At 41.7% G+C, this 144,179-nt stretch overlaps 2 protein-coding genes and 2 pseudogenes across 8 annotated transcripts in view; 2 read left to right on the top strand and 2 right to left on the bottom strand.

The window, feature by feature from the left end:
• The window catches only part of SETDB2 (SET domain bifurcated histone lysine methyltransferase 2), a 45,822-nt gene extending 43,767 nt beyond the window's left edge, over positions 1–2,055 (top strand). The window contains exons 12-13 of one of the 2 annotated variants that reach the window (XM_075532650.1): positions 46–134; positions 1,511–2,055. In XM_075532650.1, the coding sequence (XP_075388765.1) occupies positions 46–134; positions 1,511–1,628 (207 nt within the window). In that variant the 3' untranslated portion in view covers positions 1,629–2,055. The remainder of the gene's footprint in view (positions 1–45; positions 135–1,510) is intronic. The other variant, XM_075532649.1, reaches the window with a different exon arrangement.
• Positions 2,056–14,421: 12,366 nt separating this feature from the next.
• LOC142427682 (protein Cripto-like) lies at positions 14,422–14,974 on the bottom strand (annotated as a pseudogene).
• Positions 14,975–29,223: 14,249 nt separating this feature from the next.
• On the bottom strand, positions 29,224–122,070 carry RCBTB1 (RCC1 and BTB domain containing protein 1). 6 transcript variants are annotated; one of them, XM_075532504.1, is made up of 15 exons: positions 121,925–122,070; positions 85,553–85,650; positions 75,896–76,067; positions 75,315–75,430; positions 74,772–74,940; positions 74,219–74,369; positions 70,128–70,294; positions 68,578–68,736; positions 49,570–49,677; positions 48,152–48,294; positions 44,058–44,248; positions 39,928–40,054; positions 37,909–38,060; positions 36,791–36,921; positions 29,224–31,510 (listed from the first exon to the last, which is right to left on the bottom strand). In XM_075532504.1, the coding sequence occupies exons 5-15, from the start codon at positions 74,895–74,897 to the stop codon at positions 31,370–31,372; spliced, it is 1,596 nt and encodes a 531-aa protein (XP_075388619.1). In that variant the 5' UTR covers positions 74,898–74,940; positions 75,315–75,430; positions 75,896–76,067; positions 85,553–85,650; positions 121,925–122,070; the 3' UTR covers positions 29,224–31,369. The 6 variants fall into 6 exon arrangements, with proteins under 6 accessions (XP_075388619.1, XP_075388617.1, XP_075388622.1 ...); XM_075532502.1 differs by having other exon boundaries at positions 74,772–74,937; XM_075532507.1 differs by lacking the exon at positions 49,570–49,677 and having other exon boundaries at positions 74,772–74,937.
• On the top strand, positions 108,975–109,163 carry LOC142428021 (small EDRK-rich factor 1 pseudogene; annotated as a pseudogene).
• Positions 122,071–144,179: the final 22,109 nt, after the last annotated feature.

The raw sequence follows: 144,179 nt of genomic DNA, 5'->3' as shown, positions 1-144,179 counted from the left end.
TTATTCGATTGATAACTTGTCTTTTTAATTTTTTTTTTCCAACAGCATAGTTGTTGCCCAAATCTCTTGGTACAGAATGTCTTTGTAGAAACACATGACAGGAATTTTCCAATGGTAGCATTCTTCACCAACAGGTTTGAAATTTATTTGGTTCATATGACTGAATTCTGGAATTGTGACTTTAAAAAGTAACAGTGACAAGTTGTTTTTCTACAATGTCCTATATATAATATAAAAAAGGAAACACATTCAATTACCCAAAAGTTTCTGGTGTTCTAGAATATTTGTCCTTAGTCAAAATTTCTGAACAGCTAAAATTGCAGTTCTTTTTCTCACTTAGAATTAATGCCTGATAGCAAGTGTACAGATGTGCTTCCCACAATAATTGTATGTGTGGATTGTGAGAAGAGTTGTACGAGCCCCCAATAAAGTGATTTTAAAAATAAAGTACATCACTACATGCTGAAGGAGAACCATAAGACAAGTTAAATAAATCAATAAAGGAATATGGGCATAAATTATGATAAAACTATGCCAATACTCTGGGGAGAAAAAAAGAATTAGTGCCTGAAACAGATGAGGATGTTGGGTCTTACCCAGTTCAATTCATGGTGTAAATAACAAAGTTTTCACATACTGTATGCCTTAACACATTACTGTTCAACATACTTATTTTCTACTGGAAGCAAATTCTTAAGATATTGTCTCTTGGTTCCTTAAGTGCTACTTTCACACAAATAGTACAAACTTGGTGGCTCTTTTTGTAAGTGACAGCTCAGCAGTGACGAGGTTTAGGACTTCCCCCTACTCTGATATTGCCTCGTTAAGATAACAGAAGAAATGACTCAGTTCCAAATAGGGTCATATGATGACAAAACGATGTATAAATTACCAAGGGCATATGAGGGAGGGGGGAAGGGGGAGGGAGGAGGGGAAAAAAAAGAGGACCTGATGCAAGGGGCTTAAGTGGAGAGCAAATGCCTTGAGAATGATTGGGGCAGGGAATGTATGGATGTGCTTTATACAATTGATGTATTTATATGTATGGATTGTGGTAAGAGTTGTATGAGTCCCTAATAAAATGTAAAAGAAGAAAAGAGAAAAAAATGATTAGGGCAAAGACTGTACAGATGTGCTTTATACAATTGATGTATGTATATATATGAACTGTGAAAAGAATTGTATGAGCCCCAATAAATTGTTAAAATTTAAAAAAAAACAAAAAACAAATAGGGTCATATGGACAGGTATAGGGGTGTTAGAACTGCCACGTTTCATTTGGTGGAAGGCAGATTTCAATCCTTAATATTTAGGATTTTAATAATTTGGAAATACAGCTCAAGTGGTTATTACTGATAAAGGATCTTTCCCAGTTGATGGAGCTGTGGAGGAAGAATAGATCCTATTGAGAATGGCAAACGTGGTTTATGTAAGCGCTAGCATAGAGTATGGTTCACATGGTAGTTGTTTAGAGTGATAACATGTATTATTTTTCATTTCTACTTTCTAGGTATGTGAAAGCAAGAACAGAACTAACATGGGATTATGGTTATGAAGCTGGGAGTATGCCTGAGAAAGAAATCCTGTGCCAGTGTGGCACTAATAAGTGTAGGAAAAAAATATTATAAATATATAGCTAATTTCTATTTGTGGAATTAATTTAAGTTTTGGTCCATCAAGCTTTTCCAGTTTCTCACTTGAACCTCCTCGGGGATCATTCTAATTTTATTTGTGTTATTTAGAAATGCCTGGAACAAAATGAGGCATTTTTCATGCATTTAGCACATCTGTATTCTTGTTCTATTCAACTTTACAGAAATAGGATGGAAGTATACATTTGAAACTGTACAATTTGTAACTTGTAAATTATAAATATGAAATGTCACAGTAGAATTCAGCTGTTTCTCGTTGTTTGTGTGATGATTATCTGTTTAATTCGTCCCCAAACCAAACCCCCTGTGGCCAAATTCATTCCAACTCCTAGTGACCCTAAAAGATTTCCGTAGAAGGGAATTGCATCTGTTGGATTTCCCAGGTGGTCACTCTTTATGGCTGCTGACAGCCCCATCTCTCACTTAGGGATTGGCTGGTGCGTTTAAACCACAGTCTTCTGATTCCTAGCCCAGCACTTTAACCACTATGCCAGCAGAGTTCTTTATACACCCACAGCTATATTTCACCTCTGTACTTAGAACTATTTATTCACCATATATACTCATGTGTAAGCCGAGTTTTCCCAGCCCATTTTGTATGCAGTTTCTGTGGTAAAATCAGGTGCCTCGGCTGATCTTGGGCTGGGCTTATACTCGAGTATATGCGGTATGTTGAATTCCTGGCAAATCACTAACAGCATACGAGACTCATGGTATCAGATTAATTTTAGTTTAGTCTGATTGTTCACTGCTTCTGTTTTTTTGTATCAATTTATATTAGTACCTCATTGCTTTTAAAACTTCTTTTGGCCTTTCTTTTCACTTTCATATTTAACGTTGTTTATATAATGGTTTCTAGCCTGAAGCCTTCTGTGACAATGGTTTATATGGAAGTAGTGTCCTTAAACGATGACGAAGGCCTGTGTGTGGTGACTGGTTTAAAAGTAGACCCCACTAACTGACTGCATTGGAGTAACAAAATAACACTGCGCCATTTATGCAGTGACCCTGAAATAGCAAGCCCGGCAGTGTACCCTTGTACAAAATCATGTAGTATTTAGAGACCCCTAAAAATCAGATTTAGATTTCTGTACAGAAAAAATGGAAAGTAAGAGTCGTTTCTAATTTCTTTTATAAAGCAAGCATACTTTGATAGCAGAAATTGGCAAGGACAGTCTGAAGAAGGAAAACTAAGCCAGCATCACCCAAGGAAACAGATTTTAAAATCCTAAGACAAATATAAACAAATAAAATCCAGCTTTGTATATAACAGATATGACTACATCATTACCAAGGTAGTGTTATACCAGGAATTAAAGGATAGTTTCACAAATGAAAATGAATTAGCGGAGGCTGTCGGGAGGCAAAAGAACAGGTACAGCTTAAATTTTGGTCCAAACCACTCATGAGAGTGAGGAAATGGTATGGGGGTCATGTCTGATCTCTGGCTATACAATAGAAGAGTTCAACCCAACACCAGCCCAAAGCAGAGATCAGACATGCCTTCACACCCACACACACCCAGCTTCCTTTACCCTGTTCTCATACCAACCATCCTTCCCATAACACTCCTTGTCTGCTGCGTTTGATAACTTGTTGCGATGGCCACACAATTCACTATTGCGGGTTTTATTAGGGGAACACGTTTCTGATGCTTTTATCTGTTGCGCCTTTTAGCTATGCTGGCAGCCATGTTTCTGATCCCTGGCTTCTCATACATGGTCCCTTGACCTCTGCTCTGAGGGCCAAGAAGCCTGCCCTCCATTCTGCGTCACGGAGGAGCCCTGCCCCTCTCCTCTCTGGGGAGTGAGAGTCCTCTACACCTTAATGTGCATGTGCCTATGTTCACTGGGTATGAGTTACAAATATGGCTAGAAGAGCATATTACCCAATTTAACTTCCCCACAGAGCAACTAGGATATAGCAAAAGAAAACCAACTGGAAATATTTTCAACAAAATTGATGATAGCGCCCAACATTATCAAAACAAACCATCCTATCATTGTGAATGAAGGGGAGTGCGGACTGGAGACCCAAAGCCCACCTGTAGGCAACTGGACATCCCCTCACGGAAGGGTCACGGGGAGGAGATGATCCAGTCAGGGTGCAGTGCAGCAACGATGAAACATACAACTTTCCTCTAGTCCCTAAATGCTTCCTCTAGCATGATCCCAATTCTACCTTACAAATCTGGCTAGACCAGAAGATGTACACAGTACAGATAGCAACCAGAAACAGGGAATCCAGGACAGATGATCCCTTCAGGACCAGTGGTGAGAGTGGTGATATTGGGAGGGTATAGGGAAGGTTGGGTAGAAAGGGGGAACCGATTACAAGGATCTACATGTGACCTCCTCCCTGGGGGGTGGACAACAGAAAAGTGGGTGAAGGGGGACATTGGACAGTGCAAGATATGACAAAGTAATAATTTATAAATTATCGGGTTCATGGGGGAGCGGGGAGGGAAGGGAAAAATGAGCTGATGCCAGGGGCTTGGGTGGAGGGCAGATGTTTTGCGAATGATGAGGGCAATGACTATACAAATATGCTTTACACAATTTATGTGTATATGGATTGTGATAGGAGTTGTATGAGCCCCTAATAAAATGATTTTTTTTAAAGAGTTCAAAAATAATTGGCTGGGATCAAATCACCACACAAGGATTTACGCAGACGTGTTGGGCATATAGCATTGTATAGGAAGAAAATTGGGAATTTGTAGAACACAGTATTACAACAAGTGCTATCTATAAGAGAAGAAAATATCATTCAGGGTGGAATCCTCAAAAAAAAGATCTAAGAACAGTCAGCAAAGCCTGGGGAAGGTTACTCAGGCACCCAGTTTGGGTGAATGCAATAAAATTCACAAGAATGCACTAAAGAGCCATGGGAAGATAAATACATAAACCAAGCTTCCTAATACACTTCAGCCTTCTAGGATGTCAGAAATCTTAAGAGCAACCTTCCAATCCAGGATAGAGAGCCTTAGTCCTAAGGAAGATGTGTGTGTGTGCAGTCATCTTCGGTAATAACAGGCGAGAGAACTCAGTTGAAGCTAGAAAAGCTACCCTGTCTCACTACCCACTCCACAGGATTATCCTCACAGTTGATTTAAACAATAAAAAAGATTGTGACCAGGCATCCTACAAGTAGTTTAGAAAAAGGAAAATTAATGTGCCAATAAGAACACGAAGGCTTCGAGGAAATTATAACCACAGAGCAAGTGAAAAACATTTTCACAGAAACAAGAAAAAGGCTTAGTAGATCAGTGAAGTCATGAAAGGGCAACACGAGCCATGCGTAAGCATTAAATTCAGATACCACTTGACAACCCTGCACACAACACTTTAAATCTTGAGTATTAAAAAGAACATGTTAGAAAACATCTCATTTGTAAGCTGTGCCAGACTCAGCAATTATATATACAAACTATGGAAAAAATCTGAACTATGTATCTGAAGATATATGTGTCACAATGTTCAAAAATAATTTGAAACCTAGAAGAGCACGATTCAGTTTAATAAGGATCGACTAATTGTTACCAATTCTAACAGTGAAAAAAGTGTAATTGGAATATTGAGCCAAAATGCAATTTACAGATACATATATAAATTTTAACTGAATTTCAAAATAATTGTACAATTGAGTGATATAAAAATGATAAAATGCAAAATTCAGATTATTCAATACCTTCATGAGGATAAGTCATAAATTATTGCTGCTAGAATTAGAGTTCATACATGTACAAGTTGATTCCAAACAAATTGTGTTTAAGCATGCTTCTATAATCAATGGATCTATAAATAAACTCAGTAATACAACTTATCATAGACTTAGGATGACTTTAAGAAAAAGATGAAAAAAATAAAATTTAAAAATTTAAAAAAAAGAAAAAGATTTTTTTAAATCAGGCTAATATCAAATTTCAAGCGGACATCTTCCCAAATCATTAAAGCTTTGCAACAAATTTACCAAAATGCTGCTAAAACAAATGTTTTTAGATAAAATATTTTAAGTAAGGTTAGGAAGGCATGACAGATGAGCCAAAATAGACCAGAAATGTGCGCTGGTACAGATCAGAGCTTGAAACGGGGCATCCAGGACAGACAAACCTTCCTCAGGACCAAGAATGAGAGCAGCAATGCCGGGAGGGAGGGGGAAGGGGGCAGAAAGGAGGAACTGATCACAGTGATCTACATATTACCCACTCCCAGGGGGACAACAAAAATGGGTGAAAGGAGAAAGAGGTCAGTGTAAGACATGAAAGAAAGATAATTTATAAATTGTTAAGGGTTCCTAAGGGAGGGAGGGGAAAATGAGCTTGTCAAGGGCTCAAGTAGAAAAAATGTTTTGCAAATGATGATGGCAACACATGCACAAATGTGCTGGGCACATGGATGGATGTGTGGATTGTGATAAGAGCTTGCGAGCCCCCAATAAAATGATTTTTTTTTTGTTAAGGATTTTATTTGTTTTGTTTTGATTATTTAAATCATTTTATTGGGGGCTCATACAACCCTTATCCCAATCCGTGTTTTCATCCATTGAATCAAGCACATTTGTACATGTGTTGCCCCCATCCTCAAAACATTTGCTTTCCACTCGGGCCCTTGGAATAAGCTCCTCGGTTTTCCCTCCCTCCCTGCTCCCTTTTCCCTCATGAACCCTTGATAATTTATAAATTATTATTATTTCATCATATCTTACACTGCCCAACGTACCCATTCACCCACTTTACTGTTGACCAACCCCCAGGGAGGAGGTCATATGTAGATCATTGTAATCAGTTCCCCCTTTCTGCCCCACCCCCCCTCCCAGTGTCGCCACTCTCACCACTGGCCCTGAAGGGATCATCCGCCCTGGATTCCCTGTGTTTCCGGTTTCTATCTGTACCAGTGTACATGCTCTAGCCAGATTTGTAAGGTAGAATTGGGATCATGATAGTGGAGGGGGGAGGAAGCATTTAAGAACTCAAGGAAAGTTATGTGTTTCATCAATGCTACACTGCATCCTGAGTCACTTGTCTCCTCCTCACTACCCCTCTGCAAAAGGATGTCCAGTTGCCTACAGATGGGCTTTGGGTCCCCACCCCGCACTCCCCTCATTCATAATTATATGATTTTTTTGTTCTTTGGTGCTTGATACCTGATCCCTTCAACGCCTCGTGATCACACAGGCTGGTGTGCTTCTTCCATGTGGGTTTTGTTGTTTTGGGGCTAGATGGCTGCTTGTTTACCTTCAAGCCTTTAAGATCCCAGACACTATATCTCTTGATAATGGGGTAGAAAAAAAAAAAAGAAGAAGATGAGCCAGGAGAACGCAGAACATCAACCTCAATGAACTGAGAAACTGGCTGAAGCCCAGAAACTGAATTTATCATTGCTCTGGGACCCACATGGTTCAGCATGTTCAATTTTAAGCAAACATCTTGGCTTCAGCAAGCGTTGGGTTTGGTATCAAAAGCATATGCAAAGGAAGATCAGCTAGCTCAAAGAATTCATCCCTTCCTCAGTCTTCCCAGCAAAATCAAACTTAATGAAGACAAGTTTATAGAATGAATCAGAAGTGAGGATGAGACTTGGATTTACCAATACAATCCAGAGGGCCAAGTCCAATCAAAACTGCCTTCTGAGGAGACCTGGTGAACCAGTTAAATTCAAAGCAGAGAGAGGTCACCCCAGAAGGTTATGTCAACTGTGTTTGGGAACCCCAAAGGAATAATCTTGATTGGTTTCCCCAAGAGACAGGATGATCATGAGGGCGTCTTAAGAAGTTTTTGTTTTGTTTTTAATTGAACACTGCATTCCTGAGAAAAGACCACATCGGTGCATTTTTTTGAGGATTAGCAGGGCTGTCCTGTGAGAATTGGATGTAGAAACCTTAACTCTACAGCCCTGCTCTTGCCCTTTAGACTTCTTTTTGTTCCCAAAACTTAAGGAACAATGAAAAAGAACATTGATGCCAAAATAGCCATTTTGAAACAGTACAATTTCAAGAGCAGAGTTCTCCCCACGAAATGTTCGATTAAAACATTGCCTTCCAAACCCTGTAGACACAGAGTACATGTTGAGACAGTAGCTTCACATTTTGATAGTTTCATTTCTATGATTTTGTAGCAATTATTTTTTAACTGAGCCTGGTAGACAGAAGCGTCTGAAGGGAGGTGTCCGCAGGGGAGGGTAAATATGGGTGATGGGTAGATGAACTCTTGTTAGATGTCATAGAGTTGATTTTCGACTCATTAAAACCCACTACGAAAGTGTGGCACATAGCCTCAGCAAAGCCATGTTGTATTTTAAGAGTCATATAAGAAGGGGGGTGGGGTACCTGTAAATGACCCAAATGCTTGGAAAATCAAAACTTAGTAACATCTGTTTAAGCACAAAGGGGCTAGGGGATGTAATGACCAGAAACTGAGTTGTTCTTGTCCAGTTCATGTAAAACAGAAGACAGTTTACTCCTTAAGGCTTCGGAGGCAGGAGTAGCATTGTGTTATATGAGGGGGTTTTAAAAAGTTCACTGACCCATGGAATTAAAAAGAGAATAGAATTTTCCCCAAACTTTTTTGCTTATGTCAGTTTCTAGAGGTGGAAATTTGTCCTTCACTTTTGCTTTTTTTTTAAATCATTTTATTGGGGGCTCATACAACTCATTACAATCCATACATACATCAGTTGTATAAAGCACATTTATACATTCCTTACCCTCATCATTCTCAAAACATTTGCTCTCCACTTAGCCCCTGGCCCCTAACTCCCTGCTCCCCATTCCCTCATGAACCCTTGGTAATTTATAAATTATTATTTTGTCATATCTTACACTGTCCAATGTCTCCTTGCACCCACTTCTCTGTTGTCTGTCCCCCAGGGAGGAGGTACTATATAGATCCCTGTAATCGGTTCCCCCTCTCTACCCCACATTCCCTCCACCCTCCCGGTATCGCCACTCTCACCACTGGTTCTGAAGGGATCATCTGTCCTGGATTCCCTGTGTTTCCAGTTCCTATCTGTACCAGTGTACATCTTCTGGTCTAGTCAGATTTGTGATGTAGAATTGGGATCATGATAAGTGGGGGTGGGAGGGTGAGAGGAAGCATTTAGGGACTAGAGAAAAGTTGTATGTTTCATCGTTGCTACACTGCACCCTGACTGGATCATCTCCTCCCTGTGAACCTTCCATAAGAGGATGTCCAGTTGCCAACAGATGGGCTTTGGGTCCCCACTCAGCACTCCCCCTCATTTACAATGATAGGATTTTTTATTCTTTGATGCCTGATAACGTATCCCTTTGGCACCTCGTGTTCACACAGGCTGGTATGCTTCTACCTTGTAGACTTTGCTGCTTCTGAGCTTGTTCACCTTCAAGCCTTTAAGACCCCAGATGCTACATCTTTTGATAGCTGGGCACCATTAGCTTTCTTCATCACGTTTGCTTATACACTCACTTTGTCTTCAGCAATTTTGTCAGGAAGGTGAGCATCATGGAATACCAGTTTAATAGTACAAAGTATTCTTACATTGAGGGAGTACTTGAGTGGAGGCCCAATATCCATCTGCTACCTTAATATTAACCTATAAATATATGCACATAAATCTATTTCCCCATCCTCATATATAAATATATTTACATATGTACATGCCTTTATTTAGACCTCTATAAATGCCCTTTGCCTCCTAGCTCTTTCCTCTATTTCTCTTTACTTTCCTCTTGTCCCACTATCATGCTCAACCTTCATTTGGGTTACAGTGATTCCTCTCAGTTACATTACCCTCGATCACGCCCTACCAGGCCTCCTACACCTTCCTTGCCATCAATTTCGGATCACTTGTTGTTTCCTTGTTCCTGGGTTTGTTAACACCACCACTTCCTCCCCGTCCCAACCTCCCCGCTCCCATGACCCCCCCAGAAATGTCAATCCCGTGGTTTTCTCCTCCAGCCTATCTTATTCAGACAGACCTGCAGAGATAATAATATGCACAAAAACAAGACAGAGCAAAACCAAGCAACAAACGAAAGCAAAACACACAAAGACAACAACAAAAAGCTAGTGATGAAAAAAATAAAAACAACCAAAAAAGAAAATCTTGTACTTAATTCAAGAACTGTTTGTTGGCCTTTAGGAGTGTTTTCTCGTCAAGTCTGATGGGGTGCCAAGCCCTGGCTCCAAAGTCTATTTTTTATATTCCCTGGAGACTTCGTTGCTCTGTTTCCCTTGCTGTTCCCCTTGCACGCCCTTAATGTTATGCCTCAGTGTGGTGTTATCAGATCGGGCACAATGCCCACACTGTGTCTCCAGTGTTGTCCCCTGTGGGGCTATGGGTCAGTTAATTTTGACAAGCTACGAGAAATTACTCAGCAACCCAATGAAAACCCCACAGCTTTTCTTTCACGCTTAACTGAAGCCTTAACTCAGTGCACTAGATTGGACCCTGCCTCTCCAGCCAGGGCTACTATTTTAGCCACTCATTTTATAACGTAGTCAGCCACTGATCTCAAAAAGAAACTTTAAAAAGCTGAGGCTGGCCCTCAGACCTCCATCCGTGACCTGGTAAACATGGCATTTAAGGTTTTAACGCCCAACGGGAACTGGCTGAGGCAGCTTACTATCCTGATCCCACTGAGAGGCAAGATGGAAAGCCCAAGTCTTGATTATCATCCTGGGGCCGGCTGGAGTGAGGGGTCAGAAGACTTCAACAGTAACTCTCACCGCCTGCCGCTGGGATCCTACTTCACAGGCGGCCAGGAAGGGCACTGGGCATTGCCCACATCTCCTGCCACCCACTAAGCTTTGCCCATCGTGTGGTCAACAGGGCCACTGGAAAAGTGACTGCCTCTCAACACCTAGCCCAGAGAGTCAGTCCCTCCTAATCGCCATTAACACTGCTTGAACCGCCATTAACAATGACCGACGAAGAAGCCCCTCACTCAGCAACCTCAGTAACGCCCCCTACGCCATGCCCAGGGTAGCGATCGGAGCAGCAGGTAAGCCGGTTTCCTTTTAGTGGACAGAGTCTTTTCAGTCCTCTCCTGCTTCTTGGCCCAACTTCCCCTTCCCCAGTCTCTGTTATGGGAATTGATGGTCGTTCCTCCAAGCCTTTAGTCACCCCACCTTTAATAACACCTTCTTTTTAACCATCCCCCTTAACTCAGCTTGTCATCATTCATTTGCCTTTACCTGCAGCCTCTCCTAAAACAGTTCTAAAGCCAATACAGTCCCTTGGCCTCTCTCTCCCTTCAAGCAGCAGCTTTCATGGGTTGCAACCCAAACAAGGTCCAGCAGACCTTTAACTCTTTGCTGACAGTTAATAAAAAAATGTAAAGGACATCAAGCTGATAGTTCCCTGGGAACACGGGGAAGCAACGAAGCAGACAAGGTCACTAATTCAAACCAGCCACCCCTGCTAGCCCTCTAGATTCTCCCCAATTAATCAAAGCAACCTTTTACACTAGTTTCCACCTTTACGTTTACCAAACCCCAATAAACCTTTCTGCCTGGTCTTGGCAAAAGGGACTCCATTTTGAATCCGGTGCCTTCAGCTTGGCTCTCAGAATTCACCTCTCATAGACCTCCCTTTCACTGACCTCCCTCTCACTGATCTCCCCCTCCCCTGCTCAACCTTCAAATTCCTGAAACCGGCTAGTCCTGGAGCCAGAATGTTTTCTGAAGATAAGTACACTCCACTCTACCCGTCCTTGACATATAGATAAGGTTAAAGACCTTCTCCCTTCTGAAGCACCTGTGTGCACAGATCCTCCCCAGTTTGGATCCTTCCCAGCTGTGCCTGCCAGCAGGGGTATAAAGACGCAGCCCAAATTTCCCAAAGTGCGGTTTCAAAGGCTCAATCCCCTGAGTTGCTGAATCCGCCCGCAAGCCTCCCAATAAAGCCTGCTTCTAAATTTTGCCAATTGGCTCTTTGGTTCTGTTTCGCGCCCCAAAATTCCTTACACTTTCTTTCTCTACATGGATAAAAGGCAGGGCATAGCAGCTGCAGTCCTGACTCAGCCCCTGGGGTCCACCCACTCTCCAAGAGCTTATCTGTCCAAACAGTCCGATATATCAGTCAGAGGCTGGCACAGTCAGAGGCTGGCAGCCATGCCTTCAGGTCCTGGCAGCAGCTGCTCCCCTTATTAAGGAGACTCTTTAACACTAAGAGAGCCTATCCAGACATTATCTAGCCACAAACTGCAAAACTTTCTCTCACACCAAATCCTGTCTTTACTGTCTCCCAACCACCTACAAAAAATCCACCTTAAGTTTATTGAAAACCCTAACATAACCCTGTGCCAGTCTCCCTCTCTAAACCCAGCAACTCTCTCTCTTTTTTTTTTTTACACCCAGCAACTCTCTTGCCTCAGCTCCTGGACTTGCCAGAACCTAGCAGTCACTCCTGCCTGCAAGTACTGAAGAACTAACACTACCTCAACCTAAACTTTAAAATCAGCCCTATCCTGATCCAGATCAAACTTTGATTATTGATAACAGTTCTGTCATAAAAACTCAGGGACAGCAACGAGCTGCCTATACTGTAGTTTCGCTTGATCAGGTCTGGGAAGCTGCACCCCTTCCAGATGGAACCACTTCTCAGAAAGCAGAACTCAGAACTCATTGCTCTGACTGGAGCACTCCACTTAGCTACAGAAGAGTCCTAATAACTAAAGTGTCCCCCATCATAAACAGCAAGTGAATAGCTCTCCCCGCCAACCAAGCCGGAGATCTGATCCATCAAGTCCATCATTCCCTGCATACAGGGCCCCGTGTTCTTCTTCGGCTCCTACAACCTATGCTTTGTGTCTCAAATCACACATGTGTCATTCACACTACACATTAAGTGGTGCTTACATAGCCTGTAGAGGCCTCAGGCCTCTGGAAGTGTTAAAAAGATGAATGGAATTATAAAATGTCATCTGTCTAAACTAACTAAAGCTATACCAGTCATAAACAGACCTGCTTCCACTAGCCGTAACTTGAATCCACGCCACTCCTCGCTCTTCTTCTTTTTTTCCTAAGCCCCCTCAAGTTGATGTATGGCAGGCCTAATTTAATCAACCATACCTTACCAGTCACACTACCACCACTGGCAAACTACTCTATCTCTCTCAAAAACTTTTCTCCGAGAACACGCAGATAGACGTCTACCTGCCTCTGATCCTGCGCAACCTGACCTACCTGTAATCAACTCAGAAGACTGTTCTGCTGAAAAGAAAGGCACGTACACTATATCAATAAGTCGAACGTAGTTAAATAAAATGGTAAAGTGCTCCGCAACATGGCCGAGGAAATCAGAAAATGTCAGTGGGACACCACCAGCCCCTCTGGTGGTTTCAGAGTTCTGTCATGTCATGGATTATGCCCCTCGTTGGGCCTTTTGCAATAATTTGTGTACTGTTACTGTTGGCTCCTGCTGTATTTAAGTTTGTGCAGGACAGAATAAAAGCCATCTCCAACCTGACCTTCACCCAACTCTTGCTTTGCCCTTACCGTCTGCTGCCGACCAACTTGGGACCCAAACCTTACAACTCTTAATCCCCCTCCCCCACTTTCTTCACCCTTCTCTCAACAGGAAGTAGTTAAGACACAACACTACACACATTACCACTATTAAGAGTTTGAGATGTTTGGGACGGCCCGGACCATGCAGCCGCCTCCCCCAGGTCTCCCGAAAGACAGCCTGCTGGACTGTGTGGTTCCTTACCCTCGCCTCTCAAGGTCAGAGCTGGACTGTGCAGTCCCTGCCTCCAGCATCCCAAGGAGCTTATCTCTCCAGGTCGGGTCTGTACAGCCCCTTCCATCAGTATTCTGGGATGATTTACTCACAGACCACATCCTGACTCAGATCCTGCAACTGCAGCACCAGAAGGCCTTCCTTCCCCCTTCCAGTACATGTGGCCTTGGCTCAAGTCCTATATGTGTCCCACTGCCTCACTGCCAGGTGTGATTTCCCTGACCTAACTTGTTGGGTCTCAAAACACACCCAGGGACTCAAGATGCCCCTGTCCCATTCTCTGCTCTCCCTTCCCTCCTGGAAGTTCTTTCCCTGCCTCAATAAAATAGTTCCCAACTTCACATTCCTGGCTAAATTGTATCTCTGTTCTGTACTGTCTCCAATCTCTCATCTTGGTATTGAAAGACCCAGGACCAACAGGAGGGGCCTCTGTGCTGCCCTGGCCTTCCTCTGGCCAGTGCACAGCCTCGTCCTCCATTTTCAACCTCTCACTTGTTCAATTGAGTTTTTACACCAACCTCACATTAATAAATCAATATTTTATTTTCCCCATTCTTTCTGTTCTACTTGCTTCCTCTTTTCTCCCCAGTCTCCCTAGCACACATATATTTTCATCACTGTAGCACACCGGTATGTCTCCTCCCTTCCATTAGAGATGTCCTCTTTTTAAAGATACTCTTTACAGATCTTACCCAACTCTATTAATATTTTACCCTCAGGTCCCATATTAGGCATGGTCTTTAATAATCTGAAGACAGAAATCCTTTGTGACTCAGGGGAAACATTGAAATGAGCCTCTTTACAGAGCTGGAGTTATCAAGAAACTTAGGGCTTGGGCACAAAACAGAGTCAACTTTTTTTAAGCTTGAGGGGGAAGAAGTGTGAGGCAGAGGAATGACGTGGCTGGAACATTAAGGAAGTACTGGGGACCATTATTGAAAAGTTCATTATTTCAAGGCAACTAACAAATTGTCTTTTTACAGCATTCCATTAGAGCAGCAGGCCTTAGGGGCCATGGCATTCCCATGCCATCTGTATGTGTCACTTCAGAAAATACCAAATGTCAACTGATAGACCAGTGTAGAAATGCAGATGCCAACTAACACAAGAGTGGTACAGGCAGATGGCCTCAATTCCGAGGTCCTGGAAGCTGCGAGCTGCTCATCCTTCACGTGGCCATCACAGCCAGGCAGACATGTTTGAGGAAAGCAACGAAGCTAGCTGTGCCAGCGTTTACATGAGAAACACTGCTTGGGCAGCCTGGTGTCATGGGGCTCTCCCTAAACACATAACTCTCTCCCTGAGCATCATGCTCCCAGTTCTGTCCATAGAAACAGGTAGGGCGGGCTCAGAAGAACCCCAGCAGTGTAGTCTCCCATTCAGACAGCAGGTCTTGTTTAGCACTTTACTTCCTTGGATGCCCATGAAGGACACCAACTGGAGAGGCTAAAGCGTAAATCCAGTCTCCTGGGACCAAATGCCAGTCTCTCTGCGAGGGACATGCAGTTTCTTGGTGGCCCAAACCAGCAACAAATCCCAGTTCAAAGACTTTGAGAAGAGGCCATTGTGAGAGACGCAAGCCATCTTCCTGCAGCTCATAGCAGTTAATGATTCATGGAGAAAAATAGTAGCATGGTGTTTTAATCAATAGTCATTCCAAACAGCTAAAGGAAAACATTCATCTTCTACAGTGAAAATAGGAATAGAAATGGAAAACGAAAATCCCACATAAGGAATAGAGTTTCCCCAGGAGTCAGCATGTCCTAAGAATCCCGTCTCATCACTAATAGCTCCAAGGAATGACTGTATGAATTAAATTTCATGTATATTATTCCCAAATATTTTAATACTTGGTTTAAGAAGCTATATCCCACTCCCTGAAATACTGTCCCATCCACCATTTGAGATAAATGAGGGATTCTATGAGGAAAGTTTTGGCAAACTTCTTTTGAAATGAAAATTATTTTCTACCAATTCCTGTCACTAATGCAAACAGAAGAGGGAATCAAAATCTGGAGTAACTTCAATATTTCGTTCCACATAAAGGTGAGCCATGAGAAAAGGAAACCTAAAAACTAGTCACACTTGGTTTACTTAGACCAGGATTCTGAACCTAGAATGAGGTCCAGCTCTTAACAATCCTGTGTACAACCCTGGGTTTGGAGGTAGGGTTAGGGTTAGGTTTGATGATAGTGATAGTGTTGGGGTGAGTTTGGGGTTAGGTTTAAGGTGTCATTGAGGGATAGGATGAGAGTGATAGGGTTAGGGTCTGGGTTAGGGTTGGGGTGAGTGTTAGGGTTGGGGTGAATGTTAGGGTTGGGGTGAATTTTAGGATTAGGGTTAGGTGACTGTTGGGGTTAGGATTAGGGTTGGGTGAGTGTTAGGGTTAGGGTTAGAGCTGGGTGAGGGTTAGGGTTAGGGTTGGGTGACTGTTCGGGTTAGAGCTGGGTGAGGGTTAGGGTTCCGGTTGGGATGAGGGTTAGGGTTAGATCCTAGGTTTAGGTTTGGTGGTTGCATTAGGGTTAGGTTAGTCCATTGGTACAACAACTATGATGATCCTTGAAGATCATTCTATTTTTCTCTAACTCTCTACCCAGCACGATATCCTCCAAGGGCGGAACCCTCCCCATTATTCATGAAAGAAAGTTGCACCATTCTTTCTAAGAAACATTCTGCTGGACTTCTTACAAGTTCTATGTGGCCCTCACAAACCTCAGTCTCCACAGCCATGAGACCAGAACTAGATGGGGCCCAGCTACCACTGTCAGTTGCTCTGAAAAGGACAACAGAAGCCGTTCTACGCTGCCTGCAGGGTCACTGTGAGTCAGAATTGACTTGCTGGCAGTGACATTTGGTTTTCATTTTTGTTACCTGTACTTGTCATAGTGAACCACCAGATTTACACTGTGCTATAAACAAAAAGCTCTTTAAAGGATTAAAAAGTTGCAGGAAACTGATAAATGCACAAGCAGCTAGGCAGGATCATTCAGTATTCCAAATGGCTGGAGCAGGGAGATTTTTATGCACAGGGAAGAAAGAAAAGACTGTATTGAGATGTGGTAATTTCACAAAGAGGGGAATTACAAAGGAGATGGTTAAATGACAACCTTTGTGCACATCTCTAGCTTTATATTAATCCCAAACTAAATAGTATCAATTCTATTTTCTAACCTCATGTCGACCAAAGATATCTTTCCCTAACATAAACTGCATAACCATTCCTGACAAATACCTCTTAACAAAGAAATCCTTACACAGGTGGAAGATCCCGAATCTTGTTCTTTGTCGGGAGCCATGAGGCCCGGCCATAACCTTGCCTGTCCGGAGCCATGAGACCCGGCCATTGTCTTGATCTTTATTGCCTGAGCTCTGTAACTTTCCACAGGAACTGTTTTTTCTGCGGTCATTGTTCTCAGGGAAACACCTGCGGCTTCCTTCCTCCATTTATTGTTCTCAGGGAAACACCTGCGGCTTGTTTCCCTTTCCCTGGCCTATATAAGCTGTAGCCTTTTACTCAATAAACGAGACTTGATCAGGCTATTGTCTTGTCTGCATTTCTCGTGTCTCTTGTCCCCCCAATTCCCACTCCCTCCTCCAGGGTCCGTGTTGAAGTTCCCACGGGTCGGGACACTTCTTGAGCTACCAGCAGTTCAACTTGTTTATAACACACTGAAATGTTTATTTAGAACAGTAGGAGAAAGATTTGGTCGCCTATAGTTTAAAAATTAAGTCAAGGATCACACAGCTTACTGCTGTAATTGTTGTTAGGCGCCATCTAGTCCGTTCTGGTTCACAGTGGCCCTGTGTGAGAGCAGAACTTCCCCAGAAGGTTTCCTAGACTATAATCTCTATGGGACCAGATCACCAGGGTTTTCTCCGTGGAGTCTTTGGGTGGGTTCAAACCCCCTATTAGGTGGGTTACTTTTAGTTGGCAACCGAGCACTTAATCGTTTGTGCTACCAGGGCTATTTTGTTTTTTTCATACTTGGGGCTTCAAAATGTTCATGGAAGAATAGAATTAAAGGTACCGAATTTTTCAACAAACTTTTTGAAGTTCCCCTCACCATGACTAGCCAGGATTAACATTCCAAAAACTCACACATAATGCGTCAAACTAAACCCACTGCCATTGAGTCAGTGCTGACTCATAGCAACCCCGTAGTACCGAGGAAACCGACTCCATCAATCTCCAGGGGTTGTAAATCTTTAGGGAAGCAAATTGCCAAAGTGCCTAGTGGGTTTTATTGCTGACTTTTTGGTTAGCAGCCAAATATTTAACCACTGTACTACCAATAATACATGGCAAGTATTATAAAACAGTGCAAAAACAGTGAATTACCCAGTAAAAAATAGTTTAAGAACATTAACTGCAGAGTGCTAATATAAATATCATCTTAATATATGTTAATTTCATCGGCAGACTCTTAAGTTCTTTCCTTTGACTTGGCCACCTAATCTTTCAAAAATATTATTATTAAATGCTTTTATTGGGGATTTTTTCAATTATCACAATCCATTTAGTTATTCATTGTGTCAAGCATATTTGTACATATTTTGCCATCATCACTTTTAAAGCATTCTTCTTGAGCCCCTGTTATCAGTTCCTCATTTTTCCTCTCCCTCCCTCCCTCATGAACCCTTGATAAATTATAGATTATTATTTTCATATTTTACATCATCCTCTTCACCCACTTTTCTGTTGTTCGTCCCCTTGAGAGGAGGTTATATGTCAATCCTTGTGATCAATTTCCCCTTCCTACCCCCACCTTCCCTTTATCCTCCTTGTATGTCTATTACCACACCATAAGGAACAAATTTGTGAAGTGGGCCCCAGCATCTCTTAAGACTCCCGTAATTGCTATTATATGTACACCAGGATCAACAGTGGGCACTGCCCTAAGCGAATAACATTTTCCCACAATGGGGCTGATTGGTCCCCGTGATGGTAGAGGGCAGGTGTCAGCACTGTATCAACAGAGACAGGATGGGTGTGGTTATAATAGACAAGGTTTCCATACTAATCAAAGCAACCTGTCTCGTGTGGAATTATGGCATTGGCTACTTACCACGGTGTCCCTAGGAATGAAATAGATGGGAAACTTACTAAATATTTATGTGATCTATACAGGCAGAAGAATGGTAGATCAGGTGAACAGCAGAATAGACAGTCACGACCACTCAATCCATTCCCAGACCTAAGCCAGTTTACAGACTCACAACCCCTTCAATGAGGGGAAGGCTGGGTCCCTTTGAAGGAGGACCCTGCTACATCACCAAAGGTTTATACTGTTAGTCTTTCTTCTAGCCTTCCCCAACCTTTCACAAGAGTGACTGTTCATTGGGGAAAAGGAAATAATCAAACTTTTTGGGAATTACTGGACACTGGTTTGGAACTGACACTAGTTCCAGGAGACCCAAAGTGTTTTGAAGGCCCACCAGTCAGAGTGGGGGCTTATGGAGGTCAAGTTATCAATGGAGTTTTAGCTCACAGTGGGCCCCCAGAACCATCCTGTGATTATTTCCCCAGTTCCAGAATGCATCACTGAAATAGACATACTTAGTAACTGGCAGGACCCCCATATCGGATCCCTGAAATGTGGAATAAGGGCTATCATGGTAGGAAATGCCAAGTGGACACCATTAGAACTGCCATTACCTAGGAAAATAGTAAACCAAAAGCAGTACCACATTCCTGGAGGGATTGCAGAGATCAGTGCCACCATCAAAGACTTGAAAGATGCAGGGGTGGTGATTCCTACTACATCCCCATTTAACTCACCTGTTAGGCCTGTAAAGAAGACAGATGGATCCTGGAGAATGACAGTGGATTATCGTAAATTTAACCAGGTGGTGACTCCAATCGCAGCTGCCATTCCAGATGTGATTTCATTGCTTGATCAAATTAATACTTCTCCTGGTACTTGGTATGCAGCTATTGATCTGGCTAATGTCTTCTTCTCAATACCAGTCTCAATGGACCACCAGAAGCGGTTTGCCTTCAGCTGACAGGGGCAACAAAATACTTTCTTTCTTTTTTTTTTTTTCACAAGAGAAAAGCTTGTAGTTAGTTCAGGGATCGTTTGCTGGCCCTTAGGAGCGTTTTCCAGTCCAGTCTGTTGGGGCACCACGCCCTGGCCCCAAAGTCCACTTTCAGCATTCCCTGGGGACCTTGCCACTCCATTCCCTTGCTGTTCCACTGCACTCCCCCAGTGATTTGCCTCGGTGTGATGGGATCAGGTCAGGTGCAATTCCCACACTGTGTCTCCGGTGCTGTCCCCTGTATCGCCCTTAGTCACTGAACAATATACTTTCACAACTTTTCCCCAGGGGTACATAAACGCTTCTGCCCTGTGTCATAATTTAGTCTGAAGGGACCTTGATCACCTGTCTATTCCACAAAATGTCACACTGGTCCATTATGTTGATGACATTATGCTGATTGGACCCACTAAGGAGGATGTATCAAAGACTCTACATTCTTTGGTACAAGAGGTTGGGAAATTAACCCAATGAAGATTCAGGCACCCTCCACCTCAGTAAAATTTCTAGGGGTCCAGTGGTGTGGGGCACATCAGATATTCCTACTAAAGTGAAGGTTAAGCTATTGCATTTGGCGCCCCCAACGACTGAAAAAGAGGCACAACGCCGAGTGGGCCTCTTTGGATTTTGGAGGCAACATATTCCTCACTTGGGTGTTCTACTTCGACCTAGTTATCAAGTGACATGAAAAGCCTTCGATTTTGAGTGGGGCCCAGAACAAGAAAAGGCTCTTCAACAAGTTCAGGCTGCCGTGCAAGCTGCTTTGCCACTGGGACCATATGATCCAACTGACTCAATAGTGCTAGAGGTGTCAGTTGTAGGTAAAGATGCAGTGTGGAGTCTTTGGCAGACTCCTATTGGTGAATCACAGCGTAGACCATTGGGATTTTGGAATAAAGTCCTGCCATCCTCTGCAGATAATTACTCTTCCTTTGAAAGACAGTTTTGGCCTGTTACTGGGTCTTGGTGGAGACTGAACGCCTCACCATGGGTCAAGAAGTCACCATGAGGCCTGAACTACCCATTATGAACTGGGTTTGTCTGACCCACAGAATCATAAAGTTGGACGTGCGCAGCAACACTCTATTGTTAAATGGAAGTGGTATATATGAGATCGGGCCAAAGCAGGACCTGAAGGGACAAGTAAGCTGCATGAAGAAGTGGCCCAAATGCCCACAGTCCCCACTCCTGTCACATCGCCTCCTTTCTCCCAGTCTGCACCTATGGCCTCCTGGGGAGTTCCTTACCATACGTTAAGTGAAGACCAAAAAAGTCATGCTTGGTTTACGGATGGCTCTGCATGATATGCAGGTGCCACTCGTAAGGGGACAGCAGCAGCACTACAGCCCCTTTCTGGGATCTCCCTAAAGGACAATGGTGAAGGGAAATCTTCCCAATGGGCAGAACTTTGAGCAGTGCACCTGGCCATTCAGTTTGCATATAAGGAAAAATGGCCTGATGTGAGACTGTATGCTGATTCATGGGCTGTGGTTAATGGCTTGGCTTGATGGTTAGGTAATTGGAAGGGCCATGATTGGAAAATTGGTGACAAGGAGTTGTGGGGAAGAGGTATGTGGATAGACCTTTCTGAATGGACCAAGAAAGTAAAGCTAATTGTATCTCACGTGAACACTCACCAAAGGATTACCTCTGAAGTGGAGGACTTTAATAATCAAGTGGATAAGATGACACACACTGGTCCTCCTCTTTCCTCTGCTACTCCTGTTATTGACCAATAGGTTCATGAACAAAGTGGACATGGCGGCAGGGATGGAGGTTATGCATGGGCACAGCAACATGGACTTCCACTCACCAAGGCTGACTTGGCCACTGCGACTGCTGAGTGTCCCATTTGCCAGCAGCAGAAACCAACATTAAGTCCAAGATATGGGACAATTCCTTGGGGAGATCCACCAGCAACTTGATGGCAGGTTGATTACATAGGACCACTTCCATCATGGTGGGGACAGCGCTTTGTTCTTGCTGGAATAGACACCTACTCTGGCTATGGATTTGCCTTTCCTGCACGTGATGCTTCTGCCAAAACTACTATTGGTGGACTTACAGAATGCCTCATCCACCGGCATGGCATCCCACATAGCATTGCATCAGATCAAGGAACTTACTTCACAGCAAATACAGTGCGGCAATGGGCCCATTCCCATGGAATCCACTGGTCGTATCATGTTCCTCATCATCCTGAAACTGCTGGCTTGATAGAACGATGGAATGGGCTTCTAAGACACAATTACGGCACCAACTAGGTGGCAACAACTTGCGGGGCTGGGGCAATGTTCTCCAGGAAGCTGTATACGCTCTAAACCAGCGGCCAATATATGGTGCTGTGTCTCCAATAGCCAGAGTTCATGGGTCCAGGAACCAAGGGGTGGAAGCTGGAGTGGCACCACTCACGATTACTCCTAGTGATCCCCTTGCAGCATTTTTGCTTCTTGTCCCAGCAACCCTGTGTTCCTCAGGCCTGGAGGTCCTGGTCCCGAAGAAAGGAACTCTCCCACCTGGAAACACAGCATGGATTCCACTGAACTGGCAGCTGAGAATGCCCCCTGGCCACTTTGGACTTCTCATGCCTTTGGATCAACAGGTCAGGAAGGGTGTCACTGTACTAAGTGGTGTGATTGATCCTGATTACCAAGGAGAAATTGGACTGGTACTACATAATGGAGGTAAAGAAGAATATGTCTGGAATCCAGGAGATCCCATAGGCCGACTCTTAGTGTTACCATGCCGTTATTAAAGTAAATGGTAAGTTGCAGCAACCCAGTCCTAACAGGACTTATAATGACCCAGATCCCTCAGGAATGAAGGTCTGGGTCATCCCACCAGGCAAAAAACCATAGCCAGCTGAGGTGCTTGCCAAGGGCAAAGGTAATACAGAATGGTTAGTAGAAGAAGGTAGTTTTACCTATCAGTTATGACCATGTAATCAATTGCAGAAGCAAGACTTGTGATTGTCAGTTTATTTTCTTTATATGTGCTTATTGAATATCTTTCCTTTGTCATGTATGATGTATGAGGTACAATTGGACTCAGTATGTTTCATTTATATATATGACTGATGTTTGATGTTAAGTATAAATGTGATTTCATTAATGTCTGGAAATTATATATGGCTAAAGAATTGTGTACAGGTGCCAAGTTGGCAAGGGTTGGATTGTGATGGGTAGATTTATTGTGCCAACCTGGCCGATAAACACATGTGGGATTAATAAGGACACAGTTTAATTGAAAGGCAAAAGGATAAATGGCTCGGTGAGCCTCACCTTGCTGTCTCTTGCTCTCTGATGATTGGACCAGTGTGAAGCTGCCTTAGCTTGTTCTCTGCCTCAAGTTACAAGCTACACTATTTGTGGGACCCCTAAGCCGTGGACTGTGTTGCTGTAGTTTGAGATTCCTTCAAGACCTGCTTCGCCATGCTACTGGAGTATACATCGCTTGGGTTGGGGACTGTCGGACTCTGTCATCTGACTGACTGTTGGTGACCTGCCTTGCTGTTTGCTGCCTGTGCCCAGATATTCAGAATTGCTTTACAGAGAACTACCCGCGGCCCTCAAGACTGAAAGACTGTAGTGTATTAGCTGTCTCATGAAAAGGCTGGAAAGTAAACAAGCGGCCATCTAGCTCAGAAGCAACAAAGCCCACATGAAAGCAGCACACCAACATGTGTGATCATGAAGGGCTGAGGGGACCAAGTTTCAAGCATCAAAGGCGGGGGAGGGATGTGGGGGGGAAATCATATCATCGTGAATGAGGGGAGCACGTGATGAGGACCCAATGCCCATCTATAGACAGCTGGACATCCCTTGCAGAGGGGTAGTGGGGAGGAGATGAGTCACTCAGGGTTCAGTGTAGCAATAATGAAACACAACTTCCCCCTTGTTCTTAAATGCTTCCTCCCCCCAACTATCATGATCCCAATTCTACCTTGCAAACCTGGTTAGACCAGAGGATGCACAGCGGTGCAGATAGGATCTGGAAACACAGGGAATCTAGGACAGATGAACCCCTCAGGACCAACAGTGAGAGGGGCGATACCGGGAGGGAAGGGAGGGTAGAAAGGGGGAACCGATAATGGGAATCTACATATAACCTCCTCTCTGGGGGATGGACAACCGAAAAGTGGGTGAAGGGAGATGCTGGGCAATGTAAGATAAGATAAAACAATAATTTATACATTATTAAGAGTTCATGAGGGAGGGGGAGGGAAAAAAGGAAAATGAGGAGCTGATTCCAGGAACCCAAGTGGAAGGCGAATTTTGAGAATGATGAGGGCAATGAATGTATAAGTGTGCTTTACACAATTGATGTATGTGTGGATTGTGATAAGAGTTGTATGAGCCCCAATAAAATGATTAAAAAAAAAGAAATTGAGTTGCACTGAGCCATTTGCATTGCTTCATCGATTAATTAACTGTTTGTTTCTTAGGTTATCTGTCTACGTAAATCTATATATAATCATTAGTGTCCTGATTTTGTTTCTCTAGAGAACCCTATCTAACATACCAATTAATTATCAATGTCTCTTGATTGCATGTTTGATCACTTTCAAACTGATGAAGTTGGAAAAATTCTTCCATTTCTTCATCACTACCTTTAGTGATAGTTTAAATTTGAGTAATAGTTAGATTGCCTGAATTTCCTTATACTCAGATAGATATTATCCTATCACAGACAACACTGTGCTTTAAGACACGTCTTGACATGCCCTTTTTTTGACAATGAACGCAACATCATTCCTCCTGGATCTGTTCATTCTCAGCATAGTAAACCATTTGATTTTCTGATTCACAATGGCCCATATGAGTCCACTTCAGCTCACTAACACCTAGGATTTTTATGCATTCCATATTTGACAACTTAAAATTTTCCTAGGTTCATCATCCTTCGTACATTCCAAGTTCCAATCATTAATAGGTGTTTGCAGCTGTTTCCTCTCAGATTGAGTCATACCCCCATCAGCAACGGAAGGCCTTTTTCTTGAAGGCTTTATTCCACCTGTATCATGATGGTGGGTTCTACTTCGAGAAGGCACCTCTTTCTCAGGCATATTTTGAGTGTCTTGTGACCTGAGGGGCTCATCTTCTGGCACAATATCTGACTAGGTTCTGTTGGTATTCATAATAATTGCCATATCTGACAATGTTTTGGTGTTATTCCTAAAGTTTGCAGTGGCTAATTCCTCCAACGCGAACAGTCTATTATTTCTTTGTAGGCTTAGTCTGGAAATCCTGTTCACTTTGGGGGACCCTGCTGGCATTTGAAATACCAATGACATAGCTCCCAGCACCACACAGCCACCCGAGTATGACAAGCTGCCAGACAAGTGGGGACCGCCTCCCATTTCTCATTATAAAATAGCATCAATAAACAAGTTTAGTATGTGTTTGGTTGAATGCACATTAGTTGGTATCATGTTAGGCACAAGTATGACTTTATAATTGTCGTATTTAGAGATCATGTCTATGTCGTGCAGTTACGGTTCTTCATATGTATATGAGAGGGCCATCTAAGAAGCAGGACAGAGAGAGAATTCCTGGACCACCAAAGAAGCCATCAGTGGAGCATATCCGACATCCCTGCCTGAAGTGACAGAGGCAATACTGTGCTGAGACCAGAGGCCAAGGCAAGGAGCACATGACAAAGACCCAAAGCCGGTGAAGCAGAACAGAGGGTGAGCTTCCTGGTCCACTGAGTTAGAGGCTAAGGCACCATGTGGCTGGAAGGCTAAGGATCAGAAAGAAGTTTAGTTGCTGCCTGTGTGAACCAAAGACTGTACCCTTATTGGCTTTGATCCTGGCTTGTGGTAACCTGATACTTTCCTTAGTAAGTCCCTGTCACTATGAATGTTGACTGTTAGTTCTGTATGGCCATTGCAGTAGATTATAGAAACCAGCCAGAGGAGTAGAGTACTGTGTGAGGGAAGGACAGTGTGAGAATTGGGCGAAAGAAGGAGGGAGAGTACATGCATGTTTGACCTCTGCCATGTGACAATTGGTCTTGGAATGGTATGGAACTGAATGCTCTTCCTCCCTGTGGAAGCCAGAGGAGGTCAGATGTGGCCTCCACATCTTTTTTTAAAAATCATTTTATTAGGGGCTCGTACAACTCTTATCACAATCCATACACACATCAATTGTGTAAAGCACATTTGTACATTCACTACCCTCATCATTCTCAAAACACTTCCTCTCCACTTAAGGCCCTGGCATCAGCTTCTCATTTTTCCCCTCCCTCCCTGCTACCCCCTCCCCCATGAACTCTTGATAATTTATAAATTATTATTTTGTCATATCTTACACCATCCAACATCTCCCTTCACCCACTGCTTCGCTGTCCATCCCCAGGGAGGAAGTTATATGTAGATCCCTGTAATCTGTTCCTCCCTTCTCCCTCACCTTCCCTCCAACCTCCCTGTATCCCCTCTCACCACTGGTCCTGACAGGTTCATCTGACCTGGATTCCCTGTGTTTCCAATTCCTATCTGTGCCAACGTACATCCTCCAGTCCAGCCGGATTTGTAAGGTAGACTTGGGACCATAATATTGGGGGGTGGGGTGGAGGAAGCATTCAAGAACTAGAGGAAAATTGTATATTTTGTCATTGCTACACTGCAACTTGACTGGCTCATCTCCCTGCAGCCCTTCTGCAAGGGGATTCCAATTTCCCACAGATGGACCCTGGGTCCCCACTCTGCACTCCTCCTTATTCACAATGCTATGATTTTTGTGTGTGTGTGTGTGTGTATGTCTGATACCTGATCACATCAACGCCCCGTGATCTCACAGGCTGATGTGCTTCTTCCATGTGAGCTTTGTTGTTCTCGGTTAGATGGTCCCTTGTTTATCTTCCAGCCTATAGAATCCCAGACACTCATCTTTTGACAGCCGGGAACCACATCAGCTTTCTTTACTGCATTATGCACCTGCTTTGTCTTCAGCGATCGTGTCAGGGTAGGCTGGTGTGCTTCTTCCATGTACACTTTGTTGTTTCTTAGCTAGATGGCCGCCTATTTATCTTCAAGCCTTTAAGACCCCAGATACTATATCGTTTGATAGCCGGGAACTATCAGCTTTCTTCACCATGCACCCACTTTGTCCTCACCGATCGAGTTGGGACAGGCTGGTGTGCTTCTTCCATGTGGGTTTTGTTGTTTCTCAGCTAGATGGTTGCTTGTTTATCTTCAGACCTTTAAGACTTCAGATGCTATATCTTTTGGTAGCCGGGCATCATCAGCTTTCTTCACCATATTTGCTTGTGCACCCATTGTCTTCAGCGATCGTGCCAGAAAGGTGAGCATCTCAGACTGCCGAATTGTTAGAACAAAGTGTTCTTTTTGTTGAGGGAGTACTTGTGTAGGGGCCCACTGTCCGTCTGTTTTCTAAATACTAAGCCTATAAATATATGCACATAGATCTACTTCCTCCCCCTCGTATATAAATATGTTTATATCTGTATATGCCTGTATATTACTACCCTTTGCTTCCTAGTTCTTTCCTCTATTTCTTTGTACTTCCCTCTTGTCCCTCATGCTCAGCCTTCATGTGGGTTTTAGGAATTCCTCTCGGTTACATTGCCCTTGATCCAGCCCTGTCAGACCTCTTACGCCCTCCTTGCCACTGATGTTGGATCACTTGTTGTTCCCTTGTCCCTGGGTTTGTTAACACCCACTTCCTTTCCCCTGTATCCCCTTCTTCCATGCCACTCCCCATCCCACCCCTCGGAACTGTCATCCCGTTGTTCTTTCTTCTGGCTTGTTTATCCTGCCAATCCCTTCCAGGTAGACATGCTATGTACCATTACAAGACTGAGTACAAGTAAGCAACAATAGAAAGCAAAACAATAGCTGCTACTACAACAATAAACACACACACACCTGTATAAATAGTTCAGGGTCTATTTGTTGTCCTTCACGAGTACTTTCCAGTCGAGTTTGATGGGGTGCCGTGCCCTGGCACCGCCTCTATCCTTGGGGACTGCATTGCTCTGCTTCCCCTGCTGCTCTGCTGAATGCCCCCAGAGGCTGGCTTCAGCGTGGTGAGCTCGGGGCAGGCACAATTCCTGCAGATGCACATCTTCTTCATGTAGTTTAAGGGTGGTATGGGTGGCAAGTTGGTCAGAGGTTGCTAGTGACAATGTTAAGTGTGGGCTGGGCTATGATTCTCAGTGGTTTGGAGGCAGTAAGTAATCACGTTCTATTTTGTGACCTCATGTGAGCTGCCAAGCAATTGGAAAGAGAATTTCTGTGATGTGCGATCTGAGGCCAGAGGGTAAAAAGATGCTCTAGCAAAGCCTCCACCCAACTCTCAACCCTGCCACCTTCTCAGCATCTAACTGTTGGTTCTTGGAATGCAAACCAGCTGAGTCCTCTAGCCTGCCCCCTGCCCTGCAATGTTAGGTGCATCAGCCCCTACAACCCCATGAGCCAGCAGTGGTCTTCAGACTGTCATCTGACCAATGGCTTTAGACTTTCCAACCCCCATTACTGCATGAGTCATTTCCTTACATATGTGTAAGTCATTTCTTGTAGGAATATATATATATATATATATATATATATATATATACACACACACACACACACACACTCATGTACATTTCACTGGTCTTGTTCTCCTACAGAACCTAGACTAAGAGATAGACTCACGCAGTCAGCAGATATTGGGCAAACTGTTAAAACAGACCTGGGCTTGAATTTCAGCTATATACTTACTTCTGAAAACTGCAATCAAATTAGTTAATCTAAGTGTCCCTAAATCTGCCTAGCCTGTGGGACAAAAGAGGGCACTACATTAGGACATTTATGAGACGAATTGGGCACAATACAGTACTGCGGGTACAAAAGATTACCAAGTGTGCGTGCACGCGCGCGCGCGCGCGCGCGCGCACACACACACACACACAAAGTCCTCTTGACAATATGTCCGTCTAATAAGTTCTGGTTTATTCTCTCCACTCTGCCCAAGCTAACTTACTTAGAGTATGGTGGTTTTTGTGTTGTTTTTTAAATTTATTGTGAAAGTTGACAAAGCAGATCAGTTTGCATTGAACAGTTCATCCACATTGTTTTCTGTCGCTGAGGACAATGCCCACAACGCAGCATCATTTATCCTACTTGTTCTGTTCCCTGCTTCCATTCATTTTTCTTTTCTAGCTCTTCTCAGTTTTGTTCTGGGTAAATGCTGATCTTTCGATCTGAAAAAGTGCATATCTCTCTAGTGTTCTTGTTTCATTTATAGACCTGACTTTTATTTAGCTGAAAATAGAAGCAAGGGGGGCCGGAGGGTGAGTTCAATTCCTGACCTAAGGAAGACGGAAGGGCCATAATCTCAGGGGTTCCATGAGGCCCCGTTGTTCTGAAAGACTCACGATCCACCGCCTCAGAGCCTTTGCGTGTGTGACTACGTATCGTTGTGAAGATGAATCATCTTCCGAAAGGCTTTTAAGATTAAACGTGCTAGGTTTTCCTAGTTGAATATTAAGAAAAGCTATTTATAAGCACAGTATTGTGTCATCAGTGTTAAACCTTCTCTCTCTTCTCTCCTAATAATGTACATGTCCCTTGAGAACAGGTAACTAGGCCTTTTCCTTCATGTATAAATAACCCCAGAGATCAAACTTTGCAGCTATCACAATTCAACTGAACGTGTGTGTGTGCAGCTGAGAAGCAAACAGTTGACATTTTAAAAGTATTTGTTTTTGATCTCGATACTTTCAAAGACTTTTGCTAGTGGGTTGTTCTATTTGTTTTTCAGAGAAGACAAAGGGAGGGAAAAAATCTCTATGTCTGTTTCAATAGGTTACTTTATTGATATAGCATTCTAAACATTACATAAATACAATCTTTTTAATACAGTATAAAATGTTCCAATGAGAAGTTCAAAACTGCATTTAAGTTAGAGCTATTTTAAAAACGGGAATACTTTGGCTTCCATTGTTACATCAGGTGAAAAAGCAACTCAAGAGAAGAATTTTCCATTATTGTCACGGCTAACACCACCAAGTGAAAAAACAAGACAAAACATGAGTACACATTTAAAAAATACGCTATCCAAGGACTTGTGGAAGGATTTACCCCTGTTCTTTTCACTATATTCATATTCATACAAATTACTTGGTAATTCAAGAAGTGGTTCTTAACCCGCATTAAAAACTCAGAAAGTTTTCTGAATGAAGCAATGATGTAAATGGATTTCCACTATTTTAATACGTGCTTTATTTTAAATGGATTTTTTTCAAGGAAGAACAACAGTAAACATTGAAGTTCTCATTTTGTTTATCTCATAAGCCAACAGAACAGTGGTTGTCACATAGTGAATAAATTAATGTGCATTTATCAACCTACAAAGAAAAAGACTATCAGGTTGCAGAATGAATTTTAACCAGCTACTAATTGGACTTCAATCACTTGCAATATGGCCATGAAAAGGGGGCTTCCAGGTTTTGTTTTGTTTTTATTTTGTCAATCAACAAATTTTTAATCGGCGAGTCACTACCCCCAGCATTGTTGATAGCAGTCAATGTGGCATCTCCTCATCTTCTTGCTAATTAATAGGTATGAAAATATATTGAGAAAATGAGTTGCGCTTTTGCAAATGGAAATGAGCTCATGGGCCAGAGAGCAGTCGTGTCCTTACAGCAAGCTCAACTGGACATGTGATAAAACTCAGAGTGGAACGCCGCTAAAATTATGTCATGACCATACCCCAAATGACATCCTTTACCTATGATCTTTTCAGGAAAACCAGAATTTTGATCCGTTTCAGGGCCCAAGTATACTCAGTATCACAGCTAAGCCAAAAGTGGAAGCCGGTGAGGTTTCAAATACGCTTATCTGTGATGGAATTTGACCTAGAGAAAGGGATGCAAACTTCCTTTAGCTCTGAAGGAAAGTAGGTGCTAAGACCTTCTTTATTCAAGTCTCATGCATGAGACCTGATAATGCAGCAGCCATAATTTACAAGGTGAGAGGACAGTGAATATGTCATTATGGAGTCAACTATTTATAGAAGAAATTATGATGGGAGCAATTTAAATTTATGTTCTCAAATTTTACTTTGAAAGGGCTCAAATAGAAAGAAAATGTTTTGGAAATGAATGATGGCAACATATGTACAAAGATGCTTGATACAATTGATGTATGGATTGTTATACTAGCTGTAAGAGTCCCCAGTAAAATGATTTATGAAAATTAAAAAAATTCACTTTGATGAGATAAAACACCATTGGATAAGTAGTAGAGATATTAATGTGTAAGACATCCCCTTTGTCCAAAGTTTCTTTAATTATTCACATTTACACAAATAGTTCTAAATTATGACTCCATTGTGCTTAAATCTGAAGACAAATCTTGGGAAATCTCGAAATTGATATTTGCACAATTATAATTTCAATGGAGTTAAGTGGAATATAACTTCAATAGACCATAAAGTTCAAAAAGTCATCACAGTGTAAGCACACAAAACAAAAATCCAAAACACAATCTTAACTCCTTCACAGCACGAAACTGGCAACTGCCGCACGCCAAGTGGTCCTGAGGCTGGCGTCTTATTTCCCAGTCGGTCCTCTACATCCGTCTCACAACCTGTGAAGCATCCACCTCCTAGCATCCCACTATGTGACCTGGGAAACTTGCCTTCCCTTCCATGGTCTACAGGGTTTGTAAGTTCTTTGAATAAACAAAGCTGGAGCAAAACTCTCACCCTTTTACACGGTTCCAGCCCAAATGTTAAGAGAGGTTCCACTTAAAATACATGCATCTGGAAATGACAGTTGCTTATCTTTCGAATAAGCCTCCGCAGAAGACTGCACCTGAGAATGGGGGAAAAAGACCTGACTTTGGTTTTTACCTGCAGAATGGAATCACCCATGGGGCATAAAGGGGACATGCCGCCCACAGTGCCCCAGAGCACACGCACACAGAGCGCATGGCCATCAGCTTCAGTTCTTAAAGGCTCCACATTTACTGGCTTTAGCAATGAACTCCTTTAGCAGCGGGCCGTCCATTTGCCAAAATGCTGCAGTCTGGGTAACTTCGGTCAAGTGATTGATGCAAAATTTAAAGCAGAATTCTTCTAAATCCTAGACACACAAAACAAAAATAAAAACACGAAGAGGCCTTTTTAAAATTAACTGATTGAATTGCTTCTCTTCACACCTTTCCTCGCCAGTTTCTCATCCTTCCCTGGAAACGACATCTGAGACGCTAGAAACCTCAGCGACCCAAACAAGTAGCCTGCATGTAGTATGTGTTATAAAAGCACATACGAGTCAATCATACTGTTACAGTTTACTGTGCCAGCCTGGCCGATAAACACAAGTAGGATTAACTGAAGGGCAGAGGGATAAATGGCTCGGTGAGCCTCACCTTGGTTGTTCTGTGCCTCAGTTTAAAGGGGTACACTACCTGTGGGATGCCTAGCCTGTGGACTGTGTCTCTGTAAGTTGAGGTCCCTTTAATCCCACACGATTGGAATGTTCGTCTCTGGAGCTGGGGACCGACAGGTGATGACAGTTGGGGACCTGCCTTGCTGTTTGCTGCCTGGATATATATAGCCCAGCTCTCTCTACAGAAGGGGACTGGCAACTGGCAGCTCTCAAGCCTTAAAGGACTGCTAGTGTCTCACTGCTTTATAATTTAACTGTTAATTTCTTGTATTATCTATCTGTATATAATTTAATGGTTCATTTCTTGAATTATATATCTATCTTTATAAATATATTTATATACAATTACTAGCAATCTGGTTTGTCTCTCTAGAGAACCCTGTCCAATACACATACCAATAAAAATTAGTGGCTCCCTGACTGAAGTCTGGTTCTTCAAAACACACACACACACACACACACACACACACACAGGTGTTTCCTTCTCTTTTATGTTAGGGAAATTTTCTATTTAATTTCTGGATTTCTTGTTTCTGCCGGTTTGGGAATCCCATTGAGAATAAGTTGTTCCTCTTGATGTGCCCCACATAATTCTTAGACTTTCTTTGAACTCCTAAGCTATTTTCAGTTGATTGCTCTTCTCATATACTAGGATAGAGAGATTTGTCCAACAGACTAGCAATGGGAGCAAAGCCACAAAGTCCCTGAGGAATCCCAATGATAGACTTATGACGGGGGGCAGCACTTGGCACCTCATCAGAACTGTTTGGGGGTACCCACAAGGGGTCCACACTGAAAGCCTGAAGGTGTAACAGGGTAGGGAGGAGGAACTAGACCGCTGGAAGAGCAATGGGGCCTTGTAGTAGGTGCGCCTCTCAGTCACAAATGCTGGGGAATATAAAGGTATGACTGCAAGAAAAGGGGACTGGACTGATGGAGCACAACAGGGCCTGCTTGCTATTTAACGGAGCGATACCCATCTACTCGGGACCAGGATAACAGTTAGGCGTGGAACTACTTGTATGGTCTTTTCTTTTCTTCTGGCGTCTATCTAAATAAGATAGTCAGGAAAAGCAATCCCATGGTGACGGCAAAGGGATCGGGGGTGGGGGTGGGTGGGAGGGGAGGAGGTTGGGGTGTGGGGGGACAGAGGTGGGAGGTGAGTGGTGAACCAATAACAATGGGGACAGGGGCATAGCAAGGGTTCTAAATTTGATGGTGAAAAGAGTGTAGTGTTCCTGGTTGTGTGTGGTCAATTGAAATGTATTCCATAGAAATTACTGAGAGATCAATGATGGGTAAACATGATAGTGGGACAGGAGGAAATTAAAAAGAAAAAGAGGAAATAACAAGAAAGTAAAAATTATCTATCTATAGGTATAAACATAGATATGTATATATGTGAATATATAAAGACAGGTGTATTTGTCTATGTATATATATGTAAATACAATAAAGAAGCAGATGGACTTTGGGTCTCTACTTAAATCTTACCTCAGTATAGGAGCAGTTTGTTCTAATAATGTAGCACTGTATGATACTCACTTTCCCAACTTGATCGCTGAAGACAAAATGGGTGCATAAACAAATTAGCTGATGATGCTTAGCTATTAAAAGATATAGTATCTGGGGTTCGAAGTTAAACAAGCAGCCATCTAGCAGGGAAGCAGCAAAGCCCACATGAAAGAAGCACACCAGCCTGTGTGATCACGAGGTGTTGACTGGGATAGGTGTCAGAAGTTCAAAAACAAGCAACCAAATTGACACAAAGGAGCAAGAACAAAGTGGAGACCCAAAACGCTCCTGTAAGATAATTGGACAGTCCTCACAGAAGGGACACATGGAAGGGATAAATCTAGGGAACAGTATAGCACTCACGAAACACATAACTATCCTCTCGTTCTTTAATAGTTCCTCCCCTTATTATTATGGTCTTTATTTCATCTCATTATTTTTGTTAGACTTGCATATGTTGATTTGTATAATTAAAGGCAAACAAGCGGCCATCTAGCTCAGAAGCAACAAAGCCCACATGGAAGAAGCACACTTGCCTGTGAGATCACAAGGTGTCGAAGGGATCAGGTATCATCAGAACAAAAAATCATATCATTGTGAATGAGGGGTGGAGGGTGAAGTGGAGACCCAAAGCCCATTTGTAGGCCACTGGACATCCCCTTACAGAAGGGTCTCGGGGAGGAGACTAGCCAGTCAGGGTGCAATATAGCAACAATGAAGCATACAACTTGCCTCTAGTTCCTAAATGCTTCCTCCCCCTCACCCCCACTATCACGATCCAATTCTACCTTGTAAATCTGGCTAGACCAGAGGACGTACACTGGTATAGATGGGAACTGGCAACACAGGGAATCCAGGGCGATGATCCCTTCAGGACCAGTGGTGAGAGTGGTGATACTGGGAGAGTAGAGGGAAGGTGGGGTAGAAAGGGGGAACCGATTACAAGGATCTGCATGTGACCTCCTCCCTGGGGGATGGACAAAAGAAAAGTGGGTGAAGGGAGACATCGGATAGTGCAAGATATAACAAAATAATAATTTGTAAATTATCAAGGTTCATGAGGGAGGGGGAGCAGGGAAGGAGGGGAAAAAATGAGGAGTTGATGCCAGGGGCTTAGGTGGAGGGCAAATGTTTTGAGAATGATGAGGGTAAGGAATGTATAAATGTGCTTTATACAATTGATGTACGTATGGATTGTGATATGAGTTGTATGAGCCCCTCATAAAATGATTAATTTTTTTTGTATAATTAAGAGTGTTTGATGCATGAAAGTCAAGACAGATAACCCTTCAGAAACAGAAATTGGGAGTCAAGATTCCCTGAGGCTATGGGAAGAGATGGGGGGGGGGAGAGGTAAAAGAGGGAGCTGAGAGCCATGATGACTGTATAACCCTACTTGAGGGGAATGAATTACAGAATTGCAGGTGCATGGGTATATTGGATGGTGTAAAACACAGCAAATAATAATAGAACAGAATAGTGAGGGTTCCTTGGGGTAAGGGGGGAGGGAGGGGATATCAAAGAGTTCAAGAAGAAAGAAAAGGTTTTGAAACTGATGGCAGCAGCAATTGTAAAATTATGTATAATCTGACTGAATCATGGATTGTTATACCGTATATACTCAAGTTTTTCAGCACATTTTTTTCAGCTATAATATATATATTTATTTTTATTAAAAGATCATTTTATTGGGGCTCTTACAACTCTTATTATAATCCATACATCAATTGTATCAAGCATATTTGTACATATGTTGCCATCATTCTTTTCTAAACAGTTACTTTCTTTTTTTTTTTTTAATCTTTTTATTGGGGCTCATAAGGCTCTTATCACAATCTGTGCATACATCAAATGAGCAAAGCACCCTTATACATTCGTTGCACTCGTCACTCTCATAATTCACCTTCCACTTGGGTTCCTGGAATCAGCTCGGTTTCCCTTTTTTTTCCCCCATCCCCCTCCCTCCCCGATCCCACCCCTGGTCCCTTGATAGTTTATAAATAATTATTATATCTTATCTTATACTCCCCGGCGTCTCCCCTCACCCGCCTCCCCCTTGACAATCTCCCAGAGAGGAGGTTACACATAGATCTCCGAGATCGGTTCTCCCTTTCTACATGCCCTTCCCTCCTGGTGTCGCCTCTCCCACCGCTGGTGTTGAAGGGTTCGTCTGTCCTAGATTCCCTGTGCCTCCAGATCCCCACTGCACCGCTGTACATCCTCTGGTACAACCAGGTCCGCAAGGCAACATAGGATTGGGGTCATGATGATTGGGAGGGGAGGAAGCGTTCAGGAACTAGAGGAAGGTTTTGAGTTTCATTGTTGTTACACTGAACCCTGTGTGGCCCATCTCCTCCTCCCTACCCCTCTGGAAGGGGTGTTCAGCTCTCTACAGGTGGGCATTGGGTCCCCATCATGTACTCCCCCTCTTTCACGGTGATGTGATTCTCACCACCACCTCACCTTTGATGTTGGAGACCTGGTCTCCTCTGTCCTTCATGGTCACCTATGTTGGTGTGCTGCTTCCGTGTGGGCTCGGTTGCTTCTGGGCTAGATGGCCGCTTGTTTGCTTTCAAGCCTTTAAGTCCCCAGATGCTATATCTCTCAGTAGCCGGGCACCATCCGCCTTCTTCATCACACTTGCTTATGCACACTTTCGTCTTCAGCCATTATGTGAGGAAGGTGATCACACAATGATTGTTTTTGTTCCTTTGTATCTGCTACATGGTCCATTCAACACCTTGTGTTCGCTTAGGCCGTGTGCTTCTTCTCTGTGGGCTTTGTTGCTTCTGAGCTAGATGGCCGCTTATTTGCCTTCAAGCCTTTAAGACCCCAGGCGCTATATCTTTTTTTGATAGCCGGGCACCATCAGCTTTCTTCACCACATTTGCTTACACACACGGCTGTCTTCAGTGATCATGTCGGGAAGATGGGTATCCTGCAATGGCTGCTTAACAGGGCGAGGTGCTATTGTATTGGGGGTCAGCACATTTTTAATGCAGTTTTTGTGGTAAAATTAGGCACCTCAACTGATATTCAGATCAGCTTATAGTCGAGTATATATGGTAATATCTGTAAGAGCTCTCAAGAAAATAATTAATAAGACATTAAGAAATAAATATTACTGATATTAAGGAATACCTGACAATAACAAATATGCTGTTTAATAATCTAATTACTTGTGACACTTTGTATTTCAACATCCAGTACCAGCTTTGCTTCTTAACTTAGTCAAAAAGAAAGTAAAAAAAAAAAAAAAACTTCTTTCAAAACTATGAGCAGCGAATATAGAAGTATGGCAAGGCTCTCTTTCTACGGACCAGATAGTTCATGTATTTCCTCAACAGAATTGAATTGAAGCTACCCTGTCCCCTCCTCCTCAGAGGAGGGCCGGAAACTGAGGGGGGAATGTGGCCAAGCACACAAGAGTTAAGGTTTTCGGTTTGCTGTTTATGTTACCTCTGCATCGTATCTGACTGCAGCGGAGAATAAGGAAAAGGCATTCTCCACAGTAATTCCTCGCTTGATAATGTGCTGACAAAGCTTCTTCAGTCTGTTTTCACAATACGATGTCGCCAAATCCAAAAGACCTAGAAGTCAAAAAAGAAAACGTGGGCTATTTTAATCAAGTTTACAATTTACCCCAATTTTTAAACATACAAGGGGACTTCAAAAAGATCCTACAAAATACCCTTATCTTTTACTTCCATTTTCCACGAACTTTTTGAAATCCCTTTGTATACTTTTGGTGGAGTTGAATAAGGAAGGAAAATAAAAGTGGGGTAGGAAGGCTTCCCAAAAGTTTAATAGAAAAATGGAATGTTTTGAAGTCCGTCCCCCTCATATCCATGTAAAGAACCCTGGCGGCATGATGGGCTACTCACTGGGCTGCGAAGCACAAGGGCAGCAGTTCAAATACACAGTTGCCTCTGTAGGAAAAAGATGAGGCTGTCTACTCCTATCAAGATTTAGGATCTTGGAAACCCAAAGGGGCAGTTCCTACCGGGTTGTTATGAGTCAGAACAGACTTCATGGCAGTGGGGAACGGGAGTTCTACAGAGTAAGTCGAGACAAGTTTCTTACAGAGCAATATGCTCATTTTAGTAAATATAGTCTCTTACTTTCTGCCACCTGTGCCTCCAAAATATACCTCCCCTGCCAAGTCTATATTAAAAGGGATAAAAATTAAAATGGCATGTTCTCTTCTTTGGGTTCCCAAATTCAAAATAAAATTTCCCTTACCAAAATGATAAGCTCAACCCTAATAAACAACTTCCGTGTTAAAATATTAAGTTCAAATTCATAAATAAACTGTACCCACATTTTTAATCATAATTGCATACCACCACCTTAGAAGGCAGTTACTTTCAGTGCTTTAAAAATATATAGACCTGTATGAACTGTGATAAGAATTGTATGAGCCCCTAATAAATTGTTAAAATTTAAAAAATATATATATATATATATATATATATATATACCCTATAAAAACTAATAAAACCTCAAGCTTTGGTACTGTAAGAACATGAAAACTACATTTCTGGCCCTGTGGCTCCTTCCCAGTGGAGCTGAGGTACCTATAGCATCTTCAGGGGGCAGATCCACCGCATCCGTGTACAAGTACTGGAGAAAGGCACGATACACGGGGTAAGAAAACTGGTCTATTTCTATCACCTCCTCGGAGTCTTCATTCCAGTAAGAGTGGAACATGGATCGGAAGTGCTCACACCTAAGGCCAGAAAGCAAAAGGGTCCTGATCAAGTCGATGAAATGAGTTGCAGTTATTACAGGTATCCAGTTCATCTCTGTCACTGGACCGTCACACACCAACATAATGACTCTTCAGTTAACTTCTAAGAACATTGCCCGTGCCAGGGCTTTTATTTAAGCTTTTTATAAACATTCCCTTGCATTACCAAAAAAAAAAAAGTTTTGTTATTGTTGAAAATATACAGAGAACCTATTCCGCGCCCGACCTGATCCCACCACACGGAGGCAAAGCACTGGGGGAGTGCAGCGGAACAGCAAGGGAATGGAGTGGCAAGGTCCCCAGGGAATGCTGAAAGTGGACTTTGGGGCCAGGGCGTGGTGCCCCAACAGACTGGACTGGAAAACGCTCCTAAAGGCCAACAAACGATCCTTGAACTTAAAAAAAAATAAGAGAGAGGACCTAATTCAAGTCAATCATTTCTAAATATATAATTCAGTGACAATGATTACATTCTTCAGGCTGTGCAACACTACTTACCCTCTTTTCTCAGTGGCCCCTCCCCCACTAGCATAATCTCACGGTCCCCTATCTAACTTTTCAGCTTGCTGCTGTCCGTTTCATCCCACAAAGTTCTTTAAAGGAATATAATGTTCAAGGCAGACATATTTTTACTAATGAAGCCAAACTTTGGTTTAGAGAAGGCTTTCCTGGGATCTTTTTGGGTTAAATTTTACAGATTAGCTTATGGCAGTGTATTTTTTTAAAATTCATCCAAAGAATGGCTCCAATTACATAAGAAATCATTCCATTTGTGAAATAAAAAGAAGCTGTTTTCTAGAGAAGGAATATCAGTTGAATGGGTCAGAAAACTCTAAATCTTACTGTGTGACCCTGCACAAAACAAGGCCCTTCGTGGGCTATACATGGTAGAGATGGATTCAGTCAGCTCCAATTGATCCTTCTAATTAATCCTTTGGTCAAGAATAAATTATACATGACTTTTCAGTTCCCTCAAGACATGTCATACTACTTTGTAAATAGAATTTGAGCTAGTTTTCCAAAAAGATTTGTAAATGACCAGGTCAGCCCTGAATGGTCTCAGTTTTAGGAATTCTTTCTCTCTAATGCCATGATTACTGAGTAACAAGCCAAATAGCTATTGATAAATGCATTCAGACCTCACAGTTATACCCAGAGCTCCCTCCCATTTACTGTACATAAAGAACACTTCTTGTAAGATACCTAGGACTTTCAATTATAACTTTTCTGCTGGGGGCAAATTAATCTTTCAGTCACAGTAAAAGAAGACATACAAAATAAAATAAAATAAAATAAAAAAAGAAGACATACATTTTCCACCGATAACTATTTTTAACTATCCAAACAAAATTTTCAATGGAAATAACCACTCAAAAGATCCTTCCTTTAAATGTGAACTTTAAAAAGCACACACATGCATGCACAAGCACACACACACATCTTAAGCAATAACTGGAAGCGTTATTCTTAAAAGCAACTAGAAATAAATAAATGGGGAGAAAGAGCAACTGGGTGGTATTTTCTGCCAAGGTTATTTGTCACCAGTCCCCAGTTTGTGGAACAAGAAGGAAACAGGGATGGCAAAAATAAATTAAGGTTACTTATGTCTCTAAACTCATGCAAAGGAGCACTGGTGGCCTAGTGGTTAAACTGCAGTGCTAGCCAAAAGGCTGGCGGTGCAAACCTCCCGGTCATTACGCAGGAGGAAAATACGGCAATCCACTCCATACAAGATTGATGTCTTAGAAACCCAATGGAGCAGCTCTATGCTGTCCAACAAGGTCAATGTAAGTCAGATTCAACTGGACAGGAGTGCGTTTGTTGTTGGAAGAACAAGCAACAGTACCTGATTTTTAAAATAGCTTTATGGACATGAATATATTTCCCATCAATTTGAAATTTCAGATCAGCAGTTTCTGGACTATCAAATTCTTGCTTCAGTGACTCTGTAACAGTTAAGAAGTCTTCATGCTCTGCAGACAAAAAACACTATTAACAGAGAACACCGAAAACACAAATATAAAACTCAAAGGATTAAAAGAAGAAACTATTACTAGCATGGTGGATAAATCTGTTCTTTTTTACAAGAGAGCTCATGTTTTGATCAATAAATTTCAAAATATTGATATTATAGGTCACCTACATTTATAAAGTACCAAAAATGTACAATGCCAATATTTAGAAAGGCTAGATATCATTATACTAAGTTAAACATAGAGATATATATTTTAAGAAATAAAATAAAAGTGACAGGTAGTCTATAATGATTTGACTACTCTCTTAAAATGTGAAGATACCCTAGTGGCACAGCAGGTGAGGTATTGAGCTAACTGCAAGGTGGTAGGTTCAAACACACCAGCTGCTCATGGGAGAAAGATGAGGCTGTCTGCTGGCACAGAGATTTATAGTCTCAAAACCCTATACAGGGTCAGTATCAGTTGAAATTGATCAAATATGCCATCAAGATGCACTGATATTAATTGGCAATTGGAATGCAAAAATTGGAAACAAAGTGTGTTAAGCTGGGTTGGCTAGAGAAACAAATGTAATGACATTAATATATGTGTAAGAAAGAGCTTTCTATCAAGAAGTAATTATATATTGAGAAAATACCCCAGCCCAGTCCAACTCAAGTCCAAAAGCCTGATTCTAGTCCATAGTCCCTCTTGAGACTCACGCAGACATGCAATGATGCAGAATGCAGGAATATCACAGGCCATTGGCTATGGTGTGGGTGCAAAGTCTTGTGGCTCCAATGGTGGTGGCTACATTTCCACGGCTCTTTCCACTATCAGGGTCAGCCAGCAGAAAGGTGAAGGTAGAGAAATAGAGGTTCCCAGGACCTTCCTTATGAGAAGGCCACACCCACAAGGAGGCATCATCAGGTTGTGACCTGACTGACTGGTTAAATTCAACTCCTAAACTTTTATGTATCTTCAAGTTGACATGAAATTATGTAACTACCACAAAGAGGAAGGCATAGTAGTTGAAAATATGGACTTGGTGATAGAAATGAAGTCGGAGAACAACTTGTTCATAGCAAATACATTTTTCCAACAACACAAAAGCTACTACACACATGGACTTCTCCAGATGGAACACACAAAACTCAACTTGACTACATCGGTGGGAAGAGATGATGGAGAAACACAATCTCACAGCTAAAACCAGGCCAGGGGAAGACTGTGGAACAGATCATCAACTGCTCACATGGACGTCAGGTTAAAGCTGAAGATGATGAAAACAAGTCCATGAGGGCTACAATATGACCTTGAGCCTATCCCACCTGAATTTTGAGAACATCTCAAGAACAGGTTTGACACAGTGAACACTATTGACAGGAGACTGATGAGCTGTGGAGGACATCAAGAACCTCATTCACGACGAAGCAAAAAGTCATTAAAAAAAACCAGGAAGGAAAGGATAACAGTGACTCTGAAACTTGTTCTTACTGAAAGAGCAGCTAAGGCACAAATAGAAAATTTCAAAGGGAAGCCTGAGAAGACAGAGTAAAAAAATAGAATTAAGTGTCCAAGAGACTAGAGTGAGAACACCATAAAGGAAGGACATGCCCGGCATATCTTAAACAAACAACGCAAGACAAAAATTCAGGCCTTGACTTGCGATCTGGAAAGATTCTATGGGCAAAATATTGAATGAGGCAGGAAGCAGCAAAAGAAGATAGAAAAGATATAGTCACTGCACCAAAAAGAACTAGTCAACATTCCACTATTTTAGGATGTAGCATATGAGCAAGAACCAGTGGTACTGAAGGAAGAAGTTCAAGCTGCTTGGAAAACATTAGCCAAAAGCCAGGCTCTAGGAATTGAAGGAATATCAAATGAAATGTTTCAACAAGCTGATGCAGCACTTGAAGCACTTGGCTATGTCAGGAAACTTGGAAGACAGTCACTTGGCCAACTGACTGGAAGAGATCCATACTTGTATCCACTCCGCCAAAAGGTGACCAAACAGAATGCTCAAACTATACAACAAGAAGTCAAATTTTGCTGAAGCTCATCTAACCATGGTTACAGCAGTACACCGACAGAGCTGCCAGAGGTTCAGGCTGGATTCAGAAGAGGACGTGGAACAAGGGATATCATTTTTGCTGATGTCAGGTGGCTCCAAGCAGGGACTACCAGAAAGATTTTTATTTGTGTTTTATTGACTATGCCAAGACATTCAGCTGTGTGGATCATAATAAACTATGGACAACTTGGACAAGAATGGGAATTCCAAAACACTTGATTGTGCTCGTGTGGAATTTATACATGGATCAAGAGGTAGTTGTGTGACAAGAACAAGGGAATACTGCATAGATTAAAATCTGGAAAGGTTTCAATCTGTAGGCTAAGCAAATCATAAAAGAAGTTAGCTGATATGTAGAAGACTGTGTCATCAGGATGGGAGGAAGGCTTATTAACCACCTGCAATATGCAGATGACACAATCTTGCCTGCTGAAAGTGAGGAGGACCCGAAGCCCTTGCTGATGATGATCACGGAGGGCAGCCTTCAGTATGGCTTACGACTCAGTGTAAAGAAGACTGAAAGCCTCACAAATGAACCTCTAGGTAACATTATGCTACATGGCGAAAAAGTTAAAGTTGTCAAGGATTTTGTCTTGCTTGGATCCACAATCAGTGCACACGGGAGCAGTAATCAAGAGATTAAAAGACACACTGCATTAGGTTAATGTGCTACACAAGACCTCGATAGAGTATTGCCAAGCAAGGACGTTGCAGTGAGGACTAAGGTGCACCTGACCCAAGCCATGGTATTTTCCATTGCCTCATATGCAGGCGAAGTTAGACATTGAATAAGGAAGAATCTATGGTGTTGGTAAAGAATATTGAAAGTACAATGGATTGCTAAAAACACAAACGAATCTGTTTTGGAAGAAGTAGGGTCAGAATGCTCCTTAGAGGCGAGGATAGCAAGACTCCATCATATATACTTTGAGCATGTTGTCAAGAGAGACTAGTCTCTGGAGAAGGACATCATGCTTGGTAGGCTCCTGACAAGATGGACTGACGCAGTGGCTGCAACAATGGGCTCAGGCAGAGGAACAGCTGTGAGGATGGCCCAGGGCTGGGTAGTGTATCCTGCCTTGCATAGGGTTGCTATGGATGGGAACCAATCCAATAGCTCCTAACAACAACAACAACAACAACAACAACAACAACAACAGAGTTGGAATTGGTTGGGTTTTTAAAAAACATTCTGTTGTGGTTTGGGCAAGAGTTGACAGAGCAAATGAGTCTTCCATTTTATACATATTTTGTCTAGCGACATTCGTTATAACCCCCTCATTGTAATAGCACAGTCCCTATTTCCTCCCTGTATCTCCTGTCTCCATTCACCTCTCAGTCCTGCCCTGCCCTGCCTTCTTGCTGCTTTGTGGTTCTGTATGGTTGATTGTTCTCAGTAGCACATTTCTTGAGGCCACTACTGTTTACTTTGTAGGTCCGTCCACTGTTCGGCTAAATGGCAATCTCCAGGAGCGGGTTATTTCCAGGTCTGAAAGGTGTCTAAGGGACATAGTCTAGGGCATCCCACCATAGGGACCCTTAAGACAATATTCAGAAAAAGGGCCGATCACCCTGCATTTTGCCACCTTTATAATATTTCTTTTTTGATGCCCTTCGAAAACAAAAGTACTTAAGATTGGTTGAAAGAGAGAAAGGAAGCAGTTAATGAATCACCTTAAAAGTCACACTTTTTTAAAGTTTATTTTTATTACATAGAACCATGCAAAAACCTGAGTTAAATAAAGGCTAAATCATTAGGAAGAGGGAAAAGCTAAGTCCATTCAACTATTTCATAATATATTAATAAAATCTATTTACGCAAATTTAATTTGGGGACATGCATTACAATGGAGAGTAAGACATTCTAGAACGTTAGCGTCACTATCAACAAAAATACAAGGAAAACTTGACAGCCTTATTATCTCTCGGTGGAAGATTCCTTACCAACAGATAGAAGACGCCACGTGACGGCGGGCGTGGCAAAGCAGGCAAAGACGTCGTCCGTGCAGGAGAAGTGGGTGAGGTGAGGCTGCGTGACCGACTGGCCACGACACTGGCCCCACATGTACACGTGGCCGCCCTGGGTCTTGGCGGCAGAGGTGTGCGCAGAGTGACAGGCTGCAATCTCTACCACCCTGTGAAGTTTTAAGAAAAGAGAAATACCTGTCACTTATTAAACAAAAAGTCCTACAGCACACCATACAATATAATAAAAAAGTTCATGCTTAAGACACCTCAGAAACAGCGTGAGCCCCGTGACATTAGCTACCAAGTGATGGTGACAAAGCCAGAAGACGCAGGAAAGAACCCCTTCCACATTGCTCATTTCTGGTTCTAGAGCATCATTCTGGGTTAGGGTGTTTAACACGTGTTGTTGAGGAAAACTTGAAAAAAGGGGACAGAAACCAAAGGAACCGAGGAAAGCAGACACTATCAAAATATCCTGACAGTCCTGGAAGCTCGCTGTTACCCACCATCAAACGCTGGCGCCCAACTCCTGGCACCCCCACGCAAAACAGGATCAACGATAGTGGTCAAGATGGTTGCCATTGCCCGATTTCTCAGAGGCGATCACGTGCCCCAAATGCATCCAACATCCCATTTGCTATTAAACACACCTTTCCCCATCATCCCCTACCAGAGCTCAGGAGAGGTCACACACGATAAACATTGGTTCAGGTGCTCAGGGACTCTTACGGATTCCCTTCCAAAGACACTTCAAGTCATTTTTTGCTGGAGTATGCTTCTTTTTGGTTTGTAACTGGCATTTTATTGGTTGTTTTGAGATAGTGCAGGAACATTATGAACAATTTGTACACAATTCTTAATGAATGTAAGAAAATCCTAAATGGCTGGTAGCTATAATTTGTTTCTAAATTCCAGTGACTTTCCAGCTTTAAATTTGGAGGTACATTTTTACAAGAGATAATCAATTACCTTTTTTTTCAAATGTTGATAAGCTGTTACATCTTAAGTCCCATTGATTCATAATTTAATGTTACACACACCACATACTCAAATGTTCAACATATAAAACTCAAACGTTCACAGCATATAACAAAGTGATCAGGAAAACTGGACTACCACGACCAAAGGAGTTACAGAGTGCACACAGTCTGACACAAAGCCATGATGACAGAATGGTTTTCAGACACAATTCTATTAAGGAAAACCCAAAAACAAAATTTTAAATGTTCAAGTCATACAAATGCATGACTGTGACTCCAAATTGCCAGGAAGTATGTTTTGTATTAGGGATTCAAAGACAGTCCAGTCTTCCCACAATTCAGCATCTTCAACATCCCACTATGTTCTGCTCGTACCAAAAAAACCCCAACCAGTAAATGATTTCATGTCTTAAAAAAATGCAGTTACACTTAAAAAAAGGTGTGGGTGGGTGAGACAGGGATAAAGTGGCATTTCCTCCTTCTTAATAATGCTCCTAGAGCCACTAAAAAACTTGTGTTTACAAAATAGTTGATAAACGGATAGGGCAAGATATGACAAAATAACAACCTGTGGATTATCAAGGGCTCATGAGAGGGGGGGAGCAGGGAGGGAGGGGAAAAAAAAAGAGGACCTGATGCAGAGGGCTTAAGTGGAGAGCAAATGCTTTGAGAGTGATTAGGGTAAATAATGTACGGATGTGCTTTATACAATTGATGTGTGTATATGTGTGGATTGTGATAAGAGTTGTATGAGCCCCTAATAAAATGTAAAAAAAAAAAAGTTGATAAAAATAATCCTTTGTATCAGTGGTTCTCAACCTTCCTAAAACTTTAATACAGTTCCTCATATGGTGACCCCAACCATAAAATTATTTTCATTGCTACTTCATAACTGTAATTTTGCAAGTTATGAATCATAATGTAAATATCTGGTATATAGGATATATTTTCATTGTTATAAACTGAACATAATTAAAGCATAGTAATTACCATATATATATTTGAGTATAAGCCAACACGACTATCAGCCTAGGCACCTAATTTCACCACAAAAAGTGCATTAAAAATATGCTGAAAATTGTGAATGAGGGGGAGTGCAGAGTGGGAACCCAGGGCCCATCTGTGGGAAATTAGATATCCCCTTACAGAAGGGTCATAGGCAGAAAGGAGCCAGTCAGGGTGCAGTATAGCAATGACAAAACATACAACTTTCCTCTAGTTCTTGAATGCTTCCTCCCCATCATTAACTTGATCCCAATTCTACCTTACAAATCTGGCTACACCAAAGGATGTACACTGGTACAGATCGGAACTGGAAACACAGGGAATCCAGGACAGATGAACACCACAGGACCAGTGGTGAGACTAGCGATACTGGAAGGGTAGAGGGAAGGTGAGGGAGAAAGAGGGAACCGATTACAAGGATCTACATATAACCTCCTCCCTGGGGGATGGACAACGGAGAAGTGGGTGAAAGGAAACGTCAGACGGTATAAGATATGACAAAATAATGATAATTTATAAATTATCAAGGGTTCATGGGGGGGGGAATGGGGAGGGAGGGGAAAAAGATGAGGAGCGAATACCAGGCGCTCAAGTAGAAAGCAAATGTTTTGAGAATGATGAGGGAAACAAATGCACAAATGTGCTTGACACAATGTATGTATATGTGGCTTGTGATGAGTTGTACAAGCCCACAATAAAATGATTTAATTTTTAAAAATGTGCTGAGCAACTCGGCTTATACACGAGTATATGCGGTGATCACAAAAACAAACCAATTCGTAATTATATATTGTGAAATAATTATTTCTAATGACAAATAAATGAGATTTTGTCTTGAAGCATGGTGTAGCATGGGTAACAGTCTTCACACCGGGTTCTCGTATGTGGGCGTATCTGCATGTGTGCGGACAGGCCTGGAGGCCGACAGATAGAGGAGCGGTGTCTCGGTTCCTAAGACCATCTGAAAGATGTTTTCCGATGGTCTTTAGGTGACCCCTGTGAAAGGGTTGTTCAACCCCCAAAGGGGTTGCGACCCACAGGTTGAGAACCACTGCTTTGAAAAAAAAAAAAAGTAAAAAGAAGGGAGGTAGCAGGGTCCACTGATAAGACACGGTAGATGCATTCATCAGACTTGACTTTTTTTCTCCTGCTCGATCAGAGGCTGGACTCTCCTTGTGTTCCCTTTATCCATTTTCGGCAGGTAAATCTTTGGTTTCTTGCTTAGCTTCTTCAGCCTTGGATCCCCTTGTCCCTTTTGCTGGCACTTTTGTGTCTGAAGACTGGTCCTTTCCTGCTGCCTTTTTTGACTCGTCTCTACTTGTGCAGGCGCAGGTTTCCCTGACAACCTTGCAGATCTCCTCTTGGGCTCCTCCTTCACCGCCCCTTTGGCCGGTGACCTTCCTTTTGGGCATCTTGGCTGTGTGGAGGGCACTTGCCGATGCCTACGGACCGCGGGGCACCGAGAGCTTTCTCAAAGCTGGGTTGCCTGACTGCTGCCTCTTTGCTATCCCTGGAGCTGCTAGGACCTGCCAGAAAAAAGGGGGTGGGGGTGGGGGAAAGGATGGAACCGGATGGGGAGCCCGCCCCATCCTCCCCTATGAAGTGGACTTTAGCAAAGTTCTGGATTCAGAGGTCAACACTCCACGACTTACTGGGTAAGGCCTCATGATTTGATTGATCAAATGTTAAACATCGCTTCCAGTAACAACACACAACATCAAATCAACATTTAAACAGGCTATGTCCTTTCAAGGGTGCATTTTATTTATTTTAAAGAAGCTTTAGCTGTTTCAACGGAAAAAGTGTACTCCACGTAGAATGTCAAACTGATGTGGGCCTTCTTTCACTTGCCTACCAAACGGGCAAGAAGTTTGCAAGAACGATGCCAAGATGCGGTCATGCTTAGCATCCACAGCTGCTGCTCTGAGCCAGGGACGTAGGAATCAAATCCAACTACATGTTCGTTTTGGCTAGCACTTGAGGTCTTTGGTTGAAAGCAAGAATGCGTCAACAGGAGCATTGCAGAGCCAAACCCCCTAGCTCTCACAGATGCGATCATCCCACGACCTGTCACGGCGCAGTTACCTTTCTTTCTCCACCATGATGAGTGCTGGGCTTAGTAGGTTATTCTTATTGCCGGTTCCCAGCTGCCCATATGTGTTAGCTCCCCAGGCATAGAGCAGGCCCTCATCTGTTAGTGCTAGAGTGTGTGCATAGCCGCAGACGATCTGCAAGTAAATGTATATGGTTATTAAAGATGGGAAAAGGGCAAAGGGCAAGAAATCATCTACTTAAAACTGTAGCCAGCTTCTCCAGAGCGTCATTTCATCACCAGGTGTGGACAGACACTCGCTGGGACTTTAAGTAAGCACCTGGAAAGCCTAAACCTTAGCACGGTGGGGCTTTTCCATTAGTTTACTGTCCTTGTGGAGACTTGAGCCAGCTGCCTGGTCTCCCTTCTAATCAGGGGACGCAGAGAAGACATCGATTAGAGGTGGATGGCAAAAGGACAGCACGGGGCCCTGAAAGATTTACTGAGAGTCCACCAAAACCTCACTGCCATTGAGTCGATGCTGACTCATAGTGACCCCTAGAGGGCAGAGTGGAACGCTCCCTGTGGATTTCCAAAACGGTAACTGTTAATGGGAGCACAAAGTCCCATCTTTCTCCTGAGGAGCAGCTTGTGGTTTTAAACTGCTCTCCTCATGGATGCAGCCAAACGGGTAGCCACTACCAGGGGTCCTCAAACTGCGGCCCGCTGGTTTCTTTACTTCAAATAAAATATGTGCAGTGTGCGTAGGAATTTGTTCATAGTCCGGCCCTCCAACGGGTCTGAGGGACAGTGAACTGGCCCCTGTTTAAAAAGCTCGAGGACCCCTGCGCTACACCATCAGGGATCCACACCTGAGAAGTAAGTCTCCAATAGTTCACTACCGTGTTTCCCTGAAAGTAAGACATCTTCCGAAAATAAGACCTACTTACAGTTTTGCCTTGCGCTGAAATATAAGGCATGCCCCGAAAATGAGACCGCCCCGAACATAAGGCCTCCCCGATAATAAGTCCCCCCAAAGCTACTGTAACTGCAGTGGGTGCAGCTGCGCAGTCACTGTTGGCTGCAGTGCAGCCGGAGCAGACAGGAAGTGTGAGTAAATGTACTATAGATTATGAGCAAATGTACCATAGATTCCTGTACATGGAAATAATGGTAGTAACAAGAAATTCTTGATACTGTAGGATTCAGTTTGTCTGGTTATGCTGGTTTGTGATGACAACTACTACCGTACCTTAAACAGGTAATAAATTTCCTTTTTTGTTGTTCAACAATAAATGTGTACCGTATTCTTCTTCATGGAAAAATAAGATATTCCCTGAAAATAAGACCTAGTGCATCTTTGGGAGCAAAAATTAATATATGACATTGTCTTATTTTGGGGGAAACAGGGTAGTTTGAGTCAGAGCAGTAAGACAGATGGGCCCACTAACCCCGAGTTGGCCACACTTACCTGGTTCACACACACACTGTGTAAAGCCGCCACTCTCACCGGGGTCAGCTGATTGCCATTGTTTCCCAGGCCCAGCTGACCATTGCCATTGTAACCCCATCCATATACCTCAGAGAGGAGAGAAAGGATATGTCCATAAGAGGCAGTGGTAAAGCCAACCCACCTCATCAAGTCACGTACCTTCCCTACCGCTGCCGTTCCACATTTATCCCTGTAATGACAGACTTTGGCATCAGTTCCCACTCCATAACTTCTGGTTGGATGGTTTGGGGCAAGTCACTCATTTCCATTTTATAAACAAGGAAGCTGGTGCTCATTCGTACTTATCAAGTCTCTACTGCATGTTAGGATACTGCAGAAAGGTACTAGAAATAAAAGTCTCTAGCCACCGTGTAAGTGCCCTGCAGGCACTGCAGGTTACACACCGGCCTTCTAACCTTAAGGTCAGCGGTTCAAGACTGCTAGCTGCTCCAGGAGAGAAAGACGAGGCTTTCTACTCCCATAAATCATTAGTTAGAACCCACAGGGCCGTTCTGCCTTGTCCTACAGGGTTGCTACAATCCATGACAGTGAGTGAGCCACAGCTTAACTGTGGTTAGGAGACACCTGAAAGTATTTTTGAGGCAGATGGTAAGTACTAACCCAGAAAAACCCTCAAGACACAGAGAGGGGCGGGGAGGAGAGTAAGGAAGGAGAGTAAGGAAGTTTAAGGAAAATGTTCCAGACACTCCCACTGCTGTATGTTGGATTGCTGCTAACTAACCACAAGGTCAGCAGTTCAAAACCAACAGCCAATCCATGGAAGAAGGCCGAGGCTCTCTGCTCCAACAAAGATGTGTACTCTTGGACTTGACTCAAAGGTGGTGGGTCCGGCTGTTTGGTTTTCCCAAGAGTGGATCTTTGAATAAGTCTGTCAGTTTGTCCGACTGTGGTGGCATATGTGTTGCTGCGGTGCCGGAAGCTGTGTTACTGGCGTTTCAAATACCAGCGTGATCCCTCAAGGGGAACAGGTTCAGTAGAGCATGCAGACTCAAAACAACTATAAAGAAGTAACAGGGTGTGTATTTCTGAGGAATTAACCACTGAAAACCTTTCGAATTTCAGTGGAACGTTGTCAGACAGACTTCCACAAGGTGAGATGCTCAGGCTAGAAGGTAATCAAAATCAGACTGAGGCAGAGTTGACTTCTCAAAGTAGAGTCTGCCAGAACGATATGGATGGAGAAGAGCTTTCAGGACTGTCACTGTTAGACTTACGTCAACTTGTGTGAAGGTGTAGGGGTGGGGTCTCACCCATTCATCAGGGGACAGCCTGATGATGCCTCCTTGGGGGTGTGGCCTCTTTATAAAAGAAACACTGGAACACCCTTCCTCTTGCCCTTTGCCTTCCCCCTCACCTGGACTCTGTGTCTGCCTACATGGCTGGCCCCATGAAGGTCACAGACTTGGACAGCTGTCAGTAACCTGCCAGGTTTCCACCGACCTCAGATCCACGCGAGTCTGCACCATTGGCCTGTGATCTCTCTGCTTCCCACCTCACCTTTCTGCAGCATCGACCTTTAATATTTGCCAACCCTCTAGTCCAGGGGTCAGCAAACTTTTCAGACAGAAGAGCCAATCCCGTCCCTCCCAATTGAAAAATTATTTAAAAGCCGCAAATATATTTTTGCAAAAAAAATGTAATCACCATTATCAGAATAATATTCTTTAATTTTTTTCAATGTTATTTCAGAGCCAACAGTATGCACTGAAAGAACTGCATATGGTCTCTCAGCTGCAGCTTGCCAATCCCTGCTCTACCCTTGCGCTAGTCTATTGTTTCATCTTCCCTTTCCTGCCCCCCCCACTTGGTAACTTCCAAAGTATGCCCACTTTATGCCACAGTATTCTCAAGTGCCTCAAATACACATCAAAGTTGGACAATAAATAAATAAGGAAAGCAGCCGAAGAATCAAAGCGTTTGAATTATGGTATTGGTGAAGAATGTTGTTAAGGACCATGGAGCACCAGGAAAACAAACAAATCTGCCTTGGAAGAAGTGAAGCCAGAATGGTCCTTCAGAGCCAGGATGGTGACATTGTGTCTTCCATACTTCAGACATGTGATCTGGAGGGACGAGCCGCTGGGAAAGGACATAATCTTGGTAAAGTGGGAGGTAAGTGCAAAAGAGGAAGCCCTCCGTGAGACGGAATGCCGCAGTGGCTACCACAAGAGGCTCAGACATAACTCCGAGGGCAGAGGAGGGCCTGGCAGTGTGTGGTATTTTGGGTGCATAGGGTTGCCATGAAACAGAAATCCCTTGAGGGGACCTAACAGCATGAACGACAACAGCAACGAAGGATAAATGAGGGGGAAGACATTCCAGGCAACGGACAGAGGTTCAGAAACACATAGGGTGACCAGGCTTGATAATCTAGAGTACTAGTGGGAAAGACTAGAAGGAAAATCAGGGACAGCGTGCTAGGAAACATACCAGGGAACGTGGAATGTGTCTGCAGGTTTTTCCCTATTTAAATATACTAAAACAGACGAATGAGATTAAAGCTTCATTTCTGAAAGATCGGGCTAGCCACAAGTGAAGGAAGAGTGGGGTGTCTGAGAGGCATTTAGACCATTTGGTAGATACTTTATCTTTCTTCACCAAAGAGTCAAGAGAGCTCTTATGAAGGCGCAAACTATAGCAGGGCCGTGGGACAAGAAGAGGGGAGCAGTCATGGAGGGAGCCATAGCCGTAATAGAACATGACGATCCCTACCTTGTTTCCCGAAAATAAGACAGTGTCTTACTTTACATTTTGCTCCCAAAGATGCGCTAGGTCTTATTTTCAGGGGATGCCTTATTTTTCTATGAAGACGAATACAGTACATATTTATTGTTTATCGTTTTATTAGAAGAGACCTCTCACTTCCTGTCTGCTCCAGCTGCCTCGCGGCCAACAGTGAGCTGCGCGGGGGCACCTGCCTCTACGGTCCAGAGTCCAAAGTTACAGTAGCTTCGGGGGGCCTTATTTTCAGGGGGATGCCTTATTGTCCAGAGCCATGAGGCCTGACCATTACTTGGAATTTATTAGCCTGAGCCCTGGGCATTGTTCTACCCCAGCCTACGTGACAGAGCAGTGCAGCTGTAAAGCTTGAGCAAACAAGGGGTGATGCTCTTTAGATAAGCACCCATGTCCTGCATCCCCTTGATTGGGCAAAAGATTGTACTCCCCTGTGCTTGATTTGCATGTACATGCCACTCCTCTGTGTACCTAATTGAGGACTGTAAGCCCTTACTGACTCACGGGCAGGGCGCGCTCCCCTGAACTCCCTGATGCGGCGGAGGCTTCCCCCCTTTGCTGGCCATTATAAGCTGTGACTCTTTGTTCATTAAATCAGGACTTGATCAGGATACTGTCTTGTCCTCATTCTCCGTGCCTCTTGTACCCCCCCCCCATTCCCATTCTCTCCTCCAGGATCCATGTTGAATGTCCCGCGGGACGGGACACATTATATTTCAGTGAGAGGCAAAACTGTAAGTAGGTCTTATTTTGGGGGGGGATGTCTTACTTTTGGGGAAACAGGGTATAATCAGAATGAAGAGGGGCATGAAAAACAGCTCAGCAGAGCTTTGCAGGTGGGCCAAGTATGGGAAAAAGAAAGGTCCTGACACAGAAAGACAAAAGGTCTAATTCAAATCAGACACCTGGCTTTGTGAAGGCACAAAGCGCCCCAGCAGTGCAGGGCCAATTGATACAGGTGGCCTGGTCATAGAGGAAGAAGGGGACATTCGTTTCAGAGAGCTAGTGGCAGATGGCTGCACACACTTCCATTCAATATCAGCAGTGTAACGGCTATCAACTATCTGGAGAGAAAGTTGGTTAAAATTTAAACAATATTTAACGGCGTCTCTTAACTTTTAAATTCCATTTCAAAGAATTCCATCTAAAGAAATATCTGTTGGCTATTCAAAGATGCATATGCATAAACACTCATACAGATACCAATGCAATATCATTTATTAAGAGTAAAAAAATGGAGCTAACTGAAAATGTCCACCAGTAGAGAGCTAGATGTGGGTCATCCCAACAAGGAATATTAAGCAGGTATTATGATGAAAACAGATGTAAATTAACTGATATAAACCATAAAAAGCAAACTCACAGCCATTGAGTAGATGCTGTCTCACCAAGACCCTCTAAATGGGGTAGACCTGCCCCGTGAGTTTCTGAGACTTTAACTATTTCCAGTAGAAGACAGCCCAATCCTACTCCCACAGAGAGGCTGGTGTTTTCAAACTGCAGGTTTGCGATCACAGCCCACCTTGTAGCCACTATCCCATCAGGGCTCCTTAGTTTGATATAGATTCCTGTAAAACTTAGCAAGTCCTGGGGGAGGAGGGGAAGAGTTTGCAGAATAGCGGTGTGAAGCAATAGGTACAATAGTCTTTTTTTTTTTTTTTAAGGTAAGAGGGTAGGTGAAAAAGCATTGCTACCAGAGTAGCCATTCACCCATGTTGTTTTTAGGTACTGTGGAGTCAATCCTGACCGACAGTTACTGTGTAGGTAAGCGTGAAACCCTGACTGCTCCTGCGTCATCATGGAATTGCTCTGTGTGAGCCCACTGTTGCCACCACTGTGTCAATCCGTCTCCTGAAGGGCGCCCCTCTTTTACAATGACCCCCTGCTTTGCCAAGCATGATGTCCTTCCCCAGGGACTAGTCTCTCCTGATAACACGTCCAAAGCACAGAAGACAAAGTTTGGCCATCCTCAACACTAAGGACTGCTCCGGTTGTACTTCTCGCAAGACGCATCCGTTTGTTCTTTTGGCAGGCACAGTACTTTACATATTTTCTCAGAGACATCACAATGTAATTGTTTCAATTCTTCTGTGGCCTTTTTTATTCACTGTACAACTTTTGCATGCATGGACTCTCAAACTTGTTTGGCCTACTGACACCTTTACAGAAACAAACAAACATGGCACTTCTTGGGCAATTACAAACTTTTTTACTAGAGCCCATAATCCAGGGTAAAGTGTAGACATACGCTTTTGCGCTTTCCTTTTATCATTCCAGTGCCCCACCCCAGGGAGCAATGTTGCCCACATAGGGCAATTCTATGGCTTAGGTCAGGCATATTGTAGTCCTCAAGTGACCCTTGTTCTGCAGCCCTGGAAAGCAGTCTTCTGCAGCAGACTTGCTCAATGCAGTCTGTCGCTGGATTTCTTGACTGTTGTGGGCAGACTGTCGATCCAAGCAAAATGAAACCCCTGACCACTTCAGTCTTTCCTTGCTTCATCATGAGCTTGTTTACTGGTCCCAAGGTGAGGATTTTTCTTTCTTTATATCACGTTGTAATCCATACCGAAGGCTACAGTTTATGCCAAGAGTATGTGTTTAAACATGTCACGGTCGATGATCGCTAGATGGCTACAGGCAACGTCTTTCCTTAAAACATGTGTCTGAGTCTCGTCTGGGTGCCTTCCAAAAAAAAAAAGTCCAGTCAAAACATTGGCTTTCCAGTGGATCTGTTGGGCAGTTACCTTCAAGGCAGAGAGGTCAGCTATGGCACCTGTTTTAGGGAGATCTCAAAGGGGTAATCCTGCTAGATTTTCCCCAAAAGACACAGGGTGTTCACAAGGGCTTATTAGGAAGAACTTTCAAGAAAATTGAAATCTGCATTGGTGAGCAAAAGGCCAAAGAATTATTTTTCCACCCTAAGGATCGTCCTAGGAGAATTTCATTAGGAAACTTTAGACCATTCACCCTAAAGCCTTGACCTTGCCCGTTCAGACTTTTTTTCAAAACAGTGTTGAAAACTGTTACATTTTTTCCCTTAAAATTTTTTATTAATTAGGAGTTAATATATATTAATATTATATATATAATTAAAATTATATATACATAATTCCACACTTCAGCAAAATTGTGTAATTGCTACCACAATCAGTTTCTAAACTTTCTTTTTCTTCCTGGACTCTTGGACATCGTCTCCCTTTTACTCCCTCCACCACTCTAACCACCCCTACTCTTCAAAACCCTTATTCTACTTGCTGCCCCTCCAGGTTCATCAATCCTGGGTTTCATATACCGAAAAACATATAACACAGCATCAAGAGGGTGACCTCCAATGATATAACACCTCGGAGATACACCCTAATGTGAGTGAACACAAACAAAACCAAAATACAGAAAATGTTGAAAACCAGATCAGGTCCAGCCTGCAGCAGAGGGAAGAGGGCACCAACTGACAAAGTTTTAACTGTTCAAATCAGATTTATAGCTTTTATCTATCTATACTCAATTTCCCAAATTCCTCTGCTTAGTAACCACTTCCTCCCATCCCCTCAACTGGGGATCGAGAGAGTTCACCTGAAGCTTCTTTATTTCTATGTAGTTCCCACAAATGAATCTTGGGCTCTGTGTTAGTCTGCATACACTAGAGAAACAAATTCATAGACACTGATATATGTATAAGATACAACTTTATATATGAGCAATAAATATTGAGAAAACATCCCAGCCCCATCCAGATCAAGTCTATAGTCCAATATTAGCCCATACATCCGATACCAATCTACAAATTCTTCTTCAGACTCATGCAACACATGCAATGACCCTGAATGCAGGAAGATCACAGGCCAGTGGGTGGAAAGTCTTGTGGGTCCAGTGGCAGTGGAAGTATCTAGCAGGGGTCTCCATGTGGCTCCTCCAGCTCCAGAGCTCTGGCTGGATCAGCGTAGCTCTATCAGGCTCATCGTCAGAGTGAGTGAGTATCCCACCTCCAGCGACCTTTTTATCTCAGTGCCTCCAAATCAGGTCATCAAGCTGTGACCTGATTGACAGGCTAAACTCCACTCCTTCCCTCTAAGCTCTCAAGTTGAAAACAGATTATGTAATTACCACAGGTTCCCACTGTCACCCCTAGACTTCTGCAAACCAAATTCTCATATGGAGACTCTGATACTAATCCCTCCTTTGACTTTGGATTATATAAATTACAATCCTTCTGTGATTGATGATAGTGTGCTTCCTCCACGTGGACTTAATTGACATCTCACTTAGATGGCTGCTTGTTTGGAAACAAACAAGGTCTTGCAACATCAATGTATTAAGATAAATATTATTCTGACAAACCTGTGACGGACATTCTGTTTTATTTTGTGTTTGTTCATATTAGGGCTATCTCAGTGGTGTTGTCATTGGGGGTCACCCTTTTGCAGTTGTGTTATACATTTTTCTGGTCGTTGGTAAATGAAACCCAGGATTGATGAATCTATAGGGACAACAAGTAAAGTAATGACTTTGAGAGTCGGGGGAGAAACAGGGGTGGGTGTGGGGAAAGGGAAATGATGTCAAGGAGACCAGAAAGAAAAAGTGTGTTTGGAAACTGATTGTGGAAGCGAAGCAATTGTACAATTCTGCTTGACATGATTGAACTGTGGAATGATATGACATATGTATTAACTGCCAAGTTATAATAAATTAAAATGAAAAGCAAAACGTAGACCCAGAAATGGGTTTGGGGCTCACACTAAATCCTCCAACTTAAGAACAGTTAGTTTTTACATTATGGTCCTGCTCAATACTCTCCCTCCTCAAGAAAGGGAACACAGAAGATACGGTGCTACAGCAAAACGTGGTCAAGAAATTAGATGACGTCCAGCGATCAGATAAAATAGCACCCGGGTCTTAAATGGTTATCTCCAGACTTCTTTTTGTTTCCAAACTCAATGAAAAGGGACAGAATTCGAGTCTCTTGAGAACACAGAAACTGCTGTTTTGATGCGGTCTGAATCAACGCTAGAGAATTTTTAGGGAAGGATCACAGAGATGGAAACACCACTTCCAGAAGTGCACATACCAAAGCAACTGCTTCTAATTTTGATATTTTTGTTGAATAAGGGTTTCTATGATTTCATAGGAATACTTTTTAATTTACCCTCAAATACTCAGACCGTATATGATGTGGTGTTTAAACTGTTTATGTAGAAAATTATAAACAGTTATATATATCAAACTATTAACAAAAGTGGGAAAAACTACAATACTCAGAAGAAAAGAGTATCAACCTAGTACAGCCAGATCCTAAACTCAATTCTTAAAACGGTCGAGTTCACACCTAACCAGAGACCTGTGAAATTTGTCAAACAAACTATTCAAAAGATGAAAAAGAAATCACAGATTCAACAACCATAGTAGGTGACTTTAATACACTGCTATCAGAGAAAGATAGATCACTGGGAAAGAAGTTCATCAAGAAGGCTACAGAGCTAAACACTACAAGTAGGCAAGTGGACCTGATACACATTTATAGGACTTTCCATTCAAATGCAAAAAAATTAACATTCTTTTCAAGTTCACATGGCTCATTTGCGAAAATAGATCACATGCTGGGGCACAAGTGGAGCCTTAATAAGTTCATACACATACAGATTACTTAGACGTCCTTCTCAGATCACCATGCCGTAAAGCTGGAGATCAATAAAAGGATAATCAGAAAAACAAGGGCAAATAATTGGAGGATGGAAAACAATCTTCTGCGGCATGAATGGGTACTGGCTCAGATTAGAAAGGAGTTTAGGAGATTTCTAGAAATTAATGATAATGAGAACGCAACCTATCAAAACCTATGGGAAACAGCAAAAGTAGTTATCAGTGGTAGCTTGATAGCAATAAGTGCATATATGAAAAAGGAAGAGAGATGACTGATACACTACTATAAAACCTACAGCAACTATAACAGGGTCACTAGAACAACCCTTCCAATAGCAAAAGAAAAGAAATAATAAAAATCAGGACAGAGCTAAACTAGTGGGAAGACAAGAGAAGAATGTAAAAAATCTATAAGACAAAAAGCTGGTCTATGGGGCCGGTCCCAATCCCAACAACATGGACAGCTGCCCCTGGCCCCAGAAGAATTTATTTCAGAGGACAGCACTGAAGCTGCAGCTCAGGGAGAGAGACATGCCTAATCAGAGGACATGGGAGCAAATGAAGGGAGAGGAAGAGAGAGTGGAGCACATACTGGCCCACCATGCCTTGACAATGATATTCCCACTCAGAGCAGCCATATGGCCGGTCCCACTATGATACAGGACATGTCCCACAATGACCCATAGCCCTACAGGGGACAACACTGGAGACAAAGTATGGGAATTGTGCCCGATCTGATCCCACCACACCAAGGCAAAACACTAAGGGCATTAGGCAGAACAACAAGGGGAACGGAGCAACGAAGTTCCCAGGGAATACCAAAATGAGACTTTGGGGCCAGGGCTTGGCACCCCATCAGACTCGACCAGAAAACACTCCTCAAGGCCAACAAACAGTCCTTGAACTAACTACAAGCTTTTCTTTCTTCTTGTTGTGTTTTGTTTTCTTTTTTGCCATTGGCTCATTGTTGTAGTTTTGTTTTGTTGCTTGGTTTTGCTCTGTCTTGTTTTCGTGCGTGTTATTATCTCCGCAGGTCTGTCTAAAGAAGATAGACTGGATGAACAATCTGGAGGTGAAAACAACGGGATTGGCAATTCCAGGTGGTGGGGGGAGGGATATGTGAGAGGGAGAGGTGGGGGGAAAGGAAGTGGCACTAACAAACCCAGGGACAAGGGAACAACAAGTGATTCAAAGCGGTGGGGAGGAGGGTGTAGGAGGCCTGGTAAGGCATGATCAAGGGTAATGTAACCGAGAGGAATTACTGTAACACAAATGAAGGCTGAGCATGATAGTGGGACAAGAAGAAAGTAAAAGGAAATAAGAGGAAAGAGCTAGGAAGCAAAGGACATTTATAGAGGTCTAAATACAGGCATGTACATATGTAAATATATTTGTATATGAGGATGGGGAAATAGATTTATGTGCATATATTTATAGGTTTAGCATTAAGGTATCAGGACATTGGCCTCCACTCAAGTACACCCTCAATGCAAGAATACTTTGTTCTATTAAACTGGCATTCCATGATGCTCACCTTCCCGACACGATCGTTGAAGACAAGCGGGTGTATAAGCCAATGTGAAGAAAGCTGATGGAGCCCAGCTATCAAAAGATATAGCATCTAGGGTCTTAAAACTTGAAGGTAAACAAGCGGCAATTTAGCTGAGAAGCAACAAAGCCCACATGGAAGAAGCATACCAGCCGGTGTGAATACAAAGTGCTAAAAAGATCAGTTATCAGGCATCAAAGAACAAAAAATGATATCATATCATTGTATGCTCACCTCCCAGATACGATTTGCTGAAGACAAACTGGTGCATAAGCAAATGTGGGGGAAAAAAAAAAAAAGCTCATGGTGCCCAGCTATCAAAAGATTAACATCTGGGATCTTAAAGGCTTCAAGGTAAACAAGCAGCCACCTACCTCAGAAATAACAAAGCCCACATACATGGAAGAAACACAGCAGCCTGTGTGATCATGAGGTATCGAAGGGATGAGGTATCAGACATCAAAGAACAAAAATCATATCATTGTCGATGAGGGAAAGTATGGGGTGGGGACCCAAAGCCAATCTGTAGGTAACTGGACACCCCCTTACAGAAGGGTCGCAGGGAGAAGAAGAGCCAGTCAGAGTGCAGTGTAGCAACGATAAAACATACAACTTTCCTCTAGTTCCTGAATGCTTCCTCCCCTGACCTCCCTATCATGATCACAATTCTACATTACAAATCTGGCTAGACCAGAGGATGTACACTGGTACAGATAGGAATAGGGTATCCAGGACAGATGATCCCTTCAGGACCAGCGGTGAGAGTGGCGATACTGGGAGGGTTCGAGGGAAGGTGGGGTCGAGAGGGGGAATCGATTACAAAGATCTACATATAACCTCCTCCCTGGGGGATGGACACCAGAAAAGTGGGTGAAGGGAAATGTCGGACAGTGTAAGATATGACAAAATAATAATTTATAAATTATCAAGGGTTCATAAGGAAGGGGGAGCGGGAAGGGAGGGGGAAATGAGCTGATCCCAGGGGCTTACGTGGAGAGCAAATGTTTTGAGAATGATGAGGGTAACAAATTTACAAATGTGCTTTACACAATTGATATATGTATGGATTGTGATAAGAGCTGTATGAGCCCCCAATAAAATGATTTTTTTAAAAAAAGAAGCTGGTTCCTTGAAAGGATCAACAGAATCGATGGACCAATGGCAAGCCTAACCAAAGAAAGCAAGGAGGAAACATCAATAGTCATGATGAGTGATGAAATAGGGGAAATCACAACGGGTCTCAATGAGATGAAAAAAATAATCACAAAGTACTATTAAAGTCTGTATTCTAAGGAATTTGACAATGTGGAAGACATGGACAAATACTTGGAAAAACAATCCCTCCCTAGATTATCCCGGATAGAAGTCAAGAACCAAAACAGACCCATAGCAAAGGAAGAAATAATACAGCTATCAAGAAACTACCAACAAAAAAGCTGCTGGACCAGATGGCTTCACGGGAGAATTCTACCAAGCATTCAGGGAAGAGCTGACACCGATTCCCCACAAATTACTGAGGGGAGAAAAGATGGCAAACTCCCAAACTCATTCTATGAAGCAAGTATAACTTTGATACTCAAACAGGGTAAGGATCACACAGGAATAGAGAACTGCAGATCAATACTTTTAATGAACATAGATGCAAAAATCCTTAACAAAATATTGGCCAATAGAATACAAAAGTATATGAAACATATCATTCACCATGATCATGTGGGATTCATCCCAGGGATGCAGTAATGGTTTAACATCCGAAAATCCATCAATCTTTTTTTTTTCCTCCTCTTTTCTTTTTTTTTACATTTTATTAGGGACTCATACAACTCTTATCACAATCCATACATATACATATATCAACTGTATAAAGCACATCCATACATTCCCTGCCCCAATCATTCTCAAAGCATCTGCTCTCCACTTAAGCCCTTTGCATCAGGTCCTCTTTTTTTTCCCCCTCCCTCCCCGCTCCCCCCTTCCTCGTGTGCCCTTGGTAATTTATACATCATTATTTTGTCATATCTTTCCCTATCCGGAGTCTCCCTTCCCCCCCTTCTCTGCCGTCCAAATCCATCAATCTTATAGACCACAAGTGGAGTATAAGAAAAAGTATAAGAATGACATACATGCAAATATATATATGAGGATGGGGAAATAGATCTATGTGTCTATATTTATAGGTTTAGTATTAAGGGGGCGGAAGGACCTTGGGCCTCTACTCAAGCACTCCCTCAATGCATGAATACTTTCTTTTATTAAATTGGCACTCAACAATGTTCACCCTCCCGACACAACTGCTGAAGCCAGAGCAGATAAACAAATAAATGTGGTGAAGAAAGTTGATGGTGCCGGGCTATCAAAAGAGATAGTGTCTGGGGTCTTAAAGGCTTGAAGATAAACAAGCGACCATCTAGCTCAGAAGCAACAAAGCCCACATGGAAGAACACACCAGCCTGTGTGATCGCGTGTTCCCGAAGGGATCAGTTGTCAAGCATCAAAGAACAAGAAATCATATCATTGGCTGCACACCTCCACGATACGATCGCCGAAGACAAACGGGTGCATAAGCAAATGTGGCGAAGAAAGCTGATGGTGCCTGGCTATTGAAAGAGATAGTGTCTGGGGTCTTTAAGGCTTGAAGGTGAACAAGCGGCCATCTAGCTCAGAAGCAATAAAGCCCACATGGAAGAAGCACACCAGCCTGTGCAATCATGAGGTGTCAAAGGGACCAGGTATAAGGCATCATGCAAAAAAAAAAAAAATATATATATATATATATATACCATAGTGAATGAAGGGGGAAGTGCAGAGTGGAGACCCAAGGCCCATTTGTCGGCCACTGGAGATCCCCTCATAGAGGGATTTAGGAGAGGAGATGGGTCAGTCAGGGTGCAATGTAGTACCGATGAAGAATACAGCTTTCCCCCAGATCCTGGATGCTTCCTCCCCCCAACTACCATGATCCGAATTCTACCTTGCAGGACTGGATAGGGCAGAGGTTGTACACTGGTGCATATGGGAGCTGGAGGCACAGGGAATCCAGGGTGGATGATACCTTCAGGACCAGGGGTGTGAGGGGCGATGCTGGGAGAGTGGAGGGTGAGTGGGTTGGAAAGGGGGAGCTGATTACAAGGATCCACATGTGACCTACTCCCTGGGAGATGGACGGCGGAGAAGGGGGGGGGAAGGGAGACTCCGGATAGGGCAAGATATTACAAAATAACAATCTATAAATTATCAAGGGCTCATGAGGGAGGGGGGAGCGGGGAGGGAGGGGAAAAAAAAGAGGACCTGATGCAAAGGGCTTAAGGGAGAGCAAATGCTTTGAAAATGATTAGGGCAAAGAATGTACAGATGTGGGAGGGAAAAACGAGGAGCTGATATCAAAGGCTCAATAGAAAGTAAATGTCTAGAAAAGAATAATGGAAACATATGTACAAATATGCGTGATACAATTGATGTATGGATTTTTATAACAGCTGTAAGAGCCCCCAATAAAATGATCTTTAAAAAAAATAAAAAAAGAGAATCAGAAAAAAAAAAAGAATGTACAGATGTGCTTTATACAATTGATGTGTGTGTATGTATGGATTGTGATAAGAGTTGTATGAGCCCCTAATAAAATGTTAATGTATATATATATATCAATAGATGCAGAAAAAGCATTTGACAACATCCAGCACCCATTCCTAAGTAAGACACTCAAGATGATAGGAATGTTAATTAACTCAAGTTAATACAAGCTATTTACGAAAAGCCAACAGCCAACATCATTCTCAATGGAGAAAAGATGAAAACACTCCCACTGAAAAAAGGAACCAAACAAGGATGTCTTCTGTCCTCACTTCCATTCAACATCTTACTGGAGGTTCTAGCTAACAACAGAAGACAGCAGAAAGACATTAAATGTATCTAACTGGAGGAAGAGGAGATGAAACTCTCACTCTTTGCAGACGACAAGATTCTACACATTGACAATCCCAAAAGCCCCACAACAGGAGGACTGACAGCAATAAAGGAATATGGAAGAGTGGCAGGATACAAGAGCAACAAACAGAAGCCTATTGGTTTGCTATATACATTGGACAAGACCATGGAAGAGGAAATCAAGAAGACTCAATCTAGTAAAAATGTCAGTCTTACCCAAGGCACTATGTAAGTTCAAATACCAGCAACCTTCTTCAAAGAACTGGAAAAACTGACCACTTATTTCATATGGACAAGGAAGAAGCCTGGAATTAGCAGAGGACTCCTCAAGAGGAGGGACAAAGTCACAGGGCTGGTTTTACACCTACTACGCAGCCACAGTTGTCAAAACAACGTGGTACTGGTACAAGGACAGATACTCACACCAATGGAAAAGAACAAAAACCCAGAAATAAAATCATCAGCATATAGACAACTGATCTTTGACAAGGGCCCCAAAAGCATTAACTGGGAGGTGGATGTCCTCTTTAACCAGTGGTGCTGGAAACAATGGATATCCACCTATAGAAAAATAAAACATGATGTTTACCTCACCCCTCGCACAAGAACGAACTCAAGGTGGATCACAGACCTAGAAGAAAAACCCCACACTATCAGGACCATCAACAAAGGAATCAGGACAAACCTGAGAACCTTGGCTAAAGGAATGTATAGGTTAACTGCAATAGGAAAGGGTACACACACAGGTGAACCTGAAATCAACAAGTGGGATATACTAAGGATAAAACACGTGTGTGCATCAAAAGACTTCACCAAGGGAGTAACAAGAGAATCCACAGACTGGGAGAGGACTTTTAGCAATGACACAACAGATGAAGGGCTTACTACTAAAATCCACAATACCCTCCTAGCCTGCAAAAAGAGGAAAACAGTTAACCCCTGAGGAAGTAGGCAAAAGACCTGAACAGAAGTTTCACTAGGGAGAATGACCAATAAACATGAGAAAATGTTCCCGATCATTAGCCATCAGAAAAATGCAGATTAAAACAACGATGAGATACCACCTAACACCCTTGAGGATAGCCAAAATCAGAAAATCAGAGAGCAACAAATTGTTGGAGGGGATGTGGTGAGATAGCAACTCCCCTCCACTGCTGGTGGTCGTGTGGATACGTACAACCTCTGTGGAAAGTGATCAGGTGACATTTAAAGCAAATGGAAATTGAACTACCTTATGAGCCAGCTATCCCTGTACTGGACATATACCTAGAAGAGGTAAGAAATAAACCACCAACAGTCATCTGCGCTCCAATGTTTATTGCAGCATAATTCACATTTGCAAAGCATTGGAAACAACCTAAATTTCCATCGTTAGCCAAGTGAATTAGAAAACCCTGCACATGCACACAATGGTGTACTACACATCACTAAAAAGCACTGATGATCACATGAAGCACATCGTTTCATGGGAAGAGTTGGAGGAAATTATGTTAAGCAAAGTTAGCCAATCACAAAAGGACAAGTACAACATGAGTCCCCAGAGATAAGTACAATCAGCACAGAAGGTATAGAAGAAAAGCCACTTAATCGCACACTATCAGGGTTGAGGTACCAACAGTTGGAGTCAGAGCAAACCCAAGGAGGTACATGTTATAACAACACAAAGAAGGGGAAAGGGGGGAAGGAGGGTGGAGAAAAAGGGGGAAGGGGGAGATGATGGCACAGGGAGTAAGGCACTAACCTACTCAGGAGGATAGTATTGGTTATGTGTCCACAGAAATGAGAGTGTGCTTGCAGACTCCACCACGGCGCACTAAACCTTGAGGGCAACGTAACCACATGGAGCAACGCATGAACAGAGTGGGCTACAGGGCTGGCCCCAATCAGAGCCAAAGTGACCCCTCCCTAGAAGTATGTACTACAGAGAACAACGCTGAATCTACAGGTTGGGGAGAGGGGCTGGCATGCCACGCCACATGGAAGCAAACCAAGAAGGAAAAAGAGAAAGGGATGGGCTAGAACCATATGGGCACTCCAAGCCCAGAGGACGATGTCCCTGCCCAGAGCTGCTAAGACACAGAGGACTGTAGGGCCGACAACAGCTGAAGACATGTTGTCCCCTCACTGGAGGACACCGCAACAGAGGACAATATTGGGGACACACGGCGGGGAGTTAGTCTGGTCTGAACACTCACAGTGGGGCGAACCAAGAAGGGAACATAACAGATCAGCAGTGGGCGCAAAGCCAAGCCACAAAGCCCCTGAAGAGCCTGAGAAATAGACTTCAGGCTAAGAGGAACAGCTCCGGGAATTCTCCCAGGACCAGTGGGGAGATAGTCATAAAGGTCCGCGGACAGACCTGGAATTATGTATTTTTTTCTTTTTCAATCTTTTGTTTTCTTTTTGTTTGGTCTCTGTTATTGTTGGTTTGCCTACTTGTCTAAGATGAACATGGGAAGCAAGCTTGAGGAGAAAGCAATGGGACCAACGGTTCTAGAGGGACTTGGGGGGAGAAGGAGGCAGGGGAAGGGAGTAGTGAACAAACAACACCATAGACAGGGGAACAATTATGGAATTAAAATCAACCACAAGGAGGACATAGAAATCCTGGGGGTGTTAGAGCAGCAGCAATCTAGCTGAGAGGCATTACTAAGAGGCAGAAGACGGGCAAGCATGATGGTGGGGCAGGAGGAAGATAATAGAAAACAGAGGAAAGATCTAGGAAGCAAAACTATGGATAGAGGTATAAGCATAGGTGTGTTCATATGTAAATACATTAATTCATAAAAATATTGGTATTGGCCTAGGTCCATATATTTATATGGCAATACAGACATAGTGGAAAAACTTCGGGGCTCTGCTCATTCCCTCTCTCAATGCAAGAACACTTTTTTCTAGCAAACTGGCATTCTGGCACAATAGCTGAAGACAAAATAGGTGCACAAGCAAATGGTGCCCAGCTATGAAAAGATAAAGCGTCTGAGGTCTTAAAGGCTTGAAGTTAAGCAAGCAGCAATCTAGCAGAGAAGCAACAAAGCCCACATGGAAGAAGCACACCAGCCTGTGCAATCATGAGGAACTGATGGGATCAGGTAACTGGCATCTGAAGACTCAAAACAAACAAACAAACAAACAAACAAACAAACAAATTGTTGAGAACAAGGGAATCAGAGCAGAGACCCCAAACCCATCTGTAGACAGTGGGACATCCCCTCACAGAAGGGTCACAAGAAGGGATGAGTCAACCACGGTGCAGCAGAGCACTGATGAAACACACAATATTCCTCTGGTTCCTTGAGGCTCCCTCATCCCCTACTCCTGCCTTTCACTGCAGGCTAGATTGGAGCATGCATATGCAGAGGTACACATGACACATGGAATCCAGGAACAGGAATAGAAGTAGTGATATCAGAAGGATACAGGTGTGGGACAGAAAAATGTCTCCCAAGTTGTCTCCTCCAAATATATGCCAAACCTAGCTGCTTGCTACACATGGTGAATGACTATACACTTGGAGGTCAATGAAAGTAGGTCAGGGGTTATTCTCCCTAAGGACTATCAGCCATCTAGAGCAATCAGACTGCATAGTCTGTCCCACCCTAAGGAGGCCCCACGACCTTCTGTAAGGATAGTAGTAGATTGTTTCCTTGAAGGAGAGCCCGGGGAGGTCTAGCCCACTCCAGGGTGACCAAGGTTAGGCCGCCACCATGAATCTAGGGTCCACCCATCTTGTCACATGTATACACCTAGTCCCTCCCCTTCCTATCACGTGTACACCCCTAGCTCATCCCCTTCCTGTTACGCTTATGTCCATTGTATATTCCCCTCCTATTGCTCATATTGTTTACTGTACAACCCCTTCCTATGACATGTCTTTACCTGTAATTAGGAGGCATGTACACCCCCAAAGATATATAAGCTTTGGTTAGCAATAAATGGTTCTCTCTCTGGCTCTCTCTCTCCTGCCCTCTTGGCCTGTGTTGTACGTGGACCTGGCTGTTGAGATCATGGCCATCCACGAGGTGAGCATGCTACCATGAAATACCATGAAATGTGTCTGACTTCTTTGTTTTACTCTCTCTCATTCTCTATGACTTTATTATAATCTTTATATATCTTGACCGTACAATTGCACTTACTGAACCCATAATTTGTTGTGGGGGCTGGCTATCCCCCACATACATGGAAAGTGGGAAGAGGAGGGGAGGAAAGGGGAACCAATGATTCACACATAACCACACCCTCTTCCAGGGGAGATGAACAACAGAATACGTAAGGGCAGGGAGACCAGTCGGTGTAATATATGAAAATAATAATTTATAATTTATCAAGGGGTCATGGTTGGGGAAGGGAAAAAGAGGAGCTGATACCAAGGGCTTAATAGAAAGTAAATGCCTAGAAAATAATGATGGCAACATATGTATAAATATGCTTGATAAAGTTGATGTATGGATTGTTATAAGAGCTGTAAGAGCCCCCAATAAAATGATGTTGTAATAAAAAAAATTTTTTAAACAATTTATTAGGGGCTCATACAACTCTTATCACAGTCCATACATATACATACATCAATTGTATAAAGTACTTCTGTACATTCTTTGCCCTAATCATTTTTTTCTCCTCTTTTCTTTTTTTACATTTTATTAGGGACTCATACAACTCTTATCACAATCCCTACATATACATACATCAATTGTAAGTAATAAAAATTTTTTAAAAGACATCCTGCCTAACAGTCCTTGACTGCTTATACATATCATCAGCTAACTTTAAAGGAGTGCACAATTGATATTTTCAGTGGAAGAGGAAAGTTCTGTAATCCACTACGTTAAATTGCAAACAAATACGAATACATGGTAGGCTAGCTAGATCTGCAAAATAAAATTGAGAGAGGACAGAACATTAACGCCCAGATAAGCCTTGGAATTTGGCAACTTCATACTGAAGAGCAAGTATGGCGTGGCTCTCCCTCAGCAGTAGCTACCAATGACATTACAAAAACGAAGCATTCTTCCTTCAGCGAATCCACACATCGCATAAAGAAAGGGGCATTTCACTGACTGGGGAGATGGGAGGAAGGAATAGGAATAGGAATAGGGAGGAATAGAGAGAGAGCTCACCTCCCCATTGTCCAGAACAGCCATGGACGAGGTCTGACCACAGGCAATGCCAACCACCTTCTTAATATGTAAACAGTTCGTAACTTTCCGCGGAGTTGGTTGATTTGCAGTGGATCCTGACCCCACCTGGCCACAGTTGTTGTAACCCCAAGCAAATACCTGCACAAGAGATGAGAAACAGGAAGAGAAATCGCAGCAAGTGTGAAACGTCTACCGCTAGCTCCTAATCATAATACGAATAAAGTCAAAATCAACTCATTTAATGAGTAGTTTCTGGATGGCCCAAGCAGTTGGTGGCTGGCTCCTAATCTAAAGTTTGGTGGCTCCCACCCACACAGCAGGGCCCTGGGGAAAAGGCCTATTGGGCTGCTTCCATAAAGCTGACACCCAAGAAAACCCTACGAGGCAGTTCCATTTTGTAACAGAATTGACTCACCCGTAATTGGTTGGGTGGATGTTTTTGTTGTTGGTGGTGGTTTTTAAAATCATTTTATCAGGGGCTTGTACAACTCTTATCACAACCCATCCATCCATCCATTGTGTCAAGCACATTATTTTCAAAACATTTTCTTTCTTTTTGAACTCTTGGTATCAGCTTCTCATTTTCCCCCTCTCTCCCCCATACTCCCTCGCTCCCTCACCCTTAATAATTTATAAATAATTATGATTTTTGCATGTCTTACACTAACCGATGTCTCCCTTCACCTACTTTTCCATTGTCCATCCCCCATGGAGAGGGCTATGTGTAGATCATTGTGATCGATTCCCCCTTCTCCCCCCACCTTTCTTTTACCCTCCTGGTATCCCTACTCTCATTATTGGTTGGTTAGTTATTATGTTTAAAAGAAGCTTTATGGAGGATTGCTTCACTTGAAAATGGCCTTCATACATTTCCACGATTCTTTCTCTCCTCTCTCAGCAATCCTATCTCAGTTCATATCGCTGATGCACTCTCAAGAAGCACCAGTAAAACCCACAGTAATAAATGTCTTAAAATAATATGCGCTACAGGTCTCTTTCCCAAGTTCACAAAGCGCAACCTACAACCCATCCTGCATTCGAGCTTAAATTCTGGACATCCTGTTTGCAGAAGACTATGGACATTGAAAGGCCAAAATCCATTTGTAGGGTTCCCAAAGTAGATTGAGGTTCCAATGAATTCCTGCTGACCACAGACCAGGATGAGAATACTCTTGCCCTCAGACAGAATGCATGGTAAAGAGGATTGCCTCCCCCCGTCTTCAGCCAGCCCAGGGAAAGAGGCTTGCCTGAGTATGTCCTCGATGGAGATTGCTGTACTGGGGATCACACAGCCATGAGCCATTCCCTGATGGCCTTGGTCAGAAGGCCCTGGGCAAATCTTGTAAGCTCCTCTATTGAACCACAATGTATGTGTCCCAATCATGGTCCCATTCCCACCTGTAACTATGATGGATTGATGTGCTGCCACACAGGCTTTGTGAGTTTGTCTTCCACATCCTTTTGGTTCACACTATCCCAAGCGCAAATATGGTCATTATCTTAGTTTGAGTTGAATGTAAAGCACTTACCTCTCCATCAGCCGCCAAAGCCATGGAATGATGTGAGCCACAAGCTACTTCAACCACTTGCTTGATCAGGAGATTGGTGCAGACTTGGATGGGAGCAATGCCCTGGTTTGTGGTCCCATTTCCAAGCTGGCTATATCCATTGTGGCCCCAAGCATAAACAACTCCATCTACACAAAGTGGCCACACAAGGCATCAGTTCCACGAAGAAACGGCAATTCCGGACCTTTCATCCCAGACCTGTACACAACGTACATTCCAATATTCTTTGCTCTCACATTGCCCCCGTCTCTCTATAAAGTAAGTGCTGGCTAGGGGAGGGAATTACAGGAATGGATGAAAGAACACGACAGAAAAGCCTTTAATGAAGAGATTTGGTTCTGACATCAGAAAAAACGACCAGCTGTGGTCAGAAGTAAAGTTTAAGAAGCTAAGTCAAAAAGCTTATGAGGCTGAGCAACAATCCTACTGCTCCTAGGGTTCTCATTCATACTTCCACGAGCTTATTCCAAATAAAACGTGTGTAAACACAGTCCTGCAATCAGTATGGAGCCCTGGTTGTGTATTGGTTACGAGTTGGACAGCGATCCACCTGGTTGCCAGTTTGACACCACCAGCCACTCTGCAGGAGAAAGACTGGGCTTTCTACTCCCCTAAGCAGTCACCGTGTCACACACCTAGGGCAGTAAGCTATGAGTCAGCAACGAGTCGATGGCAGTGAGGTTGAAGTTTTTCAGCTAAGAGTGGATGGTTGCAGACAAGTTCACTCAGCAAACTTGTCTTGGTGCCGTGAGGGCGCCTTCAAAGGGATCTAATCCAAACAGCGGCTTTCTAAAGGATTTGCTGGGCTAGTTATATTCAAGGCAGAAGACTGGGGTGACTGTTATTTTGAATTTCAAAGAATTAATCTTGATCATCCTGATAGGACCCAGGATGGTCACAGAAGCTTATTGTGAAGAAATTTGAATGAAATGGAAAACTGCACTGGTGAGACAAGGCTAGGAGAACTGTACTAAGGCAGCATGCATGCATCTGCTCATTCTTCCTGGGTAGCGAGAACTGGAGGATGAGCATTTCATTGGGAAACCTTACCTCATCTACTTTATAACCCTAGTCTTGTCCCTTTCAACTTCTTTCTGTTCCTGTAACACAAAGAGTATTGAAAAAGAACACAATTTAAGTCCCTCTAAGAAACCCAAACTGCTTTTGTGTAAATTTAAGAGTCCAGAATTCTTTGGGGGGAAAGGTTACAGAAATGGAAACAGTGTCTTCTAACACACAGACCTCACACCAACACGATTCACCATCAAGTCAATTCCAACTCATAATGACTCTGTAGAACAGAGGGAAGGGGCCCTGTGGGTTCCCAGGACTGTAAGTCTTTCGAGGAGTAGAAAGTCTTGTCTTTCTCTCACTGCATGCCTAGTGGTTTCCAACTGCTGACTTTGTAGTGACCAGCCCAACACATAATTCACTATACACCACGAGTGCTCTTGTGCATAGACCTAGATGGAAGACATGCCAAGAAACAACAGCTTCACCTTTTGATATTTGGTTTAATGAAAGTATCTATGATTGTGCATCCTTTTTTCACTTTCTCTGTATGTACACACACAAAAAAAAGTTGACTTATAAAACACTTTGACTCATCCCAAAAACTTTGTTTCAAGTACCAAGCAAAAGGCAAAAGATACAAGAAAGCTCAGAACTAATCTTGTCACATTGCGGAACACCAAACCTCTAGTGTGTCTGTGTCTGTCTATGTCACACAAACTAAGAGTTCAGAGAAAAGAGATACCTTATTTTCAAGAAAAACAAAATCACCGAACTCTTCTGAAATAGACTATATTAGTGGCATGAAAAATGGCTGCGTTTTTTCAATTGACTCTTATCTTTTAGTGCTCCTGATTGAAGTAACTTTTGTCTGTCTTGGGTTCTTTCTTCCCATAGCTACTTACCACATCTCCCCACCCTTCAGCCCAGCAAACTTGAGTATCAAAAGCAGGTCTCCCAGAGAGAACAACTCTTCTCATGCCTTTCCCCTGCTTATAGAACAACCTGATCTATTAAGGAAAATGTTGACCAAGCACAGGAGATAGCCACTGACAACAGGAGAAACTGAGTATTAGTCCCCAAGCGACCATGGGAAAGGCTATTGATCGCTATAATCTCACACATAATAACCCCATGTAACAGAGTACAATCGCCCGCGTTGGGGAGGATGTTGCAAAGAATTTAGAACTCGGAATGTTGGTGGGAATATAAAAGGGTATAGCCAATGTAGAAAATCGTTTGGGAGTTCTTCCAAGAGTTAAACATAGAAAAACTTATGATTCAGCAATTGGACACCAATGTTCATTGTATCATTATTCACCGTAGCCTAAAGATGGAAACAATCTTAGAAAACCCACTGTCATGGAGTCAATTCCAACTATGAAAGGTTTCTGAGACTGAATCTTTACAGGGGAAGACAGTCTCCTTCTTCTGTGGTGTAGCTGTGGGCTTGATCTGCCAACCTTGCAGTTAGTAGTTGGGCTGCTAACCTCAAAGTCAGCAGTTCGAAACCACCCGTGGTTCAGAGGGAGACAGACAGGGCTTCTTACCCCTGTAAAGAGTTACGCTCTTAGGAACACATAGGGGCGTTCTGTTCTGTCTTGCAGAATTGCTAGGAGTCGAAATCGACTCAAAGGGAGTGAGTTTGTTTGTTTGTTTGTTTTTGATATATAAATATCTGTTACTCAGTCATAAAGAGAAATTAAGTCCTGATCCAAGTATGATGGATGAACCTGGAAAACATTATACTAAGTAAAGTAAATCAGATACAAAAGGACAAACAAGATATTCTATGACATACCTAAAATAGGCAAATACAGAGAGATAAAAGTTTACTTTTGATCACCAGGGCCTGTGGGAAGATGGAGTGGGAGTTACTGAAGAAGGGGTGCTGAGTTTCTATCGGGGTGACAAAAACATGCAGACACAGAGGACAGGGGTGGTAGTACAACAGGATGAATATAATTAATGTCATTAAATCTGTACTCAAAGATGATAAAATGGCAATACATGTACATCATCCACAATAAGATCGAAGAAGAAAATTAAAAGATGTTAGAGCCATTTTTAATTTGTGAATACCATGGCTAGCAAGATGAACCAGTCAGTAATGCAGGAGCTGTCTGAGAGGGTCAGTGTACGAGCAGAAAGCACGATCGCCCAAGGCAGAAGTGAGATCATGAACACCAGATACCCTCGTAGTAGACACGCATGTTCACACCTACATGTCACAGCTTGAGAAAGATGCAGAGAACTTGCACGGACATGAGCTGAAAGCAATTAAAAGCTCGATGCCAAGCCCAAGAATCCCTAATCCAGAGGCGCAAGGCCACGGCCGCATGCTATCTCCCACATGTTACACTGGAAAACTATGCGACAAAACCTGAACGTTTCTACTGAAGGAAAAGCAAGCTCCAACATGCCTAAATTTTAAAAGTAAGAGTTCAAATCACATAGAAAGGGCTTTCAGAGAATGGTGGATGCCCAAGCGCAGATAAATTACCAAAGAAAATGCATAGTCACTTTCTTTAGTGCGCTTAGCAATGTAAAGAAAAAAGGAGAAAACTCTATCTGCCTTTATCCCTCTTTCTCCCCAGGATAGCCCTCAGGTGAATGCCAAGGAGTTAGATTTCTGAGATTTAAGATTCAGGAATGAAAAAAAGGAAGGAAAACCAGTATTATCTGTGTTTATAAAAATGTACTAAGGTAAAATCCCAAACTATCTTGCTACCACAAATTTGTAGAAACGGTCACTTCGTTTATTACCTCTAATTTTACAAAAGTAAAACTAAAACCTCAGAACTTTGCCAAATTTGCAAGATCTCCTAAGACTGTTTCTCTTTTGAAACTATAGCAATATCGTATTCTTTTTAAAAAATCGTTTTATTAGGGGCTCATACACTTAAGACTGTTTCAAAGTCAACCTGACATTTTTATCTTTTTACTTGAGAAAATAGTGAGTAACGAACTCCTACAACCCACCGTCCCTTTAGGGCATACTCAGGCTCCATACATGCAAGAGCTGGATTTGTCCCCGTTACCTTCGGTGCTGAGGAGAACGTGTGGTGCGCTCCCGTAACTAAGGCTTTTAATCTTCTTCCCACATAAGGCTTCTAGCTTTTTGGGCACAAGTGTGCTCTGATTATCTCCAGTTCCCAAACAGTTACTATAGTTGAGTCCAAATACAAACACCTAGAAAATAAAGTTTTATCTGAGTCATTTGACCTAGTTGTATTAAAAGCTCTCTACTCTGAAAAATAAGATAGGCTCAGGTTTACTTTGATTGTTGCATTAGTAAGAAAATACACAAAAGATAAAGTTAAAAATTCCGCCTTTGCTAACATTATCTACATTTTATAATATCAGGTTATTGTATGAAACACAAAGAGTGGTAGGAGATGATGGGGTGTTAAATCAAGATACTGGGAAAATGAAACAGAAGGGCAAAATTATAACAAAGGCAGTCTTTGATATAATTTCAGGCTCCTTTATGCCGCCCTTTTTCAAAGTGCATGCATTGTACTCCCTACCCCCTCTTCAAAACAAAAACCTAACCTCAAAATAAAACTTAACTAGATTTTGAGAGATTCTTACCTCATCGTTGTCAGTAACATATAGTGCTTCATTGCCTGCGGTGCCAAAGACACAGGCCTTCCGAATAGATGCGATTTCTTGAGGTGAGAGTAGAGTGAAGATGGGCCACTTTCCTACATCCACCATGACTCTTGCTTCAGTAATTCCTATAAATAAGCTGACATCTCTGCTGAAACAAATAAAGAAGGGTTCGGGTTGGGTGGGTGGTACAAGGGAGAAGGAGAGAAACCATTAACTAAAAGACACTGAATGAACTAGCAAAAGCTAATTCAAGGCTAGCCAGTCTACGTTGGTTAAATCAGAGGTCTGGGAACATCCAGCCTGTGGGCTGTGTAAGGCCCGAGACATCAATACCAGCTACCATCACACGCCCCACCAAAGAGAAGCTGTCCGTGCTATCACATTCGGGGGGAGTTGATGAAATGTGTAACCCATGAAAGATGTCATAAACATCCAATGGCCCTTGGCAGAAAAGAGGCTCCCCACCCATGGGCTAAGTGGCTCACACACTTCACCCAACAATTCTCAAATGTGACCCTTTACCTCTAAAGGAAAGAATAACTTGCTAGAGGAGTCTGTCTTGCTCGGTTGTATGGAAGGCACTGCCCATTTTTCACACGCCACAGCTCCGGACTCTCTGGAGCAGTTCCACACTGCACCTATGGGGTGGCAATGAGTTGGAATTAATGGTGACTAACGGCAACCATCTGGAGCCACGCTCTGCACTCTTCATCTCTTGATCTCAAGTTTTCTGGAGTTCCTAGTCTGTATGCACATTTTCATATGTCGCCAAATAGCAGGTAATAGAGACAACACACACAAACTGGAAGAAACCAGGGTCTCGCCTCAAATATTGACCGCATAGTACTAATGCGTCTGAAACAGTTAATACTCTAGAAAAAAGTGTGTGTGAAAAAAGAAATAAAAAGTGTGTGTGTGTGTGTGATATAAAAATAATCACATATACATCTGTGCCCCCATTGTTCACTACCACCCCCAGGATACAATGAAACATACCCACTCCATATAGAAAATCAATGCCTCACTGATAATGATGGTGATGTCAAGCCTCAGACAAGCTGGGCAAATATTAATAAGTAGCAGACTAACATCCCACTACTTGCCTGTCAGTTTGCCCTACTGTGGCGGCTTGTGTGTTGTTGAGATGCTGAACGCTATGTTCCTGGTACTTCAAATACTTGGCAGGGTGACTCAAAGTGAACAGGTTTCAGTAGAGCTTCCAGAGAAAGACCAGGCTAGGAACCAAGAGCTGGCAGTCCACTTCAGTGGGAAAGCCTATGAATAGCATCAAAACATTGTCAGTCACTGAAAACCTAATGATGTTGTCAGAGAGAGGACCAGAAGATGAGTCTCTCAGGTCAGAAGGCACTAAAAATATGGTTGAACAAGAGCAGCCTTCTCAAAGTAGAGTTGACCATGAGGACCTGGATGGAGGAAAACTTGTGGGAATAAAGCCTTTGGAATGTTCATTTGCTTATGAGGCATGACTCAAAATGAGAAGAAACAGATGCAAATATCAACTAATAACTGGAACTTGGAATGTATGAAGTATAAATTTAGGAAAATTAGAAGTTGTTAAAAATTTAGTGGAGTGCATAAAGATCAATATTCTAGGTGTTAATAAGCTTAAATTGACTTGCATTGACCATTTTGAATCAGAAAATCATATAGTTTACTATACTGGTAATAAAACCACCTCCTCTGTGGGGGATGGACAACAGAAAAGTGGGTGAAGGGAGACGTCTGGCAGTGTAAGATATGACAAAATACTAATAATTTCTAAATTATCAAGGGTTCATGAGAAAGGGGGGAGTGGGGAGGGAGGGAGGAAAATGAGGAGCTGATACCAAGGGCTCAAGTAGAAAGCAAATGTTTTGAGAATGATGAGGAAAACAAATGTACAAATGTGCTTGACACAGTGGATGTATGTGTGGATTGTGATAAGAGTTGTATGAGCCCTAAATAAAATGATTTAAAAATAAATAAAGTTAAATGAAATACTTGTATCTGAAGAAAAAAAAGAGAAATAGGAAAGGTCATTTTAAAAAAAGACCTTTCAAGATCTATCTTGAAGGGCAACGCTGTTTAGGATAGGACAATATCTATATGCATACAAGGCAATTCAATCAATATATGATATATGTATTAATCAAATTTATCCACCAACTACAAAAAGAGGGTGATGAAAATTTGAAGAATTCTACCAATATCTTCAGTGTGAAATCGATCAAACATGCAATCAAGATGCTTTGAGGATTATTGGTGACTGTAATGCAAAAGTTGAAAACAAGTAAAAAGAAACAACAGTTTGAAATGTGGACTTTGTGACAGAAACAAAGCTGGAAATCGCATGACAGAAGTTTGCAAGACCAACAACTTTTTCATGACCGATACATATTTTCAACAATACAAAAGGTAAATATACACATGGACTTCTGTAGATGAAATCACACAGAAATCAAATTGACTACATCTGTGAGAAAAGATGATGGAGAAGCTCAAAACCAGACCAGGAGCTGATTGTGGAACAGACCATCAATTGCTCATATGTAGTTTGGTTAAAGCTGAAGAACATGACAACAAGTCTAAAATACACCCATGAATCTCTATCCCACACAAATTTTGGGAGCATCTCAAGAACAGATTTGACACACTGAACACTGATGACAGATGACCTGATGCACTGTGGGATGACATCAACAACATCATCCATGATAAGAAGCAAATGGTCATTAAGAAGACAGGAAAGAAAAAAATATCAGAATGGATGTCAGAAGGGACTCTGAAACTTGCTCTTAGTCTTAGAGTCACTAAAGCAAATGGAAGAATGATGAAGTCAAAGCGCTAAATAGAAAATTTCAGAGAAGAGCTCAAGAAGACAAAGTAAAATATAATAATGATATGTGCCCGTGCCTAGAGTTAGAAAACAACAAGGGAGAACATGCTCAGGATATCTTAAACAGAAAGAACTCAAGAAAACTTCAAGCCTGGAACTGCAATCTTGAAAGATTCTACAGGCAAGTTATTGAGTGATGAAGGAAGCATTACAAGAAGATGGAAAGAATACAGAGTCTGTACACCAAAAAGAACTAGTTGACATTCAACCATTTCAAAAGGCAACATATGAGCAAGAACCAATGATACTTAATAAATCTAAGGTGCAGTGAAAGCTTTAACTAAAAATAAGTATCCAGGAATTGATGGAATAGCAATAGAAATGTTTCAGAACGCTAATGAAGCGCTGGAAGCACTTACTCATCTATGTCAGGAAATCTACTAGACAAAATTTCTTGGTCAACTGACTGGAAGATATTTATCTATATTTGTACTCATTCCAAAATAGGTGACCCAACAGAATTCTTAAATCATAGAACCATATATCATTGATATCACATGAAAGTAAAATTTTGCTGAAGATCATCCAATAGTTGCAGCAGTACATAGACAGGGAGCTGTCAGATGTTCAGATTGGATTCAGAAGAGGAGATGGAACAAGGGATATCGTTGCTGATATCAGATGGCTCTTGGCTGAAAGCAGAGAATACTAGAATGATGTTTTCTTGTATTTTATGGACTAGGCCAAGGTGTTGGGCTGTGTGGATCATAACAAACTATGGATGCTATTGAGATGTATGGGGAGTCCAGAACACTTCATTGTGCTCATGTAGAAGTGTTCATGGACCAAGAGGTAGCTGTTTGAACAAAACAAGAGACTGTGGCATGGTTAAAAATTAGGAAAGGTTTATGTCAGGGTTCTATGCTCTCACAATACTCACTCAATTTGTATGCTGAACAAATAATCTGAGAAGCTCGGTTATCTGAAGAAAATTGTGGAATGTGGAGAAAGGCGTATGAAAAATCTGCGCAATGCAGATGACAAAACCTTGTTTTCTCCAAATGAGGGGGCTTGAAGCTCTTGCTGGTGCGAATGAAAGACTACAAACTTCAATAGGGATGATAACTCAATGTAAAGAAAACCCAAAGCCTCAGAACTGGACCAGTAGGGTAACATCATCAAAAATGGAGACAAGATTGAAGTTGTCAATCTTTGGATCCATAATCAAGTTCATGGAAGCAACTGTCAAGAGATCATTGCATCAATAAGACTCTCTAAAAAGGAGAGAGACTCTCTACCATAAATACCACAAATTAATAAGGATGCTTTGAAAAGGAGCCAAAGGCAGATTTTTTTTTTTAAGGCAAAACAAAACACAGACCCAGGAGTGGATTTGGGGCTTACACCAAATCCTAGCCCCAGTTTAATAACAATGAGTTCTTACATCATGGCCCTGCTCAGTACTTGCCCTCAAGAAGGCAATTCAGAAGACATGGGCGCTATAGAAAAGTGTGGTGAAGAAATTGGATGGTCCCTGACTCTCAGATAAAATAGCATCTGGGGTCTTAAAGTTTTGTTTCCAATGCAAGCAGCCATCTAAGTGAGATGTCAACTAAGTCCACATGCAAGAAGCACACCAACATCAGTGACTGAAGGATTGTAAATCATATAATCTGAAGTCGAAGGCAGGAATAGTATCAGCCTAAATTATGAGAATCTGGTTTGCAGAAGGTTATGGGTGACAGTGGGAACCCGAGATACATTCTTGGGGATCTACATAGGAAATAAGCCTCCTGTGATCTTTTCCCTCTATCCATAATGGAGGAATGGGAGGAAAGACGTTACCAAACAGAGAGCTTGCGAGAGATAACTCGAGAAGACCCAAATGAGAAACCTGACTCGAATGGTTAAGCCTTTGCCAGTTGATCCCGCCTCTGATGCAAGTTAGGCCTGATCTGGTTTTCCACAGTTTCGATTTTTTTTCCCTTTGTTCATAGTGGGGTTTATCTCAGATGTGTAAGGTCATTGGGGTTCTCTCTCTTGAATTTTTGATATGTGTTTTTCAGAATACGAAACCGAGGATAGGTCAACTTATAGGGGCAAATAGTAGAATAAGAGTTTCTGGCAGGTGGGGAGGGCATTAATAGGGAGTTGATGTCAAGGAGTTCAGGAAGGACAAGAATGTTTTGAAACGGATTAAGGTAACAATTGTACCATACTGCTTGCGGTGACTGAACTATGGAATGATATGTTATCTGTATTAACTCCCAATAAAGTAGTTTTTAAAAAAGAGAGAGATCATTGCAGTAGGCAAACTTCCTGCAAAAGACCTATTTAAAGTGCTGACAGGCAAGCATGTTCCTTTGAGGACCAAGGCACACCACACCCAAGCTATAGCAGTTTTCAATCATCTCATGTGCATGTGAAAGGTGGATACCGAATCAGGAAGAATGAAGAAGAATCTATGTGTTTGAATTATAGTGCTGGCAAAAAAAATACTAAAAGTACCATCGATTGGGAAGAGAAAAAAAAATCTGTCTTGGAAGAAATACAGCCAGAATTCGCAGAGGCAAGCAGGGTGAGATGCCATCACATGCAATTTCAGGAGCAACCAGTCCCTGGAGAAGGATATCAGGGTTGATCAAGTAGCTGTGAAAAATAAGGAAATGAAAAAGAAGAAGACATTGACAAGATGGACTTAAAGAGTTGCTGCATTGTTGGGCTCAAATATATTAACAATTGAGGATTGCATAAGACCACGCAGTGTGTTCTTCTGCTTTACGTGCGGTCACTATGAGCTGGAATTGACTTGATGTCACCTAACAACAACAATCATTACAAATGCAGACTACTACATTTCTCTGCAGTGGAGCTGCTTGGGAGTTTAGACCTTCAACCTCTTGTAAGCAGCCAATTGCTTAACCAATGCACCGCCAGAATTCCCTCTATCCTACCTACCTAGTCTTAATTCACTTAACTCTTACATCATCTCAATATTTGCCCCCCAATGCAAATTTTGACTGTTTTTGAAAATGAGGATCTTTCATGAAATTTTACTTTTACAGCTATAAAATAATAAAATTATGAGCTATTTATGAATTTAGTAATCACGTGGTACAGCTTTCTCATTTTACAAAAGATGAGCAGATTTGTCCACAAATCCCCAGCTAATTAGGAGTAGACTCTAGAATTCATTCTCTACAGCAAGTAGGAAGGTGAAGGCAGAGAGAGAGGGAGAGGTTCCAGGACCCTCCTTATGAGAAGACCACACCCACAAGGAGGCACCATTTGGCTGTGGCCTCATTGACAGGTTAGATATTACTTCTACACTTTTATATATCTTCAAGTTCACATAAATTTATGGTAACCACCACAGTTACCTACTGGTCCAGTTGGGTGAATGTTGGTCTCTTTACATCGAATCATAATCCATATTGAAGGCTGCAATCCTTGATCTTCATCAGTAAGTGCTTCAAAGCCTCCTCAATTTGAACAAGCAAGGTTCTGTCATCTGCATATTGTGGGTTGTTAATAAGCCTTCCTCGTATCCCGATGCCACATTCTTCTTCATATAATCCAGCCTCTGTGTTTACTTTCTCAGCATACAGATTAAATAAATATGGAGAGAGGCTATAACCCCGACCATACTTGTTCTGATTTTAAACCATGCAGTATTTCCTTGTTCTGTTCACATATACTATCTCTTGATCCACGTACAAGTTCTGCAGAAGCACAATGAAGTGTTCTCCAATCCCCATGCTTCTCAATCACGTCTATAGTTTGTTATGATCCACACAGTCGAATGCCTTGGCATTGTTAATAAAATACAAGCAAATATCTTTCTGGTTTTTTTGTGCTTTGAGAAAAGATCCATTTAACATCAACCATGGTATCCCTTGATCCATGTCCTCTTCTGAATCAGGCCTGAACATCTACAGCTCCCTGTCAATGTACCGCTGCAACATGTTGGATGATCTTCGGAAAAATTTTACTTGCATGTGATGCAGCTTGAACACCTTCCTTCAGCACCATTGGTCCTTGCTCACATGCCACCTCCTGAAATGACTGAATATCGACCAGCTCTTTTTGGTACAGTTACTCTTTGTATTCTTTCCATGTTCTCTCCATGCTTCCTGCATCACTCAGTATCTTGCCGATAGGTTACAACTCGAGGTTTGCATGTTTCTTGAGTTCTTTCAGTTTAAGATATTCTGAGCATGTTCTTCCTTTTCGGTTTTCTAACTCTAGGTCTTTGAACATTTCATGACATTATTTGACTTTGGCTTGTAGTTAAACAAGCGACCATATAGCAGGGAAGTAACAAAGCCAACATGGACTAAGTACACCAGCCTGTGTGATCATGAGGTGTCGACAGGAAGAGGTATCAGAAGTTCAAAAAACACGCAACTAAGTTGATATTAAGGGGAGTGGATGTAGTGGAGACCCAAAATCCACCAACAAGACAATTGGACAGTCCCGCTTAGAAGGGCCTCATGGAATGGATGATAATCCTGCATGAGGTGTGGCAGCAATGAAGCACATAACTGTCCTCTAGTTCTTTACGATTTCTTTCCGTTACTACTAAAGCCCTTATGTGATATAGCTCATTAATCATGTTAGATTTGCGTATGTTCTAGGTACATTCAAGATCGCCTGGCTATCAAAAGAGATAGTGTCTGGGGTCTTAAAGGCTTGAAGGTGAACAAGCAGCCATCTAGCTCAGAAGCAAAAAAGCCCACATGGAAGAAGCACACTGGCCAGTGCGATCACGAGGTGCCAAGGGACCAGGTATAAGGCATCATACAAAACAAAATGATATAAGTGTGTGTATGTATGTGTATATATGTGTATATGTATATGTATATATATATACCATATTAAATGAAGGGGGAAGTGCAGAGTGGAGACCCAAGGCCCAAGTGTCGGCCAATGGAGATCCCCTCATAGAGGGGTTTAGGAGAGGAGATGGGTTAATTAGGGTGCGAGGTAGTACCGATGAAGAACACAGCTTTCCCCCAGATCCTGGATGCTTCCTCCCCCCAACTACCATGATCCGAATTCTACCTTGCAGGCCTGGATAGGACAGAGGCTGTACACTGATACATATGAGGGCTGGAGGTACAGGGAATCCAGGGTGGATGATACCTTCAGGACCAAGGGTGTGAGGGACGATGCTGGGAGAGTGGAGGGTGAGTGGGTTGGAAAGGGGGAACTGATTACAAGGATTCACATGTGACCTTCCCTGGGAGAGGGACAGCAGAGAAGGGGGGAAGGGAGACTCCGGATAGGGCAAGATAAATAACAAAATAACGATGTATAAATTACCAAGGGCACATGAGGGAGGAGGGAATGGGGAGGGAGGGGGAAAAAAAAGAGGACCTGATGCAAGGGGCATAAGTGGAGAGCAAATGCCTTGAGAATGATTGGGGCAGGGAATGTATGGATGTGCTTTATACAATTGATGTATGTATATGTATGGATGGTGATAAGAGTTGTATGAGTCCCTAATAAAATGTAAAAAAAGAAAAGAGGAGAAAAAAATGATTAGGGCAAAGACTGTACAGATGTGCTTTATACAATTGATGTATGTATATGTATGAACTGTGATAAGAATTGTATGAGCCCCAATAAATTGTTAAAAAAAAAAAAGATCGCCTGGTACATGGTAGTAAAGATAGATGACCCCTCAGAGATAGTGACAGGAGTAAGGGTTTCCTGAGGGTAAGGAAGTGAGACGAGGGGGAAAGGGGGAAAGTATAGAGTTGATAGCATTGATGATTATATAACCCCACCCAATGAGATAGAACAACAGAGCTGCATGGGAGGGAAGGGATATATTGGAATGAGTAAGACATGTCAACAAAAAATTATTAAAAATTAAAATAATAATAGTACTTGACTTTGTCTTCTGGAGCTGCCCTTTGGAATTTTCTGTTCAGCTCTGTGATGTCATCATTTCTTCCATGTGCCTTAGCTGCTCTATGATTAAGAGCAAGTTTCAGAATTCCCTCTGACATCCACTTGGATCTTTTATTCTTTGTCTTTTTAATGACTTTTTGCTTTCTCCATGAATGATGTTCTTGATGGCCTCCCACAGCTCATCAGGTCTTCTGTCATTAATGTTCAATAAATCAAATCTGTTCTTGAGATGCTCTCAAACTTTAAGTGGGATAGACTCAAGGTCCGATTTTGGCTCTTATGGACTTGTTTCCATTGTCTTCAGCTTTCACTTACCTAGGAGCAATTGACGATCTGCTCCACAGTCACCCCCTGGCCTGGGTTTAGTTACTGATGCTGAGCGTCTCCATTTTCTCTTCCTACAGATGTAGTCATTTATATTTCTGTGTATTTGCTATGAACAAGTTGTTAGCTTTCAACTTTTGTATTCCAATCACCAATAACTATCAAGGCATTTTGATTACATGTTTGATCAACTTTACACTGAAGCCATTGGGAGAATTCTTCAATGCCTTCATCATTCTCGTTTGTGGTTGGTGCTTAAATTTGAATAATAGTTGTATTGATTGGATTTCCTAGAAGACAGGTAGATATAATCCCATCACAGACAGGATTGCACTTCAGGACTTATTTTGTAATGTCCTTTTTGACAATGAGTGCAAAACCATTCTTTTTTATTGTGTTATTCCTGGCATAATGAATCACATGCTTTCCTAATTCAAAATAAAATTCAGTCCATTTCATAGACATCATTCATGTATTCTTAAAAGAATGTAGGGAGGGGACTATATCCAACTGTAATAGATGAGGAATGGGGATCAGAGATACAATTATTTCCATGATAATATATCATGAGGGCACTTTTGGGATTCTACCTGATCCTTACAGACCCTCTACACCACCCTATCACTGCTTTTCAGGGAAAACACTAACCCTGACCCTTCAATGTCCAAACTTCTTCAACATTTCTCCCTTCTGACTTTATCTTATTTTGTTAATATACACCAGTATATTTTTTCCAACCCTTTAAATATAAAAATTACTTCTAAAAACTGTTGCCCTCACATGTTTCTGTATAGATATGGCAAGTTAAACCTCATATTACATTCATTCCTTCCAAATACCACCCAAATCTTCTAATTAACTCAAAATTGTCATCTCTTACTGTGAGACGTTTAACTATTTCCTTTCCCTAGAGGCAATAGCATGTTTGCTACTGAAGAACAAGAGTTAAAGACTAAAGTAAGTCATAATTCTATAACTTCAAGGAGTTTGAACATTGTCAATAGCTAATTAAAATTTTAATGCCTGTCATAAAATTATAAAGTATACAATTCAATAAGCTAAAGCAGAAGTGTTCAAATTAACTAGAATTTGATGTTATGAAATCTGCATTGAACACTGAGAAATACAAAGACCCATCAAATGCCAACGACTGAGGAAGACTGAAGAAGAATAGATGCACTTGAATTCCAGTACTGGCAAAGAAGATGGAAACGACTGTGGCCTGCCAGAAGAACAAACACGCCTGTTCTGGAGAAGTACAGCCAGAATGCTTCTTAGTGGCAAGGATAGCAAGATTGATCTCAGGTACTTTGGATATGTTACCAGGAGAAAACTGTTCCTGGGAAAGGGAACCAGAGATGAGCAAAAAAAGAGAAGTCTCTTAACAAGATGGGCTGACACAGTTGTTGCCACCATGGGCAGACACTCAAGTATAACAGCAATGGTGAGGATAGTGCAGGACCTAATGCTAAGTTCTGTTGCATAGAAGGTCCCAACGAGTTGTAACAGAACGGAAGGCACTTAACGAGTGTTTCCTTATTCTATTACCAGGCATGCCTTAAGTCACAACCATTCCTAAGGATTGCACCTCTAGAGAAGGTGCTGATAAAAAGTAGATACAAAGAAACTAGCTGCTTCTGTACAAGTTGAAGCAAACAAAAGGAAACAAAAATATACGCACTCTGAGACGTAGGCAATACGGCTGTCGGGTCACAAGCACAGACAGATCTTCTCAGCAACTACTGGAGAAGTCTGGCCAGGAGAAAAGTCTCACGCTCCCTGGAAGCCAGAAAAATAATTGTCAAAGGTAAGAACACCAAGATCTCTTAAAGTTGGAATCAGCAATGTCTGTTTTAAAAAAATCATTATATTAGGGGCTCATACAACTCTTATCACAATCCATACATATATCAATTGTGTAAAGCACATTTGTACATTCATTGCCCTCATCATTCTCAAAACATTTGCTCTCTACCTAAGCCCCTGGCATCACCTCCTCATTTTTCCCCTTCCTCCCTGTTCCCCCTCCCTCATGAACCCTTGATAATTTATAAATTATTATTTTGTCATATCTTGCCCTGTCCAACGTCTCCCTTCACCCACTTTTCTGTTGTCCGTCCCCCAGGGAGGAGGTTATATGTAGATCCTTGTAATCAGTTCCCCCTTCCCACCCCACCCTCCCTCTACCCTCCCAGTATCGCCACTCGCACCTCTGGTCCTGAAGGGATCATCCACCCTGGATTTCCTGTTTCCAGTTCCTATCTGTACCAGTGTACATCCTCTAGTCTAGCCAGATTTGTAAGGTAGAATTGGGATCATGATGAGGGGGCGGGGTAGGAAGCATTTAGGAACTAGAGGAAAGTTGCATGTTTCATCATTGCTACACTGCACCCTGACTGGCTCTCAACAATGCCAATTGTTAATGACTCCTCCATCTGTGGCCAATACCGCGAGCCTCTTCTGTGTACCAGCCTTCCCCTACACAATCTGATGTTTCCCTAACCTGCTCCAACCCACACAGCAAAACCTCTTATCTCTGTGGCTGCTGGGGACTGACTCTACATGGACAGCAGACAACATGGGCAGCTGGAGCAGGTAACCTAACCACCCAAGTAATGTTTTCCCGTTTTTCTTCTATCTTCTCCTGCACCCCTCATCCCACGTGCGTGCCACCTCCCCTGTACAGTGGACATGTGCACACACCAAAATTACCAAAGGATCAATAATTTACATTTAAATGATTTGTTTTCATGTTCCCCTGGCTTTTTGTTTTTGCTTTTCCTTTCCCCCTCTTACTTCCTCATCCCATGTGGGCCCCTTTTCTCCCAAGCAGACACAGGTATGCCCTCAAATCTAAGACATGATCACAGAAACTAGGTTGTTTAAAAAAACCAAAACAGGTTTCTTTCTCTTGTCCTCTGAGGACACAGCCCTTCCCGTGCTCAGGCTTTCCTAGGAACATACCTGCACATCTGTACTCAAGTCACTCCTCCATCTTTTTTCCTATTTTCTCTCTACTACCTCATTACACGCGTTCCTTCTTTTCCCGTCTTTTTCTTTATCGGTATCCTCACCCTCTTCTCATTTCCCTTCTTCTCTCTTTTTTCTATTTTCTTCTTTAATTATACTTCTAAATATATGTACACAGAAGTCTCATGTTTGCTTACACTTTCCTCCAGCCCATCTCTTTCTGCTCTCCTTTTCCTCATGAAATATATTTCCATGATCCCTATTGATCCTTATTATGATCTTAAAATACATTCCCCCAATAATTTTACAAATCTTTTGGTCTATTCAGACAACCCCTTACTACAATTATTGTTACTTCTGTTTTATTCTATTCTTCCCCACACAAATACTACACTTACCCAACTTACCCATATTTCTCATCTTTTCTCTATTTCACCACTCTGTGTTTCTGGCTCCTGTTAAGCCCCCCCCCCCATATCACTAGACAGAGTCAACAACCTTTACACAACCTAGCATCTGTACACCACTATTAGCAGCACCACCATGCTACAGAATAAGCAATCACTTACAGCACACCCCCGAATGAAAAAGAAACAAACACCAACAACCAAATATCACCCACACGTAACGGAGTCCTCTGCAAAGAGACCCTCGAATTACGAGACATGTAATTCATCAGATGGTGTTGAGGTGCCTTCAAGAGATGTAGGGAACGCTCATGAGGACAGTGGGATGAATTTAAAAAGTAGACACTCTGCACTAAAAGGTACACTGGAAGATAAACAGTCAGATAACAGAAGTAGACAACACAATAAAAGACCTGAGTAATAGAGTGTGAGAACAATAAAACTGAATCAGTGAGCTTGAAAATAATTCCTCTGGCTACAACAGACTAGAGAAACAAGTTTAAAAAATCATTTTATTTGGGGGCTCATACAACTCTTATCACAATCCATATATACATCCATGGTGTGTCAAGCACATGTGTACATTTGTTTTCCTCATCATTCTCAAAACATTTGCTTTCTACTTGAGCCCTTGGTATCAGCTCTTCATTTTCCCCTCCCTCTCCGCTCCTCTTCCCTCATGAATGCTTGATCATTTATAAATTATTGTTATATCTTAGACATTACATATTGTAGTTAAAATCTCCAATTTCAAAAAAGAAAGGAGAGAGTCCCAAGGACAGCAAGGGACAAAAAATGAACAGTCACCTACAGAAACTATGCAGGCAAGAAAATAATGGAATAATATCTATCAAATTCCGGAAGAAGAAAACCAGCAACCAGAAATCTTACATCCAGCAAAATTATCCTTCACATAGGAGGGAGAAATAAAGGTATTTAAGAATGGAAAGGATTCTTAAAGACAAGATGAGCATTACAAAGCATCCTTCATAGGCCACACCAGAAGGGTGCAATTTGGAAACCCCACAAGGCAAATTGTACTTTACCACTAACATCCCTACAGAAGATGAAAGGAAATCAAACACTCCCTTGGACTTTGGACGGAAATGCCCTAGTGTGACAAGAAGCATGTGGCTACGATCTCAAGGTTATGACGTGGAAAGTTAGTAGGCTTTGCTTCAGATTTCTTGCTCTGAGAGTGCCCAATAAATAGCAAGTTAAGTCTACCAAATATAGACTCTTTTCATACTCTCGTTTCTTTTCTGTGGCATAATCCTGCCTTTGTGAATGTGCGTGTCTGAAAGTTTTGCACCACCTCCAACCCTGTTGGTTTAGGGTGATAGTGTCCAGTCACTTAAGTTTTAAATCTGCATAAGTAAAAAAAAAATCATGTGATTTAGGCTAAAAGGCTTTCCTATACATGTATAGCATTTTAAATAGCATTTTCAATTCTCTTTACCACTGGCTAAATCAATGATATAATCAATAGAAATACCATGTGCCCCATGAGGATAACTTAGAATGTTCCCCAATAAAAGAAAATGATGTCTCTAAAATGGAGCTGGGACATATACAAACAATAGATAAATTAATGAGTTTTTAATAATCTGGTTAATTGGGACATAATCCACATGTCATACAATTCAATAGTTCAATAATATCAAGAAGTGTTGTAACATTATCATAATCAACTTTAGAACACTTTCCTCTGTCTTGTACTCCTTGTTATTAGCTCTCCATTTCCCCCCAATCTCCCCTGCTGTGTCTCCATGAAACCAGTAATCGATCCAGTTACTCTCTCTGTAGATTCACTCAATAGCATATCATATCATATCATATACTAAATAATAATCATATCATATACTAAAAAATAAAAATCAGAATATACATAAACAAAGACTTAAGAAAGCCAAGAATCACAAAATAGAATAGGAGAAAGCTCCAGTTGGAAAAAAAAGCAGAAAATATGAAAAACTAGAACAAGTTTAAATTGGGTCAAAAGGGAGATCAACTAATAAGGTGTTAAATTTTATCTAATTAATACATCTGCCACAATCTACTTTACAATACTCTCCACATGACAGCAAGGTGATTCACGTCCTTGGTCTGTGTTCAGAGGGGAAGAGGCCTACGCCACGTGTATCTCCCCTTCACTTTTATTAAGCTGATAAAACTTTTAAATGTGTCAGGGGGGGGGGGAATTAAATAAGAGACTACATTTTAACTATGTCCACAATAATCATCTCTACAATATGAGGGGATACCACAAAAAACACAAAGAGACTGTTTTTTCAAAGCTATGTATTTAAATTGTTTAAAAAAACAAACAAGCTATCACCTTCAGAGTACTCTCCATTACACTTTACGTTACATTTGTCAAAATCTGTGATTCCGTTCTAGGAAACATTTTTCAAATACATCTGTTCGGATGGCTGACAGCACCTCCCTTGTTATTTTCTTCACCTCTTCTATGTCTTCAAATCATTGTCCTTTCATGTCCCTCTTCATTCATGGAAACAAAAATATGTTGCATTGAGCAAAGTCAGATGGGTAAGCCGGTGGGGCAAGAAAGTCAAGCTGTGTTTTCCTAAAACCTGGCACAGTGAGATTGCTGCATGAGCAGGTGGATTGTCGTGGTGGCAAAAACAGTCCCCTGTTTGCCACAAATCAAGGCCTTTTTTTTCATACGCTGTTATGGAATCTTTTCAGTACCTCTAAATAGAAAGCTTGATAAACAAGTCTGACCTGGTGAAACGAACACCAATGCACTACAAGTGGACATTTTTGTCTGTTTGGGAAGTTGATGGACATTGAGAACAGGTTGTCATCAATTGATATTTCACCTTTTTTGAAACGAGAAAACCACTTGTACACTTGAGTTTTTCCCATAGTGCTGTCCTTGTAAGCTGTGTTCAACATCACAACCCTTTCTGCAGTATTTTTCCCAAGAAGAAAACAAAGTTTCACATCCTCATGCTGCACTTTTCAATCGGTCTTCACACAAAAAATGAGGCTCAAACATTGCTTTTATGAAAACATTCACTGTGACCAGAGAGAACCTTCCCAGAAAATGCCAATGAGTGCACTAACTCAGAGCAAGTTGCTCGATGTTCACCTAGTGGGGAAATGCGTATTATGGAAGCTCCTCTCCGCCCAGCACAATTCTGGTTTGTTTGTTTTTTCCGGAGGGTATCCCTCTCACATTCGCTGTTTGAAACCAAGACTATGCACATCCCTTGACCTTGGTCAGAGGAGATTAACCAGAGGGGTAATCTATGTGTGGATTTTGGTCTTCCACTGTCATCCATAGCCTTCTGCAAACTAGGTGCTGACAATTTAAGCTCTGATATCATTCCCTCTGTCAGATTTTGATTATATTATTTACAATCCTTACATCACACAGGCTAGTATGCTTCTCCCACATGTACTTAGTTCATACCTTATATAGCTATTTGTTTGAAAATAAGCTGTTAGCCTCCCTGGTGGTCTAATTATGTCAGTAATTTTGTACCCAAAGCAGTACATTGTTTTGCATAAAATTTGTTGTTTCATATTATAGGCCTGTAATTCTTAAGAGATGACTCATTTTAATCTCTCTAGTAGACATTCCAGGTGTGAAAAACTTTAATACACAATTCTGCAAGTCATTCTAAGTCACTGTTGCTGTCATTTATCTGGTCTAAAACTTCTTTTGTGCTAAAGTGACACTTTATGCCATGGACAAAAAATTTCCAGACAAAATATTTTTCCAAATGTCAGTAAAAGGGCAGCAGGGCACTGGAGACTGATCTAGGGACAAATCTGAGGTGATTTGCTATGATACAATGTAATCCTCACAGGTTACACTGTATCACTGTGTGTGTATGTCTCTTTTAGACTTGCAGTTTGAATTTCCTCCCCAGTTCTGCCCCTGTGCAGCGACACTACATACAGAGAACGGAACGGAATGAGGAAGTCAGATCACAGCAGAGGACACGGCTGGACTGCGGAGCAGATAAGGGACTTTGCAGTGTAATCCCGAGTATGGCTCAGGGTTACTGCTTCTGACAGGTAACATTGACCCCGAGCCACACTCGCGATTACAGCCAGGGAGGTTAAGACCCCAGATGTTAATCTTTCTGATTGTTGGGCACCATCTATAGCTGTAGCATCTGTATCTTCAGTGATCTCCTCATAAGGGTGAGCATCAAGCAGACCATGTAATAATAACTAATAGATCTTAGGTTGAAGCTTGAATTAAGTGAAAGCCCCAACTCCATTCAGATAGCTATTATTCATATGTATCTCTGGTTCACCTTAAAGATTCATGGTCAGTTTATGTTAGAGAACATTATCAATCATCTATCTTCCCGGGGAATAAGGTAATTCTACTGAGAGTGTCATTAATTTTGCCAGTGGTAAAGATTTTAAAACACAATTGAGAAAAAGAAATTATACAAGTATAGGCTGGCTATGAACCACAATACATGAATTATTGACTTGTATAGATTAAACTGTTAAATGTCTAGATACTATTTTACACAAACAATGGGGGTTGGTAATAAGGCAAAACTTCCAATAATATTCATTGAAAGTGGTAGAATCAGGCCTATAAAATTAATACAGATCTTAATAAAGCAAGAAATGCATTAAAAAAGTAAGTAAATAGTAGTCCTGGGTCACCATACATTGTGTACCCTCAAGGCAAGAGATCTGATGACCACCAGATCTATACCCTTGGTATAGCCTCATCTGCTTCTTTTCATATTAAGAAACTTAAGCCTTAAGACTAAGGCCTGCAGGTGAGCTTGAGATAGAGCCCAGTTCATTTAGTGGGATTTCTACATCGAGTCCTTCTGTGTGGCCTATGAAGGATATTGTGTACCTTGAAATAACAGGATCTAACTTCTAGTAGTCTATAGCACATCACTTGGGTCACCAGAGACTAGACAGAACCTAGGTCAAAAGTGTCTAATTAGGAACATAGTACCAGGCATATTTTTCCTTGGGGTTCTATATAAGTATTAAGTGCTTTTTTCCCCCTTCTGTGGGGAGGTTGATCCTCCCATTTTAGGTTACAATTTAACACAATCATTTCTTATCCCATTTTGATTTGTTCAAGTTTTTATTGTTTTCTGCTTTCATTTCAAATGAGGTTTTTCTGTTTTATTTTTACTGCTGGTGTTTTTTGTTTTGTTTTTGTATGTTTTCCTTTGTTTGGAACCAAGCATTGGTAAATCTATAGAGACAGTAGTAACTGGGTTAATCGCTTCTTAGGGTTATGGGAGGGTATGTTGGGAAGAAATGGAGAAATAATAAGTAAAAGAAAGAAGTTAATGCTCTAAAAGTGATTGCGCAAATGATTACACAACTCCTTTTAATATGTTTAAACAATTAATTGTATGATGTCTGCATTGTACAACAATAAAGCTGTCACATTTTTAGAAAATAAACAAGTTCACCCTGTAAGTCTTGGCTATGCAATAGTATGATTACACTTTTAAAAATTATACAGGGAAAAGGGATTCAAATACACACAGATGTACCTCTCTTGAAAGTCTACAAGTGAATATTTTTTGGGAAAAAATTATTATATAGTATAAATTTCTATAACAAACATTTTTAATTAAGAAAGGCTACAAAATAACTTAAATGAATATATAAACTTTACTTTTACTTATTCTCTGCCATTAAGTCAACTGTTACCCATAGCGACCTATTAGAACAGAATAGAATAGCTCCTTTGGGGTTCTGAAAATTTGTAATTCTTTACCAGAGTAAAAAGACTCATCTTTCTCCAGAGGAGTGGCTGGTAGGCTTGAGCCACTAATCTTGTGGTTAACATCCCCGAATGAATAACCCAATATGCCACCAGGGCTCTCCTATATAGGTTCAGTTGTTGAATTGTATATTATAATCTCTGTTTTTAAATGTTTTAAGAGGTATTCTTGCCTTAAGTTCACAACATAAAGTGCTACCATGTTTTAGGCAACATCTATTTTAAAAATTAATTAAAAAATCAAATGTAGAAGTGTTTCAGGTCTCAAAAATGTATTTTTAAAAGTATTATCACATAGTACTTATTCTGTCTTTGAAGACACATTCAGATTAGAAAAACTTCTCATGACACATTTCTAAAAGAGATTAATCCACATACAAAGAGGTAGCAATTAAAATAATCTCATATTTTCAGCAGAAACCAGGCAGTCAAGAACACAATGAAACTACATATTTAAGATCTTAAAGGGGAAAAAACTGTCAACCAAGCATCTTATATGCAGCCAGATTGTCACTCAAATATAATGGGGGAATAAAAGTATTCCAGACATGGAGAAATTAAAAGAATTTACAAACAAAACACAGACCACAACAAAAAATAAAAATGTTATCTATGGCCAAAATATCAATAGCAGCACACAAACCTGAGACCATCATACAAGAAAATTCTTCACAAAAATCAATACAATCAAAGCATTATCCTGAACAACAAAAATATAGTTAGAACAAAGAAACAAATCACACCACACACAAACACAAATCAAACCAACAGCAACAAGCCCATACGAATCAACGATCTCACTGAATATCAATAGACTAAATGCAGTAGTAAAGAGACAGTATAGCAGACTGGATAGGAAAACAAGACCCATCAAAATGCTGCTTACAAGAAACATAATTCAGCTACAAAGGCAAACACACACTAAATAGGGAAGGCTGGGCAAAAGCACATCAAGTAAATGGCGACAACAACAGCAAAGCAAGTGTGGCAATATTAAACTGAAAGATAGGTAAATAACATGATGAGAAAAAAATGGTGACTGTATAATGATTAAAGGAACATTAGCCCAAGAAGAAAGAGCCGTAATATACATATATACACCAAATGCATTAATCGAACTTTCATAGAATTAAAGAGAGAAAAAGACAGCTGGACAATAATAATGGAAGACTTCAATATGCCACTCAAAAGGAAAGACAGATCACCAGGAAAGAAATTCATTAAAAACACAAAATAGCTACACAACACAATCAACCAACTAGATGTCCTAGACATATTCAGAACACTCCATCCAACAACACAGTATAAAATTCTTCTCCAGTGCACACAGCACATTCTCAAGAATAGCCTACATATTAGGATACACAGCAAGCTTTAACAATTTGTTTAAAATGATTTCTACAATCCATTTTCTCAGATCACAATGCTACAAAACTAGAAATCAACAATAGAAGAAGCAGGAATATAAAGACAAACACATGAAGACTGAATAGCATACTACTTAAAATTGACTGGGTAATAATTATATAAGGGATGAAAATTTTAAATTCCTTGAGAATGGCAACCCAAAATAGCAAAATCCTTGAGACACAGCAAAATCAATTATCAGAGATCAATTTATAACAATCAACACACACACATGAAAAAATGGGAGAAATCAACACTTTAACCTACCTTCAACAACTGAAACAAGGGCAACAACATATATAAGCCCTCCAACAACAGAAGAAAAGAAATAAGGATTAGAGCAGAAATAAACTTGGAAACAAATTTTTAAATGGAAAATATTAATAACAGAAATTAGTCTTTTGGGGAAAGGCATAATAAAAGAATTTAGTCTTCTTAAAACATTCTAGGATCTATAAGCTTGATGATCATAAAATGAATTGTAATTACAAGTCACATGTAAACAGTTACTTCAATAAGCACTTCAAAAATACTAATTTTTTTCATCTACTGTTTTTCTTAGATGTCAACTCATAGCAACCCTATAGGACAAGGTAAAACTGCCCCTGTGGGTTTCTGTATCTCTTTATGGAAGTAGAAAATCTCTTCTTTCTCTGGCCAGGTGGATGGTGGTTTCAAAATGCTGATCTTGCACTTATCAGCCCAATGTGTAACCACTATGCAATCAGAGCTCATAAAGTGAGGTAGAGGAGTAGAAAAGAGAAATCTAAGTTTTATGTGACAGAAGTCAGAAAAGGAATTAATACCATCTAACAATAACATGCCAATCCACTTAGATCTATATATTTTCCAAAACAATCAAAGATATATTCTGAATTGCCACTGTACTTACTTTGCATCTATGAAATGGCTTTTGCTAAGTACTGGCACAGTTTCTCTGCTAGAGCTGTGGTATGGGAAGAAAAGATTATTTTCTTTGTTTTTCCTTTCACTTTAGACTCTGAAAGCAAATCCCACCAAAAGGAGAAAAAAAGACCTTCCGGTTTTAGAACTCTATATTTAGAACTGGAGGACTGAGCGAATAATGTGCCAGACAATTCCTTGCTTCCTCTCAAAATTGCAATTATTTTACTTTCCTTCAGATGGAACCCGCACAGCTGCAAACAGCCCCTACAGAGTCTGAGGGTTGCTGGAGTGTGATGCAGGCTGACCTCAGAGGCTGACTACTGAGAGGGCCATCCAGCCTGCCCGCCAAACAACAGAATCCTGATAGGTTAGGGTGAGAGGGAAACCCCAGTAGAATTAAGGTGAAACCCAACCCCTCAGAGCAGTTGGCTACAGGCTGCCTGCAGAAACATCAATACCAACCTCCCAAAGAGAGAGCTCAGGGTTCTTTGACTACTGGGAAGATGGCACCTCGTTCCTCTAAATTCACCCAGAAGCAACAAGCTGCCTCAACAAGAAAGCAAGGAAACAAAATTCAATTCTTGAGGATGTCCTAGACTTAATGGAAGAGGCACACATTGACCTACCACAGAAAGAAATCTTCAGAATGCTGCTTACAGTCATAAAGGGTATGAGGGAAGCAATACAAAAAAAGGATGAAATGATAGAGGAGATAAAGACCACACACCCAAAAGAAACACAAGCGCTAAGGGAAAAGATCAGAAAAAACAGTAGCAAATGGGGGAAAAAAGGTCAAATAAGATAATTAGATAAGCTAAAGAAAATCCAAGAGCCAGGTCTGATGCTATGAAGAGCAAAAATATCAGAATAACTGGATTACCGGAACAAGACAAAACAAAGAAGTCTATGGCAAAAAAGAGTGAGAGAATTCCTAGAGGAAAACTTCCCCAGTTTAATGAATGAAAAACAGGCAACCATTCAGGAGGCCAAGAGAACACCAGCTAGACTAAGTCCCAAGAAGTCAATAAGGCAAATAATAATTAAACTATCCAACTTTGAGAAAAAGGAGAAAACCATGAGAGCAGCTAGCGGGGAAAATGCAGCTATCTCTATAAAGGCACCCAAATAAAAATACGTTCAAACCCATCAGTGGACACTATGAAGGAGAGGAGTGGAGTAACATATTCCAAAAATTGAAGGAAAATAACACAAACACAAAAATACACTACCCAGCCAGATTTTCTATCAAGATAGATCGAGAAGAGTATTCCCGGACAAGGAAAAACTCAAATAATACATTAAAAGAAACCGAGTGCTACAAAAGATCCTTGCTGACCCAGTGTGGGCAGAACAACACTCACCTAACACAAATAAGAGACCGCCACATAAAATAACTCCAGTCAGAGGGCATCAATGAGAAAACAACCCCAAGATAGCATTGGTTCAACAGTGGAAAGAAGGAAAGAATCAACCACACGCACACATGCACAATGCATGGATAAGAAAGGGAGGTAAGAAAATACTCAACACAAAAGCTACAATATGACATGAGAGAGTCCACAGATGGATGTAATAACACTGAATATCAACGGGCAACTCAGGGATTAAAAGGCAGAGGCTAGCAAACTGGCTTAGAAAAACAACCGATTCAATCACTGCCTTCTGGAAACACATCTCAAGATTACAGACAAAAATAGGCTGAGAATCAAAGGCTGGAGAGAAACATACCAAGCAAGTAGGTAGCAATTAAAAAAAAAGTAGTGGCTACAATCCTAATCTCTGATAAAATTGATCTCAAAGTGCAAGCCATAACAAGAGATAAGGAGGGACACCATATAATGTTCAAGGGAGCAGTAGACCAAGAACCAGTGAGCATAATAAATATATACACGTCCAATGAGAGACCTGTGGAATTTGTCAATCAAACGCTCTAAGAGATGAACAAAGAAATCACAGACTCAATTATAGTATGTGACTATACATTGCTCTCTGAGAATGACAGATCACAGGGAAAGATCTTAACAAGGAGGCTCCAGATCTAAACATTACAATTAGATGACTTGACCTGATATTTACACAGCTCTCCACACAAATGCAGAAAAAATTCACATTCTTTTCAAGTGCACATGGCACATACCCTACTCAAAGATAGACCACATACTGGGACACAAGTCGAATCTGTGTAAATTTAAACTCCTTGAGGTCATACAGACCTCTCTACAATCACTACGCCATAGGCTGAGCTGAACAAAAGGATAATGAAGAAAACAAGAACAAATAATTGGAGGATTAATAACTCTCTATTGCAAAAGGAGGGGGAACTGGCCCAGATCAAAGATGAAATTAGGAAATACCTAGAAACCAACAAGGATGAGAATACAACATACCAAAACATTGGGTAGCAAAGGCAGTTATCAGAGGAAGTTTCATAGCAATACATGCACACATGAAAAAGAGAGACTTATGATTGATATGCTGTAACAAAATTTACAGCAACTAGAGCAGAGTCAACAGGACAATCCTACTAAGAGCAAAATAAAAGAAATAATAAAAACCAGGGTTGAGATTCATGAGAGGGAAAACAAAAAAACTATGGAAAACATCAATGCTGCTAAAAGTTGGTTCTTTGAAAGGATTAACAGAATTGACAGTTCACTGACAAACCTAACCAAAAAAGGAAGGAAAAATTGTAATAGCAAGGATGAGGAATGAAACAGGGGATATTATAATACACCCTAATGAAACCAAAAGGATAATTACACAGTACTACAAATGACGGTATGCCAATGAATTAAACAATTTTGAAGACATGGACAAATACTTGAGGAATAAAATCCCTCCCTAGACTACCCCAGATGAATATCAAGAATCTCAACAGACCCATAGCAATAGAAGAAATAGACAAGGTAATCAAGGGATTACCAACAAAAAAATTCTTCCGGGACAAATAGCTTCACAGGAGAATTCTACCAAGCATTCAGGGAAGAACTGACACCAATCCTACACAAACTCTTCCAGAACATAGAAAATGATGGCAAAATCCCAAACTCTTTCTATGAAGCTAGTATAACCCTGATACCTAAAGTGAGCAAGGATCCCACAAGATAGAGAACAGATCAATATCCCTAATGAGCATTGATATGAAAATCCATAACAAAATATTGGTCAATAGAATACAGAAGTATATAAAACAAATAATTCACCATGACCAAGTGGGATTCATACCAGGGATGCAGGGATGGTTCAACATATGAAAGACCATTAGCATTATTTGCCCTATTGATATGGAAAGTTATAAGAACCACATGATAATATCGATAGATGCGGAAAACGCATTTGACAACATCCAACACCCATTCCTGTTTAAGACACTCAAGAAGATAGGAATGGAAGGAAATTTTGTTAATATAATACAAGCTACATAGGAAAAACCAAAAGCCAATGTGGCAGTCAATGGAGAAAAGGCTAAAAGGTTTCCCTTTGAATAAGGGACTCAGACAAGGATGCCCTTAGTCCCCACCCTTATTTAACATCATACTGGTGGTCTTAGCTAACAAAATAAGGCAAAGAAAAGAAATCAAAGGTATTCATCTGGGGAAGGAAGAGATGAAACTATCGTTACTTGCAGATGATATGATTTTATATATGTAAAATCCCAAAAGCTCCACAAGGGGAGTACTGGAAGCAATAGAGGAATACGGCAGAGTGGCAGGATAAAAGATCAATAGAAAAAGTCTAGTGGACTGCTATATACGTCAGACAAGACCATGGAAGAAGGGAGCAAAAAAGTCATACCCTTCACAATAGCCAAGCACAATTTAAAATAACCAGGGATATATCTGACTTTAAAACAAACAAACAAAAGATTTGTATGAGGAAAACTACAGAACACTATTATAAAAAACCAATAGTGACTTCAACAAATGGAAGAATATCCCATGCTCATGGATCGAAAGACTCAATATAGTAAAGATGTCATTTCTACCCACGGTCCTACATAAGTTCAATGTTATCCTGACACAAACAATCATCTTTCTTCAAAGAACTGGAAAAACTGATTACCAATTTCATATGTAGAGGCAAGTAGCCCACAATTAGCAGAAAATTCAAGAAGAGGGAAAAAATGGGAGAGCTTGCTTTACCTGACTTTAGTACCTATAATACAGCCACGGTGGTCAAAACTGCATGGTATTGGTACAATGACAGATACTCAGACCAAGGGAAAAGAACCGAAAACCCAGAAATAAAAGCATCAGCATATACATGACTGATCTTCAATAAGGGTCCAAAAATAGCAGATGACCTCTTCAACAAGTGGTGCTGGAAAAAATGGATATCTACCTGCAGAAAAATGAAGCAAGACCCTTATCTCACTCCATGCACAAGAATAAACACAAAGTGGATCATAGACCTTGAGGTAAAACGCCAAACTATTAAGGCCACCAATTAAGGAATTCGGACAAAAAATGAGAACTTTGGCTCATGGAATACATAGGCTATCAGAAATAGGGAAGGATACAAACACAGAGGAGGCACAAATTGACAAGTGGAATATACTGAAGATAAAACACCTGGGCACATCTAAAGAATTCACCAAGATAGTAATAAGAGAGCCTATGAACTGGGAAAACATCTTTAGCAATGATACTTCAGACAAAGGCCTTATTACTAAAATCTCCAATACTCTGCTAACTTACAATAAAAAAAAAAAAACCCAATTGCCCACTGAGGAGGTGGGCAAAGTACCCAAACAGAAGTTTCACAAGGGCAGAAATCCAAATCGCCAATAAACATATAAGAATATGTTCCCGATCATTAGCCATAAGAGAAATGCAAATTAAAACAACTATGAGATACCACCTACACCCTCAAAGATAACCCAATTTAAAGAATCAGAAATTAACAAGTGTTGGTGGGGCTGTGGTGAGACAGGAGCTCTCTTCCGCTGCTGGTGGACCTGTAGGTATGTACAGCCATTATGGAATCGATTTGGCGATATCTAAAACAGATGGAAATTGAGCTACCATATGACCCAGCAATCTGCCTACTGGGCACATACCAACAAGAGGCAAGAAATAAACCAGGGCCAGACATCCGTGCTCCAGTGTTCATTGCAGCGCAGTTCACTATCACAAGGAGTTGGAAACAACCCAAATTTCCATCCATAGACCTATGGATTAAAAAAACGTGTTATGTACCTACAATGAAGTACTACACATCCCTAAAAAGCAGTGATGAACGCATGAAGCACATCACCACATGGGAAGAACTGGAGGAAATTATGCCAAGAGAAAAAAGCTAAGCACAAAAGGACAAGTACAACATGAGTCTACTGAGATAAGCTCAAAAATGCAAAAGGACCATAAGGAAAAAGTTACTGTATACATGCATTCCTGGGGTGAGGTCCAGGTACTATGGCAGGGGCCAAACCCAAACCAGGGATATATATGGCAGCCAACTGAAAAGGAGAAGAAAAGAAAGAGAGAGAGAGAGAGAGAGAGAGAGAGAGAGAGAGAGAGAGAGAGAGAGAGAGAGAGAGAGAGAGAGAGAAGACATGGGTAATGGGGGGAAGAGGGCACTAACCCACCCAAGGGGTGGTACTGTTTATACCTCCACAGGAGAGGGAAAGAGGGACCAAACTTCAACCCGGTGCACCAAGACATGAATGCAACATATCGGCAGGAAGCAAGGAACCAAGAGAGAGGTCTGTGGGACCCTTTCTTCCCCCTCCCCTCCAAGAATGCTGCAGCTCAGAGAGATGGGTGCTCTGATCAGGAGCAAATGAAGAGGGAAGGAGAGAAAGTGGAACACATCCCGGCCCACTAAGCCTCGAGGATTATACTCTGGCTTGGAGCAACCAATACACACAGAGGACCCTAGGGCTGGTCCTACCAGGAGACACAACATCCCTCCCTGACCCATACTGATACAGGGGACAACAGTGCAGGAATTGTGCCTGATCTGACCCCACCACACCAAAGCAAAACACTAAGGATATGGAAGAGAACAGCAAGGGGATCAAAGCAATGAAGTCCCCAAGGAATACCAAAAATAGACTTTGGGGCCAGGGTGTGACATCTCATCAAACTTGACTGGAACACTCGTAAATTCTCCCTTACAAACCCAGCTAGCCCAGAGCATGTTACTGATGCAGATACGAGTTCATAACAGGGAATCCAGGACAGATAAACCCCTCAGGACTAATAATGAGAGTAGCCATACCAGGAGGGTAAAGGGAAGATGGGGAAAACAATCACAATGATCTACATATAACCTCCTCCCTGGGGGGTCAGACAACAGAAAAGTAGGTGAAGGGAGACATCGGTCAGTATAAGACAGGAAAAAATAATAAATTATCAAGGATTCATGAGGGAGGGAGGGAAAAAATGAGGAGCTGATACCAAGGGTTCAAGTAAAAAGAAAACGTTTGAAAATGATGATGGTAACATATGCACAAATGTGCTTGATACCATGGATATATGTATGGATTGTGATAAGAGCTGTAAGAGCCCCCAGTAAAATGATTATTTTTAAGTACAATTATTTTCTCTTCCCCTAAGAACAAACTCTACGGACTATGTTTACAGAGCTTGGATAACAGGAAATAGAACAAAATAGTACAGGAAAATAATTCTTTTTGATAAAATAATGGTCTCATTTTAAAAATTATAAAATATTGGAATTTAGGACTGACCTATGAGCATGTGGCTTCCACACAGAGCTCACCCCACTCCTCTCTAACCAGGGTGTATTTAACACAAAAGACACACTGATGCCACTGATAGAACTCTCTACTTGAGGTAGTTAGTTTATTGTGCCAACCTGGATGATAAACACATATGGGGTTAATTGAAGGGCAGAGGGATAAATGGCTCGGTGAGGCTTGCCTTTCTAGTTCTCGGGTCTCTTGCTTTGTGATGGTTGCACCAGGGTGCAGCTGCCTTAGCAGTTCCCTGCTTCAGCTTGTAAGGTTAACTTCCTATAAGACATCCTCAAGGAGAAGCCACATGGACCAACCCCGATGCAGCCCTGGGTGCTGGAGCACCCATGTGGAGACCCTGCCAGCACTGAGATGCTTAAACATTCACTGACTTGGCTTTCCTCCTGCAGTTGGCATCATAATATGTGTTTTGTGAGATGGAGGAGGACTTTGTGGATTGGTGTTGGACATATGGGTTAATGTTGGACTGTGGGCTTGGGCAGCACTGGGTTGGGATGTTTTCTTGATGTTCACTAACATTTATATAAAACTCTCTCTTATACATGAGTTTCTGTGGATTTATTTCTCTAAAGTACCCAGACTAATACACTACTAAAGCGTTTGGAGTAGAGTCAGCAAATCTTCGGAGCTAGGTAACCCTCAAATTCTGACTCTTCTTTTGATGTGGGGAATGGAGTGAGATTTTGTCATTATCATAGAAACCGATATTCTTACTGGAAACAGGAAGGACTCTGAATGGTGAAACATGTCCGACACATGCTCCTTAGCACACAAGCCATAATCTGATCATCCCAAGTTTCAATGTTTGAAAAGAGCAATGGTAAAATTGCAAAATTCTTTTTAAGCTGCCAAATAAATAAAATTAAAGCATTTACACCTAGATGCCTAACAGATATTCGTCTATTTTTAGAAACAGGGTGGGTGATGATTTTAGTTATCCCTTTAAACTGATGCCTACGAATAGACTTTATCTTATAATAAATGTTATATATCTATACTTAATAAGGACCCCTCGGGGCGCAAAGACTTAAGTATTGGGTTGCTAACCCAAGGACTCAGTGGTGCGAATCCATCCACTGTTGAGGGAGAAAGGTGTGGCTTTATAGTTTCAAGTAAAGATTTATAGTTTCAGAAATGCTATGGAACAATTCTACTCTGTCCTATTAGGTCATTAAGAGTCTGAATTGGCTAAATAGCAGTAGGATGTAATACTTAATAAGATACCTTACGAAAAAAAGAACTATTGATTGATAATGTGAATTAAATACTATATTACAATTCCTCTGATCTTGATCCATGATACCAAGAAGTTTGGGGAGGATAGGGCCCAATATAAAGCTAGATCGTAAGTATGTGGAAACCTAGAAAGCTCTATCACTGAAATAACTAAACTAACTATGAACTATGGCATATAAGTCATGATGCATGTTAATACATAAATTTAAAATTTGTTTGAAATGGCTGTAACTATATAACAATTAGGTATCTCAGGAAATTTTTATCTGAAATCCCCAAAACTAAATCCTCTTGTCTGGCAGGCTGTAAAATGCAAGCATCACTTGGTGAAGAGCATCCAATTTCTTGCAACAATACATGCGTTTCATAGCTTTCTTCCTTTCTGTTGAACCAACCACGGTTCCCACTATGAAGCATGTGGCCACCTTTTCTCTATGTTGACTACATTATCGTCAACTGTGGGAAAACTTCCAAGCAGAACAGTTCTAAGCAGTAAGGGAGTGCCCAAAGAGCATGTACTCAGGACATCAACAAAGCAGGGGGCCCAGAGACCTAAAGAAGCCAAGCAAAGGACAAGTGAGCACTGTAGTAGAAGGGAAACAGCAGGGCATGAAATAAAACGAACAACTATAGCATACAACCATGATTCAAGAAAGACTTGGTGTGTTACGCATAATATGTATGAAAGTAGATCATTGTTTGGCAGCATAATTGTAACGAAATTACTGGAGAATTTACAAGAGCAAAGCACAGAACTGTTTTTAATTATAACATGAGCATTTTACCTAAAACTAAAATATAGCCATTATATTTATTTTCTAATCATTAAATTTTCTTTTATGACATGGTTTTATTTGCTCGCTTGTAATTATACCATTTATTATGGAACAGCACCAAAATTGAAGTGTGAGCTATTTAAAGAATAATCATGAGTCAATTTTTCAGTGTGGGAGATCAACAATTTTACATTGATTGTGAAACAGCTAAGTTCATGAGAACATTCTTTTCGTGGTACACTCATTCCGCACTTACAGATATGGTTATGTTCTAATGACCAAGGTTAGACTTTGCTCTAGGCTTAAAATTTTTTTCCTTCTTCCATGACAGAAATTTCTTCTCTGGCTTTAAAAAATATTGTTGGTGGTCTTTTCTTTCTTACTCATTATATTTATATGCCTTATATTTTCTTCTGTTTTATTTTGTTTTTGTATTTTATTGTTTCTGCTAGGTTTTCCAGCTTATAAGAGAGTGGATAGAGACAATAAGTGATGCAATGGTTTATCTGGGACGGGTGAGAGGTGTGGGAGGGTGAGAGGAACTGGGGAGTGTATTAAACCAGGCTGACTAGAAAACAAATCTAGGGACACTCATATGTGTATAAGAACAAGCTGTGTATCAAACAGCAATTGTATATTGAGAAAATATCCCATCCCAGTCCATAAATCTGATATTAGCCTATATGTCCAATACTAGTGCATAATTCCTCTTCAGTCTCACACAGCATATGCAATGATACTGAATGCAGGAAGATCACAGGCTGGTGGGTGAAAAGTCTTGTGGATCCAATGGTGGTGGAAGCATCTCAGCACTGGCGCAGGTCTCCACATGGCTCCTCCAGCTCTCAGAAGGTGGCTCCTCAACAGGAAGGTGAAGCAGAGAGAGTGTGCTCTTGCAGATCTCAGCAAGTCTTTGCATGGCTTGTCAACAGGAAGATGAAGGCAGAGGGAGAGGAAGTTCCCAGAATCCTCATGAGAAGGTCACACCCATAGAAGGCATCATCAGGCTATGACCCGATCGACAGGTTAAACTTCAGCCCTTCACTCTTAATGCCCTCAAGTTGACAGGAGATTATGTAACTATCACAGGGGGCAAACAATTAATGTGGAAGGGAGAAGGGAGTACTAGAACTTATTGTGATGATTTCACGCAACTCTTTTTAAAGTCACTTAACTATGGAAGTGTATGATATGTGAACTTTATATGAAGAAACTACTTAAAAGAAAAAAGAACCCAAAATTGACCAATGGTTACCATGGGTGAAAGAAGAAAAGTTGCTGCTTAAGGTGCATTGAGTTTATGTTAATGGTGGTGGAATAATTTGGAAAGGGATATCAATAATGGTTGCACAACATGCAGAATATAATCAATGGCACAGAATCATACGTGTAGAAGTTGTTGACATGGAGAATGCTTTGGTGGGTATATTTTTGCCACAATTAAAAAATAGTAACAATAAATACAGGGAGGAAAAATATTCTAAAAATATTCATTGAGTATGATGATGATGATTGTACAACTCTTCCTAATATGATTGAATTACTAAAGTATATATGTTAAAGAAATGCCAGTAAAACTTGTTAAAAAAAAAGACTATGTTGTTCTGTGAAAACTGGTGTGAAAGGAAGATGGAGGCTTAATCACCTCAGAATACAGAATGGAAGATGAGTGCATCATTACATATAACCATTTAATTATGTCATTGTGTTACTGACAAATTGCATCACGACTTAACTGCCAAACCACTGAGAATCATGGCCCAGCCGCGTTGATGCATGACCCTAACTATCACAGTCAGAGTCACTCTTGCTTCACACCACAGTTTAATGGCTGCTAGACTTACATGAGTCATGGCACACAATAGTCAAGTCGTAGATATTTTATTACTGCGGTAAAGGTGGAATGACTGATAACAAGACAGTCAGTGAATGAGTGGCAGCAGCATCTAGTAATGATTTTAGTATCCCATAGCCATTAACATTTCTATAAGCTCGTTCACGTCATTCTGCTAAAATGGCATACATGGTTTTTTACTTAATCATTTATAGTCACTTTGTATAAAGTGCCACCACAAATAACTAAGATATGTGTACACATAAGAGGGGGCTTTCAAACACTTCATAGAGAAGAATGGAATTAAATGACCATGGGAATTTTCTACAACCTATTTGAAACTCTCCCACATATGTAACTCACAATGTGTGAGTGAGTAGGGTGGGGTGGGGCCTTCACAGGTCCAGTTTTGGTGAATGTATTGGTGTATAACTTTACAAGTAGCTACATATACATGTATATTTATACTATAGCAAAAGCAATTTTATACACCTCTCCAGTTCCAGAAGAGCCACATGTTGACCTTATCAGATAATGCCTTCCGTATTTTATCTGATGAGCTTTTTGAAGCCGAGCAGATGCTATGACCCGGATTTAGAAACCAAATGTATTTCCCCGGTCGAGACAAGCCTCAAAGTTATTTTTTATTAAAATGATTTCACCCCTTCCAGTCTTAGAAACGCAGTGCAGGGGCACTATGCGTTAAAATCGACTCAATGGCAAATAGGAGGCAAACTTTCAGAAAGTACAGAAAGCTTGGTGACAGCAGCTGCTGGAACGCTTACCAATCACTTTTCTTTTCCCTAAACTTACATGCCATCTTAATAAAAGGGAAAGAAAGTTCTGATTGCCTGAAAAGTTCTATATTAACTATGGTGCTCTGAGCGCAGTTTATTGCCACCATTCAGAAAGAAACAGCTGAAGCCACCTGCACTTGTGACGGAAGCTTATCCTCCTACCTTCCTTTAAGGACAGCGTGACTAGAGTCGAATTTCCTAACACTGCACATGACCGTCCTTTGGCCTCCTCACTTGTTCAAATTGATTACTCATTTAAGAGGCAAAAGTGAGTTCCTGAAACTGCCACTTCCTGATGGCCCATAGGCTGAGTGCACAACAGCCTGGGGAAGCACCTCACTAGCCCTTCATCCAAAGGAGAGCTCTTCTTTCATTGCGCAGATCCCTCAGGCAATTCTAGGACCTAGGGAATCTGAAGCTCATTACACGTGGAGAAATAATTCAACTGAAGTATGTGTTCAGATCAGACAAACAAGCTACCAAGCGGCAATGGCATTAAGAACAAAAATTAATATTTCCATTGTTGTGAGGCTATGGTTTCATAAAAGTACTCCTTTTACAGGACAATTCTATTTCCAAAAAGAAACCAGAAAAAAATATTTTCAATGATTAGAAATCATGCTCTACAGTTTGGGTCTCTGAGGCAGCCAGTACACTGTTGCCATCAAGTTGATTCCCAATCATACCAAGCCTATAGGGCAGATAAGAATTACTTACAGGGTTTCCAAGGCTGTAACTTTATAAGGCTAGATTGTCTTATCTTTCTCTCATAAAGCGGCTTGAGGATTTGAACTACTGACTTTTCTATCAGCAGGCAAGCCCTTGACCACCATCCTCCAAGGTTTCTCACCCAAAAAAAAAAGGCTTGACGAAATAGAGCACATTTTATTTTATTTATTTTTAAGAGCGATCAAAAGGGTAAAGAAATAGTACATCACAGTGCTTCAGTTTTCTTTTTCTGATGATTAGGGTGTGATTTTCTAGTATCTTGAACCTCACGCATACACAAGATGGCTCAAAAGTAATGTCTTCTACCTTCTTCAGCTGCATGAAGAATACCAACTGCACCCTTCCATGGCCTAAAGTCAAAATAAAATTTTAACTGCTGCCAGCCGTACCATGCTCTTTATTCAATAATGCCTACTGAGTGTCCTCTAGGTACACAGGACACAGGAACAACAACACCTCTACAGAAGTTGTATGTGGGAGATCTACACCCAGAAACAGATGTTCACAACAGCATGACCAGTACTTTTGTATAGATATTCAGATGCTATGGAAGCACCCAAACTGGGAAGCATAAATACATGAGTAGAAGGCATACAATTGGAACAGTAAGCACATGTCAAGTAACGGTCTGCAGGAGAAAGAGAGCTATGGGATTACAGACACTTTTCCCCAGCTTTGTCTCCACCAAAGACATGGCAAACATCAGGGGCTTTTTGCTAGCATATGGTGGAGGTCAGATTCAGAGACACCCTCCCTGGAGGCGGTCAGTCACCAGACTAAGGTAGGGCAGCTCCCTACTGTTAAGGACAATAGGCTACTTCTCTCTAGAGGCCTACAATCAGTGATTGTGTTCCTACATATGGAGTTTACACCCTACTGATAATGGTGCCAGGGAACAGGCTGCCATCTTGGATCTAGGATCCGCCCATCTCTCCTCTTCCTATTGCGTGGATACCCCTAGATCACACCCTTCCATTACTGTATTACCTACAGCATAACCCTTTCCTGTGATGTAGGTCTTCACCTGTAATTAGGGGTCTTGCATGCCCCCAGAGAACATAAAAGACTTGGTTAGCATTAAATAGCTCTCTCTCTCTCTCTCTCCACATGGACCACCAAGCGGGGCTGAGGTGAGCATTGCTACCATGAAATGTGTCTGACTCCATTATTTCTCTCTCACTTCTATCTCTCATGCTCTCTATGACTTTACTATAATCTTTACTTATCGCTGTACAATTGCGCCTACCGGACCCGTGATGATGTGTTAGGGCAGGTACCCTGACAGAGAGCGAATTCAGCAAAGTGAATGGGTTGGGCTGGGTTCTCTAGAGAAACAAAACCATATACAGTAGAACCCCGAACCTCAATGCTAATCCGTTCTAGAAGGAGTATCGAGATACGATGCAGTAGAGTTTTGAATCAATTGTTCCCAGAGGAAATAACTGAAAACGAATTAATCCATTCTCGACCACCAAATTTTTACCCTAACCTTGACTTTTTTATACAAAACATTACACAGAGCTCCGAGTCGCTCTCTCCCAGGCTCTGTCCCTGTGGTTGGCATGGCCCGTGGAAATCAAAGAGAACTTGCCCACCAGAAAAACATGAAGAAAACCCAGGAGATTAGCAAGGGAAAAAGGAAAGAGGAGAGCTTGACTGCTTCTCAGAGGAAGCAGAGAGATTCTGAGATCATGCAACAAAAGAAGAAGGCAGCTAACGAGAAGAAGTGTATGCAGACAACAGAAAGATGATGATGGGCTGGTTTGGAAGACCTGGGTGCTTCTGCCAACGAGCTGTATCATATGCTCTGAGACCAAGATTTTGTAGCGTGAACCATCATTACATATGTCATAACTGATCCTTATAAAACGGTCTATTTAGAACTTTACCCTTCAACCTGATTTAGTGTGATGTGTTAGAACCAGTCTTCCAAAAATAAAACACCAACCATGCATGTAAAAAAATTACACAGAAATTTCAAAGAAAATATGTTCAGAGTTAAATAATATAATTTAAATAAGAAGCACAACATTTTAAAAGTATTTTTAACAACAGTATGGTCCATACCTTGAGACGGATGGGGATCTGGATCTGTGGACACAGATGTGCAGAGGGGGGATGGGGAGAGAGCATTGTTTGGAAGGGAAATCCCCTTCCATAAAATCAACAGGTAGCTGCTTCCAGGAGATTTTTCCTTCTTTGCCTTTTTTTTTTTTTTAACTAGGACCTGGCTGGCTTTCTCTAAAAACAAAATCTGTCCAGTGTGGTCTGCTGTTGGCATTTTCTTAACTGTTTTTGAAAAGGGTTTGCTAAATTATCATCAATAATGTTGATAACATGGTTAACCAGTTGATGATTCTTTTCAAGATTTAGGACCCATGTTTTTATCTAAACACAGTAGAAAAGGCCACACAAAAAAACTAAGAAAATTATAGCGAAACGCTCGGAACACAGCTGCAAAAGGTTTATTAACAACACCAACTAACACCAAGTGACGGAAACAAGAACTGCTTTCGTTTACAAAAATCATGTGCGTCAGGTCAGATTCTGATGTTTTGTTTGAGCTCCAATGCAAAATTGTATCGACATTTCACACTGAAATCTAATATGTCAAGTACCGATGTGGTCAAGTACTGGGGTTCTATTGTATACACAAATGTGTGTGTGTGTGTGTGTGTGTGTACAAGGGGATACCCAAATAAAACCAGAATTAAAAGGGGCAGAGTGGAGCTTTCGTAGTGCGCATTTTCCCTGCTACACATTTTCGAGCATCAAGTAACTCACTCTAAGTTAGCGCACCCAGTGGTGTCTTCTGGGGGGTTCTCTCTGGTCAGAGTCAATTTCCTCGTAAAAGCAGTCTTGCTCAAGTCTCAGTTTTTGTGATGACCATTTTCAGAGAACAGTGTGTGGCTGTGAAATTTTGTTTTCTACTCCGGAAAAATGCTGCAGAAACTGCTTTGATGTTGAACACAGCTTATAAGTGGTGTTCTCATTTAAAAAAACGTGAAATATCGATTGATGATAAACCTCATTCTGGATGTCCATTAACTTCCTGAACAGATGAAAATGTCAACTCATGGTGCATTTGGAATTCATATTACCAGGTCAGACTGTTTAGAGGTTCTGAAAAGATTATGTAACAGTGTGTGACAAAAAAGGCCTGATTTGTGGCAGAGACTGAATTTGCCATCACGACTATGCACCTGCTCGTACAGTCATCTTAGTGCGTCAGTGTTTTGCAAAACACAGCACGCCTCTCTTGCCCCATGCACTTTACTCACCTGGTCTCACTCCGTGTTACTTCTTTTTGTTTCCGTGAATGAAGAGGGACATGAAAAGACAGCAATTAAACAACACAGAAGAAGTGAAGGAAAAAAATGAGGGAGGAGCTATCAGCCATGCAAACAGATGAGTTTGAAAATTTTTTGCGAGAATGAAGTCGCAGATTTAACACATGGATCAAGTGTAATGGAGGGTGCTTTGAAGGTGAAAAGGTAGTTTTGTTTAAAAAAAATTAAACACATAGCTTTGGGGGAAAATCCATTTTTTGAGGAGGTACCCCCCTTGTATAGACAGAGAGAAATGTATACGAAGAAAATGGTTCATACAGTTGTAGAAGTCCACCCAGTTTCAAGTCTATGAGTCAGATGTTAAGTGGGATGCTTCTCCTGATTCACATTACTTGAGGGGCTGATGAACCTGGGGTCAGCAGGCCAGGCTTATAACTGGAGAGGTGAATGAATCCAAGGTTAGCAGGTCAGATGGCTAGGTGTTGTGGACTCCCGGGATCAGCAGCCATTATGGCAGGTCATTGGTTCAAGTCCAAAGAACCGGAAGTCAACAAGCCAAATACAGGATGTAGACCAGCAAATAACAAGCACGTTTCCTCACCCTATAGCTTTTGTAGGCAATGGAGCACATTCCTGAGGAAATTTCCTTTCAATTGCATCAGAGTTGTCACCTGAGTAAGGGTATTCCTTACAGCCTAATTTCTTACAATTACTGGATTGATTGCATTAAGGAGTTGATTACATTGTGTTAGGTTCCATTAGGGGGGATGACTGGGTCTCAACTGCCAAGCCACTGAGAATCTCGGCCTAGTCAAGTTGACACAAACCGTAACTGTTGCAGTGAAGGTGCAGAAAGAAATTTGCTGTAGCCCAAGGACAAAGGCAGAGTTGGTAATGAAAGACAAGGAAAGAAAACTGGAGTCAGATTAAGTGTCCACATCCAAACACTTGGATTTTAGTCTAAGAGAAAGAGGCAATCAATGAAAGGTCTTCAGCGGGGAAGTGGAACGATTTGATCCGAGTCTGTGAAAGATTCCTTCAGCTGATTGCGGAATCCGAATGGGGGTATAGAGCGGGTGCTTAGAGAAGGCCAAAGTGGTTGTGGTAATCCAGGAAAGGAAGGACAGAAGCAAACAGCAGGAAAACAGAAATGGAGAACACTGGTGAGAGACTCAGAAGGAGTCTATAACTGAACGACAGGAGGAGGAAGGGAGCTGAATACATTTAGAGGCAGAGCCAAGGATCACACCAAGTTCAGATTGAACCAGTGAGTCCACGGTAACCCCATTCACTATAACAGAACATGAATTCTGAGGGATTCCATGTTGGACATTTTAAGTTGTAGGTACCTGTGGATTATCCAACTGGATACGTCCAACGAACATACTTATAATGCTGAGGTAAGAAGCATATCTGAATTGGAGACTTGAAAATTGGGCATGCATGTGATCACCCAGGGAACAGTGTGTGGAGTAAGAAGGGAACTCTAACAAACTCCAACAGTAATAAGACAAAGAATAGCCTAAAGAGACTGTAAAGGAACAGAGAGGAACAAGTAGGAAGAAAACCAGGGACTATAGTGGCAAGGATAACTAGGGATGTAGGCAACACAAGAAGGATGGAGTGTCAGGGCCAGGCTACTGAGAGTGCGTACAAGTGTCCGTTCGATTTTTCTTTCTGTCTTATGAAGATATACACAGCAAAACAAACCTCAACCCAACAGTTTCTACAGGTCCAAATCCATCAGCTTTAACAAGGAGAATAAGTTGTGACCACAGCAAGAAGGAGTTGTGGGAGGCTGTGGGCAGAAACACCAGATGGCAGCAGGTGGAGCAGTGTGTGGAAGGTGACGGAAGGAGGCAATGATTATAGATTGCTTGTCCAAGAAGTTTGTGAAGGGAAAAAAAACCCAAAAACAAATAGGGTGGCAATCTTGAATAGCATGGAACTGAGAAACTAATTTAGGGTGGTCTTTTCATTTTTGATACATTCGACTTGAATGTGTTTAATAGGATCATACCAGTAGAGGGAGAGGCGAAAGGATGTGATCAACTAGATCCCTAAAGTGGTAACAAAGGATTGGAATCTGGTTGGAATCTTCAGGGAGGAGGAAAGTCACACAAGAGAAGGAAAGGCTGGATCTAGATGAAAGAAGGCTTAACAGGACTGTTTTCTTTTTAAAATTGAGATAAAATTCACCTATCATAAAATTAACTCTTTTGAATTGAGCAGATCAGTGGTTTATAGTATAGTCACAAAGCTGGGAGACCAGTATCTAATTTCAAGACACACCTCCAAAAAAGAAATCTTACACTCCTTAGCCCTGGTAGTGTAATGGCTTACATGTTGGACTGCTAACCACAAGGTCAGCAGTTTGAATCCACGAGCTGCTTTGCAGGAGAAAGATGAGACTTTTTACTTCCCTAAAGATGTACAGCTTTAAAAACTCAGAGAAAGTTCCATTCTCTCCTATAGGGTTACTATGAGTGAGAATGAAGTCAATGGCAGAGAGTTCTTTTGGCTTGGGCGTAACGAATTTCATTAATCCATTCATCAGATGGTGACTTTTACGTTGTTCCCCCTTTTTTTGCTATTATGAATAATGTTCTTGGGGTTTTCTTTCAAAACCACTTTATTGGGAGTTCATACAGAAACCACACCATTGCATATTTCAGTCATATCAAGCAGTATTGTACAATTGCTACCACAATTCAAACATTTTCTTCCTTCTCAAAACTCCTTGATACCAGCTTCCTAAGGTTGCCCCCTGCACCTTCCACACCATACTCCCAGGGGTCCTTATTGCTGTCTCTACAAATTCATCAATCCTGGGTTTCACGTACAAGTTTTTGTGTGCACAATTTGTTTTCAACTCTCTCGGATACATGAAATAAATTAAAAAAAGTATTGCTATTAGGGTTCTAGCTCATGTGGGTATGGATTTTCTTAGGGGGTCAATAGGCTGCTACAAATCAGGATCAGCAAACAGTCGAGATAGTCCTTGTTTCCTCGACCAGCAGTCAAACCACTCTTTGGTTCTCAAACTCTCAGCCATGTGGTAGCCAAGTCTTTCTTAGGTCCTCAGTCTCTCGGCCACATGTTCCCTTGGCTTTTGCCTCCATTGGCCAGGAAACCAGTCTGCCTGCTATTCTGTCCAACAGTTCTATAGTCATGGGTCAGACGAGAAGAAGGAACCCCATTGTCTTGGAGCTACTCCTCCGGACACCCACGTCAAAGTCTGATGCATCTGGTCTCAGTGGCCTCTACCAATTCAGACCTGGAACTTGCACTTCCAAGGTTCTCAGAGTTTCTCTGCTGCTGCTGCTTATAGCTGGGGGCGGGAGTGAGGGAGGACAGGAGTGAACACTGACCAAACCCCTCTCTCAGTGGCATACATGCCCCATTTGCATAGACCCATCCAATTATTTGGTGGGAGTTACAGAGAGACTTGGGAGAGAAATTTCATCACACCACAGCTATGAGTTGAAAATGATGTAATAGCAATGCTTTGTTTTGCCCCCCCCCCCCGTTTTTTGTACTTTAAGGAGCCGAGTTGACACAATGGTTAAGTATTCTGCTATTAACTGAAAGGTTGCTGGTTTGAAACGGGAGCAGCTCCAAATAAGGAAAGACCTGGTGATCTTTAGCCACAAAGATTACAGCCTTGGAGCTTGAAACTTGAGGCCAGCAAAAAAAAAAAAAAAAAACAACACTTAAGAATGAGAGACCTTTGAAATAGAGGCCTTTGAAATAGCAGATAACAGCAAAATGGTAAGGCAGACAGACTCCAGTGGAAACTGGAGACCAGTTTATAAAGGTGCCACTTTATTTGATCTGAGGTTTTCCTCTCCAGGAAAGAGGTGGTTGTTTTTTTAAGGGGGGGAAATCCAGAACAGATAGAGTAAATAGAATTAGAATTTTAAAAGTTTCTCATTTAAAAGCAATGACAGAAGAAACCCTAAAAATCCCTTGGTGCTTAAAAATGAAAAAATGTAAACACTTTGGGGGATCTTATTCATTTGAAATCTAGCCAAATTCTTATCTGAACTCAGAAATCAACAGATATAGATAAATTCATTACCCAAACCCTTACAACTTGCTCTTCTAATTTAAGAATGAGCTAGATTTAGATATTATAATATGTCTTACATCTGAACTCTTACCATCTGAAATCAGAAAAATTAAAAAATGTGTATAGGGAAATTACTATGCTCCTAATAATCTTACCTTTGAGTGATAAAAATTATAAGTGATACACATTCTTTTTTACACTTATCTATATTTTCTAAAATTTCTTCCATGCTTCTCTAGCAAACAATTTAAAAGTCTATATCATGGACTTAATATACTACTTGAAATAATTTTTAAAAATGAAGTCATAAACAGGTCCAAAATGAAAGGATGGAATACATTCTATGCAAAAGAGCTCTAGGGTCGCAATCTTAATTTCAGACAAAGCAGAATTTAAGACATAATCCAAAAAATAGGACAAAATGTGTTAGATGAGATAAAATGGGCATTATACTGTGATAAAATGATCAACTCTTCAACAGAATTTAACAATGACTAAGAGGAATCCTGGCGGCATAGTGGGTTTGTACTTCATCAGCAGTTCAAAGCCACCAGCTACTTCATGGAGACAGAGTTGCAGTTACAGTTAGGGGAGTTACAGTCTCAGAAACTCACAGGACCAGGAAGCGACACAAGAGTGACTTTGAGTGAAGGCATACTCAGAGGGAAACTTACAGCAAGAAATGAGTATCTACATGAAAAAGAAAAAGGAAAGATCTCAAATCAGCAGCACAGGCATGTCTTAGGCACAAGGAAGAGAAGAGCAAATTAAAACCAAACCACAAGAAGAAGGTTAACAAAGATCTTTGATAACAGAAATAATTGAAATAGAATCAATAAAACCGGAAGTTAATTCTTTGAAAATATCACTAAAATGGACAAAGCTTTAGACTGATTTTTTTAGAAAGAGTGAAAAGATACAAATCATCAAAATATGAAATGAAATGGAAACATGACAACTGCCTCAAGAGAAATGAAAACAATTAATTCATATTATTATGAGCAAATGTACACCGATAAAATGGATCATCTAGATCACAGATTCTTAAACTTATTTGCCTACCACACCCTTTTTTCAAAGAAAATACTCAGTGCCCCTTAGCAACTACAAACTTTTATACTATAGCCTATAATCCAGAATAAAGTGTAGCCATCTGCTTTCGCAGTCCCTGGATTGTTCCAGAACCCCCAGGGAGCAGTATAGTCCACTTTGGGAAGCAATGATCTTGATGAAATGGATAAATTCTTTGCCACACATAACTTAACTAAACTGACCAGCAGACGACAGAAAATCCCAACAGACCCTAAGGAATGAAGAGATTGAATCAGTGACCAAAAGCCTCCCAACAAAAAGTAATCATGGACTAGATGGCTTCACTGGGGAACTCTACCAAATATTTAGAGAATTGACTGATTTTATCTAAACTCTTTCATGTGACAGAGAATGGAGGAATGTTCCCTAATCATTTTAGGAACTAAGAATAGCTTTGATACCAAAATGAGACGAAGATATGACAAGAAAAGTATAGGCCAATAATTGCTTATGAATGTAGACACAAAGATCTTCCACGAAATACTAACTAGCAGACTTCAACAGCATATTAAAAGGGTCAAACACCATGGCCAAGAGGAATTCATTCCAGGAATGCAGGGATGGTTCAACAATGGACATTCATCGCAATGGAATACATGAAAGGAACCATATGATCATCTCTACTGATGCAGAAAAGACATTTGATGAAATCCCACACCTTTTCTTGATGGTGGGAGAAACATGAGGCTTTCTACCCCAATAACGCTTTACAGTCTTAGAAAATCAAAGGGGAGTTTTACCCTGTTCTCCAGGGTCACTATGAGTCAGAATTGACTCAATGGCAGTGAGTTTAGTAGTTTGTTTTTAGGAGGGTTTTTTGTTTGTTTGGTTTGGTTTCTTGATGAAAACTTTAGACAAGATTGGAATAGAAGGGAGGTTCCTTAATATGACTCATGACATATGAAAAGCAAAGTGGCCACATACACTTAAAGAGGAAAATGGAGAGCTTCCCCATTGAAGTCCAGAACAAGACAGCAGAGCGCCTACTCTCACTACTTCTGTCCAACTGCTGTATTAGAAGCTCTACAGCCTTCCAACAGCCTTCTTGACAGCCATGTAAAAACCAATCCTCAATTTCATATTAAATAGCAAGGGTCCTGGAACAAATCTGAAGAACAATAAAGTAGGGTGACTCATGTTTCCTGATTTCAAAACATTTTACACAGCTATCATAAATCAAAACCGCCCAGTACTTGCATAATAGCATACACACTGACCAATGGAGCAGATAGACGATAAATAAACTCACACATCTACAGTCAACGGATTTGGGCAAGCATGCTAAGTCTATTCAACTGGGAGAGTTTCTAAATGGCTCTGGGAAAATTGGGCTTCCACATATAGAAAAATAAAATAGGATACACATCTCTCACGCTATACACAAAACAAATTGTGCGTGTGTGCCTAGTGGGTCCCCACCCCCAACACCATTGCTGCCATTACTGAGGATTAAAAAAAAAATCACTAGTGAATTTATGTGGTCCTGTCTTCCCTGCAGAGCCGACTATGCCTTGGGGCACAGTGGAAAGAAGTACCTCCCTTAAACTAAAAACAAAATCAAATAAAAACCAAGTTGCTCTGCGTCTATTCAGAATCAGGATGATCCCATATGTTAAAGAGTAGGTTTGCTCTCCATAGGTTTACCGATCAGGAAGCAGATGGCCAGGTCTTTTGTCCAAGGCACCCCAAGGAGGTTTAAACTAAAACCCCTTTTTGTGCTTTTTATTGTGAATTAGGTGACGGATTACAGATTAGAGATCAGCGGTTCTCAACTTGTGGGTCGCGACCCCTTCAGGAGTTGAACGACCCTTTCACAGGGGTCACCCAATTCATAACAGTAGCAAAATTACAGTGATGAAGTAGCAACGAAAATAATGTTATGGCCGGGGGTCACCACAACATGAGGAACAGTACTAAAGGGTCGCAGCATGAGGAAGGTTGAGAGCCATTGGATTAGATCATCATTTTTATATTTAAAATCATGTCAAATCTCCCACTGGTTTGCACCATTCCTATCATGGAACACACACGCACACATTTAAAATGGATTAAGGACCTAAATGTGCAAACTAACACCATAAAATTAAAAAAAGGAAATGTAGGAGCAAGGCTGTCAGTCTTAGCTTTTAATATTGTATTATCTAAGGTAATAACACAAGCACACTTCACGAAAGGCAACATAAATGAGACGTAATAAATATGAAATACTTTTGTTCATCAAAAGACTATAACAAAAACCTAAAAAGACAGCTACCAATGGGGAGAACTGTTTTGTAAATCATCTACGCAAACAATAAGAATCCAATAACCTTATATATGGAACTTTAGTCTTGCATCTAAAAGGATACTTAAATGACCACCAAACACATGAAAAATGCTCACTGTTATTAGCTACTGTGGTCATTATTCTCACTTATATCGATTTATATTGATTCTGACTCATATTGACCTTATAGGACAGGGTAGAACTGTCCCTGTGAGTTTCCAAGGAAACTCTTTACAGAAACAAGACTCTTCATCAGTCTCCTGAGGGACCGCTAGTGGTTTCTAACGGCTGATTTTGTGGTTAGCAGGATAAAACCCACTAAGCCACCAGGACTTCTTGTCATCAGATCAGTTCTGACTCATAGCGACCCTATGTACAACAGAACAAAGCATTGTCTAGTCCTCCATATCTTGACAATTTTTGTTATACTTGAGCCCATTTTTACAACCAGCAAGTCTACCCATCTCATTAAGGGGCTTCCTCTTTCTCCCTGACCCTTTACTTTACCAAGCATGTTGCCCATCTCCAAGAATTGGTCCTTCTTGATAACATGTTCACGGATGTGAGATGAAATCTTGCTACCCAAGTTTCCAATGAGCATTCTGGCTGTGCTCCCTCCAAGACAGATGTGCTTGTTTTTCTGGCAGTCTGTAGTACTTTCAATATTCACCACCACCACCACCACCACCACAATTCAAATACAACACTCTCTCTGACCTTCCTTATCCATTATTCAGCTTTCATACACATAGGCAGTAATTAAAATATGAGGGTAGGCACTTTAGTCCTCCAGTACAAATCAAAATCACTATGAGATACCATTTCATTCCCATTAGGATGGCTAAATTAGGAGCATTGGTGGAGTTGTCGTTATTTGTTGGGCTGCTAACTGCAAGGTCAGCAGTTTGAAACCACCAGCCATTCTGAGGCTTTCTACTCCTGTAAACAGTTACAGTCTCAAAACGTCTGTCCCACGGGGTCATTATGAGTCAGAATGCATTTGAATCAGATGGCAGTGAGTTTGGGTTTGAGAGTTAGGGTGGCTAAAATGAAAAAACATACAACAAAACAATAGAAACTAACATATATTGGTGAGAATGTGGAGGAAATTAGGAACCTTAGCCATTGCTGGTAGAAATACAAAATGGTATTAAAAAAAGTATTTTTTTAAAGATGCAACCTTGATAGCTTTCAGATTTGATGGCTGTTTGTTTTCTGAAGTTCCCTGGCTGATTGGAGTACACATGTAAAAATCACTATGGGAAAAAAAAATGCCCTTTAAAGATGAATAACCTTTATCTTCAAGAGAAACACAATAATGGGCAGAATAAAAAAGACCTGTAAGTATTAATAAATAGACTGTATTAACAAATACAAAATAAATTACAACATATCTATGGTACAGATAAACCTGGAAGTAGATCAAAGGGGTGGAATTCATCCAGTGCTGCCTCCAAATTGATACCATAAAGTTTAAACTATTTTTCTTTTCCTTCTACACCAGCCCAGAATACCCACTAGTTTCAGAGACCCACCACTTTGTCCTCCAAGGAGTTTAACATCTCAACCCCACCCCACCACAAGAATGAGTCAAAAGCAAGTAGGGCCGTGAATCTTTTTTAAAAAGAACACGGTTACAAACTTAATTATAAAATTGTAAGTCCAGCTTCAGAATTCTACAGCAAAAGTGTTTCACGTGCAAATATATGAAGGCTACTTCTGGGGGAGCACAGTGGGCACCCTGTCATCATTAATAAAACAGAGCAGGTCTCTACCATAGGCCATGCCAAACCACACTCACTGCCACAGAGTCGATGCCAACTCAGTGACCCTACAAGACAGGGTAGAACTGTCCCTCCGAGTTCCCAAGACTGAAACTCTAAATGGGAGTCGAAAGCCCCGTCTTTCTCCAGCGGAGCAGCTGTTGTTAAACTACCCTGTTTCCCCGAAAATAAGACAGTGTCTTATATTAATTTTTGCTCCCACAGATGTACTAGGTCTTATTTTCAGGGGATGTCTTATTTTTCCATGAAAAAGAATACGGTACATATTTATTATTTATTGTTTTATTAAAAGAGACCTCGCACTTCCTGTCTGCTCCGGCTGCCCTGCCGCCAAAAGTGAGCTGCGCAGGCGACACCCGCCTACAGTCCAGAGTCATGGTAGCTTTGGGGGGCCTTATTTTGGGGGAGGTCTTATTTTCAGGGGTGTTATATATTTCAGCGAGAGGTAAAACTGTAAGTAGGTCTTATTTTCGGGTGTGTCTTACTTTCGGGGTAGCTGGGTAGTAACTGTTTGGGCAGGGTCTGGACCACGCAGCCCCTTCCCCTAACCTCTCAGAGGGATGGATGACTTGGGGACTTCAAAGCCCCTGCTTCCAGCATTCCAAAAAGCAAGTTTGCAACTAGCAAGATAGCTTCCTTCCCCTTATCAGTACATACGTCCTTGGCTGGGACCCTATGTAAGTCCCACTGCCTCACTGCCAGGGGCGATTTCCCTGACCTAACACGTTGGAAACGCCTGGGATCTCAGGATGCTCCCGTCCCTTTCTCTGCTCTCCCTTCCTTCCAGAGAGCTCTCTTTCCCTACCCTAATAAAGCCGCACTTAACCTCCTGTTCTTAACCTCATGTTCTTGGTCTGATTCTATCTCCGTTGGGTGTCTCAGGGTTGACCTCTCAGTAACCACTACCTACGTCACCACGGCTCCTTTTATCAGACGCAAGAGCAGAGAAATGTCACATCACCTGGTTCAACACACACACACACACACACACACACACACACACACACACACACACACACTCCTTTTATCGAACGCAAGAGCAGAGAAATGTCACATCACCCGGTCTCTCTCGGTCTCTCTCTCTCTTTCCTTTTATCAGACGCAAGAGCAGAGAAATGTCACATCACCCGGTTACATACACACACACACACACCACCACCACCACCCCCCAAAACCCATTGTCAGCTAGTCAATGGCAGTGTGATCCCCCGTGAGATTTTCAGGAGTCTCTCCTTTCAGTTAGTAGTCCAATGTTCAGTAGTCAGAGTTAACACTAATTAAGTTTGCTGCATTGCATCTTTTGTTGATCTATTCGTAACAGACATCATGGCAATTTACGTGTAAATGCTTCAGGCTACATCTCTAAACCAATTACTCATTTTATAATAACCCCTAATGCCAGTCCACATGAAATGTTCCGGTTGTTCTAAATGACTATCAAGGAGCCCTGGTATTGTAGCGGTCACCCGCTGCGCTGCGGTCCCGAAGGTCACCAGTTTGAAACCAGCAGGCGCTCCTGCGGTACCAGTCCCAGCCCCGGACACCCATGGGCAGTGCCACCCTGTCCTCCTGCTTTTAAGAGTGGACATGGCCTCAGTGGCAGTGGGTTTGGTTTGGTCGGGGAGTAGTACAATCTCTGGATTTTCCTGATTGCTTCCTTGCCTGGGTAAAGGTACCGACTGTGAGCATCTCCTTTGTAGGTTGGGGGGCCAAGGGGGAGAAAGGAAATAGTTAAGAATAAAGCCACCTCCAGAAAGAACGGCGCCCAAAGGTAGGACCGACTTCCGGCAAGAGCTAAAGAAACCGGGCCGGGCGGACCGCCCCCGCAGGTTCCGCCCCGGGGCTCCGACGCACGGAGGGGGCGCAGGGCCGGTGCTCGAGCGCGCGCGCGCGCGCGGCCGAGGAGGAACCGCGCGCCGGGGCCAGGCGGGTGCCCGCGGCGAGCCCCGCCGCGCCCGCCGGGAATCGTCCGCCGCGCGCGGGGAGGTGGCCCCGCGCCCACCGCTACCTGGGAGGCCAGCCGCTGCGGCGCGCCGTCTCCGGGGCCCCGCGGTGGGCAGCGCCGGTCGCAGGCCTCGCTGTCCGCGGAACGGCGAGCGGGTCGGCGCGGAGGCGGTGACGCCGAGCAGCGGGAGCAGCACGCCCGCCTACGTGGCCGGAGGCTCCACGTGACCCGGGCCCGGGATCCAATCAATCACGTTAACGATGGATCTGCTGCCGCCACCAGGCAATCCATAGCGACCCGAGGGGACCGAGCAGGCTGGAAATCTTCATGGGAACAGATTGTCCCGGGACCGGCTGGCGCCTTGGATTTGTGCGTCTCTAGCGGGCCAGCGCTTCACCGTGGCACCACCAGGGTTCCTTCATTACCGTTAACCAATGATTAATTCTTCCCACGAGTTCTTCGTTTTCTCCTTAGCTTTTTATTGGAACTTGCCTCAGCAGATGGAGACTTAAAAAAAAACACACATTTTGATTGGCATGCCTATATATTAACTGCTCAAATAAATCCTCAAACTTACTGCCATCAAGATGAATTCAGGGCAAACTATAAATCAGGGTAGAACTGCCCCTGTGGGTTTCTATGACTGTACTCTTGACGGAAGTAGAAAGCCTTGTCTTGCTCTCTTAGATGGCTGGTGGTTTTCAACTGCTGACCTTGAAGCTTAACCACTACGCTACCAAGGCTCCTAAATAGACTCTCTATAATTAACAGGTGCTTGCATTTTACTACTAGCCACTGCGCACTCACTGTTTAGCTAATAAATGATGCTATAGCGGCAGTTCATGAATCATGAAGAATGAACCAAAAAAGCAGGTGCCTTGTGTCGACTCTCAGTATGTGTGTCAAGACGGCGTAAATGATTTTTAACACCTTCCGAGGGAGACATTGCCCAATAAGCAAAACAAGAACATGGCTAAGGCACGGACAAAACAGGGGCATCAGATGTCCAAAATAAAGACTCACCCATGCCAAGCCAACAGGGCACAAGGAAAGGGAGCCGCATAGTAGGCAAGTATGGTAGTAGAAGAGAGTGGCAAGGCACTACATTTTATACGTTTTGTATCCTTGTACGTACACCAGGCGCGTTGCAGCAGCCCTCTCCGCTCACCAGCAGCAGCGGGCCAATGAACTGTGAGAACGCGCCATCAGAGCAGGGAAAGGAAACGCGCAGTTTTTGAACTACTATTTCAAGATAAGAAAATACTCATGGAGATCTGCGAATGGCCCACCACCAAACGGTGTATGACAAATAACTGAAATGATTTACAATTGCCTTGTAGGTAGGATTTCTTTTGATGATCTCAGACTTGACAAACCAAATTGCATGTTCCAAATCCATTTTTACAGAATAATTTTAATGTAAAATCTTTATTTTAAATTTTGTAGATGAGTTTGAATGTAGTTTTATTAGATAAGTATTACTTGGTTTATAAACTTTATTTTCAATTATTCAAATGTATTTGCTATGATACAAATAAATTTTAAAAGTTACTGTGTGTATATGATTCAGTGACGATCTACAGCATAAATCAGTTTTCCTTTCAAATTCCAGACACATTTTTATGTCATTGATTGCAATCCCCACAATGCAATGTCGTTTATCACATTTCTTCCTTATTTCTGATTTCCATAAAACCTTCTTTCTTAACCCTTTAGAACTTTGTTCTTGGACAAATGCTGTCCTTTTGATCTCAAATGGTTGATTATTTTGAGGAGTGTGTACATTCCTAGTGTTATTGGCCCCTTTCCAAACCTTTCTGTAGTTTGCCTGAAAACTGAACTACATGGCGAAGTAGTTTCAGATGAGAAGAGAGACGAAGGAATCCCACTGTCTCTAGCCAGTAAGCCTGGCCTTCTTTATGATTGGGAATTTTGTTCCACAGTCCTCTCCTACTCTATCTAGGATTCCAGAGCAGATGGTAGTAGTGGCCGGGTACCATCTAGTTCTCTGGATCTCAGGGTCATGGTGGCTGCCGGTCAAGGAGTTCATTGGCCCATTGAATTTTCTTCACTCCTGTATGCTCCAGACAGAAAGAGATCAATAGTTGCCCCTTAGACGGTTGCTCATGAGCATTTAAGACTCCAGTAAGTGACATAACCTTATATCAAGGTAAATAAAGTAGCAACTGAGGGAAGTGCAAAAATGAAAATTCACAGGAGATAGAAGGAAAATATTTGTGAATTCCTAAAGCTGCATTGGCTCTAGGCTCCTTGGGAATTTTTCCTCCAAAGCTATCCTATAATATGGTCCTGGTGACCGCATTTTGTCAGTGGTCAGCTATGCTATTATGCCTCAAATGGGAGGGTGTCAGGGGAAGCCAGCCCCTAACACATCATGACGGGTTCGGTAGGCGCAATTGTACAGCAATAATAAGTAAAGATCATAGTAAAGTTATAGAGAGCATGAGAGATAGAAGAGAAGTATTGAAATAAATGGAGTCAGACACGTTTCACGGTAGCATGCAAACCTCAGCCCCGCTTGGTGGTCCACATGGAGGGAGAGAGTGATCTTTAATGCTAGCCCAGGCTTTTATCTTCTCTGGGGACATGCAAGCCCCCTAATTACAGGTGATGACATACATCACAGGAAGGGGCTGTGCTATAGGTGATACAGTGATGAGAGGGGGTGGTCTAGGGAAATACACCCAATAGGAAGAGGAAGGATTGGGGGTATACATGTGACAAGATGGGCGGATCCTAGGTTTAGGATTGTGGCTTAACTTTGACCTATTCCCTAGATCTCCATAGGAACCATTATCAGTAGGGTGTAAACCCCACCAAAGGAACTAACTAGATGACTGCAGGCATCCATTGTCTTTAACAGCAGGGAGTGGGGCCCACTGCTGTCTGGCAACTGACCGCCCTCACGGAGGATGCCTGTGAGCATCTGACCTCCCCCACAGGGCGGGATACGACGGGGACAGGACATTTACCTTACAAGAGTGAAAATGTTTTATAATCTGAAACTGTCACATCTGCAGACCCTACAAAGAATAGAAATACAGATTCTGCTTTGTGAAGTAGTTTTTCTTCTTAAGGATGTGAATTATAGTATTGAAAAAGGGCCAAGTGATTGTCAATATCACAGTGGATCATTTGAAAAAGCATGTAGAAAATTAGCTAGATGGTAAAAAAAAGAAGAAGCTCCGTAGGACAAATATATTTGTAGGGAGAAAAGCTAACTGGACATTTTAAGAGGGAGTAGCTAGTAGCTGAGCTCTGTCTATAGTTCTGTTTGCTAACTATTCAGGTTTAAAAAAATCATTTTACTGGGGGCTTTTACACCTTTTATCACGATCCATACATCCATCATGTCAAGCACATTTGTACATATGTTGCCATCATTTAAAAATTTATTTTAATTATTTAAATCATTTTATTGGGGGTTCACACAACTCTTATCACGACCCATACATGCATTTTAATTGTGTCAAGCACATTTGTGCATTTGTTGCCACCATCATTTTCAAAACATTTTCTTTCTACTTGAGCCCTTGGTATCAACTCCTTTCTCCCCTTCCCACTCTCCCTCCCTCATGAACCCTTGATCGTTTATAATATTTTTTTTATGTCTTACACCAACCACTGTCTCCCTTCACCTGTTTTTTGTTGTCTGTTCCCCAGGAAGGGGGTTATATGTACATCATTGTGGTCAGTACCCTCTTTCTCCCCCACTTTCCCCTTGCCCTCCTAGTATCCCTACTCTCATTATTGGTCCTGAGGGGTTTATCTGTCCTGGATTCCCTGTGTTTCCACCTCTTAGCTGTATCCATGTACATGCTCTGGTCTAGCCGGACTTGTAAGGTACAATTGAGGTCACAATAGTGTGGGCAAGGGGGGAAGGGGAGGAAGAAGTATTAAAGAATTAGAGGAAAACTCTATGTTTCATTGGTGCTATACTGCCCCCGACTGGCTCATCTCTTTCTTGTGACCCTTCTGTAAGTGAATGTTCAATTGTCTACAGATGGGCTTTGGGGCTCCACTCCATGCTCCACCTCATTCCCACTGATAAGATTTTTTTTTGCTTTGGGTCTTTGATACCGTGGAGACCAACGTTCAAACCCTGGATAAACTAAGCCATGATTTGAGGAACACCGGGCTGAATATAGGCGGAACCTCATCCTGGTGGAGCTCCTGCGTGTACTCTTTCCTAGCTCCCATATTAGGGCCCATAATTTTAGTTATAATTTTGCTTCTAATTGCACCTTGTCTCATTCAGCTCCTGCAAAACTGGCTCCATGAGATCACCCGTATAGCAGTCCACCAGATGATGCTGCAGCAATACCAGCCTCTCTACCTATGCCAGGCCAGGCATTCCAGTACTCTGCTTGAAACTCCCCCTACCTGGTATGAGTTTGTTGTCCTTAAGTCCGCAGGAAGAAGTTACAGAAGAGACTGACTCCGCCCCTTTTCACTATAAAGCAGAGCTGGGTATGCCTGGTCTTGGCAAAAGGGACTCCATTTTGAATCCGGTGTCTTCAGCTTGGCTCTCAGAATTCACCTCTCATAGACCTCCCTCTCACTGACCTTCCCCCTCCCCTGCTCAACCCCAAACACCTGGAACCGGCTCATCCTGAAGCCAGAATGTTTTCTGAAGATAAGCGTGCCCCACTCTACCCATCCTGGACGTTTAGATAAAATTAATGAACTCTTCCCTGCTGAAGCCCAGGTGTGCACAGATCCTCCCCAGCTTGGATCCTTCCCAGCTGTGCCTGCCAGCAGGGGTATAAAAACACAGCCTAAATTCCCCAAGGCACGGTTTCAAAGGCTCAATTCCCTGAGTTGCTGAATCCGCCCACAAGCCTCCCAATAAGGCCTGCTTCTAAACTTTGCCAATTGGATCTTTGGTTCTGTTTCGCGCCCCCAAAATCCTTACAGATACCTGATCTCATCGACACCTCATGATCACACAAGCTGGTGTGCTTCTTCCATGTGGGCTTAACTATTCAGTCTTAAGGCATTTAGTTTCAATTTGCTAAGGATGGCTCTAGCAATTGGTGTAACTGTAAGGCGATCTATAAGCATGAGAGCAGTTCACTTCACGAAGACTATGTTGTTGTTAGGTTGTTCTTAGGTGCGGTCAAGTTGGTTCCCATTCATAATGACCCTGTGGTACTACAGAATCTAGCCCTGCACCATCTTTACAATCACTGTTATGTTTGAGCCACTGTTAATTTATCTCTTTGGCTGTCTTCTTCTTGTATGCTGACCTTCTGTTTTTCAGGGACTGATCTTTACAAGAACAGGTTCAAAATTCTTGAGACCAAGTCTTGCTATCCTCACTTCCAAAGAGTATTCTGGCTGTACTTCTTCCACAACAGATTTTTGTTGTTCTTCTTCTTTGGGCAGTCCATTGTACTTTCAATATTATTTGTCAACATCATAATTCAAATGCAAACCGATACTTTACATTGTCATATTTAAACCAAAGACATGGTTTTGGCTCAACTCAAGATCTGGAAACAAAGTAATTAAGAAAATCAGTATTGGAAACCATCTAGTAATAGCCGTTGTTGTCATTGTAACAATCTCTGAATGGGAACTATTTTTGTTATTGTTAGGTGCCTTCAAATTGATTTTTTTTAATTTATACAATCTTTTTTAATTACTATATCTTTTTATTGGGGCTCATACAACTCTTATCACAATCCGTACATACATCAATTGAGCAAAGCACCCTTATACATTCGTTGCCCTTGTCATCCTCAAAATTCGCCTTCCACTTGGGTTCCTGGAATCAGCTCGGTTTCCTTTTTTTCCCCTTCCCCTCCCTCCCCACTCCCCCCTTCCCCCTGCTCCCTTAATAGTTTATAAATAATTATTTTATCTTATCTTACACTGCCCGGCGTCTCCCCTCACCCACCTTCCCATCGCCCATCTCCCAGAGAGGAGGTTACACGTAGATCTCCGAGATCGGTTCTCCCTTTCTACACCCCTTCCCTCCCAGTTTCGCCACTCCCGCCGCTGGTGTTGAGGGGTTCATCCGTCCTAGATTCCCTGTGTTTCCAGATCCCTACTGCACCGCTGTGCATCCTCTGGTCTAACCAGGTCCGCAAGGTAGAATTGGGGTCATGATAATTGGGAGGGGAGGAAGTGTTCAAGAACTAGAGGAAGGTTTTGAGTTTCATTGTTGCTACACTGAACCCTGAGTGACTCATCTTCCCACTACCCCTCTGCAAGGGATGTCCAGCTGTCTGCAGATGGGCATTGGGTCTCCATCACGCACTCCCCCTCATTCACGGTGATGTGATTTCCCCCCCAAATTGATTTAAAAATTTTTTTTGATTTTTTTTATTAATCATTTTATTGGGAGGCTCTTACAAAGCTTATAACAATCTATCACTCAATCGTATTAAGCACACTTGTACATGTGTTACCTAAGAACAAATCGACATGTTTGTGTTTACTTTAACACAAAATTGACATGTTTGTGTTTACTTTAACTTGCTGCTCATTTTTAGCGGGTCATATTTCAAATATGGTAATATAGAAAACAGAAGCCCATCATATCTTCAGCAAAAATTTACTTGCATATGATTTTAATGATGGTGTTTGATAATTTCTGCTTTCTTTTGGATCACTGTTCTTTGGAATGTATTTCATCCTGTGAGGTCCATGTATATAGTTGCAGTTTATGTTGTTGATAAAACATATTTGCAGTGAATAAGATGTTGTTGTTGTTAGGTACCACCAAGTCGGTTCTGCCAACATAAGCAGAACGAAACACTGCCTGCTCCTGCGCCATCCTCACAAATGCTTGAGCCCATTGTTGCAGCCACTGTGTCAATCCATCTTGTTGAAGGTCTTCCTCCTTTTCACTGCCCAGCTCCTTTACCAAGCATGATGTCTTTCTCCAGGGACTGAGATGAAGTCTCATCATTTTTGCATCTAGCTTTACATCTTCCAAGACAGTTTCTTCTTTGGGCAGACCATGGTACTTTCAGTATTCTTCACAAGCAACATGATTCAAATGCATCAGTTCTTCTTCAGTCCTCCTTACTCAATGTGCAACTTTCACACGCATATGAAACTATTGGAAACACTATGACTTGGTCAGGGGTACCTGAGCTCTCAAGGTAACATCCTGGCCTTTCAACACTTTAAATAGAACGTGTGTAGCAGATTTATTTTAGTCCGTGCATCATTTGATCTCTGATTACTGCTTCTATGACCATTGATTGTGGATACAGCAAGATGAAATCCTTGACGATTTCCATTTTTTTCTCTATTTTTGATGTTTCCTGCTGGTCCAGTTGTGAAGATTTTGGTTTTCTTTACAATTTGTTGTAATCCATACTGAAGGCTGCAATCCTGGATATTCTTTCTTTAAAATCATTTTATTCGGGGCTCATACAACTCTTATCACAGTCCATCCATCCATCCATTGTGTCCAGCCCATTTGTACATTCATTGTCCTCATCATTCTCAAAACATTTGCTCTCCACTTAAGCCCCTGACACCAGCTCCTCATTTTCTCCCCCCCTTCCACTCCCCATTCCCTCATGAACCCTTGATGATTTATAAATTATTATTTTGTCATATCTTACAATATCTGATGTCTCCCCCCACCCACAACAATTCTTGATCTTCATCAGCAATGCTTCAAGTACTCCTCACTTTCAGCAGGCAAGGTTTGTCATATGCATGTCACAGTTGCTAAGGAGTCTTCCTTCAATCCTGATGGCACAGTCTTCTTCATATGTACCAGCTTCTCTGATGACTTCCTCAGCAAACAGATTGAATAAGTATGGAGAAACGACATACCCTGTCCACACCTTTCTTGTTTTTAAACCATGCAGTATTCCCTTGTTCTGTTTGCACAACAGCCTTGCAATCCATATACAGGTTCTATATGAGTCCAGTGTAGTCGACTGGGATTCACATTCTTGGCAAGTTTATCCCTAGTGTTTTTATGATCCATACAGTCAAATGCTGTGACACAGTCAATAAAACACAAATAATCATCTTTGTGTATTCTCTGCTTTGAATCCAGATCCACCTGCTCTCAGCAATTATATCACTTGTTACACATCCTCCCCTGAATCTCTGGCAACTCCCTGTCAGTGCGCTGATTCAACCATTGCTAGATGATCTTCATCAAAATGTACTTGCATGTGATATTGCCCTCCTGAGGGCAATTAACAACGTGGGAATCCCAACGCCATTGTTAGTGTTCCACCAGATCTTCTCCTGATCAACTTTCTCTGTAGGGACACAAAGGTGTTTATCCACTCTATATATATTTTTAAAAGACTCTTTTGGTAGAAAAAAATTGAGTTAGACCGGCTAAATTAAGTTTGTCAAGTACAAAATTGCCTTCCATCTCTCCCTTCTGTTTTAATAGTTGAGATTGTATGACTCTGCGAGCAATCCCAGGCAATGTGCTGGATTTAAAATGGGCCAGACTGTTCGCAATGTTACCTAACTGCAGGAGCCCTGCTCTTTAAAAAGCCAGCGAAATTCAACAAAAAATGGACACAAGATGGCACTGTTCTCAAAGGCTGGAGGTTTTCTCAGTAAGTTCTTTCATTCGTTTTTGAACTAACACATAAAACAAATCATTTTCCCATAAATTTATACTTGTGACTTCTGGCTTAACTAAGCTATATTGGCCTGTGCACTGTAGGATTTTACTATTTTTGTGCTGTTTTCTCCTGATTAACTTCTCTTCCCTTTATGTTGGATTCCAGGGGTAATTAGGCCTTAGGCCACTGTTGATGGCTCATGAGAGTGATGTCAGCCCTTGAATCTAAAAATCCTGAAAACTTGTCTTCTTCCATTTCTAATTCCATGTGAGGGCGCTCTTTCGTCTCCATAACAGCATTCCAAAATACATCAGGATCTACTGATGGGTCAGATTTCTTAGGCATTCTTTCCTTGGCAGTGTTAGTTTCACCGAGAGGAATGCAAGGAAGTAAAAGCAGTCGGTCTAAGCCATCCGGGGATTTCTGTTTTCGTTACAGCTTTTAGCAGTCCTTCATAATTGTGATCAATAACTCCAGTAACAATCTGAACACCTTGATTATTTATGCTGATTTTCCTAATAAAAGCCCTATTGTTTCTTTCATAGTGGTCCCCAAATACCGATTTGAATAACTACTGGTGGTCCTTCTGGTAGAAACGGAACTTCTTGGCTAGTTAAACCTACCATCTCTGGTGGTGGGACTGAGTGATAGACTCAGTGAGGTTCAGTGTCTCAGGTACTGAGCTAAAGTTCCCCAGGCTCCATTGGGTGGGGCCCAGAGCACACCCTGCTCCCGTTTCCTGCCTGGGGAGTGTTCACCAACAGAACCCCTTCATTGCTGAACTTAGAGCGGCATTTATTTGCACAATAAATCGCTTTTTGCAGCGGGGGTGGGGGGTGAGGTAGGGGTGGGAGTGGGAAGCCTAGGTTCCCTTAAACCCTCCCCCAGTCCCTGCTCTGGTCCCAGCCTAGGGTTACTTTTGACTGTTTGGCTGATTGGTGGGCATTGCTGGTCCTCTCTTTGATAATGTCCAACCTTTCTGCAGTTAAAACATTTCCTCCTTAGACTTGGTGTAATTAGTGTAATTAACCATAGTGGCCGCTACAAGGTCTGCTCTGTGTGCCTCAGACCCAACTCCTCTGCAAATCTTAAAATGATCCAGAAGTGTGCCCTGTTCTTTGTAGGAACTATGTCCCATTAACAATCATGGTCAACATTGTCATACCCTGGGGTCTGTATTAGACTTTCAGGGACATCTGCATTACTGATGTTCTTACGAAAAGCATCCTACAAATGGGACACAACATCTACATAGGTCTCATCATTATACTAGCATATAGTATTGTAACTGGGTCGCTTCTCTTATTTGTGAGAAAGCTTGTTCAGTGATCTGCAATTTCTATTATGAGGGGATAATTGCGATTGCTGTTGTGGGGAATGATTTTTAGTTAGGAGAATGTGACTGGGATTAATCTCCCACTTACAAATGTGAAGGCTTTCCTTCACCAGCCATTCAGACTCTTTATTATGAGCGTAGGGAATTTGTCTGCATGCATTCTGTTCCTCCTCCCCGCCCCCCCGTCCTCAGTTTCCCACACTTTGAAATCAAGGTTTAGTACCTGAAAAATCACCCAACAATGGTTGCAACAGTACATGACAGGGTGCTAGCAGAGATTTGGGCTGGATTTAGAAGAGGCTATGGAACAAGAACATCATTGCTAATGTCAGATGGATCCTGGCTGAAAGCAGGGAATACCAGAAAGATGTTTATTTGTGTTTTATTAACTATGCAAAGATCAACTGTGTGGATCTTAACAAATCATAGGTAGCCTTGATTAGAATGTGAATTACAACGCACTTAACTGTGCTCATGTAGAACCTGTATCAAGACAGTTGTGTGAACAAAATAAGGGTTTAAAACCAGGAAATATCTGTATCAGGATTGTTTGCTCTCACTGTAGTCATTCCATCTGTATGCTGATCAAATAATCAGAAAGGCTGGCTTATATGAAGAATAAAGTAGCATCAGGTCTTTGTACATTTCATTATAATATTTGATTCTGGCTTGTAGTTAAACAAGCAGCCATCTAGCAGGTAAGCAAGTAAACCCACATGGAAGAAGCACACCAGCCTCTGTGATCTTTAGATACCTGATACCTGATCCCATTGACACCTCATGATCATACAGGTCCTTTTTCTTTTCTTTTTTTATTAATTTTAACAATTTATTAGGGGCTCATACAATTCTTATCACAGTTCATACATATACATACATCAATTGTATAAAGCACATCTGTACAGTCCCTGCCCTAATCATTTTTTCTCCTCTTTTCTTTTTTTACATTTTATTAGGGACTCAAACAACTCTTATCACCATCCATACATATACATACATCAATTGTATAAAGCACATCCATACATTCCCTGCCCCAATCATTCTCAAGGCATTTGCTCTCCACTTAAGCCCCTTGCATCAGGTCCTCTTTTTTTTTTCCCCTCCCTCCCCTTTCCCCTCAGGTCCTTTTTCTTATATCAGTCTTTAAACTTTATTAATTTTCTCTTAAATAATTTCAAGTTTTATTTGGTTTTCTTCTTTTTCCTATTACTTTGTACTTCTTTTGCTCATCATTTTCTCACTTTTTAAGATAGGAGGATCATCAATATTGTATTTTTCTCTTTTCTAACACAAGCATGTAAACATACAATGTTCCCTCTAGATACTGTTTTTTCTGCAATTCACAAATTTTAATATGTTATATTTTCATTATCATTCAGTTCAACATTTTTCCAATTTCCTTTGAGATTTCTTCTTTAATCTAAGGGATACTTAGAAGTATGTTATTTAATTTCCAACCATTTGGACATTTTCCAGATATCTTTCTGTTACTGATTTCTACCTTAATTCCTTTGTGATCACATAGAGAATTTATTTGGGGTACAGGGGTGGAGAGTTGGGTAAAAGGGAGATTATGTCCAGGAGTTCAGGAAGAAAAAGTATTTTGGGAGACTCATTGTATAAGAAATTGTATAATTCTGCTTGATGTGATTGAACTGTGAAGTGATATGATATATGTATTAACTCTGAATTAATAATAAATTAAAAGTCAAACAAACAGAACCAGGAGTATGTTCTGGATTCAACTTAAGAACAATTAGTTCTTACATTTTGGACCTGCCCAATGCTCACCCTCAGAAAAGGAACACAGAAAATATGGGTGCTATAGCAAAATGTGGCAAAGAAACTAAATGGTGCCCAGCTATCAGATAAAATTGTGTCAGGGGTCTTAAAGGCTTGTCTCCAAAAGCAGCCATCTAAGTGAGATGTCAACTAAGTCCACATGGAAGAAGTACACCTTCATCAGTCAATGAAGGATTGTAAGTCATATAAGCCAAAGTCAAAGAAGGGATTCGTATTAGAGCCTAATTTGTGAGAATCTGGTTTGCAGAAAGCCAGGGATGACAGTGGGAGCCCAAGATTCATTGGTGGGAGCTACATAGGAAATAAGTCTCCAGTGAACGCCATCTATCCACGATAGAGGGATGGGAGGAGAGTGGTTACTAAACAGCGTGCATTGGAGAGATGAGTATAGAAGATCAAAGGAATAAATTTGACTTGAACAGTTAAGACTTTGTCAGTTGATCCTCCCTATGATGCATGCCAGACCAGATTTCATTTTCAACAGTTTCTGAATTTTTGTTTGTTCATATTAGGGTGTATCTAAGATGTGTTATGTCATTGGAGATCACCCTCTAGAAGTTGTGCTATGTTTTTCTGTGTTTTGGTATATGAAACCCAGGATTGGTGAGCCTATAGGGACAGCAAGTAGAATAAGGGGTTTGGGGAAAGGGATATAGTAGGGGGGAGGGGAAAAGGGAGATGATGTCAAGGAGTCCAAGAAGATAAAGAATATTTGGAAACAGACTGTGAAAGCAATTGGACAATTCTGCTTGACATGGTCGAACTATGGAATGATACGATATAGTATTAACTCCCAACTAATAATAAAATTTTTTAAAGAATATGACTATTATCCCCAAAAGAGAGAATATACTTCATGTGATTTCAATTATTTCATAAATATTGAGGCTTTCTTTTTACAGTTTGGCATATGGTTGAAGGTTGCTGAATATTTCATGTGCATCATCTGTCCCCTGTGTAATTAATTATTGCATTATTTAGTAAGATCATATTCTGTTCCAAAATAACAAGGAGGGCCCAGGAAGCAGTAGATTGTACTCTTCAGGCTCTATTCTAGGAAACAGATTGAATGCTGCTTTGAAAGAGATGGACTTCAGTAATTCAGATATTACGATTGCTACCCATGCTTTGTTTTCATTGCTGTTTGCTTGGTATATTTTTCTCCAGCCTTTAATTCTCAATTTTTCTGCAAGCTTGAGATGTGTCTTCTGTAGGCAGCAGATTGATGGGGTATATTTTCTGAACCGGTCTGTTAACCTCTGCCTTTTAATGCCTGGGTTCAAGCCATTGATATTCAGTGTTATTACATCCATCTGTGGACTCTGTGATGTCATCTTCTACCTTATGTGTTGGGTATTTTCTTACCTACCTATTTTATTATCTTGTGTTGTGTTTGTGTGTGCGTGTGTGTGTGTGTGTGTGTGTGTGTGGTTCATTTTTGCCTTTTTCCATCTCAGGGCTGTTTTTTCTTTGTTGCCTTATTGGTGGAGTTGTTCTATGTGATGATCTCTTATTTGCCCTCGGTGAGTGTTGACCTTATGCCCATACTGGATTGGCAAGGATCTTTTGTAGGGTTGGGTTTCTTTTTATGTACTGAGTTTTTCCTTGTCTGGGAAGACTCTTACTTCTCCATCTATCTTAATAGATAATTTGGTTGGGTATAGTATTCTTGGGTTTGTGTGGTTTCCCTTAAAATTTTGGAATATGTTACTCCATTCCCCGCTCTTCTTCATCGTGTCCACTGATAGGTCTGAACATACTCTTATTGGGGTACCTTTATATGTGACTCTTTTCCCTAGCTGCTTTCATGGTCTTCTCCTTTTCCTCATAGTTGGATAATTTAACTATTCTGTGTCTTGGTGACTTCTTGTGATTTCGTCTGGCTGGTGTTCTTTCAACTTCTTGAATGGTTCCCTGATTGTCATTTAAGCTGGGGAGTTTTTCCTCTAAGAATTCCCTCGCGATTTTTGCTGTTGGCTTCTCTCCTGTGTCTTGTTCTGGTAGTCCAATTATTCTATTATTTTTCCTCTTCATGTCATCAGACACGGCTCTCAGATTTTCTTCAGCTTCTTTGATTGTCTTATTTGACTGATTTTACTGTTTGTTGGAGTGTGCTTGGTTATCTTCTAGGTCACTGGTGCAATTCTCTGCCTCCTTACATCTGTTGGCAAAGTCTGTCGATTTGTCACTAGATTTTGTTATTTCATCCCTTAAGTCTTGTATTTCCCTGTGGTGCGTTCCCTTTATCTCCTCTAACATCTCATTATTTTTCTATATTGCTTCCCTCATGGCCTATATGACTCCAAGCAGCACTCTGAAAATTTCTTTCTGTGGCAGGTCAATATCTGCTTCTTCTATGCACATCGTTAGGTTCATGACTTCTTCCAGTATTGTCTTCTGTTTCTCCTGCTTTTTTGTTGAGGCTATTGGGGCTGGTTGCTGTTTATGTGTTGTTTTAGAGGAGCCTGGAGCCATCTTCCAGAGTCAAAGAACATTGGACTCTCTCTTGGGGGACTCGTATAAGTGCTTCTACAAAGTACCTGCAGGTAACTGTCTTGGGGGGGTTTGAGCTACCGCTGTATCTTCCTGTGGTTTCACTCTTACACTAGCAGACCAGTATTCCGTTATTTGGGATGTGAGTTGGATAGTACTCTCATGGGATGCTGGTCGGGTGGTTGTGGGCCCATGAGGGTGTCGTTTTACTGGCTGATCTCTAAGTAAGCCATATTGATTTGTCTCATGGTGCTTGAAGCACCTCATGGGGCGTGTGGTATATCCCTCTGCAACTGGAATGCTGAGGAGGGTGTGTGGGTATACCCACCTTTGTATAGAGCACTGTAGCTGGCAGGTGGAATTACCCTAGTCAGAGAGATCGCTGTGGAGGTTGGGTGGATGTTCCTGTAGCAGCATGGAGTCCCATGGGTGATGGGCAGGAGTTCCTCCATTCACTTGTAGGGTTTAGGCTGGAGTTCCCCCGGCCATTTGAAGGGGAGAACTGCTAGGTGCTTGGTGTATGTAGGAGGACTAGCGTGGTTTCCCCAGCTGCATATAAAGCCAACAAATGTGTGTGAGAGCTCCCCCAATTGGGCCTTCATAGTTTCCCTAGGCGGAAGGGAGTGGCCTGGATGCTGATAGTAGCTTGTGAAAGGAAATAGAGGGAGAGGAGAAGAAAAAGTGAGAAAGAAGAAAACAATGACAGGAGCAAAAATACCAAGCAAACTAACATCCCCTCACCAAAAAATAAAATAAAATAAAAATGCAAAGACTAAACCAAAGTAAAAACAGTCTAAAAAAGGAAAACTGAATCTGCTGAGACTGTTGCAGGAAAGAGAGAAGAGATAGAAGAGGAGAAAAGAAGAAAAACAAAAAGAAAGAAAAAGCAAAGGAGAGAAAAAATAGATAAAGAGATACCTGTGCCATGCTGTGTGCAGCACTGTCACAGGGGGCAGGCTATAGCTCTCCCCATTGGGTGGGCGTACTTGCCCTAAACAGTGGTTAGGGGTCTGGAAACTAGCAGTGGCATGTGGAAGGAAAGAGAGAGAGAGAGAGGAGAGACACAGAAAAGCAGAGAGAGAGGAAGAGAAGAAAGAAAAGGGAAAGAAAGGGAAAGAAGGGGAAAAACATAACTGTGTTCACTAAGATTGGCTCTGATGGTAGAGAAGGAAAAAATAAAGAATAAGAGATAGCTGATCCCTGATTGCCTGAATGTGGGGGCAGAGGGGTTGAAGCTCTGCCCCAAGATGGCAGGTTGGTGTGGCCTTTTAATGCAGGGACCCAGTGGTGCTCGGTGGACTTGCCCTAGTTGGCAAGATCACCTTAGAGGTCTGACAGAGGTTTCTTCAACAGCGTGGAGCACTGTAGAGGGCTGTCACAGATGCCTTGTGTGGTGTACAGCACTCCCACAGAGGGCAGGCTGGAGCTCCCCCAGCTATCTGGGTTGAATTGCCCTAGGTGGGGGGTAGTGGCCTGGAAGCCAGCAATGGTGTATGATAGGAAAGAGAGGGAGAGAAGAGGGAAAAGAGTAAAAGAAGGAAAAAGAAAGCAAGAGAGAAAAAAACTGAGTCAGTTGAGACAGACTGTGGTGGGAAAGGTGGAAGGGCGAGAAAATAAAGAAAGAAGAAATCGAGTGGTAAGTAAGGAGATAACTGTCTTGATCACCTGGCAGTGGGGCTGCAGGAGTTCCAACTCTGCCTCAAGGTAGCGGGGTGGTGTCCTGCTTCATGTAGGGTCTCACAGATGCTGGGTGGGAGTACCCTCGAAGGCAAAATCACAACAGTAACCAGGTATCAGTTATGAAAATAGTACTGAGCGCTGGAGTTCACTGGTATACCTGCCTTGTGCTGTATGTAGCACTACAGCAGAGGGGGGCAAGGAGTTCCTTCAGCCCCGTGCAGGGTCCCAGGACAGACAGGACCTCCCCAGCTGTGTGTAGAATCACTGAGAGGGAAGCTGGGCTTATTGTCCTATCTAGACTGCTGGTGCCCTACTAGATCAGAGAATTAAAAAAAAAAATTTTCCCCTGGCCACCTAGAATAGAATTAAATTAAATTGACTCCCTGGCTCTGGGCTCTGGGTCTCTGCTCAGTTAGAAATTTAGGCTTGCTCTATCTGGTCTTTGTTATGCTGAAAGCCTCCAGGCACTATAGCTAAATTATAGCTTTCCTTAGCATGGTCTCCCTTCTTAGGCTGATTTATGTTAAGAGGTAAATTTCTGCTTTTTCTTCTACTCCAAATTATGGCTACCTGCCCATCCCGCTCCCCAGGCTGTGAGCTCAAAGCAGCTAACATCATGGAGAGCTCTGGTGTGGGGTTCTCCTCGTGTTGGGATTACGTCCCCTTTAGAAATAGCTACTCGCTGCGGAAGGGCGAAAGGGCAGAGGTAGCTCTTCAGCTGGAGCCCACGAGCCCAGCACGCCGAGCCTAGAGCGATTTAGTGCATCCTTGATTCGCTTTCTGAGTGGAAATCGCACACACACACACACACACACAAAACAAATGGGGTCAGGACAGATCCTAGTTACTAGCACCCTAGTTCTAATTTCAGGACTCCACCTCCCAGTCTCCTTCACTTTACCTCCCAATTTTCTGGTCTGGCCACAGGAGCTCCGGTCAGGTGAGTCTTAACTAGACACCATATTCCCAGGGTTCCCCTGACTTCAGTAATTCAAACAGCAATATGTTGAGTCACTGCAATGGGTAATTCAGATTCAAAGCTCCATTATTATTTATTTTTAAAAGTGTATGTATATGTATGGGTTGTGATAAGAGTTGTATGAGTCCCTAATAAAATGTAAAAAAAGAAGAAAAAAAGTGTTTTTTTAATTCAGTAAGAATTAAAAAATATTAGTATATGTGTGTATTGAGAGGTTAACAGAATGGATTGACTTAGTGGCTGTAACCATGGACGCAAACATAGGAACAAATGTGGGGATGGCTCAGGACCCAGCAGTGTTTCCTTCTGTTGTGCTTAGGGTCTCTATGGATTGGGAACTGACTTGTTGAAACCTAACAACAATATACAAAGTGCCAACCCCCAAACCAAACCCACCGCCATCACATCCATTCCAATTCAAAGCTGCCCTGTGTAGGGAGCCATGGTAGTATTATGGTTACATGCTGGGCTGCTAACCAAAAGGTTAGCAGTTTGAAACCATCAGCCCCTCCATGGAGATTGATAAGATTTTCTACACCCTTAAAGATTTATAATCATGTTGTTTTGAATCTCTCAAATGGCTAATGCTCAGAAGAAGTTCTACATATGTTTGTTGGCGGTCTAAATGGCTTCTTTGCTGAGGTGTCTATTTATGTCCTCTGCCCATTTTAAAATTAGATTATTGATAATTTTCTTGTAAGGTGTTAAAGATTTCTATAACTTTCAGAGATTAATCCCTTGTCATTGCTATGTCATTGTCATTCCTCCCTTCCCCGCCCATCTGTGGGCTCTCTTTTCATAACATTTTTCATTAAAATAAATGTATAAATTTGAGGGGGTTCCAGTCATCTACATCGTCTTCTACTGTGTGTGTGTTTCATTATATTTGATAGCATACTTAGGTCATACATTAGGGTCCCCTTGCCCCCTTATCAATCAATTCTTTATAGTTCTACAGTTTACATTTAGGTCTTTGATGAAATATTTTAGTTTTGCACTTCTTATATTTCCTTGTGGCCTTTTCAGTACTTATGAATTCTTTTAAAAATAATTACAGCAAAAACAGTTCAACAGCGTGGTACATACTAATGTGGGAAGATCTCACAAACCTATTATTTAGAAATCCCAACCAAACAGTAAAATATGTGTGTGTCATTTCAAAATATATCAATGTGTGACTGAAAGATAACTCTAGAGCTGGGCCCCTCAGGAGAAGGGGAGTGTCTTGAGGGGTAAAAGAAGAATTTTGCTCTAAAGACTTAACTACTTGACATTTGTACAAAGAAGATATATTCATCTTAACGATGCAATTACTGGAAAAGACGAAGAGAACAAAAACACAAGTATCCCTTATTTTTTGAAAGTTTGCTTTCGGACATTTTGCTTTTACAAAATCACGTTAGTTCCTGTTTTCAATCATCAAAGTGGAATTTCACTTTTATGAACAAAGGCAAAAAGGGAAACTAGCATTCAGCATTTGTTTTTCAGTGTATAGTTAGGTTTTTTCTCAACTTGGCTGGACATGGATTCTCAGTCATTTGACAATTAAGACTTAGTAATCCCCCATGATATCACCTAACACGATGTAATCAACTACACATTGGGATCTTCGATGAGCAGCCAATGCATTGTAAGAAGATAAGAGTGTGATACAAATGAAAGCAACCTTCCTTGTTGGTGTAGCCTGCTTCCAATATGACTGGAATCAGTAGAAAGACATGCTTTGCCTTTTCTGGGTCTAGATCCTGCAATTGGCTCATTATTTGGTTTACTATATCACCTGCTGATTGTAGGGGTTATCAGCAGCCTGTTATTTAATCTGCCAACCTTGGATTTATTCACCGCTGCAGCTAGCAACCTGTAGCTTTTCTGCTGATTGGGTGCTCATTAGCCTTCAAAACTACGTGAGTCAGGAGAAGCCTCCAGCCTAACATCTAATCCGTGGATCGAGAACTTGCCTACACTTGAACTTGTCCACTTCTACAATTGTGTGAGCTATTTTCTGGATATAAATTTCTCTATATATATATATTTATAAGCTTCAATGACTTTGCATCTCTAGAGAATTTAGCCTCAGACATGAAGCAAGTGGAGTGATTTAAAGAGGCAATGCACACTTGAGCTACAAGAGGGATGTTGTCAAGATCCTCCCGTAGGATGCACACTCAGCATCTCAGCATCAAGCCACACTGCTTTGAACGGTATCTGTGAACAAGAACACAAGAAGGTTAGTGCTATTTTTTAAATTCATCATTTTATTGGGGGGCTTTTACAAATCTTATAACAATCCATCATTCAATCGTATTAAGCACACTTGTACATATGTTGCCATCAACATTTCCAAAACAAATTCTACTTGAGCCCTTGGTATCAGCTCTTTTTTTAAAAAAAATCATTTTATTTGGGGCTTATACAGCTTTTATCACAATCCATACATATGTACTTCACATCAAGCACATTTGTTGTACATATGTTGCCATCATCATTTTCAAAATATTTTCTTTCTACCTGAGCCCTTGGTATTGGCTCCTCATTTTCCCCTCCCTCCCTTACTGTCCCTCTCTCATGAACCCTTGATAATTTATAAATTATTATTTTTTCATGTCTTACACTGACAGTTGTCTCCCTTCCCCCACTACTACTATCACTTGTATGATTCGGTATGTTACTTTTGAGGTCTGAGAATGTTAGGCAGCTTCACCTAGGGAATTGGGAAGTACATTTACACATGCCCAGGAGAGCCAGCATAGGAAAGCTGGATTTTCCCGCTGGTGGGCTCGGATGGGCGTTACACCTGGAGCAGCCCACCTGGGCCAGGTGATTGCAATTCAGCCAATGGGATCTATCTGGGGTCGTTCACCACACCTCCCCGGGAACCCTTGAAAAGGCAGGGACCAGAAGGGAGAGGGTGGTCTGGTCTTCTTCGTGGGAGGAGAGAGATCCTTGCGTGACCCTGAGCAGTCTCTGCCAGGCCGCATGGTCAAAGGAATCCTATGGGTGCCGCGTAAAACCTGAAGCTTCTTTTAACTCTCATTAAATTCACTTGGATCAGGAGCCCGGCTTCGGCATGAAATCTTTCTCGCGCAGAGCCAAGGACCGAGGCTGAAATCTAGTCCCGGAGAGAGAGACCTTACAAGAACACTAAAAAGATTTGCCATGTAAATGAGTGGCAATTGTTTCTTAAGTTGATGCCATTTCAGTTTACAAAAGGTTTCATGAGAATGCGCAATTTTAGGCTATCAATGAAACCTGTAAACATTTTGCTTATTGCTGCAATCCTGACAGAAAAGTACTTTGTATGTGCCGAAAACTCTCAGCTTCTGATCTAGGTTTCTAACCACTCAGTTACCTTCTAACCTCCTTCCTCATCCAGTTCCCCTCCACCCCACTGTTTTTTTTGTCTTATTAAAATGCCCTTTGCAGCTCAGGAAATGTGGCTAATTGAGTAGCAGCTTTTTGCACATTGAAGCAATCTTGGGCAAAAACTATCAAAAGCTCACCGTCACCAATCCCTGCTTTGAGGCGCAGCTCAAGATGCCCAAATTGCCTTGCCCTCTGCATTGCCCTTCCGACAGAGTTTTAAAGGTCTCATTGTCTGTTCCCCCTTCCTGGCAGGAGACTTCCTGCAAACCCTGGGAAGGCACAAGCAGGAGGTGCTGCCTTTTGATTGTCCTCACCCTGCTTCCCACTGCTGCTTCCTTTTTCCTGTTTTCTTTAGAGAAGGAGACGATACTATTTCCATCTAGGTGGGGACAGAGTGCAGGAAAAGAAAGCACAGAAACTTCTACTTTTGACACATCGCTCGCTCACAAAGAAATGGCATCTTCTGTGGGAAAGAGGTGTGCTCTAGATGTAAAACATGGACAAACCATTTAACACAATAGCCATCCATAGTACAATTTGTAGTGCAAAAGTTAAGACATTCTATATAAAAGAATCTGCATTCTGCTTGTGTAATATTGTGTCATAAATGCTTTATACACAAGGAGAATGCTGACCCTCTTCCTAGTCATATGGCATGCAGATCCGTTTTGAGCAGTTAAAAAAAAAACAATGTGATAGTGTGTTTTCCAAAGCTGCTCAATAAAAATTATATGCATAAATAAATGATACCTATATAATATGAATGAAACTTTAGAGATTTCCTAATCTGGCTCTGTAGCTTTACAGGTTAGAAAATTGAGACTGAGAAAGATCTAATCAATCATTTGCCTATAGTAACATAAAGAAAGTAGCCCACATCTTCCCATTCTTCCATCTATAGTCTAATTTGATTGCTCTCACTACCATGTAAAAGAATAAGAAAACTCCTACTATGTTGGATTAGTTGGATGTTCTATACATTTCATTTGTACACTTAGATACTTCACCTCTCTGAGCTTCAGTTTTTTCCCATTATAAAACGATGATAATGATACATAGTGGTATTCAGACTGGTTGTAAAGGGGAAATGAGACAATAAAATGCCCGATAATAAGGAACTTAACACATAAAGCAACTGTAAATATTGTATCCAAATCTTCCATGGTGGGAAGGTTTTCCAAGCGTATGAACAATCTCATGGCACCTGGTAATTTCTCCCTATTCCAACATCTGACTGTAATTAAAGTATTAGGAATAGATCAAAGGAAGATAATTTATAATAAAAGCAGCCCTGCTGGGGCAATGGTTAAATGCAGCACCGAAAGGCCAGCAGTTTGAACAGACCAGTTGCTCTAAGGAGACATATGTGGTGGTCTGTGTCTGTAAGGACAGGACAGATCCAGTGTGTCTGACTGGAGTGCTGTGAGTTGGGATCTGGCTTGATAGCTATGAGTTTCGGTTTGGCTATCATCTTCAAAGGAACCCTGGCAGCACAGTGGCCAAGTGGTAGGCTACTAAACCCACAGACTGGTGACTCAAAGCTACCAGCTCTTCTGGGAGAGAAAGATGTGTCGGTCTGATCCCATAGAGATGTAAAGCTTTGGAAACCTTGCAAAGTAGCTCCGCTCTACAGGACCACAAGGGTCAGGATAGCTCCTCTGGGGGATGGGGGCGTGGGGGTGGTGTTTTCATAGTTAAACAGTATATTTTTCTATACAGAAGTGATCAGGCACAATCACATTAATGAAGTTGCCTCTAAATAAAAGTAGGATCCATCACAGCCTCTGTTGCAGCAGTGTCATATTAGCAACTTAAATGCCCTGGCAGCACTACTGTCCGTGATGTGCTTTTCTGAAATGGGCAATAGCGCATAGTAAAGTTCCTAATCAAACAATGTGCAATCCTGCTTCATGCCTATCGTTCACATACAGGCATTTCCAGAAAATACAATGCATGTGGAAACTGTGCAACAAAATTATATTGAGATGCTGGTGTAATACAAAATTAGGTTCGAGGATAAGATCCTTGGAAAAAAGTGGAGTTGTCTTTTGTTTTGAGTTTTCACCACATAAACGTCTA

The sequence above is a fragment of the Tenrec ecaudatus genome, chromosome 15 (genome assembly GCF_050624435.1).
Source record: "Tenrec ecaudatus isolate mTenEca1 chromosome 15, mTenEca1.hap1, whole genome shotgun sequence".
In the NCBI taxonomy this organism is placed as follows: Eukaryota; Metazoa; Chordata; class Mammalia; order Afrosoricida; family Tenrecidae; genus Tenrec; species Tenrec ecaudatus.
The sequence above is the reverse complement of the archived record's forward strand: the minus strand, read 5'-3'. Positions and strand labels throughout refer to the sequence as shown.

Bases quoted from the DNA above. Each gene is read 5' to 3' on its own strand.
- RCBTB1 (XM_075532504.1), bottom strand. From the start codon at position 74,897: ATGGTGGATGTAGGAAAGTGGCCCATCTTCACTCTACTCTCACCTCAA. The intron at 70,295-74,218 runs GTAACGGGGACA...CACTTTGTGTAG, and splicing joins CGTTCTCCTCAGCACCGAAG to ATGGAGTTGTTTATGCTTGG. The intron at 36,922-37,908 runs GTACCTCAGCTC...TTTGACTTCTAG, and splicing joins GCCCCCTGAAGATGCTATAG to GTCTTTTGGATTTGGCGACA.